This window comes from Larimichthys crocea, chromosome XII, assembly GCF_000972845.2.
Source record: "Larimichthys crocea isolate SSNF chromosome XII, L_crocea_2.0, whole genome shotgun sequence".
Lineage (NCBI taxonomy): Eukaryota > Metazoa > Chordata > Actinopteri > Sciaenidae > Larimichthys > Larimichthys crocea.
In genome coordinates, this window is record NC_040022.1 from 24498420 (window position 1) to 24640496 (window position 142077).

General features: G+C 40.4%; 9 protein-coding genes across 24 annotated transcripts; 1 reads left to right on the forward strand and 8 right to left on the reverse strand.

The window, feature by feature from the left end:
- Positions 1-17692: 17692 nt before the first annotated feature.
- Positions 17693-48163, reverse strand: rnf213a (ring finger protein 213a). The gene is made up of 67 exons (XM_019261094.2): positions 47894-48163; positions 46132-46250; positions 45111-45259; positions 43089-43790; positions 42777-42955; positions 42498-42665; positions 42211-42416; positions 41799-42088; positions 41447-41706; positions 41120-41332; positions 40831-41023; positions 40701-40756; positions 40367-40538; positions 40113-40268; positions 39903-40001; positions 39692-39814; positions 39286-39469; positions 38940-39113; positions 38656-38808; positions 37932-38566; positions 37586-37745; positions 37273-37490; positions 36718-36855; positions 36437-36601; positions 34781-36059; positions 34479-34660; positions 34212-34367; positions 30514-34122; positions 30297-30421; positions 30023-30139; positions 29818-29942; positions 29586-29711; positions 29420-29481; positions 29108-29261; positions 28878-29019; positions 28599-28790; positions 28345-28484; positions 28109-28266; positions 27820-28026; positions 27441-27628; positions 27209-27329; positions 26987-27087; positions 26707-26889; positions 26324-26490; positions 26136-26238; positions 25583-25697; positions 25248-25449; positions 24924-25111; positions 24685-24807; positions 24457-24567; positions 24134-24376; positions 23967-24042; positions 23826-23860; positions 23622-23722; positions 22681-22837; positions 22407-22581; positions 21847-21941; positions 21505-21756; positions 20731-20863; positions 20355-20438; positions 20081-20261; positions 19663-19864; positions 19476-19553; positions 19176-19373; positions 18887-18976; positions 18620-18798; positions 17693-18516 (listed from the first exon to the last, which is right to left on the reverse strand). Exons 2-67 carry the CDS (start codon positions 46229-46231, stop codon positions 18363-18365), a joined length of 15702 nt encoding a protein of 5233 aa, XP_019116639.2. The 5' UTR covers positions 46232-46250; positions 47894-48163; the 3' UTR covers positions 17693-18362.
- Positions 48164-49978: 1815 nt separating this feature from the next.
- Positions 49979-54017, reverse strand: LOC104918342 (B-cell receptor CD22). Of its 3 annotated transcripts, none has more exons than XM_019261072.2 (9): positions 53713-54017; positions 53290-53634; positions 52955-53212; positions 52538-52792; positions 51857-51935; positions 51722-51776; positions 51395-51522; positions 51252-51311; positions 49979-51159 (listed from the first exon to the last, which is right to left on the reverse strand). In XM_019261072.2, exons 1-9 carry the CDS (start codon positions 53765-53767, stop codon positions 51120-51122), a joined length of 1275 nt encoding a protein of 424 aa, XP_019116617.2. In that variant the 5' UTR covers positions 53768-54017; the 3' UTR covers positions 49979-51119. The 3 variants fall into 3 exon arrangements, with proteins under 3 accessions (XP_019116617.2, XP_027140719.1, XP_027140720.1); XM_027284918.1 differs by having other exon boundaries at positions 51722-51788; XM_027284919.1 differs by lacking the exons at positions 49979-51159; positions 51252-51311 and having other exon boundaries at positions 51410-51788.
- A 4297-nt stretch (positions 54018-58314) lies between these two features.
- LOC104918333 (neuropeptide B) lies at positions 58315-60202 on the forward strand. The gene is made up of 2 exons (XM_010730053.3): positions 58315-58730; positions 59536-60202. The coding sequence occupies exons 1-2, from the start codon at positions 58473-58475 to the stop codon at positions 59659-59661; spliced, it is 384 nt and encodes a 127-aa protein (XP_010728355.2). The 5' UTR covers positions 58315-58472; the 3' UTR covers positions 59662-60202.
- Positions 60203-60334: 132 nt separating this feature from the next.
- On the reverse strand, positions 60335-71038 carry LOC104918332 (guanine nucleotide-binding protein G(o) subunit alpha). The gene is made up of 10 exons (XM_010730052.3): positions 70881-71038; positions 69915-70050; positions 69731-69822; positions 69523-69615; positions 68519-68679; positions 65879-66007; positions 63100-63229; positions 62941-63012; positions 61285-61372; positions 60335-60555 (listed from the first exon to the last, which is right to left on the reverse strand). Exons 1-10 carry the CDS (start codon positions 70917-70919, stop codon positions 60365-60367), a joined length of 1131 nt encoding a protein of 376 aa, XP_010728354.2. The 5' UTR covers positions 70920-71038; the 3' UTR covers positions 60335-60364.
- Positions 71039-72335: 1297 nt separating this feature from the next.
- LOC104918331 (ethanolamine-phosphate cytidylyltransferase) lies at positions 72336-82426 on the reverse strand. 3 transcript variants are annotated; one of them, XM_027284774.1, is made up of 14 exons: positions 82216-82426; positions 81926-82081; positions 77116-77204; positions 76182-76343; positions 75961-76027; positions 75779-75863; positions 75657-75698; positions 74949-75096; positions 74749-74831; positions 74583-74660; positions 74413-74478; positions 74251-74316; positions 74069-74157; positions 72336-73882 (listed from the first exon to the last, which is right to left on the reverse strand). In XM_027284774.1, the coding sequence occupies exons 2-14, from the start codon at positions 82054-82056 to the stop codon at positions 73756-73758; spliced, it is 1233 nt and encodes a 410-aa protein (XP_027140575.1). In that variant the 5' UTR covers positions 82057-82081; positions 82216-82426; the 3' UTR covers positions 72336-73755. The 3 variants fall into 3 exon arrangements, with proteins under 3 accessions (XP_027140575.1, XP_019116606.1, XP_010728353.1); XM_019261061.2 differs by having other exon boundaries at positions 81926-82426; XM_010730051.3 differs by having other exon boundaries at positions 74949-75081; positions 81926-82425.
- Positions 82427-85150: 2724 nt separating this feature from the next.
- On the reverse strand, positions 85151-101161 carry LOC104918330 (transcription factor MafG). 7 transcript variants are annotated; one of them, XM_027285619.1, is made up of 6 exons: positions 100830-101161; positions 98280-98635; positions 98058-98142; positions 97907-97938; positions 89729-89801; positions 85151-89655 (listed from the first exon to the last, which is right to left on the reverse strand). In XM_027285619.1, the coding sequence occupies exons 3-6, from the start codon at positions 98133-98135 to the stop codon at positions 89203-89205; spliced, it is 636 nt and encodes a 211-aa protein (XP_027141420.1). In that variant the 5' UTR covers positions 98136-98142; positions 98280-98635; positions 100830-101161; the 3' UTR covers positions 85151-89202. The 7 variants fall into 7 exon arrangements, with proteins under 7 accessions (XP_027141420.1, XP_027141421.1, XP_027141422.1 ...); XM_027285620.1 differs by lacking the exon at positions 100830-101161 and adding an exon at positions 100014-100822; XM_027285621.1 differs by lacking the exon at positions 98280-98635.
- A 455-nt stretch (positions 101162-101616) lies between these two features.
- pycr1a (pyrroline-5-carboxylate reductase 1a) lies at positions 101617-105729 on the reverse strand. Of its 6 annotated transcripts, none has more exons than XM_027284973.1 (8): positions 105630-105729; positions 104771-104842; positions 104582-104652; positions 104260-104439; positions 103422-103643; positions 102950-103042; positions 102634-102797; positions 101617-102324 (listed from the first exon to the last, which is right to left on the reverse strand). In XM_027284973.1, exons 2-8 carry the CDS (start codon positions 104835-104837, stop codon positions 102162-102164), a joined length of 960 nt encoding a protein of 319 aa, XP_027140774.1. In that variant the 5' UTR covers positions 104838-104842; positions 105630-105729; the 3' UTR covers positions 101617-102161. The 6 variants fall into 6 exon arrangements, with proteins under 6 accessions (XP_027140774.1, XP_010728347.1, XP_027140775.1 ...); XM_010730045.3 differs by lacking the exon at positions 105630-105729 and adding an exon at positions 105073-105229; XM_027284974.1 differs by lacking the exon at positions 105630-105729 and adding an exon at positions 105195-105213.
- Positions 105730-106763: 1034 nt separating this feature from the next.
- Positions 106764-108336, reverse strand: myadml2 (myeloid associated differentiation marker like 2). The gene has a single exon (XM_010730044.3). It carries the CDS (start codon positions 107898-107900, stop codon positions 106989-106991), a length of 912 nt encoding a protein of 303 aa, XP_010728346.1. The 5' UTR covers positions 107901-108336; the 3' UTR covers positions 106764-106988.
- A 2090-nt stretch (positions 108337-110426) lies between these two features.
- Positions 110427-117587, reverse strand: notum1a (notum, palmitoleoyl-protein carboxylesterase a). The gene is made up of 11 exons (XM_010730043.3): positions 116980-117587; positions 114125-114177; positions 113904-113999; positions 113487-113547; positions 113347-113405; positions 113143-113245; positions 112849-113040; positions 112650-112747; positions 112346-112493; positions 112201-112248; positions 110427-112111 (listed from the first exon to the last, which is right to left on the reverse strand). The coding sequence occupies exons 1-11, from the start codon at positions 117306-117308 to the stop codon at positions 111808-111810; spliced, it is 1491 nt and encodes a 496-aa protein (XP_010728345.1). The 5' UTR covers positions 117309-117587; the 3' UTR covers positions 110427-111807.
- Between the last annotated feature and the right edge of the window lie 24490 nt (positions 117588-142077).

The following is a 142077-nucleotide window of genomic DNA, read 5'->3' on the forward strand; positions in this document are numbered from 1 at the left end:
AGCAATTTTAATGCTTAAAAGACTCAGAGGAAACGAAAAGTACTCACAGTGGACCAACGGCCGAAAGAAATGAACCAGAAACATATGTGCATGTGTGTTTGTGTGTGGGCATGTTGCTTGCGTGCACTGTGAGATTTGTGACATTTGGCATATAAATACATATTATTTTTTTTATTGTCCGCTTCAAGCAGTCTATAAAATTGCCACTGTTTTTGTGGAACAGAAAACAATAGCCTTCATATTTTTGCATATGTTGAGTCATTCCGTAGTGGATTTAAAGGCCTAATGGCTTCATTTGAAATCACTGAAGTAATTGTAATCTAAGATCTTATAGTTGTAGTTAGTAACACAGTTTGCTGGCAAGGTTTGAGCTCTTGACCGCCAGAGAACAATGTTTAAAACGTACGACTCTGAATCTTTAACCACCGTAACCTTGTGCAAATGGACTGCAAACATGCAAGATAGACATCACGGAGATACTGAACAAATTCTCTGATCTGTGGATGAAATGGCCAGTTCGGCTATTAACAAAACAGGCTACATTTATGTGCTATTAGGACCATTTATTTCCAAAGAGATGAAAACAACGAGCTGATTAGGTTGACATCACAACGCCCCCATTTCAATCTACAGTAAGAGCCTGTTTGTGCATTCGGACCAACTTAGAGGAAAATATTCTTGCTTCAGATTGGATAATAACATTACAAATCTGATAAATTCTATCTAACTCATAGCCTATTAGATCTGGTGAATTTAACACTGAATAATGGTCATTTAGTTTTGACCAGCAGATTAAGGTGCATTCAAAGGTTGTACACAGGATGAGTCCAAACTATTTTTTTTTCCATTATACACAGTGTATTTTGCAGAACTGTTGCTCTTTTGAATAACAAATTAGGAAAAAAATAAGCAAATAGCTCAGATGCCTTCTAATTTGAAACACTTCCACTGCACCTATATGTAATTTTAGAACTGTTATTAATATCACATTATGCTACCTACTTACTGTTACAACACGTTGGAAATTCCGAACAAAACTAACAAAACAGTGTGTGTGCGTGCGCGTGTGTCTGTTTCATTGTGCATATGTGTGTGTCCCTGTGTGTTGCTGTGTTCATAAGAATTCCTGAGGGATAATCCCATAATTAGAGCAGATAGCACAGGAAGTTTATTCAGGTGGGCTTTTTAAACAGGCCTGTCTACCTACTCTACTGTATGAGAGACGAGCCAAGCACAAAAGCCTTCGAAACAAGAGACTGTTTAGGTGCTTTCCACTGGTACAAGACTGTAAGATTATGCACAGGAATTCTATCAGAGAAAGTGTGTTTTCGTTGGTTGAAATGTTTATGGTGTATTTATGCGTCACCAAAATCAGCTGTCCGGGTTTAATCATTTGATAATGACTTCACACAAATTTTAATATGCAAATAGAAAGAAATATCTAGGGAGCTATACGATCCAAGTTTTAGATTTATCAAGTTATCTACTTTACTTGTGAGAAACTCTTGCTTTGCTATCTTTCATCGGTTTTATGTGAGCATTACACACACAAAAATGATATTTAAAAGAAAAAAAATAACATTTGGCTTGTGCTAAATCTACAACAAAATCAAGCCAGCGCTTTTAGACACCCAAAACAAACTCACTCTGGGTCAAAGACAGGAAGCAGATGGCCTTCCTTCACTCTCCATGTGGGATCATATACCCTCCATAAGCCCATTAACACCTACGATACAGTAGCCACGCTGCCTTGCGTTGCATTAAACCACAGTTGCACATCTTTAATCCGGTCATCGCTGTTGTCTTTCTTGTTGAACACAAACAAAGTCCCATTGAGGCTGCGTGAAGCCATTAGTTGTAAATTGCCAAGAACAGTGTGAAAACCCAGTTGAAACCATGTGGTTTTAAACTGCCTCCTTCTCGCCATGTTTTTGGAATCACTTCCAGCTGCTCCACAGCCACTAATGGCACCTTGGGCCCACATTGCCGTTTTAACACTGGCCAAGTCTCAGCCCCCTCCTGCCCGCTAGAAGCTAAGGAGGTTTTCAACTACTGTTGAACAAATGATTTTAGCCCGTGTTACGAGCAATAAAAAGACACCCTGCTGAGTGTCCTGAACGTTGTGTCCATGCATATGAGCAGATCCTACGTTAGTTTAAATAGTTTCTTCTCAGGTTGTGCCACTTCTATATGTTTAAGGGAAAGATATTTAATAATCAGGTGAAAGCCTTTGGTAAATGGTGTAAATGTGCAACACTAAACCTAAAACTACAGTAAAACACATCATTCAGTCTGCTGACTGTCTGGAGAAATCAAAAAGCACAAAAGACATCTTTGTCTATAGGTGATTGTATCAAATGTATGTTCAGTTTAGTTTTATTTACCAACAACACCTTAAGAGCCTTTGTTTCTTTTCTAATGCCCACAGCTGTTTCGTAATCTACGACAAAGTGTATTGTGTGATATTGGGTCAGTTGATAATGGTCAGACTTCTACTGTTTATATGTGTGTTAACAGTGTTCTGACAGTTAGCAACTGCAACAGGATGATATGTCTTGGACAATGGAGGGTTTTGATGTAGAAGGAGAGCGCCTCCGTGGTGATCAATGACAGATACTGTAGTCTGAGTAACAACTTCAGCAAACAATATGCAAACCCTCACACACACCCCAAACACAAATGGGGAAGATCTAAACAGCCTGGGGGAGATTTTGCACATACATACAAATGCACATCAATGCTTGTGTTGTTGTATGCTGAATGGACCTTACTCAGTCTGTTAGAAGCTATCAGACATCATCATCTGAGAGAGATGCTAAAGACCTTTGACCCACCCACACTTCTATTAGTTACAGAAACAGTCTAAGTTTACAACTGAGTGTGTCTGGGGGTTGGCACTCCACACATACATCACTCACAGGTGAGAAAACCACTTGTGCTACACAATGCAATCCAATTTAAAGATCCTGAAAAGATACTGTCTTTGTAAAACTGTGTCAAAGTGGATTGAATCAAGCTCTGTGGTATTTTTGAGGCTGCAGTTTGGAGTAGTGTTGCATTGGATTATGTGTTATTACTGTACAGTTATTCTGTTAGAAATATATATGTTTATTATAATCAATTTATATAATCTTGTGTTTTTTAGTAAATGTACCCAGGACTCTTCAGAAAACAGTATATAAATAATGTTACTTTTTTTGCATTGTTCTAGTTTTCATGGTGGCTGCTCTTAGAAATCAGTGTATATTAGTGAAACCTGCAAGCGTGAGGCTACAGAAACTCCCCTGTGCATTACATGTATGTATTCATATGTGCATGTGTTAATTGACTGCTTGTGAACCATGTTGGCTGGTCAGATGGCCAATTAGTGCTTGAACTTTTCTGCTCCATCTCAAGAATAGGGGCACGGCACATCTGGTGTCAATACATCTTAATAACTTATTGTAATTCTCCTTTTCCTGGACTGAACATGCTGGGACAGAGGCCCATTTAAAAAAGTTGTCAAGTGGTTCGAGTGTACACGTTTGAATGGAGCCAGATTGCCATCACTAGATCAGCAATGGTACTGCAGGAGAGAAAAAATTGCTCTTCTTCAGTTTGCAACAAGGCAGTAAAGCTGAGACTCTTTTCATAGTTAAAATGAAGACTTTTTATTAGAATAATCAACAAGAAAAATGTCATTTGAAAGCATTTACAGACTTTTGGTACACTTTCATGCACAAAATATTTCGTATAATGTGGATACTGCTGTCATAAACACTCCAAAACAAGCCCATTAATCATAAACTGTGTACTGATTTTTTTGGAACTGATCTTGACCTGTGCACAGCAAGTTCAATAAAATGCATGCTAATTACATATAGACATACACATTTATGTGGTTTATTGTCCTTTAAATGTTGTTTCCATGCAAGTTATGCCTCATCTAAAGCACTTTGAATCGCCTTTGTGTTTGTGCTATTTGTTCAGTTGGGTTGAAGGCAGTATAAAGGTGTGTGTTTGGCTTCGTCAGCCTGTAGATGAAAGTAAGGACAAGTTGCGGTGTTACAGTTTGGCCCCAGGGCTCAATTCCCTACATTCTTCCTCTATGTCTCACAGATTCCTGTAAGAAGAACAATGCAACTGAGGTTCCCAATCATAATGGACACGCTGTCTGCATGTGTTTGTTTTGTTTGTTTATTTTACTGTGAGCTGTTTAATTGATGCTTTAACAATGCCATTACTCTTTTTTTTTTTTTTAGCTGGGAACACAGTGTTTGCTTGCACAGGTCATTACATCCTCCATAGCAAAGCTAAGAGAAATAACAATGGCTAAATGTTCAGCCAATACTTTCACCAAGGTTAATTTTAACAGATGTTTAGGCGGGGGGGGGGAAAGTGGAATACTTTCTGACAGTGAAAGCTTTTGGAATTTCAAGGTCCATGGAAAATTAAGATTAAAACACTAGATACGCAAATAGAGCATTTGTGTGTAAGTACTTGTGTCTTATTCAATACTTAGAAAACAATAAGTAATGCTGTAGAAAACAGATTGGAGGATACAGTCTTTAGGGAGTTAGAGAGTAAATCTATCCACCATGCAATTTACTGATCAGGCTTTTGGCTGGCCAGTACAACACATGTCTTCTTGTGTAAAACATACTTATTTTAAGCAACCAAAACTATATAGTTTGCGTGTCCGAGCTTGGCTGTCTTGAATGCGACAGAGCATAATGTAAGAATTTCAATAGTCTTGGCAAAAAACAAAGAGGCCATTTATAGTATCAAAGAGAAAACCAAATATTGACGTCAAAGATGCAAAAATTGGCGGATGCTGTTGGTAACGCCTGGGCAGAAATGAAAGTGGTTTACACATGAACAGAAAAGACAAAAAAAAAAGAAAATAGACCTCAGTCATTCTGTGACAGTGCCAAGCCCTATAGGGCAGAGCACAGGGAGGAGTTCCCCAGAGCACATATTACCTCATGATGTCCCATGCTGTGACAGCAGGCATGCCATCATCCCTTGGCGTCCTCCATCTTCCTCAGGATGTGATGATTAGGAAGGCTGACATCTCTGGGATCACTGGACAGGGATCCAGAATCGCCTTGTAGACCGTTGGGTATGTGAGATGCTGTGTCAATATACCACTGACAGTTTCCATGGCCGTGAGTGTTGCTTTGTCCAGTAGCCTGAAATCACCTCCTGACTACAGTATGGAGTGTTATGCAATAGTGGACTAACTGTGTGTACTACTGCACATTTCTGATCATAGACAAAAATGACTTCATTAGTTTCTTTAGACTATGATTAATTCTTTCAACATGCACTGAAGATTTGTCTTGAATCTACATCTCAAATATGTTATTATCACTTTGTTAGTCAGACCACTAGCCTGTATATAGTCATAAATAGCACTGTATTGGTTGTTAAACTAACAAGCTAAGGGCCACCGACCACAATCTGCGCAGAATAAAGCTCAAGTTGCTGTTTCTGTGAGCTCAGCCAGTGCAGTACATAATATGGCTGGCCACTCCAAAACCACAAGTTTTAGCCATATTACAAAAATCTGCTGAAAACCCAAAGCTCCTTGTGGCTCACAGAGAGGAAGTTAAGTTGGCTTTTCCAAAAGCCAGAAAAACAGCGGCTGTCACAGTTTACTCACTTTCAGAGGTGGCTTTTATAGAGGACGAACAGGGTGACACAAGAGTTCAAGCGCCCTGAGCCTAACTCTAACCCTACCCCTAACCCTCCGACTTCCTGTGGCTCCCTGGATTTTAATACCTTTACCTTCAGGAGCAGAATTTAGTCGACATATTGATTCACTATATTGGAGTGCTGAGACCCTGAGGAGCTGCAGCGCTGACAGACTCACAGAGAATAGAGGGAGGGGTATTGGGCTTCCTCCCTCAGAGAATAATCCCACCACCCTACCATTAGTATACATACACACACACACACACATATACTCTGTGCAGCTGTTGAACATGTGCATTTCCATACAGCTCAGCTAAAGACACGGACACGGTGACATATTCACACCTGTTAGCACCGGCAGCACCGGCCAACTCTGACTGACAACTTCCCTCTGGCCATCATCACCTCTCAATCGCAGGAGAACTGTCCAAGCAAACAGTCCATCAGCGGTGCGTCGGAAGGCTCTGCCGTACAGCATTAGTATCAACAACCTTTCCACATCTCTGCTGATTACTGGACAAAGGGTCTAAAAAAACAAGAGAAAATGTCTTTTTGTTTGTTAATAGAAGCTCACTTACTGGAATATGAGCCACCGGTTGGGAATAATTGAGTATGCGTGTGTGATAGGACACAAATTACTGCTGTTTTCTGTTTCTTTATGTGTGTCCTATCTGTGTAAGTTAACGTGGATCAACTCTATGTGATTTGTGGCCTTATTATATTAAAGAAGAGGCATCAGCTTTGTTACTTCGTTAGATTTATGGTTTGGCTTTATAAATCCTGCAAGATGTTTTTTGTGCTTTTTGATTTGTCCAAAAAGAAAACTTAATTCAAAAGATAATTTAACATATGAGAAAGCTCAAGACATGGTCTGTGTTTTTCAGATTTAAGGCTAGAAATTAAAAGTGAATTAAAAATGAACACTGTTTTTTTAATTATTATTATTCAAGCACCTGTAGTGTCTTACCTTATTTATGTTATTTTACATTTTATTCCCATAAATATGTCAAATATTGTTTTTTTTAACAGTAGTTTTTGTGATTAATGGATTGATAAAAAGAAAAAAAACTCTAACATGTCAACAAAATGAAAAACAAGAATATTGAACCTGGCTATATTCGGTGTTGAACAGTGATTTCTGTTCTGAAAATGTATACATATTAGCAAACTTCAATGAGGTAAAGCCTCATTTGCATATTTAAACATCAAACTGGGAAAGTTTGATGTTTTACAGTTTGCAACAGCTTCAAAAACAGCCAAAGAAATTGTTCTCTTTGCTGCTCTTAACAGAGCCATATGTGCACCCAATGTTTGTTTTCATATGTGATGCAGAAACTTAACAGAGCTGTAAAGGTTTATTTAATGTGTTGGGAGGAATTGGTCCTGTCGGTGGTGAGAAACAGGGAGATAAAGTGTCTGTTATCATTGATGAAGATCATAAGGAGTGCAGAGAGGAGATGTATAGGTATATAAATCTTTGATAGCTCCTCTGAACTCTGCGAACATTCTGTTGAAATATTAAGATCTTCATTCAAATGACAGATTTACATGGTCACAACGTAGACACAGATCAACAGAATATCCTTTTTCAGCTCTGAGGGCCACAGTGGACATAAATCCTATGAAGACCTAAACTCAGTGACACCACCTCTATCTCTCTCTCTCTCTCTCTGTGTCTCAGGTGATTAAATGGCAGCTCTTGCTCGGCATTGAGGGAGACAGTATGTTAAACACCTCTGTGGCATGAACTCTGATCCCTCATTGTCTGCTTATCTGCACTAAAGACCTACAGATGGATGAGCCCAAAGGGGGGACGAAGGCTGTGTGGTAAAGTCATCACATGGTGATGTAAAGCAGGCCTATGCTGAAGCTTCTCCACAAGTTCAAAAGGAAATGAAATACTTATTTGATTTTTGTTTCACTTTTTTCCCCCCATGCAGCCTCCTTCCCTTCCATCCTGCCCATTACCAGATTTATTAATGTTATTCTTGAGATCGTCTGCATAATGTATGTCAGAGATTTACATGGTTGACCAGATTTTGGTCCGCTGTCAAGGTCTGACTCGAAAAGCTGCTGAGTCCTTTGTTTGACCCAGAGGACTGAAAAGGATCTATGATGTGTCTAACTGTCCTCCAAATGACAAACTGCTTGTGTCCTCCATGTGGAACCTTAAACTTGTTTTCAAAGTAGTGCAACATAACATTGACAGTTGATATATTACAGATCTGATGATTACAACCTATACTATGGAACTTTACTGAAGTACTTTCTGTCCTTCTTACCTGCGAATCAATCTTTATTCACACAATTTCAGGATCAGGATCATAACACACCATCAATATAAACTAATATTTAACTATTCACAATGAGAAAAATCTTCTTTAGGTTCTAGAAAATATTTTAATGTATATAAATATCGTAGAACACTTTTTTAGACTGGAAAAGTGGTGAAATGCATCCCAGAGAGGTTGATGTAAAGATGAGGAAGGGTTCACCACTCTGTGAAAGACTTAAAAATAAGGTTTGACAGCGTGACATTGCAAAGAATCTGCAGATTTCAGTACATAATATCGTTAAAAGAAATCTCTGCACACAAGGGACAAGGCTGAAAACCTGTGTTGGATGGTGGTAATCTTTGGGCCCGTGGACGGTACTGCATCAAAAACAGACACGATTCTGCCATTGACATCGCGGCATGGGCTGAGGAACACTTACAAAACCATTGCTGCATCCACAAATGAAACTCTACTGCTACTAATAATATGCAAAGAGGAAACCATATATAAACCAGATCCAGAGTTTTGGCACATTATGAATCATAAAATACAACAAAGGAGACCCCAAACTGCTGAGCAGCTGAAATCCTGCATAAAACATACTTTCAGAATTACAGTAACTGGTCTCCTCAGTTCCCAGATGCTTACGGGTGGGTGTTGTTAAAAGAAGAGCTGATGAACAAAGCAGTAAACATGACCATGTCCCAACTTTTTTTTTCTTAATTAGTTGCTGGCTTTAAATTTAAAACAGTTAATTTTCCGAAAACAATATTTATAATTATACACAGTGTGCCAACTTATTTAGGGGTCATTCTAATGAGACTGCAGTTCTGTATTGCAAATCTTACACCGACACCGGACCTTTAAACAACAACTCCTCTTCCACAAGCTGAGCTGGCCTTGGTTATCTCACAGTTTGGAGACATTGTGATATCTGGAAGAGTTGGAGGCCATCCCAGGTTATCACCTGTGCCTCCTCCAACACTGCTCCTCCTCTCCGCCTCAAGGATTTTAACAGTTTGCATAGAGCCCGACTGATAAAGTCCATTCAATTAGTCAGTGGGAGTGAACACAGAAACTACAATATGACCTGAATTTCCGTCTGATGTGTTGCTATCTCAGTCCTGTCTGTAGTGTTAGCAACCAATGAAAAACTGAACATGTTGCAGAATTCATGAAAAACACTATGAACAGTAGCACTGTATGAGCTTGTATGCAATGTGCTGAAACTTATGTATGGTATCTTCTGTTTTCATGAGCTCATCGTTGTTATCCACCACTGAGCCTAAGACCCATAAGGTCAAGAGGCTAGCATGATCCTTCCTCCCCTTTATGAACAGTTAGAGTGTATTCTGACATCTCAGGGCTGTTGTCCAAATGGCTCCTTTCACGCCGCGTAATCGTAATGTTACGGCACAGAGAGAAGCACCAATTCACTTCGTCCCTCATCATGATTTTAAAAGTGCATAGTGATGTCATGTGGTCGTGACTATTGGTTGATGGGCCCAGCTGCTTGGGGCCAGTTATTCAGCCATTAGTCCTTCATTGGCTAACAGCCCACACCACCGGCTGTGCTATCACCCGAGCCAACTATCTGATGACTGTGGAATACTGATGCTCAGCTGTGGGGCTCTGTGAGGGTGAACCTATTGCCTTTTAAAAACTTCAAGGCTCTTTGTGTGTGTGTGTGTGTGTGTGTGTGTGTGTGTGTGTGTGTGTGTGCCAGTCTCTTTTGTTTTGTGTTTTTCCCCTAATAATAGGAGACCAAAAGCGAAATATACTGCCAGTGAACTGGGTGGAATAAGTTGAGGCTTACACATTGTTTAGTGGACGGAGCTGTTTTCCAACTCCGCGTTTGATCCTTTTCAATACTCTGTTGTGTCATGGCTAATCAAAAGCTTTATTTCTGAATTTGGTATTGAGAATTTGGCCACAACTATGAAAATTTCAAAAATTGTCACTTTCATTTTGCACAAATACACTGGCCTGAATTCACAAAGAACATTAAAACTGTTTCATGTTAAATTTCCAGATAAATTTTATGTCATTGTGTCATGAGGAATCGATCTTACTAAGAATGAGCTTCTGACTTAACATGAACCATATTTCTGTCTCCCCCTGACACTTGATTGTAATCTAAGCAGACAGTGGCCCCATCAGGCCAATGAATTCTACAAATCACATTCAGGAGAGAAAGGTGGAGCTCATTCACTTCAGATACTCAACATTCAAACATTCATTTTAGTCAGTATGTTCATTAATAACATTTAATTACATGTGACCTTCCTGTTATCACCAGCTAAACATCATGTAATTCAAGATACATTGTAATTAGTCTGTATTGTTTGTGCAAGTTCTATGTATACAGTTTGGAAATCTATCCTACGGGGCATTACAGGGTAGAGTAAACAGGCTATTTTTCAAAGCCAAGAGCACTTCTAGAGCATATTTATAAATGCTTCGATTCAGACATTTCATACATTTCATTATAAACTGAAGTTTTTTAAGACCTCAAACCTTCTCCCGCAATCTTGATTTGCCTGGAAATATTGCTGCTGTCGACAAAAGAAAAATATACATGCTTCATTTTGGAAACCAGAGACAGAACATGAGCAGGCTGCCAGTGAGCAGCAGTAATAACGAAATGACTGCCCCTGGCAGGAAATTACACGCATGTCGTTCCTGGGCATCACAGGGTAGTGCTGACTTGCCCAAAATAGGCCCTGCCAGTAATAACAATATTACACACAGATCTCTCTATGTGTGTGCAGGTTAAAAAAGCAGAGGCTGGCAACAGTTCCTTCCCCTCATTATTTCCATCTACTTCCCCTGCTAGAAAATCCTCAATTCTCTGATGCCATCTCTAATAGCCAAGACAATCAACAAGTCACAGGCTGATCCTCAATAAGAGCTCCAGCTCTGGATGCTGGCTGACCAGAAATGAAACGGATGATCTCAAGACATATGAGGTGCCACGGTTTGAGGTAATAAGGACCACAGGTAATGGGATGTACATACTCTCTGATTGGCCAAGTAAAATATTGCCCTTTATGTAGAACATAAATTGGATTTTTACCCAAAATGCATGCAATGTTATGAGTCTCCTTTGCAGTCACAGGTTACCCTGACGTCATATAGTAAAGAACTGGAGGCTAACATGATATTTTGGGTCACTGAGTTTAATATTGCACATTTTGCATACTTTTTTTTTACTTGAGAAGTTCATGACTACTTAAATTGTTAAACTTTATATTGGCTATAATTAATAGTTTCATAATAGTTTTATAATATGTTTAATAGTTTCTTAGAATAACTCTCTCTAATATGTTCAGCATTTAAAAAAATGATCTTATATGTTGAGTTTACGGCTTGTTTCTGCTGCCCCCGAGTGGCCAAAAAGAAAATGTTATTGCAAGTTTTAACATTACCTTTTATCATTTGGACTTGAAACTTTAGGCTTGGGACTCGATGCTTAACTAAAACCTCCCTACACACGGGCCAAATGGTTAATTTACAACTTTAAAATTTCCTTCTACCATTAATTTTATTCGAATGCTCATTTGCATTCAAAACCAACAACCTGACAGTGTTGTTTCCACTCTGGAAATCATCAATCATCTGGTTATATCAATCATCCTATTATGGCTGGGACTGAGGAGAGTGTTTCTCATACCTGTATATGTGCATTTGACCGATTTACGACTTCATAGTTTATGGCTTGCTGTTGAACTGAAGTCATTAATACACTTATCTTTGACATTGCCTAGGTTTGGGGGTTATTGCAGACAAGGCTGTGGCTCACAAGAAGCTGGATTCATTTATTTAAACTGTGACCACCCCTCACATGCAACACTTAGTGTGCTGGTTTCACATTTCACCATAGCAATGCATGCTCTCATCACAAGGACAAATATACAGCCATGTGTTTCCCCGTTGCATTGAAGCTCTTAATGGCTACATTGCTTATTTTGCCCCACTGCTGAAGAGAACATGAATTGTCTGGGGTTCACGCAGGAACCCACCTCAGCAAGGCCTAGTCGGGGGCTCAAGGTCTCTCTGCTTTGTCTGCTGCCACTGTACTCGACTCAAGAATCCATATCTGTGGAATTATAATTGAGGATAAATATTATCAAGTGCAATCGGAGAGGGTGTTGTGTATTTGTGCTGGGGCCAAGAAGCTGTGAAACTGAACACCAGCTTGGGCCCTGACCACAGTGGAGCTTAGTTGGAGGCAGAGGAACCATCTTCCTCTATGGGCCACCGCAGGCATCAGGGAATACCAAGGTGAAAGGTCAAGGTAGAAAGTGATGTCATTTTCGCAACTAAGACTGCGCTTCACTGACTACAGCTAACACATCTCTGAAGAATGAACAAGCCAATGTTCAAAACAAATATGGAGGCTTTCACCCAGGACAGCCCTGTTCTTCAGTTCGTCTTGGTATTGTGACGTTCAGCCTTTTCTTCAAGTCTCTCATCACCAGGTGGAGAAAAACAGCCCATAATCCAAGTTCTCTAATCTTGTACAGGATAACTGTCAGCACCTCCATACACCATGGAAGGCTTCCCCGGCTTGTTACAACAGTGGCACCAGTAGTAATCAGTCTAATCCTTTGGTATCCATGGTAAACAAAACCTCTTGCACAGTCATTATCTATTCACAGCCAAATGTCGTCAGATAACAAAGCACATCAGCGAGAAGAGAATGAATGAAGGGAGATGCAAGAAAGCTAAAGTGAAAGAAAGATAGAAGAAGTGTGAGAGAAAGAAAAGGGGAAAAAAGACAAGGGGACAAAGAGGAGAAAGAGAGAGAGAGAACAGTATTTAATTGTATTATATAACACTCTTTGCTGCGTGCCAGGCAGCAACTGTTTTCTCTCTTCCAAAGCAGAGTTTTCTGTTGTAAGAGCTCCAGGCATTTCTCAGCCTTGATGTCAACTGATACTCTCCTGTTTGATTTATGTTACTTGATCCAAACCCCTCCAAGAATTAAAACTATACACTGTGAAATTTCTGGAAATCTTACGCAATAACAATTTGGTGACATTTAGATGTACAAAGATGGCAAGCACTCCAGTCTTTTTAAAGAACAGCCATCCGTCACTGGGCAGAAAAGAGAAACAAAGTCAGTCAGGGCTTTTAGGGACAAACACACACCCACAATCAGAGCAGAGAGGCAAAACCTGGGTGGGAACCTGACAGGTCTGCTAAGTCCTCCTCAGTCAAATCTGGACATGTTTGCCAAAGGCTAGAAAAGTAGGTAGCTCTAAGCACCACCTATAAAGTGAAGGTGAAGTGCTAATTCTTCATGGTGGGAAACTAGAAACAGCTGAAGACCTGCAAAAGAGTACCAGAATGATTGGGCAACTGGGTTACAGGCTAGTGTGCTTAGGTTAGGTGTAGATGTACTATAATATAAGTTTATTTGTAATCTCAACCACACAAAATGTAGCTGAAATTAATTAATGCAAAAAACAAAACAAAATATAGGTGGTATTATGTGGTAGCGGCAGCTATCTAGTCTTTCTTTCATCATTTCAGATATGCAAACAATCAACTGGATTTAAAGAATAATACTGACCTCAAACATCTTAATTAGAGATTTTTTTTTGAGAGACAGCGAGCTCAAATAGTGATTTTTTTCTGGATTTTTATTTAAATGACATCTTCAACAGTAAATGAGCTTCAAATGTACACTGACCAGTAAGGTATCTTATCATGCAGTTAGAATAGTTTTGTATAAGGCATGCATTTGTTAGTACTGTACTGCTTCATGCTTCATGTGGTCCGTGTGGTCAGTTGTTGAAATGATGCAAACTGACAGAGCCACTATGCTACAGCACTCTAATATTATTTAATAAGTTTCACGTTTAAGTATAAAAATGACTACATATCCTTTCAGTTGTTTATAATATGTACGATTGTGTACGTGCGTCTGTTGGAGAAAATACATACCCGTGCACATGATGTACGTATTTGTGTGATGTGGAGTAAAGACAAGTTAAGAAATGTGTCCGTCTTCAAGAGACACCACCCCTTGCAGGCCTATTTGCAGCAGGCCAATGCAGGACAAAGTCACCGTGTTATATATCTCTATACAACACATGTAAAGTGATGGTAGGAACATTAGCCGTGATTTTACTATAGCTCACGGGCACCTGATATCAAACATGACCACCTGAAACAATAAAACACTGGTATTACTGTAGAGCACAGCAGAAGATGTAACATTAGAGTATTTGTCTCCCAGCCTTGAGACAGCGCACCAAATTGTTTCCCTACAAACAAAATGCACTGATGAGGAATTCTGGCTTGTATCCAGTGCATTTACCTTTTCTGCGGTGCCTTTTTCCCATAACAAAAGTCAGCGAGGTGTACAATGTAGATGTAACTCAGCGTCTGACACATAACCCTGTCTTGATTTTGCTTCTTCTTATTATTTGGGTAATGCAAGACACATTTCTGGGCTTCTCAAACATACTCTCATCTTACCATAACAATCTGATTCAATATGTGGTTTTATTGTTATGGAACGCAAAAGGCTGAGCTGTCTGCCTGTAGCAGACAGTTTGGTATCGAAATACAAGCTGTAGTAATAAATCTGGTACAGTTACTCTTTCTCTGCCCAGGGTGAGTTTAGCAACAGGCTTTGCCTGCACTGGGGACTCAGTATTGTGCAAGAACAGCCAAACTTTTAATTGTTTTATCTATATTTTAGAGACTTAGACAAGAGAGGAGAAGTTCAGACTGAGAAGCCAAAGATGGCTTGCTTCAAATATCTCTTTGGTTGCACTGTTTTGTTATGTATATACAATGCATGTGAATTTTAGAAATATTTATTAAATGTTCTCTGCAATACTGTTGCCTGTACTCTGTTATACATCTCACAGTGGTGCTGCTTGGAAACCTGTTCATACTGTATGCATGGCAAAAAATTAACTCACTCTGAAGTCTTGAAATGCTGTGCCTCTCATAATCCCATGTGGTATGTTCCCACTTAACTAGTAATTGTATTTTCTCTTCACGTATTTAATAGAACAACATGGCAGCAGTGCTCTTAATTTCTTCCTTGTGCTTGGAGGACAACCTAAGTGTTGAGTGCAGGGAGAAGTGCACACAATTAGCTAATATAATTCACAGATGTGCTCGCTGAGGGTTTTTTTTTTTCTCTCTCTCTCTCTCCCTCATCTCAGTTATGCACAGCAGGCTGGGCGACCTGAGAGTTTGGACACGGTCTCTGCTCTCACCCCACTGTGACCTACTGGCACATACATTTCAGATGACGTAGTAATTAAAATACACTAATTTGATAATAATGCAATAACAGCAGCACCCTGAAGGGCTAATTTAAAGAAAACATTTTCCCAGACCGCCAGTAAAGCATATGTAATGCCCCATAGAAAATACAGTAGCCTGTTGGTGTGCTTTCTGGGGTCTCGGGGGTATTTCTTGGTACTGATTTCATACCACAATCATTAAAATCTTAGCTCCCTTTTGGCCGAGAGCGCCTCACTGGCGACAGCGCCTGTGAATGATATTGGATCCCCAAGGTGTAAACTTGATGAATATCTGAGGCTGTTTTGCAAAGGGTTAAGTTTGAAGCTCCTCCACAGATCAAGGCACAGTACCGATTCAAAGCTGAACTTCATATTATTTTAACTGGATTGCAAAGTTCAGAGGGCATCTCTGAAGGGTTAATAGATACATAGGAGTAACTCAAGACAAGTATAAAGGGGAGAATTGATTAAGATTGCTGACCCAGATTTAACATTGCTCAATTTTGAAATATTATTTCGTGACATCATCTACCTTTCCTCAGCAGCTCATAGAAGAGAGAAACAGGAACCATGTGGAGAAAGAGCATGGGATTACATGCAACAATGTTTGCTAGGGACAGCAGGAAAACTGATTTTGTTAAAAATATGGTTTAAAATAAAACCAAATCATTTTAAATAGATGGGTCAAATTCCACAAATACTCTTTAATACTGGTTTCAAGTTAGTCTAACTGCTCATTCATCAAAAGTTTTAAAAAAATGGACAATCCTGACTGAAGATCGGCTTTCCTGGTATGTTAACGACCCAGCAGAGCTACTTATTTGGAGACAAAATGAACCCTAAATCACCATCATTCAGACTCTTGTATAACAGGTTTAGCAGTTTAATATCTAATGGCCTGGAAACCAATTCTTCGTCCAAACTTTGCAGAAATCATCTATATATTATATTTAAGTGGTGAAAGTTTCATCCGATCCTCCAATGACGTACAATGCATTATTTCTGCACATCATTATTTAGCTTCGTGAATCATAATAACCTCATGCTTGCGACCTGATGATCCCAACTGTCCATCACCCATGAACATAATTAAATGTGAGCCACGATGCACAGTAATTTTGCCCCTAATTTCATCCTCATCAAGAGACAAAGACGAGAAACAAACAGAGAACAGGGGAAAGAATTTGCCCCCTTTGAAACATTGGCACGGTGGCTTTGAAGCCTACAGAAGTGGAAGTGAAAGTGATTGAACTTGCTCAGTGAGGCCTGTCCTACAGGAATGAGTTGTGCAAATTGCAGCTCATGACCCATTTGTGGGTGTGTTTAATAACCCCATGAACAGTACATCCACATTTGGGTTTGTTAATGAGCAGCGAGGACATGGCCACAGCATCACCTTAGCCTGGTGGTGTGGAGCTCTGTTTTTTAGTCTGTCAACTTGGGTCTTATCTACTTCATCATGATTTATAGATTAGGTTATTTATTTGGGTGTAATCTGGAAACCCTACAGTCTGTGAGACTCTTACGGATATCATTTGACTGCAGACTCCCAGAGGGTGGGCGCTGGCATGGTTTACTTTCACAGGCGCATGCTTCCATTTGTCATTGTTATGCTAAACACTGCTTTGGTATAGAGGAAATTGAATTAAGGAGCCATCCAGCAAAGCAGTCTTATGGCTGTCTTGTCTTTATCACTTTCATCAGCCTGATCAAAAACACATTGAGGTCCCACCAACAGAGGGTCAGAAAGTCACGTAACCTTAGGCAGCCAGCCATTTCCTGAGCACTCCATCATGGATAGCCTCTTTTAGCTCTGGGCTGTGATGTAACATGAATAAGAAGAAAATTACTACTACCTACAGAAGTGATGCAGGTGATAATCTATTGTATAACTCTCTTTTCAAGTGCACATACATAAAGGGGTACCAAGAATTACTTCATTTAGAGTCGTTCCAATGAAAATGGTCCAGTGATGTCTGTGGATTATTCTGCAGAGACGCTGTTTTAAATGACATTTTTTAAAGGGATGACAACAGAAATGTCCATGTTTTAAATGACATTTTTTAAAGGGATGACAACAGAAATGTCCAAAATTAGGAAAGTAAAAGCAAAATATTACTTAGCAGGAGAAAATATATCTTGTTTTTGACCAGTTTATGCCCATAAATGAGTTTAGTCTCAGAGGAGGTGAATGTAAACGCAACATCCACATTACTATACTTAATAGTAAGTAAAATATTCTACTGTCACATCATGACGACCACTATTCAGGAGTACAAAAAGTCCAGTTTATAGCTATATATAATAAAGTTTAGACAATTTAAAGTGATATTACTTAGTGGTTAGCCAAGACGAGGAGGGAACTCAGGAGCACTGAGACCAATAACACACCAGCACGACTCAAATAAGATACTACATTTGAAATGTATTATCATTATTTTATAATATACAAAACAAGCACATGAAGATATTTATGCTATTAAGCAGTTTTATTAAGCACACATGGAAGAAAACAGCTAATCAAAAACAGAAATTATCTGTAAATATGTTTATGAAGAATTAAAGAAAATGAAAAAAAAAAAGGAAATTAACATTATTATTATTATTCAAGCCAATGGAAAGGAAAAGCAAAAAAGCAGAAGGAAAGCAAGTGCAAGTGCTTTTTAAAAACATGATACATCAATATAAGACGACTCAATGGTGATACAAAAGAGCGGAGTGGAAGTGAAAATGACACATTATACTTGATGAAGTGATTTAGGTCAGCTGTGAATTATTCCACAGTTTGTACCTGAGTTTTTTCTACCTCTTAGAAACAGACAAATTCACATTACAAGTAAAGTGCACGAAAGCAAACTTAGGGAAATGACACATAATACAGAACAAAAACGCATAATTGGAAAAAAGTTCTCATCTTCATTCAGGTCAGATGAAATGTGAACTACACACTTCCTCTGTGGCAATATGAAGCTTAACATTGGTGCTCTTATGAAGGCACACCTCTGCATAAATATGTGAAAAAAATACAGATTATATGACCCATACATACTGCTTCAATACTTGTGATTTATCATGATTGTAAACTTCGAGAGAACTGATTTGAGAATATAAAAAAAGGAAGGCAGACAAAAACTCTTTATTGTCTCTGACGCTCTTGCTTGAAGGCCACAATGAACTTCCAGGCTTCAACATAGTGGGACAGGAGGATCTCCTCTGGGAATAACTCCTCCACATCAGCGGGAATGTCCAGGTCTTTGCGCTCCATGTAAGACACCAGTGTTATTTTGAGGCTTTAAAAGACAAGAAATATAGGTTATGCATGTACGGAATTTATAGAAAGCTGCAAATGTTGGAAAATGACAAATATTTCACTGTAAAGACATTTTGTTTTACCCCCAGTCAGGCTTGTAGGTATCAGGTGCATTGGACTTGTTAAGAACCAGCAGCAGGAATTCGTGCATCTCCAGCAGGAAACTGTCAGCGCTGTTCTTGGAAAAGAAGCCAGTCAGCATTCTGTGCTCGTCCTCACTCAGGGCCTGTTTGTACTTCTCAGAGACTCCCGCAAATGGATCCTGAAGAACAGAGGAACATATGGAATAAGAAAAAATACTGTACTTTTATACAGAAGTAGTCATCTGTAAGCTTTGTGTAATGTCTTACCCTCTTGAGACGCAGCATGTGTTCTGATTTGAGTGAGGCCAGCAGCTGCCACAGAGCCACACAATGCTTTAGATAGCACATGCTCAAGGCCTGTGGGCAAAACAGGGAGATCATTAAGTTCTATCTCATATCTAACACATAAAAAAGGCCCACACCAATTAAGGACCAGTTGACCAAGGACACATTTGGAATTTGTGTTTGTACACAAAGTAAAAGAACTAAAGTTTATTCTGTGGAAGCGAGACAGCATGCAACAGGATAAAATAACCGGTGTCTCAGATAGGCCGACCTTGAGGATATGCGGAGCCATCTGGTTCTCCATCTGCAGCACCTCCTCCAGGTAGCTGGACAGCTGCATTTGAGGATCTCCCCCAGTCATGGCGAGGAAACCAAGGGCCACTTCCAGCGTGGACAAGGCCTCACACACCTCACTGTAGGAGTGCAGCTCCCCAGCCATGGCAAACAAGGTGAGAGTCTGGAGAGGCTCCTGTTGGCACAGTCACGTTATTTAAACCTGTTTCATATATTGTACATGAATAATGAATAATTCTTCCAGTGGGAACCTACTGTTCTTTATATCACAACTCACTTGCTCGACTTTTGCTTTTACATCCTTCAGGATAATCTCATAGTTGCGGTCATGTCTGTTCACTAGCGTTGGAATGCCCTGTAGAAAAAGGGACGAGAGCACAAGGAATATGGTGTTTTGACATTTTTCCAAACAATCAGCAGTTGCTTTGCAGTAAAAGCCACTGTGATTTTCCCCGTTTGCTCACATTGAGAGTGATCAGAGGTTTGCCCAGTAAGAAGCGAGAGATGATCTGGTGCTGGATCTTGGGCAAGTCGTACTCGTGAAGAGTCTCCTGGCCTCTCTCAATGCTGTACTGGGTGTTGGACAAAACCAGGGACATTAGGTCCCTCTCCAGCTCATAGCGAATGACATGCAGGTCAGTCAGATCTGCAGGGCTCACTTTGTAGCTACAGGAAGGGAAAAACAGAGCCAGAATCAGCCAAGAGGCAGTTGAGTATATCTGCAAACGTTTTTTTTCCCACCCCTTTCTGGCTCTGTATGGTAATTAAAAAGTTAATATCTCAGTAAAACTTTTAAACTAATGTACAGCAGTCTACATTTGGGAAAGAAGTTCACACACTGTCTTCTTACAAGTGAGAAAAATATGGCATGAGCGCCCCCACCTGGTCTCTTCTCCAGTGTGTTTATCCACACAGTAGACCAGGTCATTGTGCAGAGCGATGAGGTAGCTGACAAGGGCTGTAGAGCACAGGCCTGGGCCTTGTCTTCGTGGTAACAGCACCTTGAAGTCACTGTTGAGGTCCAGGTCCTTCTGGCAAAACTCAGCTGGGATCTTAATCTCACCTGAAAGAGAAAACGTTTCAGTTTAAGTCAGATCATGACTTTGGACGGGCCAGCATTTGCGTAACAAAGTGTGCTGTATGTGTTTGTATTTACCGTTAGTTGCCAAAGACACTCTGAGCTGATTCCAGGTTGTCAGGAAGACTTTGATGTGTCTCTCATACCAGACTTTGAGAGAAGCTGCACACATTAAGACAATGCAAACTGAATCCAAAGTGTACACACATAATAAGGCATAGTTGTTCAAATCAGTCTCACGTGTGGAAAACATTTTGCTCTTTTAAGAATACTCAATCATTGTCTCCTTCCAGGTTAAAACAACTCATTCCTTGGCAGTGTTTTTTTTTTTTTTTTTTACTTTAGACTGCCAGCTATTTTACTATGACATTTCCAAGAAAGAGGTAATTGTGTGGAACTTTGTATCTCTTGTGTAAGTGAGTCATACAGCTCTAAAAACAGTTAGATTTAGTACCTGCTTTCTGACTGTGGAGGAATTCATCAATGGTGCTGTGATTCAGCTCAGTGATGTTTTGAAACTTCTTGACCAGATCTCTCTGCAGTGTCAGGATATCAGGAAGGTGCTTCACCAGTCGGAGCTCTGGCTCCTAAAAAACAAAATCAATCCTTTGTTCAGAGTATCACTTGTTAAATGCACTAATGAACAGGTAAAGCCTGTATCCCATATTACTTTCTATACATGTTTGTTTTCTAGATTTCAGGACAGTTTTTCTGGCATACTAAATGATTTCTTGTCACCGTGGAGCTTTTAATAAATAAAAGTATGAGTAGTTTTTTTTAAATACAAAGTATATCTCTGTCCTGCATATTTTAGTGTCAACTGATGATTTTGGAGCTTTGTTTTCAGAATTTTCTTTAAAAAACATTTTGTAATTTGTGATTTGAACACAAAAACATATTTCTATTACAAAACATTTGTCTGCATAATCTTGCACTGTATCACGCGGGTGATATTTTGGAATAAATGTTAAAAGTTCCGTAAGACATATGTCTGATTGCTAATTTGGAAATAAATGTTCAACATATTTTGTTTTGTTTTTTTTTTACCCTAAGTGGGCGAGTGACTTCTTTGACTTTGATTTTCAGCCTAAAACCAATAAGATTAAGGGTTAAGGACACTAAATAATGTAATTGTATATGTGATTCTTCATACGTTGCAACACCGTAATCGTCGCAGGATGCTTTCATGTTTTGTTTTGTTTTTATAGTGGACTTTTTGTTGTCCTACCTTGTGCAGGAATCTCCAGAGTACAGGCAGGGTGTCTTTGCCATCATTCTGCTCTACAATGTGGGTGAGGCTCAGCAGAGACACTTTCTCTCTGCAGCTCCACACAGCTGAACTGTGGATCAGAGAATTTTGGGGAAGTGACCCCAAGAAGAGACGAGGATCGCCAAACAAGAGCTTCATGATTGGATTGGCAGAGATGCGAGAATCAGCCCGGATGAATGTGTTCACATCCATAAGCTGTCTATCCAAGTGCTGTGGAGGAGAAGATGACAGAGCAATGTGTTATACAGAGATCTCTTCCAAGCAAACAGAGAATAAATACAGATAGGAAAGTATTTCTACCTTCAGCTGAGGTGTGATGATCATGTTGCTCACTTCTATCTCCCATTGATTTCTAGCCTCTTTGGTAGAGAGCATATTGTCATGAGGAACAGGCCCTGGAAGAAAAGACCAGCTGTGTTTAATAGTAGAAAGTAATCCAGTGTTTACCTTTTCCAGTGCTAAAATCTAACCAACGTATGATGTTGACATAATGATAATGACATGATTTATGTGAATGCTATGTGAAGTTACTATAGCAAGTGACCACTGTAAATACATAACCATATCATCCTGTACCATTTGTAAAGCCAAAAATAACAAAGCAAATATGTACTGTATATATTAGAATATCAAGTCTATACATAAATTGCAAAACCAGCCAATTACGATCACCAGAGGGCACCCCCTCGTTTTCCAACACTGTCCTGCAGCCTACAAATTTATAAGGTAGTAGACAGTTCAGAGGAAACAAACTTTAGAAACACACTTTACTACCTTTAGTAAAGAGTTGAACCACATCGGTATTATTATGTCTCCCTATATATCGACGCAGCACAAATTGTTGATTTGTTGTTCCTTACATTGTTGTTGCTGGTGGGGTACCAGGAGGCTGCTGATGATCAGGTGAACAGCACTGACTGTGTCGTCTGTCCCTTTACCAAGGGATCTGATGAGATGTTTCAGATCCTCTTGTAGGTGTGCAAGTAGAAATGCAGCTGGGTTGGTCACTGGAGGTTTGATGATGGCAGAGATAGACTAGAAACACAGATAAAGTGGATGATTGACCAGATTTTCATCCCTGAAATTCTAACAACAGTAGTACAACACTAGAATTATTTATTTTGTTTAAGCTACCTGTAGGTGGCTGCAGGCACCAAGCAGCATGGCCATGTGAGTGAGCATGCGGACAATGGTGAAGGGAACAGGGGACATGCTCTTTGTGTCCAACATGTCCGGATTGTCTCTACGACTGGGATCACCAAGGATGTGGCCTGTCTGAGTGCGGTCACCCCTTTTAGAAGAGCGATAATGAATAATTAAATATATATTTTGTAATACTTTATGATATATGAACAGTCAGAAAACAGTATAAATCCATCCATTATCTGTAACCGCTTATCTTCACTAGGGTCATGGGGGTGCTGAAACCTATCCCAGCTGACACTGGGCGAGAGGCAGGGTACACCCTGGACAAGTTACCAAGTCACACATAGAGACAGACAACAATTCACACTCACTTTCACACCTAGGGACAATTTAGAGTCACAAAGTTCATGTCTTTGGACTGTGGGAGGAAGCTGGAGAGAACTCACACAGAAAGGGCCCAGCTGAGGTTCAAACCAAGAACCCTCTTGCTGTGAGGCGACGGTGCTGACCACTACACTACCGTGTCGCCCAAAACAGTATAAATGTCACTTAGAATGAATTATAACTTCAAGTGTCTTATGGGTGAGTATGAAATTATATTACATTTTATTAAACACCAAAACCGAAACATTATGATTGAGTATGCATTATTATAGGTGTATTAATATGTACTTCACTTTACTTAACATAGTCAATGTTGAACTTATGATACTGCATGGACTATTACAGCAATGAGTTCTTACTACAGTTGATCATTGAGAACAGGTATGAATGAATCAATGTATTATGAACTCCATCAGTCAGTTTCTAGTTTATAACTTTACACTTGAAGTTCTAATTCATGATAAGTTCCCTCTATAATCATTTGTGGCGGTTGTTATTGTTTATAAGTATTTGCCTGTTACCAAATTAATTTCTATAGAACTTACTGCAACTGAACAATTTGAAATCCCTGCACAGCCTGGTGGTTGTGTCCTCCAATCACAGCATTACAGTCCAGACAACGACTTTGTTGCATTGGCTGGCCACACTAAAGAAAGAAAAAAAATAGGACTCAAGATTTCATAGTATGAAAATAATACTACAAAAAAAGAGACTCATTACAAACTTCTTATAGATCAAATATAATATACCTCTCCGATGGTGCAGGGGTGGCCATTTGGACACTCTATAAAAAGAGAAAATAAAAATTACTATAAAAGTGTTAAGTACAGCTGTATAGAATCTTTCAATATTTCGAATATGAGCGTACAATATTTTTTTCTGTGACTTACTATACCACTGCACGGGTCCCATAGCTTGTTGAGCCACAGCTAACATATCGTCTGCCATGGTAGGCAAGAAGGCTCTCTGTACAAACAGGTTAAAACATTCAATTGACTTGAAAGAAGTGGAAGCCTAATTGTCATTAGACATTGGAAGCAGCTAACGATATACATACCTGCATGTTGGCAGGTGCCATTGCCAGCTGCTGCAGGGGAGCTAAGACCCCCTGGTTCCCACAGAGCAAGACAGCAGCCAGGTGAATACCTAAGTCAACCAACACACACTGTGCACCAGAGGTGCCTGGAGGGACATACAAAGCTCTGAGACTGTTGGTCACCAAGGCCTGGGCGAAGGCTTTCAACTCTCGACTGGCAAGGAATTTGGAGGTTTGGATGTAGTCCACCAGAGCTTGTACTTGCTGTAGGTACAAAGATACATGAATGCACACATGCTTTAGATACTTTAGAAGAATATGACTTGAAAGCAACTTGGGTCTACCTCAGGCTTGGGATGGAAGCTAGCATTGCCTTCTCTGTAGAGAGTGGTGACCTCTCTGTACAGCGCCAACAGAAGATAAACTGTTGTCTGCTGTGGTAAGCATTTGCACCCCTACAAAGAAAAAATGAAAATGCAAAACGAAAAAGACACCTGTGTAAATGCACACAAAATTGTGAAAAAAAAGAATCCTGATCTGATGCTCAGTTACCAACAAGTAAGTGACCTCACCTCACAAGTGACGTCCAGTCCGTCCACTTTTCCTTCCATAACTACCTTTGCGACAGCTTCTCTGATAGTCTTGTAGTGCTCTCCACACACAAGATACTGGTCTATTGGAGTGGCTTCTTCATTCTGGGAGGCATGAAAATGGAACCACACAATTTAATTACTGCTAGCATTACATTTAGGGTACAAACTCACATTTATCTGGGTATTAACACTCAAAATCACAATGTGGATAACTGAACCTTTTGCAGAACTTCTTCAGGGAAGAGCCAGAACATTGTATCTTGTTTGATAAGTTTCTGGACAAACTCCACTCCATGTTGGCTGCAGATCTTACGAATTAAGTAGATGCGATACCAGTTGTTTCCACTGCGCCTACACAAACTCATCACACTGGTCAGGAAGTCTGTGGTGCCACTTTTTTGAGCCTCTGGTATGATTAAAACAGAAAGAAGAATGACATTTTGGTAAAATAAGCACACAACACACAACGTCTTTACATTTTTTGTTTAGGTAAGTGTATGGTATGCAAGAAACTAATACTGTAGTTCCTCAGAGTCACACACCTGTGGCTCTCAGTTTTTCCACGATGAGGCTAGCAGCCATATCCAGGTCCATGCGCACTCTGGCCACCTGTTGAAGATACTCCACAGTGGCTGTTTCAGCAGTCTGTGATTGCAGGTAGTCAGTCAGGAAGGCACTTTCATCCCGCACACACGCCTGCTGGTCTGCAGTGGACCTGAACTGCAACCTTTCAAACATGGAATCCTAAAGAAATGACATAGTAAGTCAGATACAATCCACGTGTGGTTAGCATATGTGCATTTTATTTATCTTAACAAGTCTTGCTGAATAAAGGGAAAACTTCTTTTTAAATATACAGTAAAATCTTAATGTGTACCTCCAGGCAGTTAATGTACAACAAGTAGAGTTCAGTTTTGTCCGTCTGCTCCAAGATGTTGCTCTGTTCAACTGCCACCAGATGCTTCTGCAGGTAACCTTTAACTTCATCGAAGCTTCAAAAAGTAAAAAATAATAATTTAAATAAAATTCAATTCATACAGAAAATGAGAAACACACCGAAAAATGTCAGAAGCTTACATAAGTAGGCCAATGTGCAAATGGTAAAATGGTAAATGGACTGTACTTATATATATAGCGCCTTTCTAGTCTTCCGACCACTCAAAGCGCTTTTACACTACATATCTCATTCACCCATTCACACACATTCATACACTGGCATTAGCTGCAATGCAAGGTGCCAACTGCTCATCAGTTTTAGGAGCTAACCATTCATACACATCCACACACCAATGGCGCAGCCTTTGGGAGCAATGGGGTTCAGTATCTTGCCCAAGGACACTTCAACATGCAGAGTGGATCATCTGATTAGTGGACGACCCGCTCTACCTCCGAGCCACAGCCACAGCCATAGTGCAACCATAGCACCTCACCTGTACTTCAGCAGGAGTTTGAGCACTACCGACCGAACCACTGGATTTCTATCCACAGAGTCATCAAATGGAGAGAGCACCTTTGTCAGAATTTGTCGTTTACCTGGCAAATAAACAAAAAAGCATAGTCAGAGCTGACAAAACATGTCTAGGAAGAGACAGGGGCGAGGGTCAGAACAGTGTCCTACCTCCGAGAATGGAGACAGGGTTGGCCTCCACCATGAGAAAAGACAGCAAATGCAGAATGATTTCTGAAGAGGGTGGAGAGTTGTCCTTGAAGCACACAGTGGACACCAGGTCAATGAAGAAAGCATTGCACTGCTTCCTGAACCAAGCATGTTGGTTGATTAGAATCCTAGACAAAAAAAGAGACAAAGAGTTACAATTTATTACAGGACAGATTCACACAGCATGACATTACCTAGATCTGATGAAGGAACATATAGCAGCAGAGAGTACATCAAAGGATTTGGGGTGTTTTTGAAAGAACCACAACATACCTGCGCCTTTCATTAAGAACAAAACAAATAAAATAAGTTCCTGTAGTTCTAATCCACATGCAGTTACCAACCTCGTGGCTTCTGAAGGAACCAAGGGGAAGTCATCGGTAACTAGCTGCATGCAGAGGGGACAGTACATCTGACCGGGGCACAACCACTTTTTGATACAGGCTACACAGTAGATGTGTTTACATGGCAAGCAGAGTGGATCGTGGGGGTCTCCCATACACACTGGGCACATTGTATGACCAAATCTGTAAAAAATATAAACAAAAGGTGAAGACCCAGGGTGGAGGCAAAATACAGTAGGGAGACTGATAAAGTGCAAAAGATAGAAGAGTGAATTTCTACCTGAAGATGCGTTCAACGGCTCCATCTTTGCAGGTTTTGAGCAGAGTGATTACTGCCTCAAATGCCTGAGGAGTTTTCAGGTCTGAGTTTTTTTCCAGTACCTTGATGAGAGAGCAGATGTAATACGTTTTATAATTGATGAAGGAATTATTGTGGATGTGGTTTTATGGTAATTCATTGAATTAATCTCATGAAACTTAAGTACAAAGAATCCAGACCAACCTGACCAAGGAATCTTGTATGCTCCAAAACTAAAGGTGTCAGCTTTTTTTCTACCTCCTCAATGCCCAACAACATGTGCTCCACAAACAGAGAGAGAGAAAATATCCGATTCCATCCAGCTCTAAGAATAAAAAAATACAAACAATTAGCCATCCAAATCAATACAGCTAAAGTAGTATCTAAAAGTAACCTAAAAACTACCACTTGAATGTTTTTCGTTAACTCAACTTACTGGACTCTATGGATGATCGCCTTACTCCTCTCTCCATAGCATCTCACACTGTCCTCTGAGCAGATCAACTCAATTGGAACCTGGAGTTTTTTGACCTGCCTGAGCCAGGCTTGTCTTTGGGCGTCTGTGTCCAGGGCTCCAGGCTCCAGGTACTCCACACATGCAAAAGCAGCATACACGTCGAGTACCTTGGAGAAAGCGGGAATATGATCACTACAAATTGCAGGACACTAAAATGTCAATCTAAATAATATCAAATATTACCAAAAAATAATTTCACCTTAGAGTCAATATCATGGAAGCCAAATTCAAAAATCATGAATGAACTAATGAAGAAAATTATTGCTGATAATACTTTAAAAAATCTTTAGATGCTTACCAGTTCAACACCGTCTCTGGAATGATGATTGTTCAAGAGGTGCTGGGTCACCTGGGGCTCAATGCAGATCATTCTGAGGAGGTTCTGCAGACGGTTCTTGAACTCGTGATAAGCAGCGTGGACCCATGGAAGAGATGTTGTTGTTTCCATGGTATTGAGCTGCAATCGCAGCTCATTGACACAACAATTCAAGGCACCACACAGGAGCTAGAAAGGCAAATAATGTGGATCAGTATATACATGTACAAAGCATCATAGTAGTCATCATCAAAATAAACAAAAAAACAACCTGCAGATCTTCTGGACAAGTCACGTTCATTGTCATGCAGACAAAATCCTGAAGGTAGCGGTGAAAAAACTCTGTCTGCAACTCTGGGTCTGCTTTCATGATGTATCGTCCAAGTGGTGTCTTCCAAAAGAACTCATCAAACTCTTGTTGATTGTGGCCTAACAGAACAAAAAAGTATATGTAAAAGCAAAAACGCACAACAACATCACAGTAATAACATGATGATAGTCCATTACCTTCATTATGAAGTGCATGAACCCAGAGTTCCTCCAGGTAGTTCTTGATCCTCCAACTGAAGGGCATGCTGCAGCTCATGCTCCTGTCTTGTAATTGTCTGGCAATGTAGTTCTGTACAAGGATTGTTCTTGTCTCAGAGCTGTGAAAAGAGAAAATAAAGAAGTTTAAATGTGCAAAGTAAACAGTATGTCAGTCATCATTACTTATAGAAATTTCGTATCAACATGCAAACTGCAATATTATCACTACTTACTTGTGATCCAGTGTTACGCGTGGGATTTCTAACAGCTTATCATCGCCAAAGATATCTAACCACAGCCTCTTGACAGATTCAGCACAGTTTCCATCAAGCAGGATGTCCAAGTTTTGGTCGCGGTCAATGACTGAAACCAGCTGCGCCAAGAGGGGGACGACCACAGCCTGAACACGCTTCCATAAGGTGTGCCTGTCATGACGCCCAAATGGGTTAGAGTTAGCAATGCTGTTCCGAAAAATAGGAATAGGCAAACACACAAATGGCTGAAGCACTCACCTGAAGGTACCTCCTTCTTGCAAGGCATCAATGTTTGAGGCCTCCTTAATGACCCAGTTGCTTTTGATGGATGAGAAGGAGTTGCCCTCATGAGTTTCCAGCAAAGAGTGAAGATGCTTCTTCACAGTTTGCAGAAATTCGCCTGACATGAATTAGATAACATGGTGAGCAGTGTAACTACTGTAACAAAAAGAAAATACTGAAATAAAGTTGTTAGTTGTTGTTAGTACTTTTTATTTCGTCATTGTCACTGAGGAGTGTCAGCAGGATCTCAACTCTCTGTGTACTGCGGAGGCCACTTTCCACCTGGTCCCTCAGCATGCCTACTGCGCTCTGCACACAGCTCCGCACAAGTGCTGTAGTGTCCACAGCGTTATCACAGCCCTGCAGCAGAACAACACACAGGTCAAAAACTAGTACCACAAGTAACTCAGAATAAAATTACATGACATCAGGGTCAGACAACATATATCCAATGCTGCCAAAAAATGTTGTAAATTAGCACATTTAGCAAATGTCTGAAATATGTTGTCTGTACTCACATTGTCCTCCAACTCTGCTTCCTCTTGCTCAGTCTCAGTGTACATGTCATCCACCTCCATGGCTGTAGAAAAACATTTTGTAATTTAATTTACAAAAGATTTCTTTATATAGATTTTTATATAAAGGAAATTATTCTTTCCCGTCAATTATTTATTAATCAGTTACCTTCAGGCTGGCTCTGAATCTTTGTTTCAAACATTTGACTGATTGTCATGTTTTGCAAGGCTTTGATGTCTGAAACAATGTCTTTTGACCGTCTGAGGTCATCAATGTGAGCTGATCTCCAGGGGCCTGTAAATATCAATATGTATCAGATTATTCTCTATTCTTTAAATAATGTCAAAACTAAATATATTCATTACAACTACAATAATTTCACAGGTTTTTGTAACCTTACCTCCATGAAAGCCGATGTAGGATGTCCCTCCTTCCATTCTTGGCAGTCTGGTGATGAAGTAGACAAACACCTTGCTCCCTGTGCTCTCCTGAGTTATCTTGTTGATTTCATTTATGGATGAATACCTAAAAATGAACAGCAAAACTTAATATGGCAAAACTACACTATGGTGCATACCCAACAAAGAGGAAAGTGTTGGACGTACTTCGCAGATGCAATGAGATTGGCACTATGAGAGGCTTCATCAAAGTCACTCTGAATGATGAGGATCTTGTTGCAGGGTCCGGTGTTACCACCTCCATTTTTATCTGTGAGAAAGTTCCTACAAGAAAACAGTTCTTTAGACTGAGATCATACCTTAAGATCATTAGAGTTAAGTATATTCTTGCTAATAATTATACAGTGCTTTTCTGGACTTACAGACACACTGAAACTGTTACCAAGTGTAAAATGATAAATTCTCCAATATATCAACAAACCTGATCTTCTTCAGGAAGGAGTGCTCTGTGTCAAACTGCTGAAGTGAGAGAAGCTCCACACTATGCAGCATTTGCACCAGTGGTTCCAAATCAGATCCTGTCAGAAGTCTGGAGAATGTTGTTACCTATGGTTTAAAATGACAATTATTAAGGCCTTATTAGAACTTCAGGATACACAGTATTTAAAAGTAGTACTGTATGATAACTTTAAGGTTACCTCTGTGAAGGAAGAGTAGCAATGGACATCCTGCCTTGTGTCAGCAAGAATGAAGTCAGCTAAACAGCTGCTATTCTGCTCTTCAAAGTAGACCCTGGACAGATATTCACTCTCCACTTTGGGAAGGCCTGTGCAGTCCAACCGCACCACTGAATCTGGTGTAGCACATCTGAGGAGAATGAGTTTAGCCTCATCCAGTAGTCTCCGCTCAGGATCTGAGTTCTCCGAATTGTCCCTCTGCTTTTCCATTACTTGAAGTACCACAGAAGCACATGTGTCTGAGTGGTAGCCAATGAAGACGTCTGGTGATTGGTACTTGTACGTATGAGCTACTGCTGTGTTTTGACTGCTGAGAGACACAAAAAGTTTCACCCATCGCTCCAATTCATCTACCATCCTCTTCTGTTCAGTTTTAAGGACAGTGTGGATGTCCAGGTAGTGTTTCTCCAGCCTGTTGATGAGAGGTATTGGGAACTGTTTGTAGACCACCTCTCTTTCTTCAATGACAATTAGTCGGAAATCTTTGTGCACCCTGCACTTCACACGGTGGGTTCCCAGTCCAAGGTCCACATATTTCTGCCCTCCCAAGCAGACATAGTATTGGTTGAGGGCATCATAGAGACTTTCATAGAGGTTCTGCAAGTTTAGGAGCACAACTGTCTGACCGGTCTCCATGCAGATCTTTACTCTGTTGATGTTGCGGCAGATTTGGGTATACTCTTGGTCTTTCGGGAAACTGGATCCAAAGATTATTTCTGGCTGCCCGCTTTCTGAAAAGAAGGTTTGCTGCAGGATCTGTAGGGCTGCATAGTTTTTTGTTAGCACCAGCAGGTACCGACATTCTTCCTCCTGTCCAACTGCCTGAATGTTCTCCCTCACAAACTCAATGGCACTGATGTTCTCCAGGTTGGGTGTAATCAGCAGTTTTTTGGTAAAGACAGTAACTGCATCCACATCATCCCTGCCACTGAAATTTCTTAACACTGCCTTTACTGTTTCCTCTGCAGTGGGTTTTCGTTGAGAAGCTTTAGCCACTGCAAAAATCATCTTAATTAAGCTGTAATAGTCACGTAGGCCAAAAAACCCTTTGCCTTCTTTTCCGCAGATGTTCAAGTAAGCTTTTGCAAAGGGTTGGAAGAAATCCCTGACCTTCTCCAAAACCATTGCATCTGATCTGCATATGCCTTTAGCACTCTCGATGAGTTCTCTCTCATCAGGGTCACCACGAGAGACAAAAATGCCTCTGTTCATCTTTGCAGGGTCTAGGGCCCAGTTGGAGATGCCAATGAATCCAACTTTTTTGTGTGGTAGTGGCTCATCATCAATGCATCCCTCCTCTAATAGTGGATGAAGGGTTTTTAGTGGCATCTTTGGAGAGTCTTCAGCTAGCCCAATCTCATCAAGAACCACAACTGAAATGTACTCATTCAGGTTCTTTCCTTCCTGGAAGCGTCCACATTGCTTGAATGTATTAATGATGCCTTCTGGTGTTGAGTGAGGGCTACACTGAAAGGACACTAAATGGACCTGTTTAAGCATTTTGTAGAGGTCAGAATGGGCAGCTTGGCCCTGCATTGCATCTGCCACCAGAGTTTTAGACAGAGATTTTGAACTCCCAGGTTTTCCAACTAAGAAGAGAGGGATTTTTAGCTCAATACAGAGAACCATCATGAAGACGTTCTCTTTGAGGGCACTGTTTTTTGCAATAGTATCCCCCATTGGCACACCACTCAAAAGTAAATCCTGCATGAGTGAGATTTCCTGCATCACCTTTGCTGGGCTGTATGCTGGCAGCAGACTGTCGCTGACTTTCTGTCTGTACTTATCCTTATCTTCTAGGCAGGCGTGGTAGCACACTCCTATGGCCATGACTAGAGACCAGAGGACAGGGTCTCTGACTTCAGGCTGTCTCTGGTTCCTTTCATTCCTCTCAGCATTTTGGTAACTCTCAAATGCTTCAAGCTCCTCAAACAACATGACATGGTTGTCATAAAACCAAACAAAAGACAGCATGCAGCGTTCTACATCTCTCAGGCTGACAAAGCTGCATTCATCCTTTCTTGTCCGCATGTACTTCTGTGAAGCTGAAAGGACATCAGTGATTCTCTTGATGTAATTTTGGTCGATTGCTTTGTTTTCAACCACTCTTTGCACAATCTGTTGAATGTATATTTTCTCTGTCTGATCATTTAACTGTCCAAAGTCCCACACCAGAGGGATCATGCTTGGTGGCAAAGCTTGAACTCTGTAGACTAGCTGGCGAAGAGGGATGGACCCAAGCTTTTCATCAGTCTCTTCAGCTCGAACTCTGTACCCAAGGCCAGCAGATTCCAACCTCTGAATCATCTCATCGGTGTGCTTTCGGTAAGGGTTGCATGCGGCGATAATCTGCAAACCAGAATCTGGTGTCAAACTGTCCCCCCTGACTGTCTTGTCACAGAGGACCTCCTTAATACTGCTGATGGCCTCAGTAGTATTGGCCTCGTCAAAGAAGAGAACAGAGTCAAATGCATAGTCTTGCTTGTTAATAAAGGCAATGTCTTCTGCTTCTCTGACTTTGGTGTAAATCATCTCTGATGTTGTCCCTCCATGCACCTTGACCAGTTTCATGTTCTCAGTGGCCACCCCACTTCTTCGCAATTCACAAAGGAATCTGATGAGCCTTGTCTTACCACACCCTGTCTCTCCCATAATAATGACAGGGATACCACACCTAAATCGCATGTGGATTGCCAGCATCTTCAGTATGTTGTCCGTTGTGAGCTCATATGATTCATCAGGGTCAAGAGGCCACTGGATACCAAGAACCCTGCAGATTCGCTCTATTTTCTCCCCTCTTGGAAGGCCATCGAAGTCAATGTTGAAAGGGACTCTCTGTAGCTGCAGGCCTTCATACAATTGTTTTGTCATGACATTCTTTTTTATCACTGTTCCAGAGGTGGGGTCAATCGCATCAACAGAGTTCTGTTCATTGAGCTGAAGATGGAAGCCAATGAAGGTCATGGACACATGGTCATCGTTAAAGAAAATGTATGGATGTGGTTCTTTTTCCCATCTCTTTCTAATCAGAAAAGGAGCCAAGTCTTCATCTCGGACACCAGTCAGGTCCATCTGCAGCCTCCCAGGACTTTGGTCAGAGATGCTGAGTGATGGAGTGGCAAAGTCCTTTGCCATCAGAATCATGAAGTCCACTACAAATGTTTTGAATCCACCTAGTGTGTCTCCGATGAAAGTAGCATCACAAAAAACAGATGTCTCACAGTCTTGCAGCTGAAGGTTAAGGAACCATGCAAAATTTCTTAGTTCTGCCCAGGACGGGTCCATGATTCCACAGTACATGAGAAGCATCTGAAGACATTCCACGTGGGACCCTTCAACACCTTGATATGTAAACGCATCAAGATCAATGCGGTTGTGAAAGCGCTTGAGATACTGGTATGGCCGCTGAAAGGCTGCGCTCCTGAATTCTTCATCATCCATCAGTGGGTCATCAGTGCCCACAATAGTGGGATCTTCTTGTCTCCTCATCTCTAGCATTAGCACCTCTTTGGGTGGTCGGCAGAAAATATTTGGAAACACGTCTGTGAATGTGCCGTTCACAGTTTGATCCTATACAGAAAACAAAGACGAAAACACAACATAGGGTAAGCAATGGCTTAAAATCAGATGGTTAGTGTTAAACTTGGACAAACTCTTACCTGCTGTGAAGGATTTCTAGATGACTTGACAGTCGACTCTAACATCTCTATGAGATACAGCTGCTTGTCACTGCACCTCCACATCTTCCCCTCAGAGTCCATCAAGTAGCGCAGAATCAACAATTTGAAAAGAAAGTCGTGGAGACCTTTCTGCACCTTTTCAATCACATAAAACACAGTCTGTTAACACCATATATAAGCTGTTGACATGTCCTTTTAATAAGATTTTATTAAACTAAGATAAGTAAACTTGAGAGTCATTATTACCGATGATGTGATATCAAAATGAAACATCATGAGTTCTTTCCTCTTGGGGGTGTTCAACAGAGATTGAAGGATGACATTCTCATCAACATTAGGTTCGATCAAGCGGATGCATTTCATCATTGACGACTTTTTGGTTGAGTGCTTCAGCTTTTCATACAGCCTTTTGATATAGAGAGATTTACCTGCAATTTAAAAGAAATGTCATTATGGCAGGTATGAATTATCTTGAAAATAAATGAAATATTCACCATCAGTGAAAATTACACATTTGAAATAGCTGAGAAATGCAAATGTATACACACCAACACCAGCCCTTTTCGATGTAACAACACCGACGCATAGACGGTCTTTGAATGCAGCTGCAGCACTAACTTGATCTGCTGGGACAACAAAGTGTTTGTGGAGGTACCTCTGGATCCTCTTCAATGGCTCCTGGGGAATCATGTGCAATCTGTACTGGCTGAAAGCTGAAGGAAGGTAGGCATGTTCTCTTTCTGAGCTGCAGATGATAACAAGTCTGTAGTCTTTCCTGCTCTGCATTTTCATTCGCTTGAAAAAGTTCTCAACTTTAGAGCTCACATCATAAGTGAGCAGATCTCCATACAGTAGAGAGTATATCTTTTGACCCCTGTAGCCTGTGCTGAGACAGCGTCTGAGGAATAACTCGACCTGTTCGTATGGTGTTGAGGAGTTGCACAGAAGGACCTCATCATAGGTGGGAAGTGTCTCACTTTCGCTACTCATGTAAATGGAGATGCAAGATGTTAAGACATCATCATGCGGGCAGACGATGAGATTTGGATTTCCAGTGACCAATCCTTTAGGCAGTTGCCGCTGTATTAGATTCCTTGTGTTATCATCAGAAATGTCTTCTTCACTCTCTCCTTCTTCACTCTCATCTTCTTTGTTGGCTAGTAATTCCAACATTCTTCCAAGACTTTTGATATCAAGAATGTGTGGAAGAAAATTCTTCATGTCTTTCATATAGGAGTTCCAAATCAGATCAAATTGTTGTGAACCATTTGACTCCAAAAGACTTGGCAGGGCCAATTCACTGGTTAAGTCTGGGAAACCCAAGCCACTTCTTGGCACCACAACAAACGTCTGAAACTCAATGTCCTCATTTTGCTCTTCTGGTTTGGTAAGGATATCATACTGGAGTGCATGTCTGACCTCCCTCAAGTCTGAGGCTGTGCAATTTGGCTTGACGAAGGAAAGCATCATGAGAATTTGGTCCTCGACGGTCACATTTCGTTGAGTCAGCTTGTGGCACAAGTAGACAATCTGTTCGGCTGTGTAGTAGTTCAGATAGTAATGCTGGGAACGCTGTTTGTCCACAAAGTCCATCCAGTAGTCCAGGCATTTCTCCATTTTCCTGCAAAATTCAGGAAGCTGCTCCACTATGCTGCCCTCCACAATGACAACACTGACAACACTGCCCAGGTTGAAGTCCATCATAATACTGGGTTCCTCGCTACTTAAGCTGCAGTTGATTTGAGCTTCCCATTGTCTGAACAGAGGATTCCCAGCAGTATAGAGGGAAATGAATGCCTCAGCTAGTCTTTGAACACTGGCAAAAACCTGGAAAATAAATACAAACCTACAGTCACATGTAATGGTTTATCTTTTTTTTAAGAGGGAAATCTATTTCATAAATAAAATCTAAAACACTTATGACACTTAATGAGACATCACATAATGTCTTAGTTAATCAAATTTTAATAAAAAAACTTTTTTGCAACAATGTATTATTACTTTTAATATCATACTGTATTATTTGAATTCTTTTTTGTGAATTTCTTAAACAACTGATGCATCTTTTAAGACATAAAACAAAAAAATCTTATAAGTATAAATAATTATTATCAATAGTATATGTAGAAGTAGTAGTAGCGGCATTAGTAGTAGTAAGAAAATTACCTATGTTCATTAAGTAAAAGGGAAACATTTCAATATACCTCTGCAAAGTGATCAACGTCATTCTGGCCTTGTTCCCCTTTCCCAGACATGAGCATGAGTTTGTTCTGCAGCTCCCGCAGATCCTCAAGAGAGTAGCAGCGCATCTGCCGACCCTCATCATGCTCCTCTGGAATCTGCAGCTTCAGGATGGTGTCAAGACTCAACTAGATTGAAAAACAGAAACACCCTCTCTCATTATGTTGTAGGAACATTGTAGGTTTTCAGAGATAGCCGTGCTGTCTGGACATATGATGGAATCATCTTTGATTTTGTTTGTTACCTTTTTTACATTTTGGGCACTGATCATGTAGATACCCTTCTTGTTGATGGCTGATGCTAAAGAGAGAGATGACAGCTCCACTGACCCATGACTGTCCTTCACAGTCTTCAGCCATTCCAAGTGGCGTGCACTGTCCCGCTACAAAAGATGGTACCATGATTAATTGTGCTGTTTAATTTAAGGTCAGGATTAACCCAACAGCATTTACTATTTGTATAATCAATCATCAATGTATTTTAGAGATGTTTTCCCTTCAGCATTAGTAAATTCTGTGTGAATGAGAGTAAAACAACCTCAATCTCTAGACTAGAGACAAGAGAACTAGAGTCTTCTCTAGTTTATCTTGCATATATTTCCCAGAGGAATTAATCAAAATCATCTAAACAAAGTGATTTAATGTCTGTCAAACATTCCCAACGGTCTATGGAGTCATTGTGGCATCAACAAACACTAGGGGTCCCGTTGTTAGGTAAAGAACTTCAGATTAAAAAAACAAAATGATTAAGATAATTTATCAAGATTTTTAGGAGGAATGTTAGCATGGCATCCGCTTACCAGTTTATTTGGTAGGTTGCTATCATTCTCCAAAGCTCTCCAGAGCTTCTTGAGCACATCTTTGAAGACAAGAAAACCAGAGTCTGGCTTGAGCTCATATAGCAGTGAAGAGTACCCGAGGACAGCATCATGGAAGCAAGCAACGCGATCCACGTCCATGTCATTCTCTCCCGCAGAGATGGAAGCCAGGTCAACAAACACCTTTAACTCATTGATATCTGAAAATAAATAACATTTTTAACTCAGTAATTTTCCTGAATGAGTTTTAAAATAAATTGATATCGTGACTACAGCAGATAACAACTGCTCTTACCTTCAAGCGCATCTTTTACCCATTTTACAAAGTGTCCTCTCAATCCTAGCTCCCCCAGGCACAGTCTGCGGGGCTCAGTGATGTCCACCAGAACCCTTTTTGCCTGCATCAATTCATTGTCAATCCGATTGAGCTGCTCGTTCTTAAAGTCTGCACGATTCTGAAGAGAGTCAAAGGTTCAAGTTAACTTTGCCCAAATACTGTACCTCTGAATACTCATCACTGGGATATTTTCTATTCTGTTGCATTCTCTGTACACATCTTTAAATACAGTAGCTTAATGAGGCAGTATTTTTGCTGATGAATTTGTAAAATGTGGAATATATTTCAAAACACTTCCACTTACAACTTCCGTGAGAGTCTCCAGAACCCTGAAGTCCCCTTGAAGACAAAGCGTATCTTTGACCATCATGATGATTTCAGCTGAAGTCACAGCAAGATGAAGCTCGTGGTACTGCTCGATCTGTTGAACCCTGATGGGGATCCACTGTTTGTCAGTCGATTTATCAATTTTGCACATGATGTCCAGATCCTGTGCTAGCTCTTCATACTTTCCCTTGTAATCACTGAAGAGCTCGTTTACCACCTCAAGTGTTATACTGCCATTCTTCAGACAAGTGTAGATGTTTTTATAATCAGCAAAGCAAGGCTTGAAAATGTCATGATCTATCATTTGGGGGGTTGCCACATTGTCGACATCTTCATCTTCATCTTCATCTTCTTCTTCATCAAGATTATTGTCATTTATTTCAGCAGCCAGGATTTTGGCTCGTTTCTCCCAACACATTTTGAAGATGTAACTGTCTCTGAAGGTGTAGAGGATCTCTGCCATGTGTCTGATGTCTTCATCCAGTTCGAAGTAGGTGACAACCCCAGCAATAGGAGAGGTCATTTGATCAAACTGATAAACTTCCATGAAACTGTTCAGGGGCAAGGCCTCAATGTCAACCTGCTGTCTTTCTTCCATGCTGGCAACATCAACTATCATTGAAATAAAATAAATGTGTTAGATTTGCTGCAAGTGCATGATGAAACCAAAGAGACTCATTCTCCTGACACAACTACCATACCTTTCATATGTTCCTCAAGTTTGTGGCTCATTGTTAAGAAGACATCCACAAGCTCTTTCTCATGGTATACAGCTGTTAGTTCATCTTTTCTGCACTGTAACAGCCTCTTCATTTTGGTATTATCCTTGTATTGTTCATTCTCAGAGAGGCAATCTGTTGAATCACACACACATCTCAATATTTCTATAAGGTCACTACACATAATCACATGAAATAAGTCATTTATTTTTAAAAGTTGAAAAGATTTCTTGGGAAATCACTGATGACAAGCAGATTGTTGTTACCAATCCTCAGCAGATCTAAGAAGGTGCCTTTCTTCTCTAAAATGATATTGAGCAGGCTGGTCTTAATGCTTCCACGGACCAGTTGATCGCTGATGGCTGTGAATGCTGATACGGCTACAGCAATTCTTTCCATAGCATCTAGAGAGAGCTTCTCAATCAGGTTTTCATCTGTGTCTGCAATGGCAGAAATGACATGTCAGTGTTTTGTCTAAAATCTCATAAGCAATCAAAATGCTTAACTTCATAAAATGAGGCCTGGTTTTTTTCTGTTGAAGGATGTTTGATTATTTAGTGTGTGTGTTTTTATGGTTAATTATGGTAATAATTTGGGATATTAAGGTTATACCATGTAGCTGGAAAATGTTTTTGGCAGCAGTCCAGGAGAGGAGGTGCTGAAGGACCACTTCTTCATCTTCCTGATAATTTCCTTGACTGTCCCTTGGCCAGGACTTCTGGATAATGGCTGAGATGAGTTTCTCAAACTTCCAGTTTATCTTCAACCTCTCAAAGAGTTTTCCCTCAGACTTGTTCTGCACATGAGGTAAAAACAACTGTAAACATTACTGAGCATCTATTAAAGAGAAGTAGGTCATCTGTGGCTCAGCAGTATATGAAAACTTCTCCTTGAAAGATTAATCTTGCAATTCGCTATTTTTTGTTGTTGAAGTTATTATTGTTTTTTAATATGGCCAAGTCTGTTAAAAGCTATGCCAATAATGTAAATCTTCAAAATGAATGAGAAGTCTTCATACGTGGCACAAGGATGTGACAGCCTCAAGGGCACACTTCTCAATACTCGCAGCAACATGTGAATGGGATTCACGGAGTTCTTCTATCTTTGTGCAGTAGAATTCAATTTGGTCCAGAGCCGATTCCTAAAGCCAGACAGACCCATAAAATATATTTAATATTTCACAGTTCAACCAAAAAATATATTTCCAGGGATTAAGGTGTATCACATACCTTTTTGTACTTGCCCTCAAAATCCAAAGTGAATGTCTCTCTCCACTGTTTTGTGCTATCTTCATTTTTGAAGTGGATGGAGATGATGTTGTTCCAAATCTGCAAGACACAATCAACCAAGTTTTTCCAATTTTTTCTACCAATGATTGGTTGTGAACATCCATCTGTATATTTTGTGTTTAATCAACAAAATACAGCAAAACTACTCACTTCAATCTCCCCCTTGTCCTCAAATGATTTCAGACCCCAAGTCCTGTTGAACAAACCCTGTCTGAAAGAATCACTGATCCACTTTCTCATAATCATCAACGCCTCATCGATCAAGTCTTTTACACAGTGCTGCTCTGTTTCCTCTTCTTGAGTTGCCTAAATGAAAATTATTATTAGCACAGTATTTGAGATAAGCAACACTTAACTTTGTCTGGAATGACAACAGCTTGCCTAATGAGCTTAACTTTACATACCTGTTGCTTGTTACAGTGAACAAAGTCTGACACTGATGCGACCAGATTCATACAAGTGACAGGAATACCATGGAACTTCTGGTTATATGCCAGTTTGACTCCTTTGCAGACCCTGTCCAACAGTTTCACTACTGTTGTTAGGCATGCTCTCCTATAAGCCTCTGTGAAATGACTATGAACAAACAAAATAAAAGCATCAATGAACAATATAACCCTCCATGTGGAAATTTAATTTCATCAACTGCACAGCAAAACAGTCAAAACAATATGGAAAGAACAAAACACATGCATCTGTCTGTCTGTGACTTGTGATAAACTTAGAAGAGCAAATCACCTGTATTTTTCTTCAATGAGATGTCCTTGGATATGTGAGAGAATGCTAGATACTTCCTATAAAATGAACATTCATTAATTTACAATACAAACCCAAAATATATTATTTTCAACTAGTGTTTCTACTTCACCTCAAAGTTACTGTAGGAAATGTCCTGAGGAAACTTGTTGGTTAAAACATGAAGTATGTCCAAAAGCTCAGTGTTAATGTTGTTGACACACTCCATCATTTCATCAAATGGCATCAAGTACAAGCAGGAACGCACTAAAAGTGCATCCACTTCCATCAGGTGACTGTGGTTTTTCATCAACTTGACAAGCGCTCTGAAAACAGAAGAGTAAGTAAACATACTGTATGTAGAGCAATGTCCATTCAGTTCATGCAAGCAGAACTTTAGCAGAGGTAAGGTGGACTCTTACCTCTTATCTTGACTGTTCATGTATGCTGTAGGACCTAACTCAAGGCCTTGCAAACCTGCCCAGGATGGGCCGTACTTTAAGTTTCCATGAGATGGTACATCAAATGGCTTTGTGGTGCCTTTGAGGAGGTGGAGCAGTGGTAGTACCAAAATCCACGGGGGCATTCGCGCTGTTTTCACAACATTTATCAGATGCAACAGGTTTTCTGGAAGACTAAAGATCAAATTAAATAAAGATAAGTTCATGAGCATCTGAACAAAAAAAAAGAGTTATTTCAGAATACTAATAAATATGACGACTGGAATGTTGAAAAGATGAGGTACTTACTTTTTGAAAATAGCGACATCCCGAGAAAACTCTGCCCAGTACTTGAGGAAATTTTCTTTGTCTTGCTTGGGAAAACAGAGCACATAGCAGAGCTTATGGACTTCGCCATGATCCAGTTTGAACTGATACCTTCTCCATACATGAAGCATGATCACAGCTGCTTTCATGGGATCCTGTATGTAGAGCATCCTCCTATCTTCATCCTTCAACAACTGAGGGATTACTTTTGTCAGCATGAATTCCTTTAGCATCCTCCTCACCTAGGAAATTATATGAGAGACACAGAGAGTGTAAGTTGAGTTGTCCATACCTGGATGTATCTTTACTTTGTACACAAAGACTGTGAACTTACATCATCTTTTCCATAGTCTAACGAGTACCATTTCTTCTGACTTTCTTCATACACAAAAGGTTCCCCATAAACATGGAAGAACTGATCCAGCTGGATCACAAAACTTTTCAAATTGACATCAGTCCAGCTGCGCAGAAGATCAAATATGCTCTCCAGCATTATATTCCCTGCAATCTCTCTGCCTTGAATCAGGCTCCTCTTTTGTTCTCGCCAGAATGTTTCTTTAAGGCGTTGGATTACGCCCTTTGATGGCTCTGCACAGATGATGTCATCATATTGATGCCAGTCCCCTTTACAAAAAAGATACAACAGAAATTTAACTGTGTGTAAAACAACTAAATTATTATATAATAAGACGTCATTAGCATGTATGTAATACAATTAAAGCAGGACCAACTCTAGGTTACATTACCGTTGTCATTGAGGAAGCGGGGTGTCACAAACAGACATCTGTTGGTTTTGTGTTGTGCAGAATCTAGTTTGTAGATGTACTCATACTCATATGCCTTCTTTTTCTGCTTATAGACAACATATTTGTACGGTATCGACTCAGATAGAGCTTCCTTTCTTGTTGTTGGCAGACTGCCCTCCACTAGAAAACCATGATCACCAAGATCCCTGTGTGAACAGGAAAAGAGATTTCAATATACGTTGTGTTAAATTATTCAATTAATTGGCAATTCTTTAAAGAATAAGTACCTGGTCACAAACAGCTCAACCTTATTTTCCTCCCATTTCCCATTGATGAACCCAGCCCCGATGAAGATACGGTCTTCGTTTGGATCAAATTTGAAATCCTTTGAGAGAACTGCATGGAAGTAAATGGTGAGTCTGTCATGTGCAGCAATGGTTTTGCTTCTGGTCACCCTGAAAAGAAAAAAATAAATAAATACAGATATAACAAATATAATGCACAGATGAAACAGGCAACTGTGATTTGAAACAAATATATCAAACCATCTGAGAGAATTTCATCACCTTTGGGGTGGTGGGACAGCTGAGGAGTTGGATTCTGTGTTATCCTTATTATTGTCTTTGCTTCCCTTGTCAGTTTCTGAAGTTTGTTCTGGGGTCAACTTCTGCCCACTACCAGACTGCTGAACCGCCGTGGGCTCTGCTGCCCCCCCTGGGTCCACACTGGAGCCTGTGCTGTCAGTCTGTACAAGTGGCATTAAATATGTCTGTCAGAAATACCCCATAAACTCTTTCTTTCCACATAAAAATAATACGATGAAATTTTCTGTTTGTCAATAATGATTGCTTTTCATAAATTCTACTCTGTTTAGTTACCTTTGTTGGTGTTTGAGAACCACCAACTGTCTTTTGCTCAGCCACCGGAGCCCGCTTTTGTTTCTGGTCCTGCTGAATATTTCCCTTCTGTTTGGTTTGTCCTGTCTGTTTCACATTCGGCTCCACATTAGCATTCTGGTCCAGTGCAGGTTGTTTCATGTCGGCTATGTCTTTCTTGTTCTTTGAGTTGTTCTTGACGTTTTTTTGCTCTTTAGTGTTAGTGGCCTTTGCCCCTTTGCCTGTATCTGACTGAGAAGTCGTATTCTTGCTGTCCTCAGGGACAGGCTGCTGAGTTGGAGTGTCAGTCGGTGTGGTGTTGAGTGTTTGATCCTGAGTTGATTTCAGTGCATTCCTCTCTCCCTCATCAGTGTTAAGTGTAGTTTCCTCTGAGCTTTTTGCCTCAACTCTGGCAGCAGTTATTTCTCCCTGAATGTCTTGTGTGTCTTCCGATGCTGGAGCAGGAGAGTTAGCTGCTAAGGAACTAGACTGGCTGTCTAGAGAAGAGAGTGCATCTTGGAGTGAGTCTGGTGTTACATCCATTGCATTATCTGAGCTTTCACTGTCAGAAGACTCTCTATCGCTCTTTGTCTTCCGCCCCTGGTTGTCTCCCAGGGAGACATGGGACAGGTCAGACTGGCTTTGGTCTTGGTCTGATAACAAGGTGCCATCTTTCTTCTTTTTGTTCCTCTTCTTCTTTTTTTTCTATGAAAACCAGAAGGTAGAGGATCAGTACAGCACAGTCAAACCATCTCACTGCTAATGTTTAATCTAAATATAGACTGGACATATTCTTGTTGACAGGTTAACAATTAATTTCAATGTATGTATTATAATTGATTTTATTTTTTTGCAGAGCATGTTACAGTCGCTAGATGGCGCTGTGATCACATGGATAAACTAGGTGTGAATACTCCAATACTTTAGCTAAATTTCCCTGTTAAGAGACATCAAAATTAGACCCACTATCATGAAAACATGAGCTAATTAAGCTAAATAAGATTATTTGTATCACTGACTGAATACTTACATATACATTATGTGTTTAATATATTTTCATATTTAAGTTAACAAAGTGTGTTATCTATGCTCAGAGAGGGTGACAGAGAGAGTAAAGTTGTGTATGTTATAGAATTTTCTATCCTTAGGTTATAAGAGGTCACGTGTGGGCCTTGAGGTCCTCGGCAATATTAGTTGTTTGGCTTTGGTTGGGAACAGTAGGTGCCAGTCTATCTCAACACTGTGGTGGCCAGGGCCAAAGAGACCTAATACTGCCTTCTTAGTCATAATAGATAGCTGGCCATTGATGTTCCAATCTGCGTAAACAGACATCTGTGTCTCCAGACTAGAATATGCTGACAATACCACCTCCATGGGTAAAATCATTCTCTTTGACTAATTCTGGGCGTGTAGTACTTGTGGTGTTATCTTGGGGTTTAAAGTCTATCCACCAGGATGAGTTGGGCAGAATGTGAGATCGAACTCAGGCACTTCTGATGAACTTTGAGAGTGGCTCTAATTCTCCTTGGCCAAGCGTCAATAAACAGCATAAGACATCAGAGGCTCCTGAACACTTTCTTTCCTTCCGGGAGCCTTTAAAACAAAAGTTCATTAAACCCTAGAGCAAGGTCGTAACAGTTCCTTTGTAAACTCACTGACCTGCAGTCTGTATGTCTGTGAAATGAGAGGATATGGGTGGTGTCCCCTGCAATGTTAACTGAAGGTATGTAGAACGAACAGTAACATAATTTTCTGGTGATATGAAATAATAAAGCGGGATGATCTAACTTAACTCTTGCATAAAGAATTTCAAAGTTGGTAGCTGCTGAAAAACACTGATAAAAAAAACTGCACAGGTTCGCATGAAGAAAAAACACAGTGCAGTCCTCAGTGACAATCAGATGTTTTAAAAATACTCTAACAATAAAATACACATGCTTGAGAATTGGGTATTGAAAAATCATGAAATCACTATATGAAGCACTCCAGGCTAAAAACAGACAACACAGTGACAGCAACACTCACCTTTTTCTTTGGGTTGCTGATGGTCTCATCATTCATCAGTCGTTTAGGGTTTTTATTGCTGTCCACAGGTGGAGCGTCTTCCTGTGATGCTGACTTCTCAGCTGTACCCTCCAAGTCTGCTACCAAGGGTTTGGGCTCATTTTTTGTATCTGGATTTAAAATATGTGGTATACAAATCAGACTGCATCCAGAGACGGGTGTAAAGAACTGTGACTAATAAAATGACTGATAACTACGCAGCACTGTGAGCTCAAGGAGTTATCAGCAGTGTATTGCTGTAGACTACTTTGCATTTCAGTTAAATCCAAATCACATCACGGAGCTTGTGAAAGATTTGAGGATGTATTTTTCACATGGGCTTTCTGATCTCAAATGCTATTTTATTCAGTGTGCAAAGATGCTTTTTGTTTAATCCCAATGTTTACTGTGTGCAAAACTGTGGATCGATGTAAAGATGCTGCCATCTCGTGGTAAAAGAATAAAAGGGCTGTGTTTGAATAGTCAAAAAACAACCGGTGAAACTGCAATGTTCAGAAGACGGACTATAAAAGAGTATCGTAGATACTTTTTCCTGTGTGTTACCATGTTTAGGGCTATAAATAATGTGGACGGTGAAAAATATGACTTCATTATCATATAATTCATATATCATGTAACATATATCATGTAAGTTTTGAATTTAAATTAAAAGTCAAGTACTTTCATTTTGCTTTTACGGGCACTGTATGAGTCATTTATGTATGCTCATGTCATGACATTACAGAGAATGAAGGTTTCTTACTTACTTTATACACAATTTGTTACATATTTTATCTGAAAGTTATAATTAAATATGTCTGAACAGTTTAGCGGGTGAAAGTGTAGTCCCACCCAAAAAACAGACCTCGTTTATTGTACAGTAAAGATCATATGTCCTCCAATGATATTCTGGATGATTTTATAATAAACATTTTATACACTGTGCAAACCTCATTAGTCAAAAGTACAATATTAAACCACGTTTCTGAATTAATCAACTTACCCTGTGTGTTTGTAGGTTGGACAGACAGCTTTGTGCCGCAATTACTGCAGAACTTTGCTGTCTTTTCCACAATATCATGGCTACATTCTGAGCACTTCATCTTCACACTTCAGTGATCTCTGCAAAACAAACCAACAAACAAGCTTACTAACTAGTTTGCATTAAGCTCTCACCCTGTAGAAGATTCCTTTCACTTTCATTTATGCCAAATGAGGCCTCATGACACAGACACGGTGTCCAGCTCTGCAAAACATTCGCCTGGCGCAAAGCTGTTCCTTTCATTTGGACTTTGAGCAGACTTACTCAGCAAATAAACATTTTGTCCAGTGATTGAATGGAAATAACAATGTGAGCCACTTTCAGCCCTGCTAACAAATAATAAACTCACTTCAGCCAAAGCAGGGGGGAAAAAAACTAAGAGGTCTCACTTAGCACAAATAATATATTATATACATATTACATTATATATTAACAAGATAACACTCATATAAACTAGTTACAAGAAGAAAAATCCAGAGGTGGTAGACAATCCTACAGTAGTTACTGTTAAGAAGTTGTAATGTGTGTTAAATCATATTGTAAAACAAACATAATGCAAGTCACGCTCGCAATGAGGAGACAAACTTGAGTTTAAATTATGTTGTATGTGTTTTGAGGGTATGGACGAAGAGTGTAACATTTATCAGTATGGATTATGTTATTTGTTAGGAATGACTAACTACTCTTTTAACACCTCTCACCTTTTATAGGACAACTAATCACTGCTGTGAGCTCACTCTGTCGAAACACTTGTGTTACATAATTGACATGCACAGAAAGCAGTGTTGTGACTTCTTGGCACTCTATCCAGACATGTTTTTATGTATGTTTTGTCTCACGTTAGTCCATCAGAGCCAGTATCCTGTATCCTGCACTCTGTTAATTTATTAATTGCACTACCTGTACATTATGCTCCCATAAGTTATTTGTATATAATCTGCCCTTAACCACTGCCCACATTGTTTTATCTGCACATACTCTGCACATAATTATCTGTACATATTATGCACATAGCAATACACACCTTACACCTTTGCACTACTGTAAATACTGCATTTAACTGTATATTTTGCACTTCTATATTTTGCACTTCTGATTAGATGCTAAACTGCATTTCGTTGCCTTGTATTTATACATGTGTAATGACAATAAAGTTGAATCTAATCTAATCTAATCTAATCTAAAGAGACACATTTGATTCTGTCCATATTTTACATGATAAAAATGTCCACTTTTCTCTCTCTCTCTTTATAAAAACACTTTATTTTCTTTGTTATTACTACGGGGGGAAAAAATGCAAAGAAACATAAATATGTGTGGCAATGTTAGTAAACAAGCACTAGAGGAGGAGAGAGAGTTTTTTCCACGGAGTGAGTCTTTTTCTCAAAGAAATGATCTTTGGCTCCTACGTCACGTCCCGTTTCGACTGCAGCCGAAATGTGACAACAGCAAATAATATGCAATATTATGACTAAATAAACACACAGTGCCTCTTATTATTATCATTGCTACATGTACGACACGTTTATCAGCATCTCTGTGTCATGAACAAAATAAGTCACCATGCCACAAGCAAGCAGCGGGTTAGCTCAGCAGCCCATTGCGTTGGCTGCAACATTAGCCGCTTGTGTCACTTCACAGAAACAACAAGAAATAAAATGTGCAAAGTGCAAACACAGCTGTCAACAAAAACATATTTAAACCCGGTCTGAGCCAGACTTACCCGTACTGTAAGCGTCCTGAAGCGGCGAGGTCTGAAAGCTACTGACGCTAACAGGGAGGGTTAGTTTATTCCCAGTTTGTCATAACGCTGACGCCTTTTATCACCTTTAGCTTTCTACAAGACAAACCTAACAAGAGTCCGACTCCTACCTGAGCTGACTGCGACTCCTTTCTTCTGTTTCACAAAAAGCGAAAGCACAGCAGTCATCTCTGCTGGGGTGTGCTGTACCAGGAGTGACCCGAGGCTGTCATTTCATTTCCGCATGTCCTGGAAAGTTTCGTTTTATCAGAAATGGGCGTTTGCAAATAAACTTAACTTTCTTATTGACTCATATGGGGTTTTATATTCTAGACTGTGCATGCACAGGTGTGGAAACCAACCAACCAGGACACTAACTAGTACTGTAAGCAAGCACCTCATTAACACCTTTGACATAAGACTTGTGACACAAGTTTATAATGCTTTCTGCAGAGTGAGGTATAGAGCAGGGTGGCATATGTATATGCAGCATATTGCAGGTTAAGCTGCTGGTTGCACTGAGGTTGTGATCACCCCTGGAAATTAGAGTTGGATTATGATTTTTTTTGTTTTGTTATGAGACATTGTTTCTGTTTGCTACAGAGAAGCTGTCATAAAACATTATGGTTCATAACGTTTCTAAGTCCATAGGATTGTGAGACAAGTACATTTATTCTTACATAACATCACATTTTATTCAAATCATGCATGTGCTATGACTGGTTAGTCATACGGTGACAAAACGTGCAGGTCCTCAGGTCTGTATTTTACTTTCTCTTTACTTTGACTTTGAGCAAGGGTACACCCAGTTAGTCGTTTTTTAGTAGCCAATACAGGTCATTTCTGGTTTCTGGTTTTGTACTGTAATTAGAGCTGGGTGACATACATACTGTACATACACTGTATGCAGCATATTACAGTTTTAGATGCTGGTTGCATTGAGGTTGTGATCACGCCTGGAAAGCATGACTGGCTGATAAGGGGTCATGGTCCACATGGTGCATTAGATAGATTCAGTTACACAGTTTTGGATTGTGATATTTTGTATTACTATTATTATAATTATTACTATTATTATTATTATAATTATTACTATTATTATTATTATTATCCATCCATTATCTGTAACCGCTTATCCTCGGTCACGGTGGGGCCTATACCAGGTGACTTAGGGCGAGAGGCCTGGACAAGTCGCCAGCTCATCACAGGGCACATAAAGACAAACAGTCATTCACACTCAGATTCATAACTACTGACAATTTACAGTCACCAATTCACCCATTAGGTGCATGTCTTTTGACTGTGGAGGGAAGCCAGAGTCCCTAGAGAGACATTAAGTCATTTACATGTCACTCACAAAGACCAAAAACTGATCTTTAAGCATGTTTTTAGCTCATATAATGCTCTGCTACTACTATTATTACTGTGTGTTGTGTTTTCTGTAAGAAATCTGCTCTTAAATGAGATCCACACTGCGAGTGTTTATTGTTAAACTAAGCATCCTGTAATGATAGTCTAATAACCTTTTACCCCATTAGAAGCAGTTCCTCTTTACAGCTCTCACATGACACCCACTCAACCATTGCAGAGAGCTGTAAGTTGCACCAGCATTAGAGCAAAGGTGGCTCAGCTCCTAACTTGTCTTAGGATGCTATGCTCTTAAACTGTCAGCAGAGAGCAGAATAACCTGAGATTTGAACAAGCTTTAATATCAACGTGCCATGGAGTGCAGGGACTCTGCACAAAAAGTATTTGACATACAGACACACTGTTCATCAGAAAAAAGAAAAAAAAAACGTTATCTTGCTAAAACACCCAAGATTGGTGTTTCAGTTTCATTTTGAGTGGGTATGTTACCATGGTAACCTGGACTGCACTGCCAGGTCAGGAGTGTGTTACATTTAGGCTGTCAAATCCAAAAGGTATTGAAACCTGACTTCACAATGCAGCATCCCGACACAGAATTAGAAAAAAAAAACATATTCTTGAAAAACCTGCACGCACAAGTCAAGACAAAATAAAACTCTATTTATAACAGAAAGAGGAAGTGTTTGCAGGGTTGTTTATTGTCTCAGATACAGTAAACAAGAAACATGTTAGCTTTACACTGAGTGGCATGTAACTTGCGTGGGTTAATAGTGATGAATGTTTGCATATTAAATGTGCAGATGAATTGTTTCACTCACACCCATCGCTAAAGCCCTGGAGGACAACTAGGCAGATATTGTGAAAAGGAAATCTTTAAAATTACACTGTGGAAGAAAAGACTACTGAACCTTAATGACAGTCATGACTAAAATTGTTTTACATTCAGTCTAAGTGCAGTTTTCCCTTTTCACTGTTTCATTATACTTTATTGTGTTTTTGCTTTGCTCTCATTTATCCAATTTAATAGTTTGTACCTGACATAAATGTCTGTATTTAATGTCTTCCACATATTTCCAGCTTGGCTACACCTGTTGCCTACATTGGCTATATAATTAGTAAGCTACTCTTGGGAACCACACGAACTATACAGAAAGGAAATGAATACAAAACAAGAGCATCTGTGATTTGTAAAACACTGAGCACCAGAAAGCAACTTAACAGCCCGTTGGTGCACGTTTAATCCAGAGTCACGATGAAAGAAACTGATGAAAGAGATATTTTTGATCATTTTGTGTTGAATCAAGCACAAGGAAAAAATGAAATGGCACTCTCTACACTAAAGTTTTTATGGATTCTGAAATGTGCAGCTAACAACATCATTGCAACTGTAGAAATGATGCATGTCAAAACATTTATTCCCTGACCAGCATGTTTAACAAAATTTCCCATTAGATTATGTTTCGAGGCCTCAATGTGCGTCGCCTTTCCCAAACAGAGTGAACATAATATGAGGACTGGAGGCTGACGTTTTCATCTTCCAAAAGTCAGTTTCATACCACCTATTTTCTTAATTTCTATTAAAGTCTCTGTTGATTTATATCTTCAGTTCAATGTGTTGACAGCAGCCCCAGGTAAACATTCAGTTTGAGAGACTTTTCTTGTAATAACTATTAGTGTTAAAGGGAAGATGTGTGTTGTTTTTGGTCTTTTCACACATTTACTTCATCTTCACTGCCATGTATATGATGCAGTAATTTACAGTCATTTTATGTAAAAACATAATACAAAATACAACATATTTACACCTATTGCTTCCAAACAGTGGGTCTCTGTTGTCAAATCAGAGGGTCTCAATATATGGAGGGCTCCACAGTTGTTTCCTGAAAAATGATTTTAAAAAAACATGTTTGCAGTTTAAATGTCTCACGCAAACTATTACTGACAAAGTGTGTAAGCTCTTGTTGAGCCTTACCTGCACACTGTGCTGTAAATCACACTTTCATCATCATGATGGGAGTCCATCTGCTGCTCCCTGCACACAATACAGTTGATGAATACATGTGCAATAAAAACAATTAAAATAGGTAACAGCTGTACAAATAAAATATATCTCACGTGTTTGACTCTCGCTTGGTGTGAAAGTCAACAGTTGCGTAGATGACTTCTGATGTCGCTCCCTCGCACTGGCTTCTCTCTTGCGATTGGTTAGTGTCAATACCAGGCCAGTTGGCATACACTGCGTTCTGAATATGATAACACATGACAATTTAGTGCAGAACATCTAACTAGGATGAGCATTTAAGTTGCTTCTGACAACCTCAGCACAACTAACACGCATACAGTATGTACACAATATGTCACCTAGTTTTAGTTCACATCCAAAATCAGAAACGCGTTACAAGGATGATACACTTTCAATACTCAATATGATGATAGTGCCACCTGTATGTCCTCCTCACAGTCGGTCTCTAGAGCTCTTGTCCTTTTTTTGTTGAGTCTGAAACGCAAACTTTGGAAAATCATCACATGATAGTTTTATATTAGATGTAATAGTGATACAGTGTAAATATAGCTTACCTTGTGATGGCAATAACAGTGGTCACAATCAGAAGCACAGCAACAGTAGGAATGAGTAGTAGACCTCTGTTAAATGGCTCTGGTGTAATGGGTAATATAGGTATTGTGTTAATGTTGTGAGAGGTCAAGAAATCCTCAAATCTCAAGTCAAATGGTCAAATTTCATGCAGCCCGAAGCTTCATTTTGTTCATAATATATCATTTATGGCCTGCTAGGATTGTCAGATACTGTATGGCTGCAATATTTAGCTTTTTTTTGGTTTACATAACGAAGCATTCGAATGTGCTAAACGTTAACCTCGGAGGACATAACTGCTGGTGTTGTGTACCTGTAGATGTAACACAAAATATTACTTTCTAAATTATTTTGTTAAAGACAAGAGCAAGAGTGATACGTTTTAAACTTAAATATTAACAGACTTTGCTTTACTTATAATAAGTCATGTTTAGAAAGAACATGATCTTAAGATTTGTATCAACTTCATGCAAGTTTAACGTATTCCATACAATTTATTCTTTGTTATTTGACTCCAGATGTGAAAAAAAGGAAGAACTGATTTTTAGATTTGTTCACGTCTGATTGGCTTAGATTTGGTTAAATGGTCATTTAAAAAAAAAAAATGACTGCAGCTACTGCGAGAGTCCACCACTGTAGTAATATGAGCATGTAAATAAACTTACCTTTATTCTTTACAATCACAGGTGAGTTTTGACTTCCATGTTTGTTGGTGGCACTGCAGAGATACTGGCCTCCATGACTAATGGAGATCACAGACTGGTTTCCAACCTCTATTAAATTGTCATTTTCATCTATTTTAAACCAAGTATAATTCTCCACTGGGGGGTTTGCATTGCTGGTGCAGATCAGTTTGAAGTAGCTGCTGCCGTCCACCTCCTTCAATGGTACGATAGACACTGATGTGTTCTTCGGGCCATCTGAAGGAAAAATAGAGCTGTTAACTGCCATAAACCGTCAAAAATCATGTGGCAAGACACTAATTTATTATCTCGGAATTTGAATGACTGTGTTACAAAGATTTATTTTCATTATCTATATTTTGCCATTTTCATTTATTTCATCTCATGTCCTGTACTTACATTCAACATCAATATTTATGACTTCTGAAGGTGTTGCTCTTTGTGTCTTCAGAGAACAAGTGTAGTTTCCATTGTTTGTGGAGGATATGTTGCTTAAATAAAGTACAGGTCCTTCATGTATGGGTTCTCCGTTCTTTAACCAGGTGAAAATAGATGAACGGTGACCGTCGTCACAGCTGTTTGTACAGGTCATATTCACAGAGTCGCCTTCCTTAAATGATCTGCTCCCACTGAGTTTTGCCAAAGAAACTTTCAAATCTAGAAGAGCAAATTATTGCTGAAGTATCAATCTCAACTTTATATCTATATTTATGAAAAAGAAAGAGGAAACTTACCAACAACCTTTAACGTTGAGCCATATATGCCAGTACATTTATCTTGGTCAGTTATAAATCTGAAGGCATATTTTCCTTTATCATTATTCTCTACTTGGTGTATTAAGAAGGAACAATTGTGTTCTTTGTCACCAATATACTGAAATCTTGAGGTGGTATTTTTCATTGTACTGTTAAATAGGAAAGGGCCGTCATAAATATTATACTTTTCATGACCCCACAAGACTTCCTTCACTTTATGCTCCTTAGGATAGTCATATGAACAAGGAATGACAACAGACGAGCCTTTCACCGCACAGATAGGTCCCAGTTGATATTTCACTTTCATCTCTCTGCAAAGAGCACCTGAAAGGAATGCAGTGAAGTGTCAGTCATTTCATCCTTTTAATATTACTGTAAATTAGCTTTAAATGTGGTACTTACCAGACAGAAACAGTAGCGCCAGTGTCCATGTCAGGTTTCTGTGCTTAACACACATGTTGAAACGCTTTCCAATTATTCACAAAGCTGCTATATGATCTTAAAGCTTAAAGTGTCTTTTCTCTTCTCCCTCCACTGAATAACACTTCCTGTATGGTTTGGTAAAGTCATCTTATGTTCAACCCCTGAAATGAGGCCATACAAACCACAGACACAAAGCACAGCCTACATTTGAATGTGAACAGTATACATATAAAACCAGGCCCTGCACACAGGAAATATGTCACGCTTTACTTATGCTGTTGCTTTCCTGTGGGAAAAGCACAGATGTAATGTGACATTGTGATTTTTTAACACCATTACACACCACTGACCAAGTGTTACTCTAGGTGTGAAGAAATGATCGTACTCATTTGTTGAGCACTGTTTAGCTTATTTATATTTAATGTGCACATTTTATATGCTGTATTAGCGCAAAACAAAATCAGCTTTTAAAGGGGAAATCCTTTTGTGGCTCCAGAGGAAGCTACATGAAATCTGATGAATTGCCCCAAGTGATGTCACTTGAGTCAGTGTCTGTTGAAGAAAATTTAAAAAAGTGACCTCAGACCTCTACGGTCTACATTAGCCACTACTAGCACAATACACCTTAATCTCTGATCCAACGGTCAGCAGTCAAGATGCGTTGTGGGTAATGTAGGCACCAGGTTTTGACACGGAAAAAGATGTGGTTCTGCTGCATCTTTCTTTTAAGTGTCCGTCATGAGTTTGACTGTCATAAGACTGTTATGTTAAATCAGTGCTAAAGATCTAAAGGTATATTTGAAGAAACAAGTAAAGTCACCTCATCCTCTTGTAACATTTTGTTGATGAATGAATGGTTATGGTTTTAAGTATTGCACAGTTTTTCCTGGGAAGACTTGCACGCACGACTCTGAGGTATGTATTATGTGTGTGTTGGGTGGACCTGGTAAGTTCATCTTCTCTGATATTTTGGCACATGAGGACCACTGAACAGCTGTGAGTAAATCCCTTTTACGGTTTCACTGTGAAATGTTTTTTGTTTTACTCGTATTTGTCCATATAGTTTGTACTTCACATCGTTATTTGACACATTTACAATTTGTACAGCCTGTTGAACTGGTTGCAATTGTTGTTAGCCTGGGTTGGGGACATAATTTTAGGCAACTAAAGACTACAGAATGCCAGTTAACTTTCAAAGTACCAAAGCCACAAAACAGGAGTGTATGTGATTTGAAAACACTGAACACTGAGAGTTAACTTAACAACCAGTGGGTGCAAAGCACATTCACACACATCTGACCCAGAAGCATGATGAAAGAAATGCAAAAACATGCCCGAAAAAAGATAAATCTTGAGATAGGTTATACATTTGAAATTTCCCATGTTTCCAGCAGACTTCATCCCCCTTGAAACACAAAGTGAGGCAGAAACAAGAGAGAGTGTCATCTGAAAATGTGTCATTGTGGGTCTCTTGTATTGAATCATATTGAAAACAATAAATGGGGCACACTTTGCGCTGTAAAAGTGTTATACTATCATTGGAACCGTGGGAAGATGATAAACAAAACAGGTATTCCCTGACAAGCTTCTTTAATTAAATTTGCCATTACATTATGTTTTGAGGCCAAGATATGCTTCACCTTTGTGACTCATGGTGGTGTCTTTTAGTTTCAGATACAATTCTTCAAGTTTGAAGGGGAAGACAGTAGATCTGTAAAATGTAAGGAAATAAAAACCAAAATAAAGTCAAACTAATAGCTTAAAAACATTCTGTATTACTGCAAAACAGCACGTTTGTTGTCAAATGAAGGGTGCAATGGTTGGTTGCTGTGTTTAACAGATAATTGTTCACTAAATGTGTTTTATTTCCAGAACTTTACCTGCACACTGTGCTGTAAATCACATCTTCATCACCATGGGAGTCCATCTGCTACTCCCCGCAGGTAATAGATTTAATCAGCACACGTGCCTCCAGTGAAAGAAATGTGACAAAAACTGAGAACAACTGCAAAAACATCTCATGCTTTTTGAAGTCAACAGTGGCGTAGACGAGCTCAGTTGTTGTTCACAGGGATTTCCCTTTGTGATTGGCTATACAGGTAGTCACAGATGCGCCCATTGATAGAGTTTTCTATCCTGAAGATTTATTACAAGATTAATTAGCGTAGAACAATGTGACTCATCTACATGTTTGTTCTAATTCTCCAACTGCATAACAAAAACAGCCTCTGTGTTCTTTTATCTGATGCCGATCGCTTATCTGTTATTTTGCAGAGACTTTGGTTGCGGGTTCCACTTGCCTTTCACCTGCTGAACTCAGCTGCAGACAACATTGATGCAACAGACAGCCCTGCTTGTGATACAGGCATTTTCTGTTAAGTCCAAAACAGAAAAACAGAATCATGACATGATCACCGGCATTAGATATAATACAAAATATAATGTACATGAGTAGATCCCTGAGCAGTGTTTTTATAAGTAATTAAGTACATTTACTGGAGCACAGTACTTTTTGCTTTGTGCTTTACTTGAGTATTTCCATTAAATGCTATCTTATTCTTCTACTCAACTACAATTCAGAGAAAAATATTTTTAATCCACTACATATACTTTTCAAATTAAGATTTGACATAAAATCGCATTCGTATTTAAAAAGTACAATAAATAGTTTAATATTTAAATAGTGGTTCCCAATATTTAAAGTTTGTTTAAACAGCATTAGTCTAGTTAGGGTCCTTTGTCACATATCATTTACCTAAAAGAGATCCCTCTAAACTTGATATTTATTATTATTTGGGGTTAGAGATATAATATTTCACAAAAAATGCAAAGATGAGAGCATGAAAACAGAGTTGTGTATCTGTACTTTTTTCTTTCTTCTTCCCTTAATCATCTCACGACGACCCATCAGACTTATCTTGTGACCATTTGAAGCAAGATTACAACAGTATATAAAGTATCTCAAACTAATTCCAACTCAAATTGCTACAACAGTAAAATGCTACTCACAAGTTACTGTGAGTAGCAGTACTTTTGATACTTCAAGTATATTTCATTGATCTTTTTTTTTAAAGGATATATGATTTGACTTGTGATGGAATTTTTTACATTGAGGTATTGGTAGTTTCACTTTTTTTTTTGTATTTTATGCTTCTGTCACAACAAGCTATGTTTAAGATGCTTTCTGTCACGGTGGCGGCTGTGGCATAGCAATAGTAGAGGAGTAGGGTGTCAGTGATCAGATGATTGGTAGTTCAATTCACGGCAGTAACAACAGTAGAAGTGGTGGCTCAGTAGTAGTCGTGGTGACCGCTGTAGCAGCTCAGTATAGCAGACAGTTCTGTGTTCCCAGCAGTAGTAAAGTAAGAGTTTCAGTATTTCTGCTGTTGCTGCTGCAGAGAATCTATGAATCATCACCGAACGTCTGATTACTGGACCCCCGCTCTACCTCTTGAAGCACCACCAGCACTACTACTCGGCCACAGCTTCTACTGCTACCGCTGGTGAGTCAGCAACAGTAGAAGTAGTGGCAGCGGCCCTGGCTCAGTAGTAGCAGTAGTAGTAGAAGTAGTGGTTCAGTAGTACCTGTCGTTGTATGACATGGAATATGTAACATTGCTGTGGCTGACATGTTGCCTAAATATAGTACAGGTCCTTTGTGTATGGGTTCTCTGTTCTTAATGACTTTTCTTGAATTGCTGCCTGAAATGAACTGACCCTTGAAACACTGACACTTGACATGACCCAACATGACTCTCTTCACTCTCAGCTCGCAGGAATGAACGAACAAGGAATGACAACAGATGCACCTTTCAGTGCACAGATATGTTGCTGTTGATAATCCACATTTCATTTACAAAAAAAAAAAAAAAAAAAAATGTTTTTTTAGGTCACCAAAACACGTACACCACAGAGTCACCTCGCTTCAGCTTTTTCTATTCGAATGTGACAGGAAACCAGCCCCCCTATACAGAAAACCTGCCTGGCGCCAGTCTGATGGTGCTTTGTTGTGGCTGAAGTTACAGAAATAGCAAAACTGGCACGATGAGACAATATACATATCAAGTGTTTGAGCAGTTTGCATGTTTGATAGCGGCTGGTGAGGGGGGAAAAAAATCTAATGTCACTATTTGGTGTCACACAAGAAGACGAAGGAAAACATTTTAAGATTAAATTTGGACTTACAGTTTTGAAAATTTTCATTCTAGAGAATTTATGTGAAATACTCTTCACTGCAACAAATAATGACATGAGCACAAGACAAGCTGATGCCATCATTGTGCAAAATCATTTAGTGAATAAAAAGAAGCTTGTCTTTTTTTTTATTGTGTCAATTGCCTCTTAAAAACACTTTTCTAATCAACATGAATCTGGAAAAAAAAATGGCTAAAGAATTAATTTATTTCTATAAATCAAACTGTCAGTTAAACCTGCCTTATTTTGTCATAGTTAATTTTAGGACAATAAATGCATAGATCAGACCTTCATTGCCATATTTCATAACTGCTTTTAGAAAAATAACATTTTATGGCAGAATTTGATGAAGATAAACAGATATGCCCAACAGCTCGACGGGGGGAGTGGGTTTGTGTGAGTCGCCCACTCTTGGAAATTGGGAGGAAGATCACGGGATCACTATAAGTAGACCCTGAAAACGAGGACACAAGCAGCGAGCGGTGACAACGACGAGGACCAGTCGCTTAAGTGTGAGGGATCAGGATCAAGCTTCAGTACTCGACATGGAGATGTTCGGTAAACTCGTGTTCCCCGTCGTGATCATCACCGTGCTGGTCGCTTGCAGTCCAACTGAGGCATGGTACAAACAGGTGGCCGGGCCAAGCTACTACTCGGTGGGGAGAGCGTCCGGTTTGTTGTCCGGTATCCGGAGGTCTCCGTATGTCAGGAGAGCCGAGCCGGACCCGTCAGACAGCGGAGAGTCTGCAAGCAACAGCGTGTTTTCTGATTTAACTGCGCAAAATTTCATCCTGAAGTCGATGGTCAGTGCTCATCTATTTTATCAACGCATTACCGTTTGGATGGGGTTGCCATTACGCATTACGCATGAACGCAAAAGTGCATTATCTGCATTTAAAAGTTGTATTCCTCATGACTTTAAGAACATTTTATATTTTAAACTTAAGAAAAATGTTGCACAGTTATACTCAATATCTTCAAGATCTTACAATGGTCTTACTATAGTTTGTTGCATTCTTAACGTCTGGTTACATTTTACATTGATCTTCTTTATAGCATTGCAGCACCACTTAAACACAAGACGTAGTAAAGAAAGCGGATTTGTAACAATAAGGGTCTTAAATTCTTATTTTTATACCGTTACTTAAATATAAGTAATTTACAGTATCCACTAAAAAATATCAGAAAATGTAAAAAATATTATTGCACTTGTCATTGTCCATTATATTCATCATGTTTCTTTTTGTTTTTTTGTTGTTGTTTTTTTTACTGATGATGCATTATGTGTGCTTTAATGCTGTGGAGGTCGAAATCATGCGTTGTACATTTAAAATCTTAATCTGCAGAGCTAAGTACAACTGTGAAGAACAAGGTGCGGGATTTCCCTCGTAAATGGAGTAGTGTAATAGAGTAGAGTAGTGGAGTAGAATAAAGTAGTATACAAAGGAAACACTGAGGCACTTTTAGTTATTACATGACAGGAGATAAAAGAACTGTTGAGTCCATAAGCTCAGTATTAATTCTCTGCATTGATATTTGTTGGGATATAAAACTGTGTGATACAGGAACTAATCTAACTGCATCATTTGTCTGCTTCTCTCCAAACAGCCTGTTTGTATCAAAGACATTACACCAAACCTGCAGAGCTGCGAACTCAAGGAACTCAAAGGTTCATTTAAGTGCAAAGCAGAGGTCTTCCTTTCTCTGGACTCCTCAGACTGTGCAGGAGACTGAGCAGTAAAGCCGACAGCTGGGCTGGATGATTTAAAAACTCTTCAACTTCAAGTTTAACACTTGTGTTGCACTAGATGGAAGATATGCTACTTTTCATTTATCATTTCACAAACTTATTGATTTTATGATAAACCTGTCTTAAAGCTTTAAACTGTAAAAGTAATGTATGACTGTACATATTTGAGTTTTCATTAATAAATGAATCATATTGCAGCCCCTTGTTCTGATCTACACTGAATATAATTAAATCATCTGCTGTATTTTTTGGATAAACATGCAACTCGCACTTAAAGTAAACTCAGTTTTGGGTGACTTGGCAGTGGTAAATGTGTCAAACCTAATTTAAATAATGATTTTCAAAAATCAATCATTTAAACCAGGAAAAAAAAGGTGCATTTTATTTGTCCCCCAAGTTGTAATAAACATGCATGTTGAACATCTTGTGATTTTATTCTAAGTAAAGAATAAAACCTGAACGGTTACCTATTCTTTCAAGTGGAAGCGATGAACAGCATTAAAAAAAAGACAATCTTGCTTATAAATAAATATTTTATTAAAAATATTTTAAAATCAACTGGGGAAAATGCAGCTTAAATAAACTTATTAAATAAAGACATTTACCCACATAAACACAGTGATAAAAATGAATGTGTCAGTGCTGAATTGCATTAAAAATACAATGTACACCATCTTCAGGAGACGTTCACAGCAGCTGGACAGCTGCTAGGTTCTCCTTGATGATCTGATCTATGACCATGTGGAGGACATCCTGTATGTTAGCAGTGTCAGTGGCGGTGGTGAAGTGGTGGTACACTGGCTTGTCGGCACTGCTGTTACATGACGAGAACATTGCAGTAATGTGATGGGCTGCAGCATCCACGTCACCATCTGCTCCTGGATGGGAATGAAGAAATAAAAAAAAATAAAAAATGAATACAAATCTGGAGTCTAATTCATTAAATATTCATAAAACAAGACTGGTTTCTGGTGAGAATCTGGACACAAGTTTTCCATCTCAATACACAAAACATGAGGCAGTTTGCTTCTCAACGAGTCTGAAATATGTATGACCATGATCTGGCCAGAATCAATGATATTCACAAAAACAGAGGACTGGATGTCCATACTGTGACAATCTCTGGCCAGAAGGAATTCTGATTACCCAGCAGACAGGAAGGGGGTCGTGAACCATCCAGCAAAAAAGAGGGGAAGGGACACACATGCAAACAATTCCTTGAGGAATTTAAGATTTAAAACACACAATACCTCCCAAGTTCAGAACTGTCAACTCTTGAAGAGTTCAACAAGAACTGGAGTATCCAACTTCAGCAGATTCTCAAGTGTTCAAACATGAGGGCAGTTACAATGTAAATGTACATGGGCCAATAGATTGTTATTGTATTCGTTTCCATTAAAGCTCCATTGAAAATATGGAGCTCACAAATTAAATTAACAGTAATGTTACTTTATACTTTACTAAATTTAATATGTGAAATCCATTACTTCCCCTAAAATAGAACACAAAAGTATGCTATACTCAGATTCACACAGAAATTTGACACTTATACAAACATTTAGAAATAAAAAGCGGAGGGGGAACGCTCTCAATCTCTGCCAACATACCTTTATAACTAGAAAGGTAAAATCTCAAGTGTCTTCCAGAGTGTAGGATCTTCTCCTGGAAAAGGTCAGTTTTGTTCATCAGCAGAATCTGTGTAAAAGAGGATAAAATAAAAAAATAAAAATGACACTATTAAAAAACCTGCTTGTTGATGCCTAACACCGCAATATCTGAAACACAAAACTCTAAAGTGATAAGTCTACCTGAGGCACAATGTCATTTTAATATAATTGCGTCTTTAAAAAAAAAAAAAAAAAATCATTTGCCTTGTAACATTAGTATTGTGACGTCCTGTTTCAAACTTTATACACTTAAGTTCAAACGATGGCATCAGCATCATGACTGAAATCCCCATCCTGCTGATATAAATACAGAACATGAACATGGTTTTATTAGTCAATGAATGAATGAAATGAATCACAACCTTTAAAAATAAAAATACTACAGATATGTCTGTCAACCAGTGCTGCTTCAGGTAACAGAAAGCCTGTTGAACCATCCATTTTTGTCATTGATTGATTGATTATGGCTTCAATGCTCTTTGAGAGTGAATACTTTGCACTAACCTTGCAGCAATTATGACATCATGTCTGTTATGGAATTTTCTATCCTTCAGCTACACATGGTCACGTGTGGGCCTTGAGGTCCTCAGCAGTATTAATTGTTTGTCTTTGACTAGGTGCCACCATATCTCAACACTGTGGTGGCCGGGGTCGAAGAGACCTAATGCTGCCTTGTTAGTCATAATAGATAGCTTGTTGTTGACGTTCCAATCTGCGTAAACAGACATCTGTGTCTCCAGACTAGAATGTGTTGACAATAACACCTCCATGGGTAAAGACATTCTCTTTGACTAATTCTGGGGCATATAGTATTTGGGGTGTGATCTTAGGGTTTAAAGTTTATCCACCATCACGAGTTCATCAGGATGTGAGACCGACTCAGGGACTTCAGATGTACTTTGAGAGTGTCTCTAATTCTCCTTGGCCAAGCATCAATAAATAATACAGCATAAGACATCAGAGGCTCCTGAAAACTTTCTTTCCTCCTGACCTCACCATTGACCTTTGACTTCAGCAATTTCTCCACAACAATGTCCATTAAAGTTCAAAACTAGATTCATTCACATGGTATTTTAGGCATCTCTAGTCAATATGCATTTCTACCATTTAATACAATCTCTTCATACTGCCAACAGAAAAACAACTGCCCAGCATTTAAAAACACAAACAACGTTTTAAATATGATGCAAGATGAAGTGGCTCTAGGATAACCATCACCCATAAATGTCTCGAGATAAATCGAGTGCAGATGGAAATACTACTCTGCAACAAGTGAGTCATTCATGCTCATATAAATGTCCCCACAAACTCACAATATGAAAGAAATCAAGCAAACTAATTACAGTGTTGAATCACGCTCGCAGCCAACTTACTAAACAGAAACCACCTGCCCTACATCTCAATTAGACTTTGTATGCTAATTACGTACAGCAGACATAATCATAGCCAGTTTGTGTCCTCTCTGCTCGGCATGAATAATTATCAAAAAGTGCTTTAGTCACCTCCACACATTTAGATGAGATATGGCTGACAGTCTGTGCATAACACACAGCAGAGGTCTTAAAAACAAAACTGTGATGGTGCAAATGAACTTACCAGTGAGGTTCTTCTGAAGACAGAGTTGGTGCAGATAGAGGTAAAAAGCTCAAGACTTTCCTGCAGCCGATTCTAAAAAGTGTGTAAAGGAAAGCAGGACAAGGATGAAAAAAAAGATGTATATATATTTGATATAATTATGTCTTTTTCATAACATACCCCTGAATGATTCTCCATTAGTGTCATGTCATAGCTGCTGAGGGCCACAACAAACAACACTGCCTGGACGCAGTCGAAGCAGCGAAGCCACTTCCTCCTCTCACTACGCTGACTCCCGACATCATACAACCTGTCAACAAGCAAAAGAAAAAGACAGCTGATGCTTTCATTTACCCAATGAGCTGATTACAACTGATCACACGGAGAAAAGAAAAAGATTTTTCGTCTTATCAATCTATGTAGACATGATTCTTAGATTTGACAGCACTAGTTTCACTGCACTAGTTTCACTGCAACAGTTAAGGCCTTTTTGTTAGATACACCGTCTCATTAATAGGCAATGTGTCAGTATTAGGAAATAACATTGGACCGTTTAAACCCATTTCAAATATTTTATTTCAAATATAATCTGGCCCCAAGTGAAGCCGAAGGGTCTTGGTGACACAGGTAATGAGTTCCAATTTAGGCCAGACAGTCTCCAGGTGTATGATTGCGGTACTCATGTCAGAGGCAATGAAGCGTTTATCCCCTGGGTCAAGAGTCAGTTTTAACAAGCTGGGGGACAATAAGCATTAACTGTGGCATTTGACGGTGGCAGCTTGTGTGCTGCTGGAAAGAAAAATCGCTCACGACTGCAAGGAGGGTTTTACGTAGTTTCAGATTTTATGGAAGTGCAAACTCAGACCTGCAGGACATGAGGAAATAAGGTTTGAGTAGGTGACATTAGCCCAAGAGATATGAGACAGACTCACTCTGAGGATGTTATAGGGGCGCATATCAGAATTGTGCTTTGCAACCTTTCAAGAAAATATAAAAATTCAGCCTGTAATTTAATAATATGGAGAGAGGGAGCAACAAAAGCACAAAGTGAAAGATTATGGACTCTTACAGCAACCAAAGAGAGTTCATTTGTCCAATCTGGGGATTGTTAGTTTAGCAGTTTTATCCTGTGGCAGATTACAATTTCATGTTTAAAACATTTTATGAAAATTTGTTAAAAATCATACATTTCCTTTAATTTGACAAAATCTTAACGTCGCAAATGTTTTTGATTCTTTAATATTTTTGTGACACATGTTGATGCAATTCTGATCTCGAAGATGCTACAGTATATATGCAATATTTATGAAGTCCTGGGGTATGGATTGACCCACGCACTGAACAGCGTCATAGCAGGGAGGGAGGGATGAATGCTTGTTGACGGTGAAGTTCAAAGGGGAAAGGAAGGTTGGGTTTCAAAGTTTCATTGCTATGCTACCTCCAGATTTGTGTTATTATTCCTGGAATAACTAGGCGGAGTGAAGCTATCAATATTTCATGTCTGAGTCATGCCTGGGTAGCTGCCTCCCTCAGCTCAGTAGAGTTTGTTTTGTCAGGAACCCCTCAAGAGTTTGGGAGTCCCTAGAGGATCAACAAGCTGCTGCTTGATGCCCCTGCTCGATCTGGTTTCCTTGCTGTCTACATGCCATCAACTGTAAAAGAATAATAATTCATTACAATATTTTTTAAAAATCTGAGTAATGCAACATTTTACAATGCCAAATCATTCTATGTACACACTCTGCCTTGTTACCAGACAAGCTAAATCACCAAATGTCATCATCATGCTCATGACATGGATGAACATGGAACAGAAAAAAAAAAGAAAAACAGCAAACCCTCATCACAACATGGCTACAGCACAGGGGGTCAAAAACCTTTAGCAACAGCAGAAGTCTACAGAACAACCAAGAACTTTGTTTTGCATCTACACACTTCTCACGTACAGACAGACTAAAGGGAAAATATAGTGGAATAGGTGGTGGTGAAGAGCACATCACTCCAAAATCTCCCACAGGTGTTGTTGTGCAGTCATCCCAACACGTCGTTGTGTTGAAATGCCCGCGAAGGCCACAGCATATGATTCACATCATTTTCATATTCAAGCCGTCAGCGAGCCTCCCACTCCCCATCAGGATAGAAAGGTTTCATCACAGGATAAATATGATCGTGCAAAACAACTTTGTATTGATTTGCAGTGACACTTCCTGCAAAGACGACAAGTGGATCCAAACCATGACATCAAAATGCCCCCAGAGCGTAACAGAGCCACCGGATGTGCCGTTCTTATGGTGTACACCTCATGCAGTCGCCCACTTGTAGAGAATGATGAAGGATGACTCATCTGACCATATCACTTTTTGCCACATCTCTGAGGCTTAGTGTCTCAGATGTGTATTTGTCTTTGTATTGAGGGTTTCTGGACTGCAGCCCTACTATAACATCCCTCTGACAAAAATAGAAACAGCATTTTTGATGATTGGATGTTAATTGCCCCATATACTGCACCTGTGTGGACGCATCTGCATTCTCCTCCTTATTAAGGTTTATCCTTTAATTATTCATCCGTCTGTATCTGCACGTACGCAAGGTAATGCATTTATTATCTCTTGAGTGCTGAAACTCAATATTTCTTCATTGGTTCAAGGTAATATTAGTTTCGTGTGCAACAGTACATCAACAGCTTCACTGTTTCATGTAAAGGTAGAAGATGCAACCCGTTAAGTTGTCCCTTGAAAGTGAAGGAAGCTGAAATATTCTTTTAATATTAACTGTGCATATTCAGGAACTCAATTGTCCCCCTAACAATAAATGTATAATGTGACTTCAGGGAGCACTGAGTGACACACAGTGAATCATTAAAGCATATTTCATGAACTCAATATAGCGCATTATAGTGGCATATGTATATCACTATATCATGTTGCTGAATTTGACCTTCCAGTTTAATAAATCTTACCGAAAGATGATTTCATTGAGTTGAAACTGTGTCTCAACGATTCCACAGGTCCTCACTCGCACTCTCAGAACATCTGTCTCGGTGGGAACGTATTTGGGAGCGATGATTCGATTCATGTTCTCAAAGAAACTGGAGAGGGAATAGGGAGAGGAAACGTGAACATTTCAAAAAGTCAGTTGTGACCAGACACGCATTCAGTTCTTGCCAATATCGTTCGGGATTTTTAGAAGAACTCAGCTTCATCATCTACACCCAGATGCCGGTCTGAAGCGGCACTGCATCAAATCCTACCTGCATGAGCAGTATAATGTTCACTTTGTGCTGAAACTGATTTAGTGGGCTTAGTGTTTTAGGTGGAGTTGATTTAACTTTATGGTCATTTTGGAGGGTGTAAGCTCTGCTGGAGTTGAATTGTGTTACACTGGAGGTGTAATATTTAGTCTTAGCTGTTTGTATAAAACTTTTTGTGGCTCTAGAAGGAGCTGCTCAAAGTATGACAAATGTCACAGCATTACGGCTGAAAATGAAAAAATCTGAGGGTGTAGCATTTTCTTTTTTAGCAAAATTAGTTTGACTAGACCTCTCTTTAGCTCCGTGCTCAATATATGAGGCTACACTACCAGCATACACCTGAATCTGTAACGCTGATTGAATCAAGTCGAGCTGCACTGTGGGTAAATGTAGCTACCAGGTTTTGACAAGGAAGAAAAATGTGGCAAACAAAAAAAAGGCTCTAACAGTCTTATAGGTCTGCAATGCTACATTGGTGGAGGGCTAACCTTTAACTTACAGTCACATAAGCTGCAGTCAAAAGCACCAATATGTGCCGTTACCGGAGCTACTGCACGACAGCTGTGTAGCTCTAGCAGCAGGACAATAAAAAGCTCAATAAATATTTTTACTACACTTTTGGCTACAGGTCTGTTGTGTGTGACTCATGTTGCCATGTCCAGTTGTGAAATGTATGCATGTGTGAAACATTTTCAAACAATGGATTGATCACATGACAAAGTATTTCTATGTAACTGTACCTGCTACTTTTCTGAAACAAACCATTTACACCAATAATAAACTTCCCATAACTGCATTTTTTTCCCCCCTACATAAACCGTTCTGCTCATGCCAAAGCTAATGTCCGAGAAGTCATTTTACACGTTGAGGTGCCTTCAGGGGGGGGAGTCAAGTGTGTCACGACTCGAGTCTAATCCAATACTTCTGGAGGGGAAAATCAATGTCGGGTCCAGCAGAGTGAGAAGACTGAAAGACAGCAAGTTGAGTTTCATATCATCCTCCAGCTCCAAATCTTGTTGAGTTCCGATAATTAAGCTGTCACATCTTTCTCAGACTGGCCAGCTGGAGTGCGTTTTAACTTGGCAGACACCTTGTTGCGGAGAGAGATAAGGACTTCTACTCAGTCCAGTTATTAGTTTATTTAAAAAGATAAAAACTTAAAAAAAAACAAAAACCTCACTTTAAAAACTATACACAAATGGGCACAACTGTTTGCTCATATTAAGATGCATGTATAATTTGTGATTATAGCTTCAAAGAAGGCCAACCAAGGAATGATTCTCTGTTGGTGCCATGTCTTCACTGATGGATAGCAGTGTTATTCTGTGACCTTAAAAAAACGTCCAGGGTGTAAGATTTAGGGCGATCTCTTGACTGAAATGCCATGGTTATACAGTAGCCCAGAAGAGACAACTAAAAACTGACATTTTTCACAGCCACTATAAGTTCTTCTATACGCTTGGAGGGCGAGGCGAGGGGTGATTCAGTTGGCCGTCATCTGCACACTCACTGCTAGATGCCACTGAAACCTACACACTGAACCTTTAATGGACATTTCCCTAAATGCCAAAAAAGAAAAAAAAGTGCCCCTTGAGCTTTCCATTTGAGCAAACTGGGAGACAAACACTACTACATTCATATGTACAAAACAGTTTCAAATTGTAGTCATTTAAAAAAGGAGGCATGGCTTTAACATAAATTGTAACGTGTTGTGGGTGATTTAAAAAAAGAAAAGAAAAAAAGATCACATTTCACTTAGTTGACATGAAAAGCACAAAACAATAACACCATTGAGCAAAATGTATTCCACACTTCAGTTAATGATCTGCACTTTAGCTGATGATGCAACGCACACTCAACAAATGATCTATGCAGAGTACTGTTTTTTTTTTTTTTTTTGGACGAACAATTGAAAAGGGCACAATTGCTGAAGGACTGTGACTGGCAGTTCTACCCACATAAATATGAAATATCCCACAAAGATGTGGAGGAAAAACACACTGGCTGTACTGCTACAGCTTTTTACAGCTTCAAACATAGGCCGTTTGACTTATTACTCATTAAACAAGATTTAATCATGGCTGTTTTATCTGCTCCACCCTAATTCCCGCCTTCCTGTATATATGCAAACAGTGCTTTTTAATGTGGTCCCAATTAAGCCTCCTTTTTTACAAATGTCACAGGCATCATTTCCTGAAGATAAATTATTCTCAGCGCTTGCTTTACTGTATCGATAGGATGATGGTGACGACATGCGTCTTACTGGGTAATTTCCCCTGACATTTCCACTGTCAGTCATAATTGGGCGGCGTTGTGCAGCATACAAACACTTAAGGTCATTCTACTCACTAGAGTGCCGAGTCATTCAGCTCAAACTCGTATCCTCTGGCTGCAGCTGCCCGCACGCCTAGGTCGGACCAGAGTGCGCAGAAAGCGTGAGCCACGAAAGGAAGCAGCTCCTGGTCGTCCCCCAAACACTGACTGCAGGACAGGATGGAGCGGGCGTGCATCTACAATAAATAGAACAAAATATCATCAGAACAGGACTCTATACACACACTTCTATTTTAAGTACATGAGAGTAAATGTGAGGAGTGATGGTGCTGCCTGAAGGGACAAATAGATGTCGCCTTGCAACATCAGAAACACAAATCAAGTGGTGGAAGTATTCAGATCCTTTACTCAAGCATAAGTACTAATACTACTGTAAGAGCCCTGCACTGAAACGTTTCAACTGCAACTAATGATAATTTGCTTTATGGATTTTCCTTCATTAATCGAGTGATTGTTCTGGTTTCTTGAAAAGCAATTATTCAGTTGACCAACCAGTAGTCTAAACCTTAAAATTATACTTATTTAAATAATTAAAAAGGGAAAGTAGCACATCTTCGCAATTTTGCAGATGGAACTGATGGAAACGTTTATCAAAATAGTTGCCAATTAATTTCCTATTAATGGCCTAATCATGACAGCTGCTAGTTTAACAAACATTTTAGAATAGTGTATGTTTTCTATTTTAAAATTGCATTTTGTAAAGTAACTAAAGGTGTCAAATAATTGTAGTTAATTAAAAATACACCCTGAGATGTGATGAAGTAGGTGGCATAAGAAAGAAAGACTCAAGCACAGTACACGTACCTCAAATCTTGCACTCAATTACAGTGCTTCTACTGTACAGTAAATGTACTTACATTCCACCACCGCGTCAGTCTATGAATCAGACCTACTACAGATGAAGTGTGACATCTAGTGTGATAAAAAGGGGCTGCAATGGAAAGTGGGCTACCAAGACTACAAAGCAGGTTTGGTGAAACCTTTTCTCTCTCCAGAGGAACCTGAATCGTCTCCATCACCTTGTTCTTTTTGTTAGCGAGGTTAATCCTCAGCATCCCCATTCCTCGAAGAACAAACTTCATAGAGGTCAGCAGGTTGTCGAGTACAGCAGGCTACGGAGGGAAGAACAGTTTATTTAGTTAATGTGTTGATCCACTTTGCTTAGACAGATTAAATATCCGAGGGGAGAAGACAAAACGCTCCGTTTGCTTTACAGCTGCCCAATACCTTAAAACTGATGAGCTCCTGTTTGGAGAAGCCGTGACTGTGGATTATCTTAATCTGTTTGATCAGGGTGCTCTTTCCGCTCTCTGCGGCTCCTGACACATAAACCAGAGAACATCACTTCAATAATGTGCCGCCTCCAGTGACAGCTGGTTTAAAAAAAAGGCATTACTTTAGTCTAATTTACCAAGCATGAGGATCTTCACCACATTCATCTCAGTCCTGGCATGTTCACACAGGTCTTGCTCTATTTTAGAGCTCTGGAGTTTAGCCTTTTTACCCTCTTCTGTGATATCCTGATGAAGGCACATTCCCATGCAGATCTGAGGAGGAATGCACAGTTTACACTCTGGGATGACAGAAAAGCACCGACTGCAAAAACTATGGCTAATTATTCCTACATGGAGAATAACGACATTTTATCAAAACACAGATTTGGATCTATTTAACAGATCCCGTTTCTATCAGTGAGTAAACTGACAACCCCTGACTAAGCAACATATTTGATGCATGTTTCATATTATATTCAATGCATAACAATCACAGTACAGAACAATGGATAAAGTTTTATTTTTGTAACAATCAAACATACCTAATAGGTTTATTTTGTGTGTGGCTCTGTGAATAAAGCTTGTGTTCAGGTCTTTACCGTGCCTTTATCCTGTTTTCTTGTTGTTTTTTATCTTAAATAATCTCAACTTTAAAATAACAATTTCATTTTTCTTTTCTCGACAGAAATGGATGAAATGCTGAGATACAGGCAAACTGTAAAATTTTTTTTAAGTTTTCTTAGAACCTTTAAAATCAAGAAGGCCTTGCCACCACTCATGAAGCTTTGGTGATCCTAGTGGCCGTCAGGACCCTCAGGCTGGGAACCAATGATTTAAAATACAAAACTGACTAGAATTACACTTGCAGATGCACATTTTTATTTCGTAGAAGTGTAATTTAGCATTTATTCTATGAGAAAAAAAGGAATTGTAATGTAGGTTTGTCATATTCTGACTACCTGAAGCAGATTAAACAAAGCCAGTGATGCATGTTTCCCTTTCTTCCATAAATAACATTTAAGCTGAACGTCCAAATGTTGCATGTTTACAGCCTTGCATGTTGTTTGAAGGAGCTTAAATTGTTCATGTAGTGAATGTACTACCTGCAGTGGGACTGGCAGTATGTTAAGACAGCAAAACATCTCTCTGCTTTTGCTCTGCACGCCGGCGTCCTTCGACTCACAGCCTGAACACGTGACAAACTGTTTGCAACAAACGGAACAGCTCGTTTTCTTAATTGGGGGGCACGTGCGCTGCTTCCAAACCGGTTTAATGAACGATGCGTGCGTGCGTGCGTGGTGACGTCTATCAGAAAACGTACTAAGCACCATTGCTCAGAACTTTATGTGTGTATTTCTATTTTATGCTACTTAATATTCCAGGACATTTATTTGTTATAGTTACTGGTTACTTTACAAATTTGAATTAGACCATTAATACAAAATATTGTAAGTTTTACTGATATTAAAGTACCCAAGCATATAAAGTAGCTGAACACTGAAGTGATGTACATATTAATGCATCATTCAGTAATACACATTTATCTAAAAATACTCAGTTTGCCTCATAAATACTTTTGGTACTTTAAGCATATTTTGACAATAATACTTTGTGTGGAACAGTATTTTCTAAGTGTTCTACTTTTGCCACCACTGTGACATTACATTATATACCCCTTTATACTCTACTCTACTCTACTACATATATCTAACAGCTATAGTTACTTTACAAATCATACAAGTATCTGTTTATATACATTGTTACAGAACTATAACAATGCACATTATTGAACTATCCAATCAGCGCCGGTCCTGGCCACATTTGCGCCCTGGGCAAGACCGGCCCTGTATCCAATAGTATACAATGTTTATAATTAGCTCTACTATGACAGCATTAAAATGCTACCCAAATGTACATCTACATGAATCAATAATAATATTTAAGTGATAAATGTGACAGTGATTAGGGCCATGTTGTATATTTAATACATACAACATTTAATAATTACTTTTAATGAAGTACTGTTTTATTATGATATTGCTGCTTTTACTTTGAGTAAAACGATCTCAGTGCTTTTTAAACCACTGCCTGTTAGATCCAGTGCATGGTTTGCCATAAACTCATAATGACTGGATGACTTGTCCAAATGTCCAATAAAGCACAGCATGCAACCTTAAATTGTGAAATGAATGACTCATGATTTGTTTAATCGACTGCACTGGCCAGCATGAGCTGAAGGTTCGGGGTTACTTTTACTCTAAGAGTCACATAACTTGCTTCCAATTTAGGGTAGGTACCAATCTGCTGCTGAAATGATCGACTCTTAATGGGCTGACATTCAACGAACTCTGTGTGACTCATTCATGTGTTGCGAAATTCAGATCATTTTTCTCTGATCAAAGATAATTTCTGAGTCCAAAACAAACAGAACCTTAACTTTCATGATGTGACTCATGGCCTGCTCATTTATCTCAATTACTGAAGAAATAAATTAGACATTACCATCCTTCAACACCCAGACCTTTTCTGTTTAAGGGCAAAGAAAATGACAAATAGCCTTTCAGATTAAAATGTTATTATTGTCAGCAATAGTATACTGTAGTCCAATCAGTTTCTACAGTATTTGTCAACTGGGAGTTGTCAATAACATACAGGTTATAGCCTACACTGAATACATTCCAACTTGACATACAGACATATCATTATGCTTTTTAAACAATATGAAACCAGCTATACAGTAGAGTAGTTAATGGAGAGGAATTGAGTAAAATATACATCTACAAAAAATATATCATTTAATCCCATTTGATATCGAGACAGAGGTTAAATTGTTCCAGGCTCAATGACAGTACGAGGTCTATTTCATGAGTAAGAGGTCTATTTCATGATCCAGTCAACAACACTGAGCATCTGTCATAGTTCTCTAACTATACTAAGAAAACTAAAGGTTAAAATCAGTCTGTTAAAACTCTGTAGTGTTCTCTATGTTAGGATAAATCTAAGGAGAGATGGTTTAAAAAAAATTGCACTCAGAAAGCCAGGCGTGCAGGTCTCAACAGTGTGCATTTTAAAGTTAAAAACCTGCTCTAAAAATCAAACCGAACAGTTCTGAGCAGTCAGTGCAGTCTGATAGGAGAAAGGTCTGATATGTACATGAGGTCCCGAAAGAGTCTATCAACACCTTTTCCACCTCCAAACAACCCAAGACAGATGCAGAGAAGCAGGGGGGGTTTTCTTCCCTAATTCTCTAGTGGTTTTAGCATCCTCCAGGGAGACTGTAATCACTTTATAATATATACATACATACAGTATATACAAACATAGATTAGTTCTGGGGTTATGCCTGTTCCTGGGCAGAAAGCTGCAACAACCCCACAGAAATGACAAATCAAATCATTCCCTTGATACAGTTCAGTGTCTGATCCCCACACTTGCCCTTCATATGTCCAAATCCCATTATATAACACTTAAAAATGTATTTATTTTTTGTTTTTGAAGGCAAAAAAAAAAAAAAGCACTTGAGAAATTCAAAATCTCTGAAGACATGAAATAGACATTTGAAGATTTAGTGATAGCTCCAACTTTCTTCTATTGTTCTGTTCACAATATTCAATAGTTAAGACTTCTGTTTGGGTGCTTGTTGATTGAAATGTAGTTGCATATGCAGAATATATTAGTACACAGAGGACACACACACACACACACACACACACACACACACACACACACACACACACACACACACATACATACATACACACACACTGTATGCCTGATGATCCCACAACAGGACTAAGCTTCCCTGGTATAAACGGGCTGCTGTAATTATCCAGGATCGTGTGTCGAGGCTGTCATCACACATATAAAAGGGTTGATTTTTTTTTTTTTTTACTGTACATGAGGGTTTAGATTAATTGAGCTCATCAGTGTTATGTTGACTTGACTGATGATGCTCATTTGGATGCTCATTTCTCCTTTCTACAGCACAGCCTGGGGTCTTTCTTTAGTCTTTTCTTTAGTCTTTTCCTCCTCTCGTCGTTTCATGGCCTGGATCACAGCAATCTCTTTGGCCTCTTTCTTCTGGTTCCTTGCTTCAAATAGCAACCTGAATCAAACAAAGTAAAATATATCTGATACAGTACTTATTGAAGCAGTAAGAAAACTATGTCCAATTTTTTTAACCTAGAAAAATACTGGTTTGGATATAATCTAGACTTGGCTACATCTACCCGCAACCCTTTGTGGATTTTTCTCTGCGTTGACAGGAACTTTGCCCCCTTTTTTTTTTTACCTGTTTTTGATTATCCTCTGCACAATGGCATCCGTAGTGAGGCTGTTCCCGCTGTCAACAGTACGCAGGATTCCTTTCCTCCTGGGCTCCTGGATATGAATAAAACATTGCCAAATGAAAGTGATTTATCATCTCTGTGGATTACAGTATTTCACAGAGGTGGAGAGTGTTTAGACTCTTACAGCATAAGGGTCTGATCCATCCTTGTCAGGATATATTTCTGTCTTTCCATGGCATACAAGATCAACCTGGGGATGAAAAGATGTCCTATTTTATTCATTTTTTTTAATTGCAGGGAACATTATTATGTAGTGGTGAAAGATAACTGTGCTACCTGTACTTACCTTGAAATGGTCCAGCAAATCTTTTGTGACTGCAAAGGGTGCACCAATCACCACTTCTGACACGTACTGTAAAAAAAAAAAAGCATGCAACAAAATCAGGAAACAATGACAGAAATGCACTGTAGATACATGAGATGTACATGCATTGCAAAAGATGAAGAAGAGCCTACTCGACAAGCCAGGACGCTGAGTGTTCTTTCATGGACATTCATGATGGGGTAGTTTTTCCCTTTGTAACGATTCACCTCCTGGAAAGAAGAGGAAATGCATAGTAAGGTGCCAACGCTTGACTTAAGAAGGCAGTGAACGTCTCACAAGAACGCAAAGGAGACTCACCTGATCAAAGTGCAACCCCACTATAATGTATGGCTTTTCTGCGAGCTTATGCACTGCTTCCAGGAAGTCCACATGGCCAATGTCTGACAGGTGACTAGTCAAGAAAAGCTGACCATGGCATTAACGGCAGTTTATGAAAATGTACAAGCTTTTTTATGTAACAGTTGCTGGTTTTTTTTGGTGAGGTTATAAAAGGATACGGAAGAGGTCAAAGGCTCCTGCCACATAGATGATAGTGTCTCCGGGTTGAGGCTCCTGGCCTGAAGCAAACTGGATGATCTTCTGTGAAGTCTGCAGGAACTGAGACACCCCCGTCCAGGGACTGTGGCCCTTCTGACCATGTGACCCCCGTAATGCAGAAAAAGGCACAATAAGTACAAAGTGACAGTGTAGCAATAATATGCACGACAGTGTCAGAGACACTGGAGTATAAAACCAGAGCGTGGCATCATCGCCACCTAGTGGTGAGAGTAGTGATGTCACATTTGAGCAATAGTTAACTCAAAGCTGTCCCACAAAGCCCCAGCACATGTATTCAGCCCTCGCCAAATTCACAGCATTACTCTTCCAGTCTTAAATGAATCCCTCCACTGCTTTCACACTATTTAAAACCCCAGCATGTTAACTCTGAGTTACTTTCTCCATTCAGGAACAAGAAGTAGCATTCACTGTTTACTGGCAGAGCCTGCATCTTGATTATAAAGTGGGTCCACAGGAAAGGCTTTTGCTTAATAATGGTTGACATCTGGCCTGCATTGCAAGCTTGACTACTTGAATGACAAAACAGTCGAGGAAGAGGAAGCTAAATTTGGTTTTAATAATGCGCTTCTTAAGTGTCTGGCAGTAATCTGAGGATTTGATACTGACAAAGAGGATTAAAATAAGATGTAAATATGTTTGGTACCTACCTTTCCAAAGTTATCTGTGTGCTGCTGATAGTCTGAGCTATCCTAAAGAGAGAAAGGAGAGGGCTGAATTAGGGCTTGTACTGTGTACTGAGGGCATATAGAGAGTATACGGCTGTACTCACAATGTTGCTGTGGTGTGCTTTGGTCATCAGTAGCATCCTGCCAACCAGATCTGTGGTTGAAACTCCCTGGGTTCTCTTGCACTCCCTGTAATAACAAAACACAATGTACTAGCTTGAGAAACACACACACAACAACATAAAATACTCTTATTATCCTCTGCATATTTCAACAGAAGTCTCACCTGTACCGCCCTGACTTCTTCACCTCTTCATACGTGTCTTTCCCATCCACTGTTAGTGTTATATCATCTGGAACAACAACACACATAACATGCTGCTTATATCAGCTAATAACAGATCCAGAATCAGTGATCTAACATAATACTTGGACACTAATCAGCATTGTTTTGGACTATTAATCTATCAGCATATCTAAATAAGGACATCAGTGATGAACTGGTACCTCCATGCACGCAGAAGTCACAGTTGTACTTATCGAGGGTCCCGAGGGTGGTGACGTAAGGTGCTCCTTCCACGACCTCATCAACCCATTTTATGGCCCGCACCATCTTGTATCTTTCCTCCTGAGTGAAGACTGGCGGTCCTTTGTGCTTCGCAATCTCACCTTGAAAACAAAACATCAAGTGATACTGTTTTAGAGAGAGATTAAAGGAACGGAGAGACGGAAGTCTCCATTTGCGAGACACTCTAATAAGAAGCTTTACAGTGACTAAATGCAACAACGCCTTTGTTTATGGAGATATTTTATTATCACAGCAGAGGGATAGATTGCTGCTATCTGTACTGTCCCTGACGATGAAGTCATTGTGGCTTATCTAAAGTCAGAATGCCCCAGTGTGCCATAGGAGGGCAAGTCGCCGCACTAGTGTCACAACAATTCCTCCAAAGTGAATAAGGCACAGCTGATGGGACTGAGTAAATAAACAGAAGCTGCAGGTGACATTGCTTCCCAGGCCCAGCAGGTCCAGGCTGAATCGTGCATGGTAAAGGAAGGAGGGGTGAAGAAAATCATGTTAAGACAAGCTTAACCTTAAATATGTATCAATATGTGTGTATGTGGATTTAAGATATGGCCAGGGTTTCAAAATAACTGATGTTGATGTAGACATATCATTAGCATGATGGTTACAGAGTTTATTGTACATAATTGTTATGGTTTTTTTTTCTCACTTTTTTGCTTAACCACATGTCGATGTTTAAGTAGATGACCTCTCTGGCTATGTATCCGTAAGGTGTCTGTCTATATCTGTTTCATGTCTGAAGAAGTCCTTGGACTCGAAACGTCACTTGGTGGTATACCAATAAATGTTCATGGGAGCATTATCTAGAGTGCAGACTCTATCTTTATGTCGTCAGTGACAGTCATTTGTTCTTACTGTCTGTGTGTACTCCAACGATGAGATAATCTCCCATGGCCTTGGCTTGTCGCAGCTGGTTGGAGTGCCCGTAATGGACCATGTCATAGCTGGAAGGGGGAGAAAAAAGATAAGAAGAGCGAATATGAGATTTCACAAAAGTTATTGTATCATCATGTGAAGTTGGTCTTTTCTTGAATTATATTAATGAGGTTTGGTAGAAATGAAAACACTTTGCACAACTTTACTCCAGTACACCACGTTGGTGACTAAAGCATTGTGTACTGGATTAGAGTTGTGCAACAGGCTTTCCTTTCCAAGCTTGGACTGTTCTCAAACTTCCTGAAATACAAGAAATGAACAGATGTCTTAGTCGATGGACCCAAAACTACCAGCACGATCCTTTAAGATATAGGATTTCTGATATGATCAACCCACTGACGTCATCCACACAGTTCATGTGATCTGCTAGATATCTGATCAAAGTCTCAACACAGAAAAGTCAACAGCGCATGTGTTTAACCCTCCCTCTTCACATCACCTCAGCTATCATACCATCTGTAGATAATTAGATTAGCACAGATTGAAGACTGAGATTGTAACAGGGTAATCTAGCATAGTAATAGAGAACAGATGGGCATTAGCCTTCAGTCACTATTACCACTTCCAGCAGCCGACATCAGTCGGATGATTTGTCTTTCTGCTCTACTTTGAACATGATATTTATGTGTAATATCCACAAAAAAAGAAGACAAATGTGCTTTGACTGCAGGCATCACTGATGTTGAGTATACAGCTCATTCATTTAGTGACAATGTCTACTAAAGCCATCAGTAATTCTGTATCTACAATTAACTCAGAGAATCACAATAATGGCATCATAAATAAATACATTTAAATATTAAATAAAGTGAAAAAATGCATTAAAATTGGCAAAACTGTGTCCTGTTTCATACACTGTATTACACATCAGTACTCTTGGGAGTCAGATGTAAAACAGAGCTATGAATAGCATCCTCAAAAATCAATAAGGAAACAGATGAGTACTGCCAGAAGCTCAGTATGTTCACAGCCACTACAGTAACAGAATCCCATGTTGTTTTCAGCCCTCAGGCTATGCTAATGAAAGACAGCATCTGTGTCTTGCAGCAGCGGTGTCACTAAACACAACATGGACTAAATAACGGGCTGGACTGCACTTAAAACAAAACTATTACTAGACTGTAGAGCTCATCTATGTGATTCAGGTAGATCTCGTACAAGGGGGAACCCACAAAAAGAGGCCTGATGTCAAGGAAGCTCATCAGGAACCAAAAGATTTCCTGCAAGTGTGTAAATCTGTTGAAATGGGATCCACATGTGCAGGCTCTGAAGCGACAGTACAAGCCCAAAAGAATTTTAGTTTGGAGTAAATGGACAGAAAAGAAAACTAGACCCAGACAGAGTTACATAAGACCAGGAGGCTGCCTTCAGGAGTGTTATATTAGCTAGACGCCCATAGATGTGTTACCGTATTCCTGTTGTATTTTTTAGCAGGGATGGATCGAGACAGTATCACCATGTGTTGTTGAAATATTAATTAGTGTAGCCTGTTAACGGACACCCAAACAGCACCTAAGCGTCTCAAGAGCAAAACCAGACAGACATCTGTGTGGACAGTGATACAATACGATGGGACACATGTAGGAAATAGAAGTTAAGATAAACACTGATGGTAACAGTGATGAGATTTCAAGTGAATTTATTGCCATATTGTTGGATTGGATTTGTCCAAATAAAGATGTAGTGTTGATGATATTGAATATTTCATGGTTTATTCTCAGGACACCAATAATCTCAGGTAATGAATGAGAGCACACTGTTGCATCACTGAGGTTTTAAATAGCCTGTTTACAAGCTGTTATGGATACACAACCTCAGCAGATCCACAGTGGAGATGGACTTTACACTCCTGATGATGCTTCTCTGACAACTGATCTTTAACCTCTGTTGTCTCTTTACAGGAAAAGAATGTAGTGTTTGTGCAGAGAAGAAGGGGCCGAATCAGAGACGCCTCAACAGATGAAGTGACTGTGCTCTTTCCTTGGAATTTTCCTCTCACGCTGCTGACTCCGCTGGATGTCAGTAAGGCCGTGGCGGTGTCCAGTAGGGCTTCAAGGGGGAACAATGTGCTCAGTGATGGGACAAGGCCGCACAAACTACAGTGGCCGTAGCAGGTGTGGGCTGGAGGGGTTAGAGGGGTTAATGACATGAGCTGTGTTGACATTGGTTCTTTTTGCATGCTCACCCCACCGGTTAATATTCTGGCATCCCAAATATTCTGAAACATTCCACCAAACCACAGATAGGCAGCCACACCTAAATGGCATGAATTCTACTAGAGAAAGCCACCATAATCCTGGCCTTCAAACACAGAAATTCAAAACATTTATGTTGCCGCTGCACCATGGAGCCACACTTCAGTCCACTGAGGCTTGGTGTTTCTCCCAGAGGAGGCATCTTAAAGGTTCAGGTGCTGGGCCACAACTAATGATTACTTTCTTGATTAAAAACTGTTTCTATACAAAGCAAGATATATACGAATTTCAAACAGCTAACAGTGACATATTTAAATTTTGTTTCATTCAACCAAAAACTCAAAGCTTGTTTGGTCAGTTTGCTGTAACATCAAATTGTCACATTTAAGAAGCAGTGAATATTTGGCATTTCTGATTGAAAAATGTGTCAAACGATTCGTCGATAATTACTTTTTCTTTAGATCTACTGCGGAAAATTCTGCTGCCAACTCAAAACAAAAGACTTTTTGTTTTCAGCAATGTCCCGTTTACTTTTGAAAAGCCAAAGACCTGAAAACAGTTCCTAAAGAAAAACTTCATACGCTGAGGTCTGTGTTGCTGCAAATATGGGTTGTTGTTGACTTTTTCAAATGCAGTGTATCAACCACCAATGCATTTTTACATAACATTTTTAAACTGGGATTTTCACATTGGCCACTTTGTTGGTCTTCCGTGTTTTGTTAAGCAGGCAGTGGCAAAGAAGTAATCTATCTGATCCTCTAGAGCCAAGCCCAGCTTTACTATGGACTCTCTTCGAAGTGTCAAGGTGAGGCGAATGAAATATTAGTGCACTGATCACTATATGTGTATCTGAGGTGACACAGTAGAACATCTTCATACTTCAAATTGAATTTGAACTCCACTTAGGCCAGTCCATGAAACCTGTTCAGTGAGTTCAGCATCATCAGGCTGGCCTGTCACACAAACAGTGGACAAGAATTAAGTTTGGCTGACATGGCTCATAGTATAAACAAGGAGACATGCTTTGACAACTGACGTGAACATAATTGTTGATTTTCCATGGTTAGCCTTGCCCTTCCCACAGCAGTGTGCTCACATTAATCCATCACCTGTCCGCCATTAAAGACCGCGCCTGGAACTATGCGAGCACCTTGCCCAACTCTTATATAATTGTTCTGTATTCTATTACATCCCGCTGAAAGAAGACACGTTGTTTGTAGAGGTGTTATTATGGCATTATGAACGTAAACCCAAGAATAGTCAGACTGAGCATGTTCAGAAGAGCCTGGAAGTGGTCTGAAGTGCATTATGTGTATAATGTTTAAAATATGAACGGTGATCTTTGCCCTTTTTCTCCCTACTACTGAACATGTTAGTGGTGGCTGGATTTCCTGGTATGGTTTGTAGCGTAGTTAAAGTTTTTCTTATTGTCATTACTGCAAGAAAAAACACAATGGAGATGGATGGATTTAACATATTTTGACAGAAAAAACACAATGGAGATGGATGGATTTAACATATTTTGACAGAAAAAGAGACTGGGACAGTGATTATTTTAAAGGAAGCTCTTATATTTCTTTATAGAAATGTAATAAAAATACACATTTTAGCTCTTATATTTCTTTATAGAAATGTAATAAAAATACACATTTTTTCAGTGATTACAGCGTGGAATTATTTAATACTGATTAAAAGTGTATGACCGCATTAATAATGTGTAGATCAGAATACATTTCAACATTTTTCTTTTTGGATTGTGTCTCAAGGTGCAGTTTTATGGATTATAAAATGATTTTTGCCTTTGGATTAATGCATATGAGCATATTAGTTGAGGTGAGGAATGGTTTAGTTACAATAAATGAGAACAGAGGATGAAATATGGCAACATTTAGTGGCCACATCCAATGTTTTTTGGTAGAATCTGTTAACATTTAGCCCAAGCTTGCTTGGTAATGATATCTAATAGGGTTGTTGACTGTGTTAAGTTTGTAAAAAAGAATCATAAAACACAGGTAAAGGGACTGAATACACAAAAGCATCACTGCCAATACATTTATTTGGTCCAAATCACTTTCAGTATGTGTATTGCCAGGATAATCCTTACTACTTAATACTGGTCAAAGTTAGTAGACATCCTCTACATAAGTAAAGTGAGTCAGGATGAACTGCAGCAGCAAAGATCAATGCACATCTGTCCTGATGTTATTATGTAACAGTGTCTCTACTGGGATGGACAACTGGAGAACAGCATGCCTCAGCACTAATGTCAAGTTAAAAAAAATGATTATAGTTTTTATGTGTCTGGTCATTTAAAACTCAACAACAGACTATTCAATTAAAAGTTTTGTGTGCATCTCTGGAGAATTAAAGCAGGAGTGTGTGAGAGACCTCTGCAACCTGCAGCAGGCCTGTCCCGGTGCTTTCAGTATAGGTGACAGGCTGACACATTCATTCAAACGTGCTCCACGAGAAGCGAGAAGCAGTAACATTATAGCATCTTCATCCTACGATCAAATCATCCGGGACTTACTCACCAGCCATCGCACCACACCCGGATCCTCCGCCTCCTCTTCTCGGGACTGCAGGCTGCAGCGCTGGGGGTCGTCCCTGCGTCTTTCCCGGCTGTTGTGTTCACTTGGTGGTGGTGATGTCCGTTCTTGATCATATTCTAAAAGCTGGTGAGTTAATTTCTAAAATAAAATAAAACACACACACACACACACACATACATACGCACACACAGCACAACTATAGCTACAGAGGGGACTCCCTTTAAGAATGAGATGGTGAACGGACCGTGTCGGTTAATTGTGTGCCCGCTTACAGTGCAGGACAAGCCGGTTTCTGTTTCTGTGTCAGCAGCAGCAGCAGCAGCAGCAGCGGCGGCAGTAGTGTGATGCGCCAACGCCTCCTCAGCCGGCGACGCAGCGACGCACGACGGCCCTCTACGTCAAGTCTGCCAAAGTCAACAGATCCAGCACGAAGGAAAGGCGCGCCGTGCGTAAAACTCCGCGCAGCGCATCTTTACAGGGGCTGGTTTTATTTTGAAAAGCTCTAACGTGAAGATGTGAGTTAAGGTAGGCGGAACGTCTCCGACTTGACACAGGTTGAATCGTACGATGCAGTGCCGGTGCACGCAGCCGACACGTTGTTACATAATAGCGTCGTTTTCCACTGTCATGTGACAATATCTGGATTCCCACAGAAATAGCAGGCGATCTGCCAAAGCTGTCTTTGATGACATGCCAGTTCATGTCCGCTTTAAAATGACAGCCATAATGAAGATCAGATATTATTTTAATTGCATTTAATTCTATCTTATAAATATTTAACCAAAATATTTAGCATTGGACATATTATTCCGCTGTGCTTCAGGGAAATGTATTGTTAATAGGTTAAATAAATTCATACCAAGACATTCATGGACATATACAGAAGCACAGCACGTCATATCATACCTGAATGTTTTCATTTATTATCTATCTAAATATGTCTGTACTGTATTTGTTCAGTACTTTAATTGTTCAAATGTTTCCAGTCCAACATCACTACCTGAATTAAAGCCTCATAATCATCCAAATCTGAACCCATAAAGACTCAATTTTGCATTTAAAGAATGTAACTAAGTACTGTACTTAAATACAGTTTTGAGGTACTTGTACTATGCTTTAGATTTCCCATTTTATGCTTTTTTATGCAGTTCATACCTACTTTATATTATACTTATACAATAAAAAATATTGTACTTTTTTTACTTACATTATATTTATTCATTTCAGCTTTACTTACATGCAGATTTACATTACTGATCAAACTATAAATCAACTAATACATGGTGATGTATTATTAAGTATCCAGCAGTATATAAGGTAATTAAAATGAGCTCTTTAATCAATAATTACAATCCAGTATTATAATATGAATCTGAAATGGGCCATTCTGCACAGTGAGTTCTCTCGTTATCACTGCTGAGCTTTTAAGTTCTCGGTCATCCTCTCTTTTACTTTTTATCCCGTGTTTATCACCTTATAAGTTTTAATCTGCTTTTAACATTTTATTGGATTTATTGTTGTAGTTTTTGTGTTTGCTGAATCGGCGGGTTCTTAATTTTCTTTTCCATTTTTCATCTTTATTCCTGGCTTTTATTTATTATACCATTTTATAATTGTATAAACTAATTGTATTTATGTATTATCTATTCTGTTGGATTCTACTCATTGTCGTCTATTTCTGCTTTCATTTGCTCCGTGAAGAACTATTGGCTGCATGTTTACATGAAAGGTGTTTTATATATATATATAAATAAAGTTTGTAATCACTGAAATATCTGCACTGATTATGATATATATTATATACTATTTCATGTCAAAATGGCTGCTGTGAAAAAAGGTCTGATGTTGATAGAAGTTGACTTGAGGAAGATTTCAGACTTCAATCAGCGAGGTGAAATGAGTGACTTTTCTTGTTACAGTAAAGATGTGCACTGTAGGGGGAATCCTCCTGGTAAGACACTATGGCATCATCTTGTGGAAAAACCCTGTTAAATCACATAAAGTCTTTACACACACAAGCCAGCAGAGGGAAACCCAGACCAACAAATTGCTAAGCTGGAGCAAGGTAAGCTCCTCACGAGCCTATACCCTGTATCTGTAGTCTTGTCTCTGCTCTTTTATCTACCAGGAATGCACATTTGCCTTTTTCTTATTACTGGGACAAAAAAAAAAAAAAAAGACTGAAGAATCATGATGAATCAAACGCACCATTACAACAGCTTTAAGTGATTCAAATACCTGCTGATGTGAACAAGAACAAACACACCTTTGCCCGGTGTAGTGTCTCTTATAAACAGGCATGTCCTCTGCCATGGTGACATTTGCAGAGTGGAGCCCCATGCCAAGCTTTGGCAGCGTAAGGCGTGCTAAATGAACGGCCTTGCTGATGGGGATGGCAACATTAATTGTACAGCGGGGCTGTGGTCGGAGAACTGGGGCAGGCACCTGCTGCAGAAGTGGGTGAAGATGAAGAATGCTGTCCTAGATTGCCCACCAGCTCACCTTAAACCCAACCCGCCAAATTAATCAACTCTTCAGAGGCCATCCGGTTTGTCTGGGGCAGGCATCCAAGGAGGGAGAGGAGCCTGTTTTAAGGCACAGGTCACACAGACCTGTAGGAGCCTCCTCCATTCAAGAGGAGAACAATACCATGCCGCAACAGTGTAGAAAGGCACTGGGGTTTAGACTTGCCCTGCAGGATGGAGTGGTAAGATGTAGCCTGTCTTGAGCCATCTGTCTCTTTGTCTCTGCGCGTTCTCTCATGAGATGCGTTTTGAATGTGCTGGGGTAGAAAACGCTGCTGAGGAGGGTGATGTTTGATGAGGTGCGCTGAGACAGAGGGGGTTTAGGAGGCCCATAGGGAGCACAGATGACTAACTCACTACTCCTCCTAATCTAGGACAAGCACACCTAGACATCCTTCATGACTCTAATGTTTTACTCGTGTTGGGCCAAAAATATGTCCACCGAGGTTAGTCAAAGTGGGTCGCCCAACGGCTTTTTTTGGATCACAGAAAAAGAAATCGTGCCATCTAAATGATCGCTGTCTTCTAAAACCCACCCTGGACGGCAAAAAAGCCTTCCCCGCCAGTTTATTTTTACAAGTATCAAACTGGGTCAATGACGCCACAGAATATGACAAAACCCAATTTCAACCGTGTTTAAAAGCCTCCAAAGACAGAGTAGTAATGCTTAAATTCCTTTTTCAAAACATTTTTATTGGTCTTATAGAAAATAAAGTAAGCTGTATCAACAAACATACAATATATACATCAATAACTTAGACACCTCAGAGAATCACGTTTAAATCCACAGTTGTTACTGTATATATGAATACATAGTACTTATCTACAGATTGCAAAAAGTACAATAATTTAATTTATAAATAGTTACAATTAACTATTGTCTGTTTTCATACAAAGTACTGCAATATTTTATTACAACCCATACAGAAAAATAACAAAAACAGATCATTAACTTTGTATTACTCGCTTTAGTCAGATTTTTATACCTTTGAAACACAGACCCACTCCATGGAGTAAGAGGAAAAAACCTGCACAGTCAACTGTTTACAAAGCATAATATCATGAAAAAAGCCAACGTCTTGAGAGCTATTAAATTCAACTGCCACACAAGTGCTGTAATTTATCCTCTCTAACAAGTTGCGTGTAAAAACAACACCAAAAAAATAAAAACAAATAAAAAAAATAAAGCCATAACGAATAAAAAAAAAAAAAAGAAAAAGAAAAAAAAGGAAATCTGCAGAACAAATTACAGTGTTAAGATCAATTTCGAATACACACTCAACACGCAATGTGAACAGAAATGCTGTGGATGATGCTACAGCAAACAATGAGCATTAATGACTGGTGTAGCAGCAGAGGAACCTCAAACGTACAAAACACATGCGCGCAACCACGCACGCACGCAAACGCACACACAGCATACATACCAAAGAAAATAAAATATTGCAAGTGGCCCTTGTGACAGAATCTATTGTAGCATCCATTTCACTCAGTGCACATTGAACATTTACATAATAGCAGTTGGTTTCAGTCACATATCCAAGTCCAATTTATGGATCCGGTAATTCAGCTAATTTAAAAACGACCAGAGTAATTAGTGAGTAAGGCTTGAATGCAACTGTCCCATGATTCCTTTAAAAACACTGTACACACTATTACAGTTTGAAGATGTCTGCTACTATAAAACAAGGGCCAATTGCGTCTTCCATTGAGGGATTCAAAAGTCTGAGGGCGAAACAAAAAAACACGTCTTTTACAAAAAAACTACAAAACAGCAAGAATTATTAAATAACAGACCATAGTCACTTTGACAATATTGATTACTCTTACATCTACTCTTTCACACCTTTCCACTGAGTTGCATATTAAGGGTCACTTTTTCACAATGGTCATTAATACCTACTGTAGCTACATATTATACACCTGTACGTGTGAGAAAGAGAGACTCGTCATCTCTAGCGGAGATTGAGAGATTGGTCGACGGTGCCACTCGAACACCTTAAAAGACACTTGACACGAAAAAAGATTCACTCCACAAGACTGCCACAGCAATAAGGACGCCAACATCGATACTGGGCTATGTCAAGAGTCAGATATATATTTTCCCACAGTTAACCAGTCAATGTAGATAGCTAAGCATGTTGACAAAGTGAGGATAGGATTACTTGCGCGCAGACAGTATAACCAGTACCCAGGTCTGAGGCATGGAGTTTTGTAGATCTGACTGTAGACCTCGTGAACGCTAAGACATTCTGACCAGCAGGAGGGTGAGATCTGGATGAAGTGCATTTCTGTTAACGTCATTACACGACTACTTTCACCTTGAGGTGTAAAAACTCCTTCAGTGTTAAATTCCTTTTAGAGGACCAGGAGAGTGATGCGACACTTGGCACAGAAGGAGCGCTGCTGGCAGTTGCTGTTGATTGTAATTCTACATGGTCGTGCTGTGTCTCTTTCTGAGTGTGGATTGAAGCCCTTTATGACATGCTTATTATATATATATAAAAAAAAAAGAAATTAAATAAAAAAAAAAAAAAACAAAATGAACAGAGCTGCCATCCCTGCCTCTTATCTAGAATAGTTTGTTCATTTTTAGAGTGACCTGTTTTGTCCTGAGCAAAACAAGTAGGAGCTTAGTGCATACAAACCCTACCGCTTTTAATCTGAAAAATCTGAAGACCAGTGGATAAATTTGCACGAAGTGATGCTGCACCATTTGGCGGTTACCCTTTAAGTTCAGTGATGCAATCTTATCATTAGAAATCGAGAAACTACCACGTTTCTCAACACAAATTTGAGGAAAACACACACACACACAAATAAAAAATAAAAAAACATGTTGACGGGTAAAATAAAATCGCTAACTTCACATTTAATTTAGTCTGTTAAAATCAAAATTTGAAGGGTTATTAATTCCCATTCCCACGATCTAATTCAGACCAATGAAGTGGCTTGAATGACTATGATAACGAAATCTTCCTCCATCAACGGAGTCGTCTACTTTCAGGTTACGGAGGATCTATTTAAGAGGGCATCCAGCACCAGGTGCAACCATTATTCAGATTCTGCAATGACAGCATCGCTTCAAGCTTAAAAGTCTTTTGAGTTCATGTTGACTAATGCCATTTCACCCAATTCTGTCGTACATGGCTCAAATGTGGTAAACTCTGAATGACAATATGATTCGTAACTAACACCAAGAAAGCGGAGGATATCACAGATGCCAATACGCACAAAGACAATTGACCTTGTTTACACCACCTAGTTTAGCTCTACAGATTTGTTTTAAATAGCACAGCGTTGACATCTATACAGTGGACGACACTGCCAACTTGTCACTTACACATCACATCACGCGCTACCCCACAGTACGCGCCTAGTCACTAGAAAAAAGCTATCAGACTTCAATAGTAAGCCACTTTCGGTACAATTGCAAAAAAGATGTCACAGGATTTTTTTTTTTTTTACGTTTTCTTTATCTGTATTTCTATAAACAATGGAAGGTAATCTACCTAGTAATAAAAACCAAGAACTCAACATTAGACAAAGTTTTCTACACCTTAACAATTCAAACAGTAAAGCTTGTGTAAAGATTTTTCTTTTGGAAATATCTGACGGCCCTGTCAACAAGTAATTACAAAAAATGCAATATATATCTTTTAAACAAAAGAACAACTTGAACATATTTTCTCTATGAGCAAAAATTATGTTTCAAAACGTCTGTGGATTTCACTGTCCCCACAAAACATGAGGATATTACTGTTATAACATTCAGGTTTTCAGATATTGTAGAAGAATCTTGTCATATTGGAATGGCACTCCGCTCCGGAACAATATCATTAAGAACGGCTGATCATTTTTAACGTTTCCACTTAACCATAAATATGCAAGACCTCTTTGTATTTTCAGTGCATACATATATTATTGCATCTACCAGTCATATCGATAATGACAAGTTCATTAAAGCCTGTCACGGACACATAAGCAGAAATAAATGCAGGATTTGGGAGCATTATTTCGTGCTTATATTCTCGACAGACGACCAACAAAAATCACAAATTGGACTAATTTACTAGTTTTGGGTTAGTCAGGCTGTTTTGAAGACATCTGTAGGATCCACACCAAGAGTTTGTTTGTTATTCATCCCAATTAAAGTCAGTGCATAATAACAAGCAAAGGGGTTCATAGTGAGATATGTGCTGGCTCTTTTTTCAGTTGATGTTGTGGAATGGACAAGGAGTAACGTCTATCATTTCTTATTTGGTTTCTGGTTGTGAGACTCGACAAATGCCAATTCTTGGGACGGAAAAACCTCAAGAGCTCAGTCTTAAAAAGGAAACAGACATCACATACTGCACCTTCATCAAGCTTTTAACAGTCTTAATTTGACGCCATGGTGGACTTTAACCACCAAATATTGCCTTCTTTAATATTTGGAACCACAATCTGTTTTTGTTTTTTGTTTTTTTTAATGAAATGTTTCAGTATTGCCAATGTGTCGCCACTTGTCAGTGATCTCATACAATTAGATTGTGTCACCCTAAAGCACAATACGTCTGCTGACAGGTACAGACTGCTGAGTCATGCTTTAAGAGTGAATTTTGGGAAGCATACTGTTAGCGTTAGTGACGTGGGTTAGAACTGAGAACTTTAACACAGGTAATCCTGCGCCGTGTTACAATGCACTGACTAGAGTTTTAGTCTTGAAAATCTTCCTCCTGCCCCTTTCTGCTACTACGACCTAGCCTCCGTTTTGGATTTGACGATGGTGATGACGCTGGTGGCACCTACTTTACCAGGGATGAGAGGCCCTATGACAGAGGCCATAGGTCCCCTGGCTGAGGTGACGGGGTTGCGGGCCACAGTCCTGGCAAAGCTTTGCAGGGCCTCATACTTTGAACGCAGAGCGTCCAGCTCCACCTTCATGCTGGCATTCTCTGTGGCCAGCTTGTCCACTTCCTGCTGCAGCTGAGCCTTTTGCTTCTCCAGCTCCTCTTTCTGGGTGACACGCTTCACCCGGCAGCTGGCAGCGTAGCCACGGTTCTTCAGGGTACGCCGCCGCTGCTTCAGCTGAAGGATTTCCTCCTTCGTCAGGCCTCGTAGATGCTGGTTCAGCTCCCGCACCGACATAGTCACCAGCTCGTCATCTGTCAGGCTGGTGCCATTTTCTCCTGGCTCCCGCTTCACCTGTAGATGGGGATTAGTTAGTGCTGGTGTTTAGTATTTAGCCTATGAAATACGTGTTATACATGCCGATTACCTTCAAGGCCTTGTTTCCCTTATTTGTGGTAGTCATGCCACAAGAGCCGCGTCCACCTGTACTGCTGGTAGGTCTGTAGGTAAGAAAAGGCGGAGTCAGTTCATAGAACAATACCACACGGGAAAAAAAAAAAAGCTTGGAGGAAGAACATTTCTGTGAAATACATAAGAAAGAATTTCCTGGCAAAGAAGATACAGCATGACTAAGTCCTTCAAATACGCAAAGCACAAAGTGGGTCAAGGACTTAACACTTCCTTGTAAGTGATGCCAAACACGTTCAGCAAGTGGTACCTGGACTATTACTGCAGCTGTCACTGTGAACAAATAACTTGGTAGTATGAATTTCCACCTCCAACACCGTTCTCTCTCTCTCTCTCACTCGAATCCTGCACTGCATTCAAACTGCAGCGTGGCGAGTCACAAGGAAGAGGACATTTAGTTGGCTGGCAGTGGTTCACGGCGACTTCTTGGAAAACAAAACTCAAAGAGAAGTCACTTTCATTAAGTGCAGCCTCAAAGAGCAGAAACAACAGAGGACGTGGATGGACTGAAACAAAGCCTTCAGCCTTCCTATTGGACACACAGCCTCAGCTGAAATACATTCACGCAGGGCAGACTTTCGTCTACTGTACGAGCTTTCCAGTCTAGACAGTCACACCTGTCTAGATTTGGCTGGTGTGCGACTATAATCCCATAAATCAATGAGAGAGGGGATATGCTGTAACTACTGCAGAGCCTCGGTTGAATAACAGAGTAACAGGGCTGCACTGCAGTTTATTCTGTCATGTCAGTGCTGAGGAAACACCACGAGAAGCTGTGCAGGCAAGAAATCTAACCTACTGGTGTTAAGATAGACACAAGGTTGGGTGCCTTCCACCGTGTGTGAGCTCTGTCACAGGATAAGTATGCACACACACGCACACACACAGGCAGACAGTTGTGGCTCTGGGTGCTTTACACTACACACGTAAATGCTGCGTCAGCGACACAGGCACCCACCACAGTCAGCCCAAGCCAGCACATTGCCTCTGTAAGCTGATTTACACAGCCCAGGCGAAGGGTGTGTTTGTGCTGAGCACATAAACAAATGCATGTGGCCTCTTACAACTTTTTAGCATCAAAACAGGAAACTGAAAAAAAAGGACCCCCACCCCACATATACATATTACTACTAATCATGTATATGTATGATGCATGCAGAAAAGCTCTGCAAGGGGGGGGTAAAAAAGGAGACGAGACGTAGCTCTGAAGTGCACTAAGATGGCCAGGATATTTCCATGGCAACAAAAGGGTGCTACAGGTGGACCGGTCACCTGAGCCAAACAGGGAGAGACAGACGCTTGTTAAAAATGACCTGAATACGACACTATCACACAGGCTGGGGACATAACATGAGGTCAGATTGTGACTCGCATTCTTGATGCTTTCACTTCAGAAAGTCCTCTGGCTCCTTAGAAAACAGCAATTTTTCCCCCCCCTGTGCTGCAGATACCCGTATTTATAAAATAAAAAAATAAAAAATAAAAAAAGGCCTTTCGCGTTCTGTGGAGGACTTTTAAAATGCGATACTTTCATCCCTGTTGGGCTGGCTATGAATAGCTGACTGATAGTAACACCTACCTTTCACCGGCCTTTGTGGTGACTCATTTCCAGTAAGCATTTGGACCACAGATGCAAAACATAATGGGATAATGGTCTGCCTGATGATGCACAGATAATGGACAAATAGACAGGAAAGTACTCCACTAATAGCTGCTGGGATGAGAGCAGGGAAAAAAAAAAAAAAAGGCTGCTTCTTCCAAATTTCATATAATCCGATCATTTCCCCCTTCAGCCGCCTAGACCCAACATTGTTCAATAAGCAGTTGGAATCTTGAAAATGCAGCGAGATGGCACATTGTCCAGGTTGAAGAGGCGTACTTGGTCACACAGCTGTGTAGGGGTAACATAGTAGGCATGGCTTGGCATGGCTGAAAGCTCACCATATGACACTACGGAAGGATTGCGCCCGGGCTGCAACCCTCCAGCACAGGCTGCTGCCAACAGACGGCTACCAATGACAGGGCATGGCAGCACAACACAGACAAGGTCCAATGCACAGCTGCTCCCTTCCACTAGCAGGCATGTCATACCTCACAGAGACAAAGAGGCCTGCTCACACAGACACGCAGAGAGGAAAGGAAAGGGAAAATCACACCTGTAATCTCTCCCCCACCACCGCCCAAAAAAAAAAGAGGTGAGAGAAATTTCAGACTTGAAGTGATTCACAACAGAGATGTCCTTGCATTTGACAAGTTTACCCCTCTTAACAGTCGCAAATGAGGAGAGCAGACGCCAATGTCTTCCTTGCATGTGTATTACCTCCTATTAATGATTTCGGTCTTCTGTCTGTGTGTGTGCCTTGCAAAAAAAAAAAAATAAATAAAAAAGGAGCAAGAGGCGAAAGGTAAGGAGCAAGCACAGGGACACAGACGTCTTTTGTAGGTGCATGCTGAATTTTTATGAATTGCCTGGAAGAACGCTGACAAATCAGAGCTGATTGCTTGCGGAGGAGAGACATCACACCCACAGGAAATAGAAATCGCTGAGTGTGGTCACCCGGAGAAAGAGAAGGAGGGGATGGGTGCGAGAGACGGACAGAGAGAAAGAGAGAGGGGGCGAAAGAGAGGGTGAGAAGAAAAGAGTGAGTGAGACAGAGAGAGAGAGAGAGAGAGAGCGCAAACAGCCTTGTGAAAAATGCACGCTCGACACATTTGGAGGAGCTTGAGAAGAACAGGTTGAGAGAGAGGGGAGGGGGGAGAAAGAAAAAAAAATACTGATCTCAGCAAGGACCAAAAACCAAGGTGCCAATTAGGAAGTTGTGAAGTTGAACTAACACAACGCGAGCAAGCCGGCCAACCTTCAAAAGCTGTCTGTGTTCAACTAAATCTATAGAGGGCAGCTCAGGAAGGTGGGGTCGGGTTAGGTTGAGACTCAAGCCGGGGTAAAAGGGGAGGGGGGGGGTTCTGGTGGGATAAATGCTGATGTGACATGATAGGTCTGGCCTTGAGTCCGTGTCATGCTTTAATGATCTCATCCCCTTCCATAGGATCTCTCCAGGGTGGAGGGGGGGGGGCTGCCAAGGATGGACACCATTAGCTAGGGGACCCTTTGTTGAGGGGGAACCGAGGCTACAGCATCCGCACACTACGCTCCCTGATGAATATTTATCACTGTCGTTTCACCGCCTAAAGGTGGGGGTAGGAGACAGGGGCGGGAGGCTGAATAAAGATGCTCAGGAGGTGATTCTTCAAGGATACATCCAAGGCTCTTCCATCAACGGCTGTCTCAAAATGGCGGTAGGCTGGTGGTGGTGGGGGTCGACGAGGAGGGGGGGTTGGATTTCTGGTACTCGAGGTGGCACGCATGGTGGTTCAGGGCTGCAGGGAGAGCCAGCTCCACTTGACAGCAGTGTAACAAGATTATCAGGGCCATAAGAGCAAACAAAAACCCCGGCAACCTGCCTCAGAATCCAGATTACGACAGCGCCTGCTCGCTGAATACTAAACATGGCTGGGGAGGACTGTCGGGGGGGCGCGGGCTTTACTGAGACATGACAGTGGATTGCATATCAGGCAACTAATCACTCGCACATGTATCCACATGGAGACGGATTACCGAAAAACCACACGAGCACATATAAAATTTAACTTGTCATGATCAATTCTTGAAAAGAAGCGTTGGAGCACTTGGCGCTTGGCAGCTTGCTAATGAAGTGGATAAAACTAGACAGTGGAGGTGCATGCTGATGAAAGAGTGTTTTCTGGAAAGCACAGGCAGCATCCAACAATGGCAACTCAGTTCTCGGAAACTAACAGATAAGTATCATCGCACACAAAACAATTCATTTCACTCCAAAACAAAAAAAAGATGAACAGCGTGACTCATTTTTGCTCATATGCAGAGTTAAAATTTCTTTGCCCTCCGTCTGGACTTGTAAAGGTTTGACATAGGAGCTATGGCCCAAATTTAAATAAGGCCTTAGATGATCGAATGGCTTTGCGCCGTCCTCGGTCTTTTGTCTTTGCTAAAAAAAAAAACCCTGCACATCGTAGACGATTAACACGACACAAAAGAAGAGAGCTGGATGTGAAGTCAGTATGATCACCTATTCAGTTTCCCTGATCAATAATGTATGAGTCTCGTAGCCTCTCGCTCCATTATCACGGACTTTCCGCAGGAAATAGAACGACGATGACCACGAAGATACTGAAAAGCACATGATGAGATAAGTGTGTGCAAATAAAAGAAATGTCAGCGCTCTCTCTCTCGTGCTTTGCCTCGTTAATTTATGCTTTTTTTGCTTATTTGTACTCGTGTCCACTTGCTCTGTCAGGGTTCAGACGCTTAATGCAGTCAGCCAACCTTGTCACTCTGCATGCCGTAAATAGCCATTCTCAACACTTCATGCCTGATCAGAGCCACTACTTTTACTCCCCTCCCTTCTAGTTTGGAGTTGAAAAAGATCGTCTAGATATTCAGATCTAATCATTCCCTCCCTTCAGCTGAGTGAAGTCAATTATCGAGCACGCCGCATGTGTTGGGTGCCATTTAACTGCAAATTAAAAATCAGACTCCTACGGATAACTCTGGAAAGAGTTACTGGAAGACTGGTGTAAACTTGTGTGTGTGTGTGTGTGTGTAGAAAACAGTGCATGAGTGTGTCTGTGTGAGAGAAAGGTACGATGGGGAAGAGAGGAGGGAAGCTATTAACTACTAAGTATTCAGAGCGTGAAATAAGAGTGACAAAAAGAGGGAGAGGGGAAATCATTCAGCAGCTTTCACAGGGAAATGTGATACGCTTGTAGTAGAGGGGAAATACTAAGCAATACTTCTGACATGTGGAGGTTCAGGGCAATACTAAAATAGCAGTTAAAAAAAAAATCGTATGCCTGTCTTGCCCTGGAACGACTGACCCTAAGAATTGGTACAGCATGACTTTAATTGAAGGGTTAAACGGCTGTCTGTACGTTTCCCTGATATTGTTCTCAGGAGCAAATGAAGTCAAGATAGATAAAAAAGACAAGACGCAGAATTTCATCGAAATGCGCTGTAATCAAATTTAATAGAAATAATTTGTACTGAACGAAATCTGTGATCGATTGTTCATCTGAGGAATTAGTGGCTCTTGCTCTAGAAGTGCCCTTTCCCCCCTCTCATACTGTGAAAGAACGACCGAACAAACTGAATTTCTACATGCCGCATAATAAAACCGAGGGGAAACTGCATGTATACTCGACTCTCAGCTTTTTTTTTTTTTGTTAGCACCTTAACCTGGGCCAGTCCCTTTTGTAGCGGACATGTTTCTAATTTTTTTTAATAAAGCATTGTGTTTAAGCACGCTTAAAATGTTCAGCCTTCTTAACCTTATCCTGGATCTTTTTGTAATTATTAAATATATAAATATGAATTCATCAATTTTAAGCCTTCACTGAGTGAAGTCAATGTTAAGTTCAATCATAATCGTGGTATTTATCTTTGAAAAAAGCTTAAGAGCTCTATTGTTTTCAGGATTAAAGCAGTTATAGAAATAGTTTTAGGCTAATAATTATCGAATCAAATGTGTGTTCATCCTGTTTGTCAGAATTTGTATGCGTTTTTTAGATATTTCTCGATGTTAAAATATTTCTTGTCGTAAGAAAAGCAGAGGGGTTAAAGATCTGTAGATGTTTGTTAACTCTATGTAGCTCTCTAGGACACACAATCTTCCACAGCTGATCATTTTTCTTTCCTACAGGAGGTTTACATACGTGACTGAACAGTGATTATTTGTCATAATGTGAAAATAAACCACCATGATGTGCTATTATAAACGTTGGCACTGAAAAAAGCCCATATGGAAGGGTACAGCATACAGAGGAGCATGTGGTACATTTATGTCTGGAATTTGCATCCAGTTCATGTGGTACAAAGTGAAAACATGAATCACCGCCCTCAAGGGATTTTTTTTATGTTCTGAAGTCACTGATCATTTGAAACTCATTTGAAGGGACCTGGGTTAGGCTGGTTTGCATTAACCGATGTCTCGATACATAGAAAATCTATTTCCGCAGCTCAGTAGCTGCTGTTTACTCTCAGAGCGGCTCTGTTAGTACAAGCAGTAGGACAGGAGAGGAGACTTCACTGGCCTTCCACAGTATCTGCCTGGAGGACTTGATTAAACAGGAAGAGAATAGCTCTTGATACTTCGGCCTTGCACTGGCAGAGGAAGTAAGGGTTGCAGGCAGCCCACACACATTGGCAAAATATCCAGGAGCTTTACTACACTGGTTGCATACATATGAAATGCATATTGCATTGACCTAACAGCTACAAGGCAACCCTCGCAGCACAAAAAGCTAAACTAGAGCAGCAACAGCACATTTGAATGCTACTGAAAGCAAAAGAATATCGAATTAAAAATCACACCTTTGATTGGAATCAACTGCACAGCTATGACTTCCCTTTTATTGAAATACCACTCTTTGATAACGCCATCAAACAAACAGAGCTCAGCAGCATCACTGAATTAAAAGAAAAACAAACACAAATCCATCATCTAATTTCTCCTGTGGAGCGCTTTGGTTCAAGTGCAGTCGGTTACCTGAAAGTAACAAAGATGCCAATTTCTATTAATAAGACGCCAGCGCTCAGTTCAAATTACGCCAAGTGATTGATGAGGTCTGCCTACAGGATGTTTGATGGAGCCCTCACACTTGATGTGGTCGGACCAAGAAAAAAAAAAAACAACAAAAACAATTACGTCACTCCAGCATACAGTCTGATTTAATAACCATGCGTTCAGTACCAATAAATAAGTCAAGTCTACCTGTACTGATTATTGCAGCTTGTCTTCACAGTGCCTTACGTGTTTTCATCTGAACTGAGGCTTAGGGCGTTGACATAAATAACTAATTTAATCACATATTTGAGAATGTAAAAAAGGGCAGAAAGACGCTTAAATGGTCGAAAACAGACATTCCTGAAGAGAGCACTGCACTCAGTGAAACTCCCCTGAATAAATCAAACTTAAATTCATTAAGTCAGTTACTGGTTATGTTAGCCATACAGAATTTGCATTTGCGTATATATTTTTTAAACATCTTATTCATGTTATCACTCCGTGTACATTTGCTGGGACTGGAATTTATTATAAAGCAATCTGGATTTGTTTGCATGTGTATCCTCTGTGTGTCTGCATTTCATTTCATCCACAACAATAATCATTCCTGCAGCGTTTTTAAAACTTTTAATTACCTTACATTTACACAACCTTCGTTAGCACACACACTCTCTCACACACACATTCTCTCTATTTCAGTGACAGCTCTCTGTTGCAGTTCTGGTGCCTAGATTGTCTTCTATTCCTGTGTGTATCGTTTTTTTTTGGATGTGTCTTGTATAAACGTACTGGATGCCTAAATTTCCCCCAGGACCTCAAGTATCTATCCATCTATATAAAAAGGTGAAAAAAGAAAATACATTTGTAAGAGTAAGATCACAAGTCTGATCCCTCTGTGTCCATCCATAGATGAATCACAACCTACGGCAGAATAAATATCAAATTGTTCTACATTGTATCAAGCGATATAGATTCATATCTTTTATATATATATAGTTTGTTTGCTGTAAGTAAAAATACATTTATAACATTTGATTATAGTCAGTGTCTACTGATGGCAGTAAAATGTATATTGGTGGGACAGAGGAAGTAATAAAAATATGAATATGAATGCTGCATCCTGCTGCATGGATAGCATAATTTAATTAGTTTAATACAGATATAGCAACGCATTTACAAAGAATCTGTTAATTTCATCAAGAACCAATATAGGCACTACTACTGGTAGTTTAATGATCTGCCTGAGCTCCTTTCCAATGTGGGTTACACTCTGCTTATCTTAGAACAAGGTCTCACTATCTTTAACCTCCTTAAAATGTGTTTATACATATCCAGCCCAGGACGTATCAGAAATTTGTCTCAGAACGCTGCATGAAAACTGTTGATTTCTTCCCGGTGCCATTCACCGGTTTTATGCAAGGTTTGAAATCACTTGTTTTTTTAAGTCACTTCACCACTGATGTGTCTCAAACATTAATCAGCCAAGATAAAAGTAGGTTACATGAAAAACGGCAGCCAGTGCTCGGCTGTATGCTTACGCTCTCCATGTTCTTGCCCGATGTTGGCTAATCTAAATTATAAACACACACACACACAGAGAGAGAGCTGTAATGAACATGCCAAGTCTAAGTCAAGTTCCAAACAGAAATTCATCAAACATTTGCTACTCTGTCTGGATGAAAGTATTACCTTGAGAAGAGCGAGCATATCGCAATGGTAAGCAATCATAATCCGCACCACACTTGCAAGAGGTTTCATCACCAACATTCCCTCCCTATTGCAACAAGGGGGAGGGAGGAAAAAAAAAAAAAACTATATTGATCTTTTTCTCCCTTCCTTCCAGGCATTCCCATTTCCCCGTGCAGCTTAAGCAGCACTTTTGTGAACAAATCCCACATTTGTGTTCCTTACTGGAGGCTATTAATTGTCCTGAATAGGCGTAACTACTCCCAAGGCACAGCTGTGTTGGCCATACAGAGGTGTTGGTGGCCAGACTGCGCGCTGCACTGTGCAAAGTCTTGCCCCGTGTTTCATCAACCTCAAATATCCTCTTCTACCCTCCACCGCCTGCCCATTCTGAGCAACGCCACTGGGTATGAGCTGTGCACTCGGTTCACCTCTACGGTATCCAGTCTTATTTTATCTTCGCTACCTCGGTGCAAGAGGCGATAAATCTCAGAGCTGATCTCCACCACTCCCTGCCTCCATCCACACACCATTGCCAGCCCCATCGGGGTCTTACATGGGCCCTCATCTGTTCTGGTTACCTGCGGCGAAAAAAGGCAGAGATGGGCATTACGCTTTATTGCAAAGCCGAGCTTCTGATGTAGGGCCCGGCCTGTCTGCTAAACACACTTCAATGCCCCCCGCTCGCATGAACAGAGATGATGAAATAAGTTGGATATCTGAGCAACAATGGGCAACTTCTATCTGTTTAGCCCTGCCTATCTATATATGCTCAACAGTTTCCAAGGTGACTTTTCAAAAAATTGCACAGAGATTCTCCATGGATAATTCATTACCTGCCCTCCATAAGCATGCACTCTAATAGGCAGCAAATTTCATCATGTCACACACACACACACACATGCGGGGGGAAACAAGAGCATCTGCCAACACCAAAATAAAAGAAATGAAGGGTTATACAGCATGAAATAACATCACAAGCCAGCCGGTACTCTACATACTATTTAGAAACCAAAAAAAAAACATTTATTTACAGCCACACACACACACACACACCCCAAAATACTTATTTCCTACAGTAGCATTTCATTTCAGATACCACCTAAATTATGTGTTGTTTTCAACTTCCCATACATCCCATAATTACACATGACCCAATTAAAAAAAAAAAAAAAAAAAAAAACAGCCACTCAATGCAGGACTCCATTACAATAACACAGACATAATATATTGCTTATCATGCATTTTTAAAATGGATCTGACATCGCTGGTTGACACTTTAAAGCACTTAGTCCAGATGTACTCACACCCCGTTTGTTGATGTGCATCATGACAGCGCTGCAATAAAAACGCACATTCTCAGCTGAATGTAGATGAGCCCTATTGACAAACGCATGGTGGGTCCATCACTTGATGCTCATGGCTTTGAGGGACTGACTTGCACGACAGATCAGCACCGTTTCGATCCATCTCTTTTTTATTATTATTATACGGCGGCTTTGCTTGATAAACATCGACCCCCTTTTTATCCACCGAGCAGACCTTTGTCCGGTGGTGCCATATTATTTCGGGGTGGATTCTAAATACATCATTGTGATGATTCAGCACGATTAAAAAAAAAATACCGCTACTTGTTTGCTGGCTCTGATAATAAAACAATACTGTGGTTAACTGGCTTGGATGTGATGTTAACACACAAAAAAAGCCAAGGACGGCGGGCTCTGCCATTGTTACAATTAAACCAGTGGTTAAATGAATTGTCACTTCAGGTGAACCAATTCCAACACGAGACGATGGTTTTAGTGGAAGCTAAAGATTAAATCCACGCACACACACAACAAAAAAAAGCACACCGCATTGCACAGATGTACAAAAATCACATTCATGTTTTTGTTTTTTGTTTGTTTTTTTTGCAAAAATGACACGAGGATGAAATGTTAAGAAAAAAAAAAACCCAACCTGCTCGCGCTTTAAACCGCTGCCTCGGCTCGCTCTTCTTCTTCTTCTTGCTCCCTTTTCACAACGAGGTGATGAAGCAGCAGGTTTGAACAGCGAGAAGCGCATGAGTTGACAAACCAGCAGCGAGAAGCGCTGTGATACAGTGGGACATGCGACGCCTTCCTCGGCAATAAAAAAAAAAAAAAACTATTTCTCATATATTTAAAAAAAAAAAAGCCCTAGTTACACCAGTCTTGACATTCCTCGGCTCTTATCTCCAAGCCTTCACAACGCCTGTTTGTCAAAGTGGCAAACAACTCCCCGCCTACAAAACAAGCAGGCGAGGAAATCCCCGTCCTACTATCACTGTAGCATTTACAGCGAGCGGCTCCAGCAGTCCTCACAACTCGTAAAAAAAATAAATAAATAAATAAAATTTAATCACAGTTTACGCGCCGAACTGCTGACCGTCGCGCGACATCACACCCCCGAAAATATGAATGACATGTTTTATTCGCAGCTCGCGAGCGCGTACAAAAGATTAGCTGCCGTCTCAGCATCAGCCTCGAGCCGTTGGCAATCCCCCCAACGGCTACACGAGCGTTTCCGGTAGGCGCCTTCAAAATAAGCCCGTTAAACCGCTCGCCTGACTCGGATGCTCTTATTTTGAAAAGCACCCCCGCTCTGTGCATCGCGCTAGCTTGACTTGGCATGGTGAGAAGCTAGGCGTGCTTAGCTTCCGAAAAGCTAGCCGCGGCCAGCTTGTCAGCGGCGAGGCGAAGGCATGCACACTCAGCATAACAACACCGCGACTCTCTGTTTGGTTTACGGACCCACCTGACTTAAAAATGACGCTCCCTCTGAAGTTGTTGCTGTCAAGCTCCTCTTCTTACGCCGTCACGACGATGACCGAACATGAGAGGCGCCGCTGAACGTCGGTTACTCTGACAGAAGCGTTAGCGCTTCCAAACGCCAGCTCGTGCTCTCCTTGTTGATTCCTTTCTCTTGTATCGAAGCCAGACGTCATCATGTTTGGTCACGTGCCTTCATTCATGAAGGATCTTCTTTCCTCTCCAGAAAAAAAAAACAAAAAAAACATTTTAACCAAAAATACACCACCTATAATTACCCTGTAGCTGCCGGTGCATGTTTGGTGACAGGAAAAGTATAACTGTTTTTTTTTTTTCCAGTGTGCATTCGCACAAATAAATCACAGCCACAAAATGTGATTTTATATTTAATGGTAAAAGGGTTTGATTACATTTTACAGTTTATTTGCATCAGAAAATATAGGATTTGACACATTTTGTTTAAGGAAATAAGACCCTGTAACTACATCATTTCAAATATTTGATCATTTCAGATCAAATAGAGTGAAAAAAGAATTTCCCCATTGAGGGATAAATAAAGTATATATATAAAAAAAAAATTGAGACTGTATAAATACACACTGAACTGTAATACAGTGTTGGCTCAGAGCTTACCGCTTCACATACCACCTGAATTGTATTGTACTGTAACCAGCTATAATTACTCTGTAGCTGCTAATACATGTTTGGTGACTGGAAAACTATACTGCTTGCCAATGCGCATTTGCACAATGAAATCAAAGCCACAAATTGTGTTTTTATATTTAATGATAAAAGGTTTTTATTACATTTTCACAGTTTAACTGCATCAGAAAATATAGGATTTGACACATTTTGTTTAAGGAAATAATAAAAAATACTTGACACATACTGATCTGTAATACATGGACTACAATGCAGGTTCAGAGCTTACCACTTCACATATTACCTGAGTTGTATTGTTATTTAGTAAATCTAACTTTGTTATCTACCATCAGAAAGAACTGATGTGTAAACCGAAATATAACTTAGAAAGAGATTTCACACCGGAAGAAGTGATGTGATAGCACAGGAATCGAATCGTATAATATAAAATATAGTTTCACAAAAGAAAGACATTTTATTGCAAAAAAGAAAAATATGGCTTATACAGTGTTAACAGCATCCCAAATCAAGTTGGGTTTTTTTTTCCTAGAAAGTAAACCACTAGGTTATCTTATGTTACAGCAGTCCTCTGTCAGTTGTGGTTTATTTACAGCATATACTGCATCTTCACTGATGTAGCAGGTAACATTAAAACGTGCTGTTTGCAAAAAGAAAATCACTTCTTCTTAGTCTTCGGGTTACTGGTGGTGAACATACTGATCCCACGAGTTCTGACTCCTTCTGCAGTCACTCCGGGCTGCTGCAACACTTTGTCCAGAGTTGTCTTCTTTATGGCAGCTGGCGAGATTTTCTCTTGGTCAGCCAAAAACTGAAGTTCTCTTTTTAGAGAAGGGCAGAGAAAGAGAAACATTTACAGCATAGTATGAAACAGAAATATCTAGCACAACAGTGTTGTATCATAATAAACCTCGCCCTAGGTAATTGGTAACCAGAGGACAAAACTCTCATTGAAACATTATTTGCATATAGCTCCATCTACTGTCTGAATTATAAACTTCAAAAGAGAGATATATCACCCTTTGGCCATTTGAGTAGAACAATTAACTTAAAAGCATTTCTTGTGTATCCCTTTGACAGGAAATATGATTTGTTAGTTTGTTTGTCTCACACTTTTCTTATCAACTTACTTGGTCCTAACACAGGAGGCCTCTACGGCGTTGATCAGGAGGCTGCGGAAACCACCGCTTTCCATGACATGCAGGGCGTGGATCGTGGCGCCCCCTGGTGAACACACATTGTCCTTGAGCTGCCCAGGGTGTTGCTCTGAGTCTAGCAGCATTCGAGCAGCCCCCTTTAAAAAGGAAACATATAGACAGGTTGAGCTCACACCTCAAAATTGTATATGGATTTATAGATTTCATGGGGTCAATCTACATTAAACTGTTTTTATTTCTATTAGCATGACCCTATGTATTTATTGTTTAAAAAGATAAAAGGTAATACCAGCAGGGCTTGGGCTCCGAGTCGTACAGCCAGTCTCCTGGGTAGGCCCATTTTCACTCCACCATCAGCGAGAGCATCTACAGCTGTAAAGGCCTGCAGTCAAAACCAGAATTCAGAACTGTGTTTTCACATCAAAGTAGTTTGCCTTGGTATATTTGTGGATAACAATAAACATAGTAAGAGAAAAACATAAATAATGATGAAAGCAAGTACTGTGGTCAAGATAATAACATAAAAAATATATTATAAAGACAATAAAAAGAGAAAATAGACCAAGAAATGTGAGTTAATGTGTAGACGGTGAGCATCAGGGTGCAAAAGCCAGTGTCAGTGGTGGTCCAGGGCCTTATTAATGGGCCAGCTGCAGATCACAATTATCAGGATGATAACACAATTAAAGGACACATTTTCCACAATTGCTACTGGTATGGCAAAACTCTAAATCACACTTGATATAATATAAAAGCCTCACGTAAGCGGGGCCGCTGCCGCTGAGGCCGGTGACAGCATCAATCAGGTCCTCTTCCACCTCAGTACAGTATCCCACACTTGCCATCAGCTGCTCCAGCAGCTTTCCATCCTCTACTTCCGCATGGGTGCCTGTGGCATACACAGTGGCCCCCTCACGCACCACCACTGGAGTGTTGGTCATGCAACGCATTACCTTTGGAGCAGTGCGATACTGCTGCAGCTTCTGTAAGGAATAACAATGTCCTGAATGAACTGCCCTTAAATTATATGGGGGGAAAAGTTGGGCTGAGAGGATGATTTATTTATAGCTTTAAACTTTGGCAAAACTAACATGGATCAAAGTTTATACACTAAGTTTTGTCTGCTATGCAATATAATATTTTTACAGACGACAAAATGGAAATGCACGTGTGTTTCGAGTGCAAGCGGCTCACTGATATCATGTTACAACATGTGACTGTTTTGCCTGAGGGTCTGCTGAAGTCAGAGCACAGAAATACAGTAAGAGTTTTGTGTTGAAATGAACAATTAAGCCAGAAATTCTCAGCCATTATCTAGAGCTGAGAGTTAGAGTAATATATTTTCTGGGCCTGAAGGCAGCATTAAAGTAAGTAAGGCAGTTATTTGACTTTTGCAAATGAGTAAAAGAACAATAAATGCTTCTAACTGCTGGGCATCGTATCAATATTACGGTGCTTTCCTCTCAGACAGCATATCGTACACTTTACATACCTCAGGTGTTACCACAGATATTGTAACTACTGAGTGGGGAAAATATTTGATGTTCTTAATATTGTCCAGTTTTGCTCTTAATAATCTCTTTTATGGCTATGACTTGCCTTCTCTATAGAGCTGATAGTGACACCTGCAGCACAGGACACAATGAGGTGACGATCTTCGATGTCTGGTCCAATTTCATCCAGCACAAAAGGAATAATATGTGGCTTCACAGCCAGGAAGAGAACATCACTCTTGCTCACGGTTTCTTTGTTGCTGGTGGTGAAATTGACACCCAATTTCTGTAAAACATGACACCTTTTAGTGCTTCACTGGGGAGAATTTGCTACATGCAAACAAAGCAATCTTGAAAATCCACAAAAAAAACTATTTGTAATTAAACACATGGAATGAAAGTGTTGATATCCCTAATTGTCTACCCACCCGCAGTCCCTGTACAGTGGGGAGATCTGTGTCTGGGGAACTGGCTGTGATTTTGTGAGTGGCAATCACGCCTTAAAAATAGGAAACATATCCAGAATCAGTGTCTGATTGCAATCAACATACATCAACAACACAACACGGTCAAATCTGAATCATACATATATGTAAAAAAGAAAAAAATGAACTCACCTGCAGCTGTGAAGCCTCTCACCAGAGCGTGGGCCAGCTGGCCTGCTCCTATGAAACCAACACTCATTCTACCTGCACATGTACAAGAGTTGAAACTTTACCTTTAGCCTACAGGGTTTCATTCATCTTATTCCAACACAGACAGATGATATTCACAGTCTAAAGCTTGTAGCTTCTTTACAATGTGTATGTGCTGTTGTGGTAAACAAACCTACTTCCTTATTAAGCGAAAACAAGCGAGCCAATGGCGGCAGCACCCAGTATTACTGTACAGTGAATATATTCCCAGAGAAAATACTTACAAATAAACTGCAGAGCGCCTACGTTAACCGACAGATCAATACAACAAACTACTGTACAGAAACACCTGAAATTACAACACTGTCAACGTGGCCCAGCTGTCTCGCGCCCTACTGTAGGTTACCTGTGGAGAAACATTTGACTAACAAGAGAGACAACCAATGAGCACACACGTTCAGTCCATACGTAACACGTTTGACCAATCACTGCAGTGTTAGTAATAACTTTGAGGCGGGGTTTATTATAGTCGCAAAGCCAGTTGCATCATGTTTTGCAGAGAAGTTGGTGTTGGTATCTGTCCTTTACTATCATCTGCTGGCGAAACACTTGAAAGGCATGGTGGAGACTATTTTCTGGCAAAGAGAGAGACAGATGTTTTCCTGACCCAGAAAGACAACATGTAGCCTATTTAACAACCTCAAAGTGAGTTTCAGTACTTTTAACATTCCTTATCCGTTTATTTGGTTAATTTATGTCACCCTAATAGCACATAAAGGTGTCAATAGGTGTATGGTTATTGTTGTAAAGCTAAAAACATTGAAATACCACGCTAACAGACCTTTTTCACTGCAGCATTGAAGACACAAAGGTCAACGCAGGTGTCTCCAATCGTGCTAATTAAGGCTCAGTTCCATTTAGTGTAGCAGAGCCTTTCCAGTGAGTCAACATGCGCCACAGCAGCACCCTGACTCTGTGTGACCTGAATGGAATTGAACCTTAATTAGTATTTTTGGCAACAGCTGTGTTTACCTACTATTTTATGTCAAAATGGCTGCTGCGATTTTTATTTTCTATTAATCAAATATACTCATCTTGCACAATCAAACAATACTAATATGCTATTTTAATTTAATTTAAGAGCTACTACAAAGTGTAGGATACAGGGAAAAAAAGACAGACAAAGCGTACATTGTTTGATATTTTATTAAACATAAAATATGTTAGAAACATACTAGCAAAAGTAGAAATATTACACTACATTATTGTGCTTATCCTCAATTATCAATTGAACACTGTTGTTAAAATCTTTCCTTCAAATATTCATGTATCAGATACATTTAACATTCATTGGATAACAGGAAAAAAAATACTTATTCTTGGTATTACACATGGATATGGATACTTAATTAACCTTTTTCACAGAAGGCATTTTGAAATAGTTGGGTAAACACAGGTGTTACCAATGATACTAATTACGGTTGAAATCATCCAGGTCAAACACAGTCAGGACGTTGCTGTTGTGCAAGTTGACTCACCGGTAAGACTCCCTAGACACCTTAATCAGTATCATTGGTGTTCACCCGACTATTTCATGTCAAATGGCCACTGTGAGAAAGGGGGAAAAAATACAGCAAAATGGCTTGAAAGCCAAAACCAAACACTCTGTTCAGTGCAAACTGTAGTCTTAACATATGCTATGCATCTCTATGAAATATATTTTTCCTCCTTGTTAGTGCTTAAATACATTTGAATACATAGCACATACATTAATACACAATAACTTGTTCATCCTCTGTAAGATTGACTGCCCTAACACTGTTCTGGTATCCATAACATTATCCCATACTCCCATAGCTCTGTCCTGTATGCGACTACCAAAAGAATTTGGAGCTGAGGGATGTGTTCGGTGCTTCCCAGGGTCCTCTGTGGACAGAGTTGCTGAGATCAGCTCATCGTTGCACCTGGCAGCCTCTCCCTGGTAGGTCACTGCAGAACTTGAGAAAGGCCTAAAAGTGTTTAGCGTGGGGTAATACTGGTGGTTTTGCTGCCTACAGGCTCAATTCTAGACAAATACTGGTAATAAAAAAAGTCACACATGCAAACACCATGAATCTACGGAGCCATGGGAATGAGTGGATGTGGCATCAAACCTTCTTTATTTGTTTTAAAAAGTCTTGAGGAGGAAAGGTTTTTTTTTTTAGACAGCAGATCTGGAGACGAAGCGAATCCTCTGGGAATAAATTAGATCAACAAAATACAAGATCAGGTTGACATTGGTGAACACTGCCACCACCAGCTTGCTGTCCCAGGCACAGTTTCCACGTGGGCAATCCTCAGGACGAGAAGTGGTGCCGTATTTCTTGTCAAAGCTGAAGATCGGCCAGATCAGTGCAGTACTGAGGTAGAGGATCACGGCGAATAAAGTGTAGACAACCACAAACCGATCAAAGGGGAACCGCAAGGCAGAGGTCCTCCCAGACACTGTCACTACGACCACCACCACAGTGATGGAAAAGCACAGACTGTACACCACCACACAGTACTGGGTGGCAATGTAGAGTGTGTACTCACTGTCATTGGCCAGGGCACCAAAAATAATGCAGGCCACAAAGGCCTGGACCACCTTGAGTAGGCCGGACACAGTGGCCATGTAACCCACCACAGCCCCTGGTTTGGCTCGAGTCAGAAACACCTCAACGCCGTAGGGGAAGCAGCAGACACTGGAGCAGACAGTGACGGCAATGCGGTACATTTGAACTTCACAGCCCTCATCAGGGCACTCTGTTTGGAGGAAGTAAACAGGGTAGACCACAGAGGCAGTGATGTACATGAGTGTGGCCAGCATTGCAAAGGCCACAGTGAAGTTGTCCCAGGATATGGGCATGCATGTGTGGAGCCGCGTAACGTCCAAGGTGAATACAACCAGTGTGATGGCAAAGCAGAAGCACCACACAAACATGCAGAAGTGTCCATAGGTGGCGCTGTAGCCTGCACTGTGGGACACAAGGGCCATTATGGTGCAACCAAGTAGCAGCTGGCACATTCGAGCTGCACCTAAAGGTGACAGCACAGCTTCTTTGTTGAGGTAGTGTCCTCCATGAGAATCCATGGTTTGTGGTGTCCCCCCGCAAGCAGCTGTTTTCCTTTGTGAGATTCTTGATGTCCTTGTGGCACACTCTTCTTTTCGTCCCAGACCTCACCCGTTCCTTGGTTGCCTTTTTATAGATGGTCCTTAATTACAAATGTCTGTAATTTTTCCTGGAGCTTGCTTTGTAATTACAGTGGTGTGTTTGAGATCAAGCTACATTTAGACACTTTATGTAGAACGTTGTACAGTAGCTTGGAGTCGTAAAAGATATTTTGTTAGACCTTGAAATAAGATAAATTTTTGATTGGCAAGTTTTTTTGGTTTGTTTTTGAAGTAATGTCTATTTGACTGCACACGTCTATGAACTCTTCAAATAGAGTCTTATTTCTGTAAAGCACATAACACTGATATCAGACCTTATAATGTCTTCAAAATGTTTATAGAGATTAAGAATTTGATCCTGGTCTTACTCAAAGCCGTAGGGTTATGTCCTCTGAAATCTTGGTTTTTCCCTTGCTTGTTCTCTTCAATCACCAAGTTGTCCAGTGTATCGAAAGTTCAAAGTGAAGTAAGGTCCTCTACAAGTCACATCCAGAGATCAATCTTCCAGTAATATCCCTCCTTGTGAACAGGTGGACTAGTTTGTTGTCCTGTCAGTCAAGTTCCACTACTCTGCCCTTGTTGTTTCTTCACAGTAGGCCCTTAAGTCCCGACAAAATCATTTAAACTGTTGGCTCCGTCTCTTGCTCTTTGTCTTGCTGTTTCTGTCTCCTGTTGCCTCTTGGATTTGGTCTCCCACCCTTTCCTGCTCACACAAATACACACCCTCTCCCTCCTGTACGTCCCGTGTGTGTCAGTGTGCACTCAGTGGATTGCCAAGGGTGGCTGTTTAAATGAAAGTTTGTGCCGAGCCCAGGGTTACAGGCCTCGCCAGCTCTATAAATAGGGGGTCTATATTCCACAGAGGGGTGGGAGGCTACATGTGGCAGGCAGCATGGGAGTCGTATTTCTAGGGAGCACCCAGAGAGGCTGAGTCAGAGCTCCTCCAGAAAGAAACTGGCATTTATATGCAGTGTAATGACAGGGAGGGAGGCTAAGACTCCCATTAGAGACAGAAATTACATACAGGTCCAGAACGATAATTATGCATCAGTGATGACAGATCCAAGTGATGCATGTCAGAGGGAAGTGGGAATGGATTAGTAGTTACTAAAAATACTTTAACCTGTGATATTAGTATGCTCTGATTTATTTATTTACAGTGTGCAAGGTGATTCTTACAGAAAACCACCATCTAAAATAGTTTTTGAAGTTGTTTGTGGTATCAAATTGTACTTTGCTGCCTTAAAGGTTTTTGAACACTACATACAATGTTATGTTTTTGTTCAGTCCCATGCAATGAACTTTTGTGAGTGCAATAGTGAAAACAAACAAAAGAAAACAGAAATAAATTAAATGTTTCTAGCTTTGTATTTCAGTGGAAACATCCAAGATCATTCCTGATTACTCTTGCTAATTAGATTACTTCAATTGGGCTGCTGTAGACAGGCACTGTGTATCTTAATGGTTGTCATTTTTATTTTATTTTTTTACATATCTATATATAGAAGTATTTAATGTTGCAACATTGTACACAGTGGCCACAGTAGAAGTGCCCATAGGTTGAGTAGACAGCCAGGAAACAGGATTGAATGGTTTTCTAAAGTCAGCTTGAACAAATCTGTCTTTCAGATTGCGAAAATGTTTGTATGTGATCAAGGGAAGCGCTAAGCTGAAATTCCTGAAAGTATAATGTTTTTCTGACAGAGGAGAGTATTTAGTGGACAAAACTAACGGTGAGGCAGTTGCGGTAGTTTTATGTAGGGCCCGAGGCCCTTGAGAAACGTTACTGTTCAAAAGTTTGGAATTATGTTATAATGACATTTTTCTTCTTTCCTTCAATGATTTTATCAAGAATTATAAATGATTAAAACCTAAAGTTTTGGCCACACATTGTTGCATTTTCCCACTTAATTCTTCCAATCCAGAAAACGACCCTCATCACATCATCAGGTTCACCATTTCCTGTTAGTTATGGGTCATTTTATTTTTCTGTTTTAGGAGACTGTCCAGATTTCTTGAGATTGAACAAGAGCCTGTCAGTGTGTGTACAGTAAGCCAGTAAGTGTCAAAATAGTGACAAACCATTGTTGGCAGCCTGAGGGAAATGGTAACCTTACCTGCCGCTAAAGCTTTTTGTGCTGTGAGTGTAAAACAGGAATGTGAATTGTGCAAATATTATTATATCTATTTTACTATTGCTATTAATAACCCATAATAATAATAATAATTAATAATAATAATAATAATAATAATAATAAACAACAACAAGACTGTACAGCAAATTATGTAGTATATGTAATGTGTCTTTTCTTTTAGGTCTGATACAAAGACATGCAGTCAACACAAAGAGAAAAAACAGCAATGTATTTACAATTTACAAAGAATCACTTCTCTGTGAAAATAGCACTTATAAATATGATTTACATAACAAAATAAATATGTAAATTACCAATGTAGCTTGAGTTTTTTTTCTGTTTAAAAAATATGTTACAGAATAAAATTACAATTAGCAATACCTTTCCTTCTCTGGTGTGATGTGAAATAGAGGTCCTTTAAAAACATCATTTATAAAGACATCATTACATACAACATTGTCATTATATTAAAAAGTGATCTCTATTATGAAATATAAGAAGGGAGTTACAATAGTGAACACTTGAAAGAACCTATACAAATACTCAAAAAAATATACAATACACGATATTTGTCTCCCTTTAAATGTTCATTGCATTGATCTGAGGATTGCTGAACTACTGAGGTGGTTTAACATGAATTTGTACCTTTTGTCCGGGCTTGAACAATCCTCTTGTGATGATGTGGCCTGTGAGAAAGAGGTATAGACTAGATGTAATGGCACTGTGGTGTATGTATAGGTCCTGATTGACCTCAAAGTCTTTCCAGGTTTACTTTAGCAGTACAATCAGCTTCAGGAAACGACTATCTTCCCATCTGTCCAAACTGAAAATACGTCACTGTCAGCTACATCTGAGTTACCGCTACAGGGATATTTTCTCTGAACCCATGATAAACACAACAATAATATAAAGTGTGTATCTTGTTCTCTTTGACTTCTTTCCTTTCATTAGCAAAGTAAACATCTAATGTTTGTTTAGTTTCAGTAGCGCGACTGTGTAAAGTTAATCCAACCTGGTCTTAAACCACAAATTGATTAGAGGAGTATCGGTGTCAGTTGTCTCTCTCTCTCTGTTGTTTTTGCCATTGCTTTAGAGATAAATAGAAAGTTTACTTCCTGATCCAGTGCTTTTCTCACCTTATTATGTCCCTGTCTCTGCATTGATGTAGGTTTTTTTAGTGTGTGGTGAGATGTTGTTTGAACCCAACTACGAAACAGTTTGAACAAAATTATACCCTTATATACTCTATACTGGCTACAAACAACAAAGACAGCATCCTTATGTCATTGTGGCTTTGTTCTTTAACAATGACTAAATAATCTATATGCAAGGATGAAAATAATAAAAAACAAAACATCAATGAGCATCCTTAAAACTGGATTACATTCGTGATATTTTTTTCTTTTACAAAGCAAAAGATAATTTAAAAGAAGAGTAGCAGAGAGTTGTGCCTTGTCGTGGTGGCATGTAGCTCCTGTATTTGTCACCAGTTGTGAGGAAATGGACTGTGGGACAAATCTAAGCCCCTGTGTTTGAGGCTTGGAATAAAGTAAACAAGAGGTCAGACTAAAGGTAGAATGGGTTGTGAAGGTGGATGGGTTAGTTGGAGGTATCAGGCATGGGAGACTGGCCAGAGACCAGCCAGCCCTGCTTGGGTGTAGCTTGGAGATACTGTGTGCAGATGTGTCCTTTTAGCTGCCACTGCTGAGCATGCCCAGTAGCTTGCTGGGGTCCATGCCCTGCTGCTGGGCCATCTTCTGCACATCAAAGCCCATGTGCATGAGGAACTGAATGACATTCATCTCTTGTCCTGTGAACTGGTCTCGGATGGTGGGGCAAGTGGGGTTGCAGTGTGGCCATGGGCAGCTGTCGATCAGATGTACAGGGCAGCCTTTAGGTGGAGCCTTGTTGTTCCTGTTGTCGTGGAGGCTGCGGTCCCAGCAGTGCAGTGCACGGGGCAAGGAAGTGCCTTTAACCTGCACGTCAATCCAGTAACTAAAACACAACACAAGAGGGCGCTGTTAGCTCACACAACATTTCATGTCTTCTGGTAACGATATACTGGCTATATCGGATGTACTCACTTTCTGGTGATAACTTCATGTGACAGGCATGCTGGAGCAAACATGGCTCTGGAAATAGGAAAAAAAAAAAAAAAACGTAAGTCATTGAATCCATGCAATAATCCTACTTAAATGATCTTCCTGTAATGCAGAGATTTCTCCTTACGGGACATCTTTGAGTGTGTTTCTCAGCTCAATGCCCAGGTTTTGAATGTAGCGCCACTGGCCTTCCTGCACAGGCTGTCCTGTTAGCTGGATGTTATCCACTGTCAACTGGGCCTCATCAAACAGCCACTGCACAACAAACACGGGGCCTGCACAGAGAATGCAAGACGGAAATTATGATATATGCTCTATATATACATATTTGGTCACACCACGTACCACGCAGATGTTTTGATGAAGCACACTAACATCAGGATGTACAGTATGCACATTTTACCTAGTATGGAATGAGACCCCAAACTTACTTTTTATTGATGGGAAGACTCTATATCCAAAGAAACAGTTCCACTCCTCTCCTTCATGGGTTTGCCTGCACTTCTCTGGCACTACTCCTCCCCAGTACCTGATGATGGGGCAGGCGAGAAAGATAGATATTAGCAACCTGATGATCTTGTCACCTTACTGAAATACCACAAGTCCATAGATATTTTCCGGCTCCCGTACTTGATGCCTCTCTTGATAGTCTCAGTGGGGGCACAGCTGACAGCGTCCACACAGTCCGTGCAGTGGTACTGCTTGTTGTCCAGGAACCAGCCAGAATCGGACAGGCCTCGTACTTGTATCCCGGTGTGACCCAGTCCCTCCAGCAGCTCTGCCACACGGTCCACATTCAAAAGGACCCCAGTACCACCCGCACTGCACACAGAAATATGACATATCCTTATTAGTACCTATACAGGAATATGAAAGAAATGTAGATTTGAATATGAAGATTTTAAATCACAAATGTTCACACACCTGCTTCCTGCTAATAGGAGAACTTTGGCATTGTCTAGGCCTTTGCTCAGCAGGTCCTTCACAACCTCCTGAATTATCAGCGAGCCCATGAAGGCATAGCCACCTGCACACAACACAAAGAGAGCGGAACTGTAAGATAATACTTTGCTTCCAGGGCATGACGTGTTATTGTATGTTTGTTTTGATGATTCAGTCATGACTTACTCTGCTCTGTTTTGGCTGTAGCGCCACTCCACACGTCGCTCGAGCAGTATGGGATGAACCTGCACAACCAACATAAAGTTAAAGCTGCGAGCTATGATTAAATCGAGCTTCAATGAACACGCAAATATGAGTCAACTTACACCATGTTGGCATTCCACCAATGAGGGTTTTCCTCAGGCAGCGGAGACAGGATCCCCGTGCCTGCAGAGACAGATCAACATGTATCATTAGCCATCCTGGCACTCCCAGACACATCCTCTTCTTCCTCATCATCATTACCACATGGATTACAGTTATTACACTGCAATGAGAGAGGGAGGCGTCTCTGTTCCTACAGCAGTGGGCGCCAGGTAACCTTACACCGCAGCTACATTATGACGGGGTGTTGGTTGCAATAACACTGCAGATGAGCACAGATACATCCGATCCTTTAAATTACTGGGACATTACAGCTGGATCTGGGTATTTTTATCACCGTGTTAGAGGATCGGGATTTGCTGCAGGTGGAGTAACAGTGATGGGTACGTAGCGAACTATAAAGACTAGCTGAGGCTAACCTGTTTTAGTTTGGGGCCACTTGGATGAGCTCATCAATCTCCTCATGGTTTCATATCGGCTGTCACAGTTCTCCTTGTTGAAGCAGTACCAGCCGCCTGGACATAAAACAAAACAACAACAGCATGGATTGTTTGTCATACAAACTGTCTACAATTATTCATACATTTTTCATTCAGGCATGAAAGTAAAACATATTGAATTTAGTTAAAGTAATACTAACCCTCTAAGAATATCAACCACCGTCTGCTACCTCGAGATTCTTTCAGGTAGTACCTACAAGAGACCAAAGAATATGAAAAAAAGTCATGCAAATGTTAAAAATATGTGAGTATGACACTAAAAGTTTATTTTACACTGCCTGCATAATAACATATGTAAACAACAGAGATACAACCACATTCCACAGTTTTGATATGGTGTTCTTTCTTCAGAAAGATGAGATAAACACGGAAAAGCAATACCCTCGCTGTTTCTACCATCCGTGATGGTATCCAAGCATGAAATATAAACACATACGACATCATCACTTTGAATTACACAAGGATGTCCTGTTACTTTGTTGATACCTATCTTTAAAAGGTGACAGAAATGAAATTCCACCAACATAAATTGAGTGAGTGCGCACAGGGCAGGACAATGAGGTTGTGTGTATGGTAACAGATGTAGTGATCAAACAGGAGATACACATCGTCTTGTCTCTGATGCCAGTAGATGTATTTGTCATGTTTAGCGTGGCATCATAGTGTGAACTCATCATTTCTTTGAAGTGTCCTCACACACAACATGAATCAAATTGATGCTTGTGTTGATAGGAAGGATATGATAAGAGGAATGGCGAAAAAACACAGCAGTGTTTGGCCCGTGTGGATGTCAACGCACAGCACTTCTTTCACATTAAAGAAGAAGATATAAGAGATGTGTGCTGTAAGTTCGCAGCCCAGAAGAGGGCAATGTTATCATGATTCTCTCATGCTTCGGGACACTCATGTCTGATACATCATCATCCAGTTTTTTATTTAATAGCAGAAAAGCAGTCACACATGAGGCAAATAAAAGAAATCTGCTGTGTAAAGTAGCTTTCACCACAGAAGCAAAGTGCTCCAAATGTGCTCCTGTGATGCTGAGAGATGTTTTTTTTTTTTCCCAGTTTGTTTGTTTTTTAAAATTCAATCAGTATCCACCCAACTTTACCAATGACTAAACTCAAAATATTGCCAACAACATTTCGGTGAGTTTAAAGAAAACAGACTTGGCTGAATCTCTGAGCTGTTTGCTCAGACGTTGAATCACACTTTGGCTGCGGTTAATGCCTCGTTCTATTATTGCGAGCCATAGTCAATAATGTAGGCTGAATACAGCAAACTCTACTTACTGCTTCTAAACAACAAAGTGAAGGCGGGCTTGGCAAGCTGAGTAAGCCAAGTGAAAGGCACCCTAACAAGTGCAACTCCAGGAGATGAATCACGTATTTCCACCTCTCTGTCTATAGTGAATGACTTTTCTCGCTGCATCGTTTTCTGTAACACCTCTCTGGAAAATACTGTTAGCTGATGGATTAGCATCTCTGCTGACAACAGCCACAGTGGTGAATGAAACGGCCATCTGCCAGTAACTGTCCGCCTGCTCCCATCCTCATGCTGTGTCTCTAAAGAGCTTTACCGCTCTAACAGACAGCTCGGTCTACAACTTTGGGGTTTAACAGGAATTAAACCGGATAGAAAATCCATAAAGAGACACGTATAGCAAAACCCATTTCAGTCAAGTCTGCCCATCATTGAACTGGTCCCACATGAGTTCTCAAAGCCTCCTGATATGGCACGATCAACATTAAGAGTAAAGCTTTTACATAATACTGGAAACTGCAAATAATTATGACTACACCGCATGATGATGACTCAATAATGTGGCAAATTATTTAAATATTGTTCTTTCATTGTGTCACAGTTGGTATGATATTTGAAAACTTTATTCTTGTGTTGCAGGATATGTGAAATCCACTGATCCTTAGCCTGTGGGTTTTAAAGATAATCATGTATAAATATGAAAAATGACACCTTTAACAGATGCATTTTATTTGATTCATCCCCACCTGCCATAACTCAGTTATCAGTATTATTTTAATAAGACCTCGGTACACAATCTGACACTGCACAGTCAAGTGTCTGGAGTCTATACAATGTTTATGTGTTATACAATAGGAGAGGCAGCCTGATATTAATATGCTTTTAGTGCCATGGCTTATCCCGCTTTAGTAGAGAAATCGTCAGGCTCTCTTCCTGCCACATGGATTGCTGCTTAACAACAATGTCAGCAGTGGATATCATTGCAAAGAAATGTAGTGATCCAGTGTTTACTGCATGGACCACAGACTAAAAGTCATTTCACAGGAAACAAAGTATAAAGTAGGCGCGACTGACAGCAAATTGTAAACGTTTTCCAGTAGCCAAGTAGATAAAAAAAAACACACTGCTGAACGGCTGTAAAATCACAACATAACATGAACATAATGCGCACTGTGTGCAATCATCAGGGAGAGATGGGCGAGGGTCTGAAAACTTAAGTCTAAACTTTCTGCAGAACAAATCCTGCATTCTAATTTGAAGCAAAGGAAATGAAGCATGGACCATGTGGCTATCCGCAAATTTCACGCTCCGCTGACGCAAAGCAGCTGGCTATCTTATCCGGACTGAAGCTTATTATGTCTCAGACATGTCCCTAACTTCTGTTTTCTGTATTTATTTGTAGGTTTTTTTTATTTTATTTTCAGTATTTACATATTTAGGGATCGTAAACCAATGTTGACATATACAATAATATGCAATAAACCAGCCTGAATAATGAATGTGTTGTGTGAATGTGTGTCTCTGCTGAGACGAGCTCTGCTGTCCTCAGGCCGGACACATGTGGGTTACGTCGGGTAGCAGGATGACCAGCAGGACGGGCTGCGCCCTGCTGAAGCACAATAACAATTCCTACCACCTCCAAGGTGCACTGCTGCACAGCTGACCCTGCTCTGACCTGTCGGGGATCCTGTTTTACCCGCACTGTACATGTGTATTCTCAGTTGGTACATACCCTGCGGGACTGCCGTCGTTGCAGGTGACTGATGTATTCTCCAAAAAGTTCAGCTTCATGTCGTAGTCGAGCTTCTGCGCCGAGCACGGATAGAGGGACTGGGCAAGGTTCTTCACTTGTGTCATGAAGTTATCCATGTTCTCCTCCACCGCGGTGAAATCCAGAGGGAAGCTCTCCGTGGTGTCACCCCGGTCCGCCCGGTATGTGGGAGGAGGTGGTGAGCGTCGTGGTTGTGGGTTGCGGCCACCCCGGAACCTCCGTGCGCAAAGCGCTCCGGACTGCATCAGCACCAGCACCAGCACTGATGAAACCATTCTGGTCGCTCTCATCTTATCCCCGCTTTAGATGTCCTTCCTCCAAACGCAACGTATCGTGGGGGAAACGCAAATTTTACCGATGGAGCTGAGACAGAAACGCACGATTTAAAAGACGCCGCAACACTTGTCATCCGCTCCCCAAAACGCATAAATGAGATATGAACTAAATCAAAAGTCCTTTTAGATAAAGCACACTCGTCCGCTGAAGTCTTTGGAGATATTTTAAAAACTTTCAAAGTGACTGCTTGCCAATCTATCTAGTACAACTCAAGCGCTGCTGGACCAATCGCACAAGCCTGAACGACAACACTCGTGCCATGCTCTTGTATTTTATTCAAACTTTCCCCCCTTGTGTGTCCATCCAGCCAATCGCAGGAGCGGGGCAGGACTCGGGGCATGATCAAGCGTGGCAGACTACCCCCCTTTTTTAATTTATAGAGGAAAAAAATGTCCATGCGTTGGTTCTTTTGATCCGCGAAGTTTTATTTGATGTGGTGGCTTTTATTGGCCTTGAAATGCCCATTTCCCATTCCACCACAAATTTATGAAGTGAGAATATGCATCTTGTTACACACTTGCCTGAAAATCAAGTGAGAAAAAAACAAAACGTAATCAAAACTCGAGCAGAGCTATTGGCCAGGAGGAGATAAATTATTTATTATTATTATCATCATTATTAATATTATTGATTATCATTCTCCACTACACCAAAATAACACACGTACCTCTGTTTAAGAATCACTTCCAGTCCGGTTGAGTTGCCCATGTTTTTTAACGTTTAAGAAAAGGGGACTTGGACACTTGTTTTTTCTTTCTTTTCTTTTTTTTTCTTTTTTTTTAAATCCAGACTGGGGCCTCCGAAGATCAAAGCAACCATCACTCTTTCTCCCCCCTCGTCTCGCCTCCTCCCTCCCTCTTCAGCCTCTTCCAAACTTTCCTGGTCTACTGTATATTTTAAGTCGAGCAGAGCATCCTGATGGGACGCCAGCTTTTTAACACAGGAATGCCTCGTTACGGTCGAGGTAGGCTTCCCTCGAACAACCTCTCATTTTAAGGACACGTTTAAGTTCAAGTGTAGCCTGCAGACCCAAAGTGATTAATCATCAAGGTAACACTTCATGGTGGTGTTTTGGTGTGTTTTTTTGTCTTCGGTTGAGCTCACTCTTACTACGGGAAACAGACTGACTTTGTAAATCAGTTTCTAAATCAGTTTAATTTTAGGGACACGGCTGGCACACTACTACAAACGTACACCTTTGCATCACTAACTTATAACAGTCTACCTGTAACTGTTTATATGAAAAGCAACAAACCACTAACTCAAGGGGATTTCTCTCGGCTTGTTGTGATTCCTACAGCAGTGCCTGCTGAAAAGCACAAATTATTGATCGTCTTATTATTACAATATCAGCTTTGGCAGTTAAATTGAGGAAAGCTCATAGTGAGAGCCGTGTTTCTATCAGATGGAGTCTTTGTGTGAACTACTAAAGAACACCTTCATGGTCCAGGAACATTTTGACACCTTGTCGCTCATTTATTTCACTTATCATCAATTCAAGATTAGTTTGGTCATTTTTTCATTAAGTGTTAAATGGTTAAAAATGGCTTCCTATAGAAATTTTGTGTCTTGAGAGAAAACCTATTATCTGTCACTCGGCCAGAAAGATGCTCACTGATACCCTGAACACAACAACATCATAACTGTAAAACTGCACTCACATCCTCTCAGGAAAAACAGCCTCCAGCACCGTGGTTAATCAGTGTGCCTAAAGGATGTCGAACCGTTCTGAGCCAGGTAAGATGGATATGAAGTCACCAGTGGGACTGATGGTATTCATTGGGAACTTCAAACAGATGCTTGTATAGATTAAAACATGTGGTAGAGACCAGGAGGAGAGGCGCTGTCACAGATTGAGCCTAGTCACTTTGACCCATACCTCCCTGTTTTATCACACGTCATCCCCAGAAATGTAACTCTTAAATCACTCGCAGATGGACACTGGCCTCTGACACACACACACACACACACACACATATATATACACACACACACTACCATGAAGAGATGCCCCAGCAGTGTGTCGAAACGTCTTCTGACCCAAGCGAGGGGAAAATTGTGAGCTGCAGATGCTCAAACCTCGAGTGATCTAAATGTGTAGATTATGTGAGTGGACATGAAGGATTCTTGTTAAAGGTATCTAACAGTATGAGACAGTTAGAAACGCTGGTTAACTTTGCTACTGTTGGTGCACAGTGGTTTGTTCTCTACTGTGCACCTTGTTTGAACTCCAAGCGTTAAGCCTTTCTGGCTTTCGCTGGTAATTCTCTCTCTCCCTTTTTCTTTGCCTCCCATCGTCTGTCTGTAGCGGAGACACAAATTTAACCATGCAAGTCCGAATGGATTAATCCTAGATTTAGGTCATTTGAAAATGACCCAGCTGTTCTGATGGCAGTCCCTCAGAAGTGCCCCCGTAGCTCCCGTAGCCCCCACCCCGACTCCAGGCCTCCTGTGAAAGTCAAAGCCTGTCTTTCATCTCCGATCAGTTGCATGTGCCCTCACAGATCCACAGGTTTTACTGCTTAAGTCTGGACTGGCAGCATTGATCATGTGACCGTTGCCTGCCTAGCGTTTAGACACATCATAGCTCTGTGAGCGCTGCCTGCCAGTTCTGCTCACACATCCCCATCGTCTGTCTCCCCGTGCCTGTTAGTTTTGATTTGCACATGCTGTTGTCGAGGGTCCATCCGTGATCATCAAATCCTGCTAGTTGGAACTGTTAGGTCAGGTTACATCAAAGAGATCAGGAGGGATCAGCCTCTTGAAAGGGACAGGCTCTGGCTCACATCATCAGAAACAGGTGGAGGTCCTCATTGGAAGAACAAAGGAGAGATCACCATCTATAAAACTTTTATATTTCATAGAAGAGTTTCTTTAAATTCCTTTAAATTGCCACCCTCTCCTACACAGCAAACTACACGGCATCAGCATAAAACATATGATATCAAGTTAGAGATTGTGGAAGTCAGCTGCAGCACTAAATCCCATGAAGGTCACAACAGCAAAGCCTGAGACTTAGTGGTATTATGGCCACAAAGTGTTTAAGTGTGGAAATCTGCTAAAAGCCAGGACGAAAAGGAAAGTGGAAATGTATGGAATACAACTCAGGTGTTATGAATTAGTTGAAAAGCTGTGGAAACCTTTAAAAGTTTTTGTGCATGTAGTTGCATCAGACTTTTATATTGTGTTTATTGTTTGTCATTGCACTAAAAAAAGTAATACTTTAGATACATCAACAAGTTGATCGGACTGTAATGTTGGAGAGCTTTGACATTTTAGGCTGTCGAAAACGTCTGTTCTGTGTCACCTTGAGACAAACCTCTGGAAGCAGGTCCCCTTAATTTCATGTTGAAACCATTGTTTTAAACCACAAACAAATATATACAAAAGTTGTTGGGTGTTAACACTCCAAGGAGTTCCTTTCATGTGCCCCCACCACATGTTCCTGATATTACCCAGAGAATCAGTAAACAACCTTGATCCTGACTTAAGTCAAGAAGTGCCATTTAAGATGTGGATGTAAATAGGGAGTAAGAGAGAGTAAGAGAGGCAGGAGACATCTGTCGAGCAGGCTCTCATTTCGTAAGAGGAGGCCGTCTATTGGTTACAGATGATGCCCTGTTTGATAAAAATGAACTCTTTCAAGATAGGACAGCTTGCATTAGGGGTCTCTCTGGCACCAAGGGCTAATCAAATAGTTCAGCTGACGGGTCAGCTGTTTGTTGTTGGCGTTTCATCTGAATGATGGCCACAAAATAGCTGCTGTAGCCTGTAAACAGTTCTGTCACATCATTCTTACGAGGCAAAATGGATGTTTGTGTCAGTCACAGTGGGGTATGTGTTCACCATTTGCGTGCTTGCCTGCATTGTGTTGGCATACAGGAGGATGAGTGAGTTGGACCCCGCTGTCTCGGAGGTACTGGTGCGTGAGTGTGCGGCCCTCCTCCAGGAGTTTTCCATTCATGCCTAGTACTTGAATCACCCCTTGCAATGCCCTCTGCCAGGTAGACAGAGGAGGGAGCAGAGACCAATTACCATTCAAAACCTGCTATTATTATCATCAGAGAGGCGGCAGCCCTCCTTCCCCTGCGCTTATTCTCATCTCCACCTAGACAGAAGGAGAATGGGGCTCTTTTGTCTCGGAAATGTTTATTTATGCCGCAGATTTGCCAAAGGACATGGAAAAGCCCTTATTACAGGTCATGACAGTAGAGCCACAACACATTATTCATCTTCTGTCCTTTAACCTGGTAGTCTCTTTGGGGAAATTCTTTAGAAGTCCACACCCTGCTGTAAAACATGGTTATTATTCAATTATGTGAGAGCTGTATTTGAAACGAGGCTGCAGACCTTAAAGAATCTACATAGGAAGTGTTGAGAATTACCATTATTGTTTTGTTGTTTTATGAAGAAAATAAGTATGAAGGAGAGAGAGTTGTTGACATGGAACATGAATCTAATGTTTGGTTAAGGTTCTTGGTGCCAGGACTTAAGACTAGTCCTAGACTAACGGCAAAATTCACTAATTTCACTAAAAAAGCACTGTAGTGTTGGAGTAGATTCAACCATAATGTTGTGAGGACACGGTATGTGCTTCCATCCACTGAGTCACTGGGACACCATTAGCGCATGGTATGTGCCTCATTATTTTTGACACTCTCTTAACACCAAGCAGCCGTTTTCTTTTATCCTCTCAGCAAGAAGATGAGGCTACTGTAATCAAAGAAGACAATGATCAGTGCCAGCGTCTTGGCCTGGCCTGGTACCTGCTTTGATGTCATATTTTGGTGTATAGCGGGCTGTGGCCCATGCCAAAGAGCACCCATAGTCGCCAACTGTCTGACAGGCTGCCTTTCATCAGAATGACATCACTCTGCTACTTGATTACTTTCCACGGGCTCTTCCAGGCCTGGGAATTTTCTCCCAGGAATCTGAAATCATCATCCCCGCCTTTACACCCTTAGTCTCAAAATAAAAGAAATGCATTTTAGACATTCATAAGCTTGTGTGGAATACATACATCATTCGTATTAAAAGCTAACAGTCAACTAACCGTTTGAGTCTTTAATACAGTGTGATGCTAGATAGAGCTCAGTAAATATTAATAAGTGACATGAAGAGACAAAATGAAACATAGAAAATAAAAACAACTGTACACACTGCAATCTTTCAACTCAACATTTCGCCTCTCTTGATTTTCCCTCCATGTGGGAGTGCAGCGATAAATTACAAGGCACAACCTGAAGTGTTTGCTTTTGGAGGAATCTGAGGAAACTGCCGTGTGAGGTGGATATTTATAACCAACTTCTCTGGCTGGCAGCGTTGCCACTCTGCCCGGCGTCGGCTTTACAGGACTGCCGCCTGTCTTCACCTGTAGGTCGGGAGCAAACGGCCTCTCCTCCCCACATCATACAGACTCTCCTGCAGATGCCCTGAGGATCAAGAGGTGTCTGCGGGCCCCTGACCATCCCCTGACTGGAAACTAGAGTTTAGGATTTTCAAAAAAACAAACATTTCAAAGGATTAGAGTGTGTTTGTTTATTCTCAGCGGAGAGGATGTAGAGAATGACTGCATATCTTCAAGAGGCTGAAGTGGGATAGACAGTACATAACTCGTGGCTGCCAAGTCTGCACTGCTCTTTGATGTATTCAGATCCATACAGCACATATCCTCTTACAAACACCAGTTGGTATAATTATCATCATGTGATCTAATTAGAAACACAGACTGAGATATATTGAAGTCAGTTTAACTAAGGCGGAGTACTACTTCCGACAAAGCCACCTAAGCCACTGAAATCTGGGTGTCTTCTTCCCGCAAAGATCTCCTCTTTACTCATGAGGTCACCTGTGGTCGGCCAGTGGAAACATATATTCAAAACAAGGTAACATATCTGTTTGGGAATATACGGCACCCACTTCCCTTTCTCCTGTGGCAGGAAGAAGGTGGTCATTTGTGGGAAGAAGAAAGTGTTACTCAGGCTTTACTCACAAAGAGTGCAAGACGAGCCGTCATCTGGACACATCATAATGTTTTTGTGATGACTAATGAGCAGATTGCTACCAGCACCTTACACTATGTCTCTCTGGTTTTGATCTGTTAATAATTCACAACAAAGGTATCAGGGGATGGGGCTGCTCTTTGACACATCCTTTCAAAAAAAAGTGGGACAAGCAATAATTGCGAACTACGTATAGATTATTCATCATCCTATGAGTGATTCCACATTTTTCTCTTCACTGTAAGTATGCAAACTGAAGGAAATGGAAAGGTTGTAAATAAAGAACTAAATGCTGAGTACTACGACCATCAAGGGATATTCCTAAAATTAGGACTACAAACACAATTAAGGAAAAACATCAGGAGAATAAGATGAAATTCCAGCAAAGTTAATGCCCTCACATCTGGAGGGCAGGTGTAGACCTAATGCTCATGTGTCAGAACTTTCTCCTTAATTTACTCATTTAAGACTCCACAAAAGTAAGAGTGAAGCAGTTGTGTACCTCTGCATTTGATTCGGGACAGGATTCTAGTCTTGGGGAAACCAAAATGCATGGTTATCCCTCTAAAATGAAAGCATGGCAGGCAGGTAGGAGAGAGGACAACTGTAACGTGTCTGAAGCGTAACCTGTTCTCCGGCCCTCACTTTGAAACCAGATGAAGATCGGCTGTGGCCCTGAAGTCATTACACCTTCAAAGGTAATTAACACATGGCTTTTGTTTGGGCCCGATGAGCCCCAGATTATGTAGGTACAGATGGTCAGGGGGGCGGACGACAGATACCAAGAGCAAGGTGTGCTTTGGATGTGCTTTCATGTCAGCAGGAAGTGCTTGACCCCTGGCCCCCTCCTGACCTCAAATCTAGGCTGTCAACGCCATTTCCTTGAGTGCCCTGTAAAGATTAACATGTGGACAGAGACAAGGGGCCTTTGGACCCCCGTATGACGAGCAAGAGGACCCAGCTGGCATCTCTGCCATGCCAAACCTTTTGCCAGTTATGCTAATGTAAGGTTATATAAGATCAAAGGCTTGTTTTATCTATTTTTACTCAGCCCTTGTGAATGGAAATGCAGCATTGGTTTGTGCATACTGGGGTAAGAGCGTGGTGATGTGATCAGAAAGGTTTCTCAACGTTCATCACCATTAACGGGTTTGTTTCTTTAGTGTTTTGAGCTTCTGTTTTACTTTGCGCTAAAAACTGCCACCTGGCGTATTTCTCAAGGTGGTAAATAGCAGCACTTCCTCCCTTTGCCATCAAAGGGAAGGAGGTCTTGCCTTGACCTTGGAGCCACTTTACCCTACAACCCCTCTGATCTTTCTCCCGATACAGTTACTTCAGGGACCCTGTGTAGCATCATGTGTAGAAAGGCATTTTAAGGTCATCAACATAAACCAGTGTAGTATTCATGTGTGATCAATTCTGGGGTTTTTTTAGCAAAACTTTAAAGGAAAAGTTACGCTAATTTGCTTTCTTGCCTAACTGCCGATAAAATTCTGAATTGTCATTTTTAGACATCAGCCTTTGTACGGATTAAAGAAATTAGATAGTGTTGATTATTGAGGTTTAATGGTTCTGGTTGTTACTTTGTTAGCTAACTGTTTTTACCCATTTGCAGATTTCTAGCTAAGTTAGCTGACTCTTAAAGTATCTGCATATTTACTATGTAGTTGTGGTATCAATTTACTCATCTAACCAATAAGTGTATTTCCCAAAAAGGCAAATTATTCCTTTTGAATCACCCTTTACTCGATGCAACATATCCTGACTGGTGCTTGTGGAATGATGCTTCACTAGTTTTGTTTGAGTCATTGTGAGCTTTTGATTATGGGTGAAAAGAATTTAAATATCCAGGATGATTCAAAGGGTTGAGTAATGCTAAACATATGACTGACAAATCTCTTGGACAGTATTGGTATTGTGACGCAGAAATCACAGAGTATGTCGACATGTAAATGCATAAGAAGGTAGTGAGATTCAGATTCAGATGGTAGTAAACTCCACATGTTGTCAGTCATCGAAAAGTTTCAGATCTGCATTATCTGTGCCCCTGCAATCATCAAACACACACACACACACACACACACACACATGCAGAGGCCTACACACACAGACACAGTGATCCCTACAGTTTAATATGAATTATCTCAAGCAGACACTTGGATCTGTGGGTCAGCAGTCTGTCTCAGGAGAGTGTTTGATGATTGCGTTTTATTGTTCCAGAAGGTCAAGATCTTCAAAGCTCTCCTTCTGTTCTCCACAGGGCACCCGGGCAGCAGCTGTCGGAATACACTCGGCTTTGTGTTTTTTATACGAGAGAAGAGGTAGGTCAAGCCCACTCTCACAGAAATGTTTTTACTGGGGGGTAGGCACTCAGTGGACACCATAATATTGTTATTCTGCCCTTTTGTGCTGGAGAGCGGGGAGCGTGTGAATCCTGTCGGATAGGACGTCACCTCTCCCGGGTTTGACGCTGATCAAATAGCCTCTTTGGCATGATTCAGCAGTATCTGTATGTGTGTGAATGAATGTGTATGTGTGTGAATTATTACAGACAAAACAGACCACCACTTGGGCTTTAGATCAAATGTCTTCCCTCTTGCGCCCCTATAATGCACTGTGTAAGAGCTTATATACTAAGGCAACACCAAAGTCTTGTACAACCAATGTTTATTATGACAGCCTGACTTGTTGGTCTTGTTAGAACAAACCAAAATACATTTTTTCTCGTCATATTATTGGCTCGCATAAAGCATTCCTATAGGTTATTGGAGACAACTGTTTTAATTACAATCACAGTGATACCTGTGGACATTCTCAGTATATATAAACCTCTTAGCGGACAAGTGATCTCTTTTTAAGGAGAATGAACTGACAAAAACAAAGGCTTGAGCATCTATAAATGCAGATAGGTAATGGCAGAACTATAACCGACCCACATCACTGCATTTTCTTTACTTTACGCTCAAATGAGAAAACTTTCTCCTTGCTACCCTCCAGTGACAAGAAAGAGTTGAGACTGACAACAGGTTGTGTGTCAGTGGTTTAAATCTGTCCCCCATCATCTAGGAAACTGGAAGCCAACAAGGATGCAGTGATAAGACCTGGATAGTGTGGCCTGGTGCAGAATAGCTCACTGTTTCTCTGACCTCCTGTACCCTCCGTTTGACCACCCTGAAACGCTGACTTTTTCTTACACTCGCAATGATGCGGCTCCACCCGTGTCCTTCCCTCTTGACAGGATGTCCATGAAAGACTCCCTCTCGCCCCCTCCACCTGTTTTCACACCCAGCAAGCTGAAGAGGCTCCTTTTCATGCCGTTGCTATGCATTTGAAGTGTCCAGTTGCTGAACACATACACTTGAGACGCTCTGTGGTTTGTGCCTTTGATAGCTGGAATGCTGTTTTGGACTTTCTAACACAGCTACAGGTCAAAATGCAGCAACCCAAAGCGAATTTATTTTCCAACTTTACAGTCATGTAAAGTCATAAGAGTGGCTTTATATAGCTGTGTATCTCCTCCTTGTAGAGCCCACTGAAATAACAATTTGTTTCCACTTAACTGCCTGTAATTTATCCAGTTTTGCCTAATTGCAAATTGTGGTGATGAAGGTAGTAGCCACCCAGTCTGCTCCACAGTATATCAGTAGTTTGTCACAACTGTCAAATAGAAATTATATTTGAGCTGCATGGGGGAAAATCTAATTAAAGTAGTGTGGATAATTCCTACTCTACAATAACAGAGCTGTTTTATGTTCCCCCTGAGAGCCACTATCATTGAAGACAGTTGGTTGACTCAGTTTGCCAGATTTCTTGAGTCTGCAATTCCCAATGTTCCCCAGTCTTTTCAGTTTTTACAATGCTAAGACATAACAAAACACAGATTACGTGCAAATATGACAGGAAGTTTGAATCAATATATCATTTTCTTTTCTTTCGCAGCACGAGTACAAACAGTAAAGCAGCTCGCTAGACTTTGCTCATTTCATCAGATCTCTAGCTAAGCAACATCCGTGAACTTGCTGGAGAGCGGGACACAGTAGCAGGAAGGGGTTAGTGCTCAAACAAAATGCTGTCACTTTGATCATTTTCTACTGGTCTTTGATCGCCGCACTCTTGAAAGGGCCGATAATGATGTTTAATTGATTATGTAGAATGAACAAGCATGGTTGGCTCTCGTATCATTCATTCCTCCCCCTTTTTTTGTGTGTGTGTGTGTGTGTGTGCTCTCTCTAAAAGAAGATCGCTCGCATGCCATATTGCCCCTTCCCTTTCTTCTTCTAAAACAAATAAAGACGTCAAACATCAAAGCTGTTCTTGGTTAATAAAAGAAGACCTCAAATATTTTCCATTATGTTTGACACGGGTTTGGGTTTCGCCAAGCAGAGGAATAACAACAGGACGGAATAAAATGGCGCTTTTTTTTGTTGTTGTTGTTGTTGTTGCTCTGTTTCTGTGTTACAGAGGTTAAACAGACCAAACTTGAGCCTGTTCTTTGATCTTGTTGGCTCTAATTATTCAAAGGTAGTCTTTTTTTTCCTTCTACTTCTTTGCTAAGACACAAGTCCCCCCACTTCCTCCTCTTACTGTCCCTTTTCCACCCTCCTGATTATGATATCCAGAGTTCCCGGCTAAAACAACAGTCTGTCAGAGGATCGCTTCCCTTTGATGTCGATGTCAGTCAGTTGTGTTTCTGTCTTGGGCCAGAGCACTGACCCCTGACCTGCAGTGATTACTTCCGTGGCGCAGCCAAGCAGAGATAACTGTAAATGCAGGCCTTTGATATCCACTTGAGAGCAGGACGTTGAGCCTGAAGGGAAATACAATGATGGTCAGGCATCTTGTGTGCACACTCACACACAGATAGACAGACAAGCCACCATATGGCAGAGGTCAAAGAGAAAACATGGGTATGACTTCCTGATCAAAGCTGTAACATAATGATATTAGAACCTCTCTGAACCCAAATCACAGAAGATTTGTAGTGGGGGGGTACTGTTAATGAAGTCTTTGTCTTAAATCTTTGTTCTGGTGTCAAGCCTTTTAGGCGATTAAAGAAAACATATTAGAAACTGATATTAATATGGCATTGAATAGTTGAATGAATAGTGCAACATTGTGGGAAATTCACTAGATGAATTGATACTACTTTAACATCTGTCCATTAAATACTAGGCTGCCTGGAAACGTGGGAAAACAAGAAGCCTGGCTCTGTTGCAACAAAATCCATATAAACACACTTGTAAAGCTCACTATTTAGCATGTTACATCTCAATTGTTTGATCTGTACAAAAACTGAGGTGTAAAAATGACGTGGTGGTATGGGGTAAAAGGTGTGCTCCTCTCCCTTAGCTCTGCTAAATTTCTGCTCTTTGCATCAATTTTATTCAGTACTAACTGTGATCAGGCCCACAACAGCTGTCAATGACTATGATTTTGTGAACTATCCTCCTGCTGATTCTGGTACATGGACAGATAAGGTTTTTAAAAATCGTACATAGTGAAAAAGGTGTAAGGAATAAACACCAGCTATGATCCTGACACAGAGCAGGTCTGTCTTTGTCCATTCTTGCATTCAACTCAACATCAGAAGAGAAAACAGAGAAAAACATGGGGCAATGAAACACTGGTTGAGGAAACTTCTCTGCCAAGCATCTTGCTAGCTAATGTACAGGTGCTGGATAAAAAAAAAACTAGACAACCTCCATGCCCTTATTAGTTTCCAATGGATTATCAGGAGCTGTAACTGGTCTGTACCATTCAACCAAGTGACCCTTTTTCTTATATCCATATGACAGAACGGAAGACGTGTGCTTCATGGTGAATATGGCTTTGTGTGTCAACAGGAATATTAAAATACTATCCTGCTCACCTGTGGGGTTATTGACCAAATGTAGATTTGGAGCTGTTGGAGCTCTAGAAAGTTTTAAATTGCTCAGAGACCAGTAATCCCGATGCCGCACTCATTGTCACTGGAGTCTTCAATGAGGCTAACCTTAAGAAGGTGATGTCTGACTTCCATCAACATATAGACTGCACCACAAGAGGTATAAATACTCTAGATTAATGCCACATGCGATTTGGGAAGAGCGACTATGCGACCATTTTGTTGAGGACGAAGTATGTGAAGAAACTTCAACGCATGCCCCAAGTAAAGCAAGAGGTCGGGAGATGGATAGACAAATCAGAGGCCGCCCTGCAATCTGTAGTACGTTCCATTCATTGGGGGCATCAATGGGTTCACTGAGTCTTTGGTGAAATTAATTTGTAAAGCAACAGAATCAGATCATTCCACAATCACAAGTCATCTGACTTTTAAAAACACTTTTACACAACATATCTCATTCACTTATTCACACACACATTCATAGACTGATGGCATTAGCTGCCCTGCAAAGTGCCAACAGCTCATCATTCATACACATTCACACACCAATGAAGCATGGTACATGGTCTAAGAACGATGACAGATTACAAGCCCATCCCCTTCTCCTTGTCCAGTGTTAATGTGTCTCTAGCAAGTGACCTAAACAACTTTTATCTCTACTTTGAGGACATTGACAAGCAAAAACAACTGAAGCAGAGGTTCCTAGATGGAAGGGAGCACCTCCCAGATCAATCACTCTTTCTTAGCATGACGTCAAGAGGACTTTAAAGTGTGTGAACACCAGTAAGGCAGCAGACCAGATGGTATCAGGCCAGGTTCAACAAGCTCTAGTGTTCATCAATTTAACCTGTCTCTGACTTAGTATACAAGCACAAGAATGATGGTAGACTCTTGAAGCATGTGGGTATAACAGACTAAGTCAAACCCACCCAGTGGCACTCACCTCTGTACTCATGAAATATTCTGAGCGATCAAGGATTATCTCTGCTCCTCACTACCAAGGAACTGAGCCCACTACATTTCCCAGCCAATCAACTGAATATGCCATAGCACACAACCTCCATACCACCCTATCCCACTTGGACAAGAAAGGGATCTATGTAAGCTTGCTGTTTATTGACTGCAGTTTAGCATTCAACAACACTTGACTGTGCGTGTTAAGGAAGGTGCATCCACCACCTTCCTTAACATCGGAGCACCACAAGGCTGAGTTTTGAGTCCCCTGTTGTACTCCCTGCACACACACGACTGTGTAGCCACAAGTTTGCTCTCAACACAGCTGATGTGGGCCTGATCACTAAAAACAATGAAAAGGCCTATCTGAAGGGAGTAGATAGTGGACTTTGAGAAGAAGCAGTGAAGGAATTACACCCCTCTTAATATCAACAGGTGGAGAGAGTGAACAGCTTCAAGCATCTGGGTGTTTACAACACTGAGGACCTGACTCAGTGGTGAGAAAGACAAGACAGAGACTGTATCCCCTCAAATACTGTGGGATTTCTACTCCTGCACCACTGATATCACCCTGTTGGGGAACATCACTGTCTGGTAAACAGCACTGAACAAGATCGCACTGTACAATAGGTGGTGCTCTAAAAAACACCTATACCAGACACTGTAGAAATAAGGCTAGGAGACTCTTTAAGGATCCCAACCACCTGGGTAACAGATATTCCCCCTGCTATGATCAGAAATAAGGCTCCAGATACATCAGGCCAACACTATGAGGCTCACTTGTTTTTGAATTCACTAACAATTTCTCCTTTTAAATCTCAAATGAATAGCAGTATCTTGTATATAAACAAATGACTGTTATCTGCTTCCACTCACTCAAAGGTTTAACCTGAGTGAAGGCTACAAGGCAGTTCACTTCACTTCAGTGTGCTGCTGAGAAAGCTACTTTTCTAGTAGGAGTCACTTGTTGAGGTCTATTAGAAAGAGTGAATCAAAGAAGAGCGAATTTAACGCTCATCATTCAACACATACATCAGTGATGGGAGTCTGTTATGGTATTCAGTGGATTTTTTGTTCCTGCAGATGTCTTTTTTTTCTGCAGATGTTCTTTTATCTTTGAAACAAGTATTTAGTCAACGTGACAGTCCGTTTTCATCCGTGTCCAGATGGCAGACTTATAAATCATATCCACAAAAATGCACGGATTATATCCATTTTCACCTCCCTAAAAATGTAAACAATTTTAAATATTCAAGCTGCATTTTTCTCATGAGCCAACTGTCAATGCTCATTAACTCTTAAAGAATTGTTTTGCAAAGCTATTATAATCATGTTTTGTTTAAATTGGCTTGAGTGACTGGATTTAGGTTGTCAGAGAATGCCATCGAGGGCCCAACACTCTGACATTGGCATATATAGTCATTACTGGAATGACTGTTGACATGTTCTGCTAAACAAGACCAGAGTCGACCGCGCTCTCATGTGAGGGAAATGAAGATGAGCAGATGAGAGTTCCTGATGGAGACTCACTCTCTTTCTCTTCATCTTCTTCTGTAATTATGGCCTTTCTTTTTTCACTCTGTACTTCCATTCGGCTGTGGTATTTTCTTTTTTCCCTTTCTTTTTTTTTTCTGAAGGAAAGAAAAAGCAAAACGAGCACGCTGCTGGACTGAATGCCATGTTTGAGCTCAGAATAGTAAACACAAAACCTTGTAATTTGCAAAATGCTTTTGTCATCTTTACCTCTAATTTCTCTTTCAGCACAGAGTGAGTGCCACATATGAAGAGCGGGAATCAAAAGGAAGCCGTGGAATGCGTCAGGGTAAAAATGAACACAAAAATGAATGACAGTCTTATATGTGTCACTGCTACTCATTTCACACCCAGTTCACATCATTTGTATGTAAAATTTGTCCCAGGGGGTATACTTATTTGTAGCAGCGAGTACAAGATGAAGATATAAAACATGAAATAATTAAAAGGTAATCTAAATGTAACATAGTGGCACTAAAACTCCAACTATTTAAACTTCAGTAAAGTAAAATGAAGGCTGATTGCATTATGCTGTCAGCATAATCAGCAATACAATTTAAACTGTTCAAATTATAAAATAACACGAATCTGGCTCAACCATATACATTCTTTGTTGATTCATGTCATATAATTTTGTAATTAATCATCTAACTGTCAAATAATGATATGCAGATTAAATGTGGTTTAATGGTTATTAGTTTAGTGTTTCCATTCTAACCTACAGCAGGTGGTTTCTTTCCTCTGGTTTAAAGATATATTAAGTATATCAGAACAATAATCAGCTAAATCACTTAGGTCCATGATTTTTGCCTGCATGTAGACGTGACTCCATGCCTGCAGCATCTCCCATGGCTACACGTGAATATACATAAGCGTTATAAGCCCAAGTGCTGATGATTACTATTAAATTATCCTTGGTAGATGCAGATCTGGCACAACTATCACACCAGTCTTCCACATCCTAATACAGACGTAAGCGCCTCTGCAAGTTCCTCAACAACAGTCCATGCTTATTTCCTGATCCTGAATCTTAAATGAAACGGAAAATGTGGCCTGTGTCAAGCAGCTTATGCTGTTTCAAACAGCCACCTCAGGAGGGAGCTGCAACAGCTCAAGATTCTGCTCTAACTTCAGTCACAGCTATCATCTGCAGGCTGTGTCACCTGTCACCTCGACCTGCTCCTCCCGTTTGTCCACCTTGACCTATAATGTAAGCAATTCTCGTCTCTCTCTCTCTCTCTCTTACGTCTTGTAGTACTCTTCTTCTTGTGACCTGTCAGACTTTGACATTTTTGTCCTCCAGGTGACAAATGCTCTTTCTTTTCTCTGTGCACATTTTAAACCTGTGTTGGTATTGCCTTTGTTTTTTTTATGCTTTTGGAGGAAGTGAAGGGTTCATACAATGGACTCGTTTAGTTGCCTCTCTCATGTCCCTCCTGTAGATTCTTCATGGAGTCTCTGAGATGTAATTCACAGTCATGCTTCTCTATATTTATCGTTTCAATTTTTGTCATTGAATTCGATGAGTAACAGGATGAAACACACCAAAAAGGTAGCGCCTCATTCATGGACATATTATGTATAAGTTGTTGCAGTGATTTTGGCCTGCCCTGTCTTACCTCCTTACATTAAACAGCGACGTGTTGTCCACTGTCTTTGAAATGTAAATAATTTGACCGCTTCCATGGTAACGCGTATGATGTAAAGAGCCTCAGTGCCGTGTGCTAGCCCTCCACTGATATGAACTTTGTTTAGTTGTAGAGTTGGAACAGAGAGACAGAGAACTACTTGAGGCGATGTAACTTTTTAAAATCCCTTTCATGTTGTGGAAAAGCGATGAACTTCTGTTGTAGTTTATTGCCGGTGTGATTTTTTAAAAGCCTCCACCTAGCTCTTTGAAGTGAGAAAGAGTCTGTTTTTCCTCTGCAGCCGTGTCACTGTGTCACTGCTCATCTGTTTATTGTCTCTGACTGGATCAGATAAAATCCTTTTCCAAACGGGTCAGATTGAAATAAAACTGGTTCTAACACACAGCCATGAAATAATAAAACAAGTGTCTCAACAAATCTGGTGTCTTGTCCGATAGAAGATGCTCACAAAAGATTATTTGTTTGATATTTCCACTGTTATTATACAATATATGTTAACCTCAGCTTTAAAGAAATTGTGGATTCTGGGAAATGCAGTGATGATGAGATGTCTGTATGGTAAATATGAAGTTACAGCAGCTGGTTAGTTTTATCTTAGCATAAAGAGTGGAAATGCGGGGCTAGCCTGACTAGCTGACTACCGGCACCTTTAAAGTATGCTTATTAACATTAACATTATATCTCATTATTTTAATCAGTGAAAAGATGTAAAAACATTTTTGGAGGTTTCATTTTTTGGGACTGCTGGAGTCTAGATGGTTGCTTGATAACTGGTCAGACACAAGAAATAATCCTCATGAACCCCACAAAGCAGTGAATTGTTTTTACACTTAACAACAATACATCACATGGTCATTTTGTGAGCTTTGGTTAAAACTGGCTAGCTGTTTCCCCCCCTCTTTCCAGTCTTTACGTTAGGCTATGCTTACCAGCTTCTGGCTCCATTTTAAGACATGAGACTCTCAAAAAGCAAATAACTGTACATCCCAAAATGCTGAATTACACCTTTAATTTGACTGTTTATGCAGTCCTGTTTCTATTAGCCGAGAGTAAAGCCTCAGGCTTAAGTGAAAGAAAAATAAGTGAATAAAAAGCTCTAGTGAATGATTGGAATTAAGAAGATTGATGCTTTCACTGACAAAAAAAAACGCAGCCTCTTCAAAGTTAGCTGAGCAGACCATAATCGTAGTATCTTTCCTCACTTCTGACTGATTTTGTCATGCATGCCTTCATGCTGCTGAAGCCAGTGCTTCATTATGCTTTTACGGCCTATTCCGGTCATACTCCCGCTGCGGTCACACACTTCCAATTGTTCTCCTGACAGCTGTCTGTGCCTTTTTTTTTTTATAATAGCTACTTGAAACAGAGGAAGGTTTTATTTTCCTTCTGAGCATTATTTTTACTGATTCATGTGTCTTTTTATGATGTTATTTCAGCTCCGAGCGGGGTTCAAAAATAGTCACAAAGTGCTATTCCCGAGCATTTATATACCTAACATATAAACATTTTTATTGCTCGAATGTAATTTTGTGGTCAGAAGTAAGAAGGGAAGACAAAAAAGACACGCATTTTTTGATTTCCTTCCAATAAATGTTTGGAATTGTAATAACCTCTGGGACAGACAGCCTGTTACTGTCTCATGTGGCTAGAGGATCCTGGTTGCTCTCTCTCTCTGTGGTATGCGTGTCCAAGGGCTTGTTACTCTTTGAGGTCTTGGTTTGTTTAATGAAGTGGTAATCTGTCTACACAGAGGATCACCCTTGAATCCAAAGTTCACTGTGTCAAGTGGCTCTGTTTATAAACTTCTTAGTGTCTCTAATAAAAATGCCTCTCGCTCCCCCCATGCTTGAGAATGGTATGTCCGATATAATGATGTATTTCAGCTGCGTCAACTGCTCGCTCTCCTCTGCGATGCTACCACCTCTGGGTTTGTATATGTTCAATCCGTTGCTGACATTGAAACCTATGCTTGTGGCTTTACTGCGCCGAGGGCCAAATGCAAATTGTATCTTAGTGGGCAGCTGGCAGGGACGTCCACGCTGGCCAAAGAAGGTTGTGTTCTGCCTCACTCGGGTGTGTTTGTGCAGCCATTTTTTAAGGGTGCTGAGGACTTTCCAGCTGTGGCACTGCAGTTTGCCCCTGGACCATCAGAAAAACAACATCAACATTTGAGTAACAGAGAGGGGACTGAAAACACGATCCACTCCGCAGTGTGTTTGAAATGTTAACTAAAGAAAACAAGCTGGCTAATGGTTTTGTATTTATATATTTTCTTTGCTGGCTTTGAAGTCAGAGCCCACGTTGCATGTCAGCCCCAGGCAACTCTCGAAATTAGCCTAACTGTGAATGTAAAGACACCAAAAGGCTTGATTTCACCTCTGCCTCTGAGGAGATTTCACTAAAACATTTTCCTACATTTCTGTGTTTAAACCAGAGCCAGAAATGTGTCACTTTTCATTCAGATGTTACCACTAACAGCTCCACATGCCCTCAAGGCCAAATCCACAGCCAATAAAGGCACTTTTCACATATTTGATGATTGGGATATATCAATGGACACATTTCCTCTATCACAATGACACTTAAAATCACTAACTATAATTAAGCAAGGTGCAACATTGTTTGTCTGCCCACATATCTGGCTTATACTATAATGATACTATCCAAAGAATCATTAAATGCACAAACTAGCCAATCCACTAAGTTACATAAGTTTCTACAATATGGTGTTTCCCAATTGTACTTCATATTATTGCAGAGTTTCATTGTTTTAAACATAAAGACTGAACTAAATGGCCATCTATGGCCAGCCAGTACATTATTTTCTCTGACTTTTGCAAGAAATTATTCTGTTTAAAACCTAATTAATGACTGACATCATTTACTAAGAAAATATAGTTCCTCTGAAATTATTTGGAGCCGCCGTAAATTCTACAGATTATCCAGTATGACAGAGACACTGTCCAGAAAACAGTGTGTGTGTGTATGTGTGTTGAAATGCTACAAACAAAATTCCTTTCACCTTTACTGTCCTGAGGCAGAGGCCAAACTCTCAATTACGGACATCTGAAAACCTGCACAAACAAAACCCAAAAATATCTGCATGGACAGATACCATCAGAGTCACATGAGAAAATGTGTTTTTGTGGAGCCACACTGAATGTTCTGAAGAAAGTTCAGGGCAGTTTACTAGATCCTGTGTGTTTGTTTCGTCTGCTTGTGTGTGTGTGTGTGTGTACATGGGTGTGTGGGCTGGGGGGTTATTACTGCTTCTTGTTGGTTGCGGCGCAGTCCTGTCTGTCCTGTGGGACATCTGTGGGTTGCGTGATGGGCTTTGTGGAACGGTGCTCTGTTAGCGGAGTTAAACAGACACAGTCACGAGCTCTACCAGACGCCATGGGCACAAGTGGCCTTGTCTTTTTGAGGCTTCGTACACACGCACGCATATGCTGACATACTACAACATAAAAACACAACATGACACTGATACGCAAACATAAAGCACAGTCAGTTATAATCACAGGCAGATATCCTGACTAATTCTTAGGAGTACTTAAAGCCACGGAAAATATTTTCACTGGAGGACCTGTAACTCTGATCTTCTCTCTATCTTGCCCAAGCTGGCCAAATCTCAGAAAGCTGTGAATGAGTTGTCCTGCAGCTGCCAGTATTTTTGGGTCTTTATTGGCCTACCAGCACATGTTTGATACATCCCAACCACACCAGCACCCACCATCTATTTATCATTGATGTGTGCGGCCTGCACCATCTTTGAAAGCCTTTTCACAGCAGCCAAAAATCCTAGTTTTATTCCTAATGTGTAGCTATCCAACGCTTTAATAGCTGCCTTTTTATGGTTATTGATTTATTTTATTTGAGGAGGGAATGGGTGTCTGTGTGTGTAAGCGTTTTATCTCCCTCTTGCCCATTTGTCAAAAAGCGAGCCATAAACCTCCCTGGAGGTTGAGAACAGAACATCCATTACAACCACCAACCGATTCGTTCAAAGCGACGTGGGATCCCACATAAGATGTGCAATTTGGTAGGAGATGAAGTGATACTGGCTGGTAAATGTTCTGTATCGGATTGGTCACTGCACAGTGCTCTCTTATGCTATAGCTGAAACGCTACGTTCTCCCTTCTCACGTCAGACCCTGATAGACTTTAAATGATTTTAAGGGCAGAGGAGGATAATGAAGACCAGAGTGTAAACGGGCCAGAGTTATGTTAAAAAGAGAGGAAAAACTTGCAGAGATCAAACAGCCAGTTTATTGACTTTGATGTTTGTCTCTTTCGTTCTGAGTCGTGGTGGTTTCAGACATTTTATTAGTCTTCTTCATCTCTTCATCCTGCCACCTTTTTTTCACACGCAAAATTTACGTTTTACTTGCACAAAAAGGCACTGTCTTCGTAAAGGTTCAGCTCAATGCAGAACTCTCAAATGAAAGCATAAAGCCACCTTTGTCCATTTTCCACAGTTACACATATCATATCATCCTTAATTAACGGATGTAAACATCATCTGCAGTGTCATGTGTTATATATAGTACACTGGATGTAATGCAGGCTTAAAGAGAAGAAGAAGTGACCCTGATGTGTTGTACTTCTCCTCACAGGGATGCTCTTCATGCTGTTGTTATGCCTTGTTGTTTTCCTCCAAGTTCTGATTTTAAGAACAAACCAGCAGAGCCACAAACACTCACACACACACATACTGATGTACCAGCATGGGAGGCCCGGCTGGCTTGGCAGGCAGGATCAGTCCATCAGAGCGGTCGGCCTTTTATGAGATTACATGAAAGCGCGGGAAATAACAACAAGCGTTTGATCATTGGAGACCAAGCTGATTTACTGCCGAACCCAACACCGTAGCTTAGACCTGGCAGAGCATCACCTACGCCTGCCCGAGAGAAAGATGAGAGTGAAACACTCCCCTTTCACTTTCTCGCGGTTTACTACAACGGCTTCAGGTAGAGCTTTGGTGCCAGGCCGCCTCCACAAAGCTTTAGCTTTACTGGGAGCAACTAATGAGCTAATGCAGAGGAAATCTTTAACTTGTATCAGACACCCACGCTCAACAGAAAGGAATTAACAGCATTCTTGTCAAACAAAATGGAAACGTCTGTTTTTCATTTCTGGGCATTATGTCATGGGATCACACTCCACTTTTGAAGTTGTATTACCTGAATGCGGTGGGATTATTTCCCACATGTGTGTGTTGGTTAAATAGTTGATAGATGATTGTGTTATTTGTGTTGGCAGTTGGAAACTTGGATCAGGTTGTAAAGAAGCACCTGGCTAATTCTCAGCACCAGTTGTAGCTGCTTGAGTATGGTTAACAGTCTTTATGATTAACTTGTTAATTTAAGTCAACAAAGGGCAATAAAATTGTTATTGCACAAACTTCATTCACACCAAATGCTGTTTCCTAATACGTCCCATCTGAGCACAGTCTGACACATCGATGGATGAGTCAATGTCAAGGCAATCAGACTGTGTAGCCATACTGGGATGGATTAAGGGGTCGCAAGGGAAGGATTAATATGTTTGTTTGGTTGCATGTTGTTGTAATGAATTATGAGTGTATTTAATTACTTTGTGTGATATTCCCAAATCTGAATTTGGAAGTGGTTTTTTTTTATAATGTAAGAATTTGGCAAAAATCCACACACTAACTGTGATTTTAAATATTTTTGCCCTCCGCTGTGTATCCGAAAGATGGGCCTTTGATGAGCGAATGCCTGGCAGAGATGGAGACAGACGAGAAAAGACAGAGACCCACTGGAAACCACAGTAGTCAATGGCATGCTTTACAAGAGACAAAACATTGAACAAAAGAAAAAATAGGATAAAGGATGTATTTGCTTCAAAGGTCTTACTGTAAGTGTAATTTTCAAAAGGGCTGGGTTGCCCCCGTTCTGTAATTAAGTTCTTCACATTGGGTTTGTCTGGAATTAAAAGGACTATTGCCACTTTTCAACATGGATGTTTTTATATGTCTATGTTTGTCTGTGGTGAAGGATGAAAGGGAGATGCCTTCCCCTGTCTCCTGAAAAGTCTTTACACCAGTGGAAAGTAGACGAAGAAGAGACTCAGTGTTTGAACTTGTGTCTCGTGCCTACCTCATCTTCAACCAGTCAACGGAGGTGGTTTCGTTTTTATTGTGTGCTTGACACTGTGATGCTTTTGTTTTCTGTCCATAAACTCTGCCCAGATGACTCTAGATGAACCCAACAGTAATAACAATGTCAGAAGTGTCTGTCTGTCTGTCCAGAGGTCTTAATGTCTCCCCTTAATTTATCTTGTCAGGCGAAAACGTCCCTGCAAAGTGTTACGGCTAGTTAAATCAAATTCCTTGTGTTGATTTAAAATACATTCATCTAGTGTATTTATATAAACTACATCAATTTCACAGACACAGACAATTTCTTGGATTTGTTTTCTTTAGTAATCATCTGCGACTCTTTACACACATCTCATGCTCTCCGAACATCTCCAGTTTGACACCAGTGCAATGCCCTTTGCTCTGGAGGAAACCGGAACGACAATCTTTTTCAAGTATCTTACAAAGTGAAAATCTGATGACAGTAGTTGAGACTAGTGGACTGTAAAGCATTATCTGTGGTTCCGTGGTTTCTTCCTCAAAGTACAGCTCCGGGGCAGCTCTCAGAGTTCAATCACAACCCCTGCTCTGCTTCCAAGACTACTCTCGAAATGACAATGATACACTGACGTCAGATGCGGGTGTTTTGCTAAAAAACCAAGGCAGAAAAATAATAATGATACAATAAGACGGGGGCTGCTGATTTTCCTGGAAGCTCTGATTCATTGGAGCCAATGAATTGAAGCTTCTTTGCTTTCTTAAGTCTTTTTTTTTTTTGTGTGCCAGACATCATGGCTTCCCGATGAAGGATAGTCGGCAGCATTCTTCAAAGATGCTTAAGATGTATAATTAATAACAGAAATCCATAATTTTAAATTACAGCAGAGGACACCCAGGTCTCTTTGAACACATCAAATCTCTATGGATGACTTGTGGTCCTTTAATTAGCCAGGATTGAAGTAATTGGGTGGGGTCTGTCTACCCTGTACCCACCACCTACCACAAGCACCTCCAGCCAACACCCAAGACTAAAAAGAAGAGGAGAGTTATTCTTGATGCCTAAACATTTTCTTCTTATCTGACCTCAAAACATAAGCTCCGTTCATTTTGCCCTCTTCTCCTCAATCAGACAGCCACATTGGTTGGCCAACATTACAAATGATCCTCACCAGCATCCTGCAGTCTACTGACCTGCCCTCATCTGTTGCTGAACTTTTCTGTCAGTCAGAGCTCCAACATGAACCACAAGCCTCAACCAGGGTCTGTGGTGGTGTCTGTAAGCCTCTTGCGGTATCGTTCACGTATCCCTCCACCCCTCTCGGCCTCTGGACCCTCACGGTTCATATCTCAGGCAGCACAGCGCAGCCATCACATGCTTGTCTAAGCTCTGCCAGCTTTGTTTACAGCTCTCCTTTCCAGCTTTTGACAGTCGGAGGTCTGACAGAGAGACAAGGGCTAAATTTAGACCGGGCCTGTCATTATCAGGATCATTTGAGAGTGAAGCTGTTGTTTGCTTTAAGCTACTTTTTCCCATTATGTGATAAGCCAGGAACCCAAACAATGGCATACAGTATGTGTACGCTTGACCACACTATAAAGTAGAATTAAGTATCTCTGGTGAGCTTTGAAAGGATGATTTCCGGCTGATGAGACGAACCCCAAACTAAAAACCGATGTTTGTTTTTGAGATGCTTCCATCAGTCCACACAAAAACAATACAAGATGATGCCATTCACAAGAAAGGACCACATCTTTCAGAAGTGTTGGGACAAAAAACCGTCTGTCCTTCTTCTCTCTTTCTCCTTCCTGTATTTGCCGTGCCATGGAGGTCTTTTTGAAAAGCAGAGCATGTGGCCAGTCTCATGTTTCTTTCTACTCTCTGTGGGTGGTCCCATGGGGGGCCGTTTGATTATTCTGGGATAATCTTTTGATTACAATTCAATATGGTCCTCTTGAGAGAGAGAGCCATGGAATTTCCTTCTTCTGCCCTGTGTGAACGTGAATGAACTAATTACACGAGGCATTTTCTATGTCCTACCTTGAAGTCAAGAGGAGTTCCGCACATTTTTTACCAGTTAAAGTTTCACATCTTCCTTTCCAAAACCTGTTGTGTTTGATAAAGCTTTTCAAATAAGACTGTGTGGATGTGCGCACTTGGCAAGATTTTGTCTTTCAACTGTTCATTTCGCCTAACGTGTGCGTCAGGAGAGAGTTTTGGGCATTCAACAAAGAGGTGATTTACAGAAGAGAGAGACGACACCGGAGCTTTGGAAAAAGATTAACGAAACACCACCATGTACGCAAATGTTTGGTCTGGATGACGCAACCATCTACCAGGAAAATTCAAAGAAAGTGCAGGGGTGTGCGTGTATGTATCATTTTTGTACACTACCTCAGCCAAGTCGCTGCACCCAAGATCAGTAGCCAAGATGTCTTTTACAACTTGGAGGGCTGCCCTCAGTATTACCTCTAAGACTCATCTGAGGGATTCACTGCTCGTTGCTGTATACCGTCTTTGTTATTCTTCATGTGCGGTGGCGAACAGGTGCACCTGTCTCTGCAGATCTGGCAGGAATTTTGTTTTTACCGTGAAGTGAT

Bases quoted from the DNA above. Each gene is read 5' to 3' on its own strand.
- rnf213a (XM_019261094.2), bottom strand. From the start codon at position 46,231: ATGAAGTGCTCAGAATGTAGCCATGATATTGTGGAAAAGACAGCAAAG. The intron at 20,864-21,504 runs GTAGGACAACAA...TTTGTTTTTTAG, and splicing joins TCTGGAGATTCCTGCACAAG to GAGCCAGAGCTCCGACTGGT. The intron at 20,262-20,354 runs GTAAATACAAAC...TTTCTCTTTCAG, and splicing joins AGTGTCTTTGGCAACTAACG to GTGAGATTAAGATCCCAGCT.
- LOC104918342 (XM_027284918.1), bottom strand. From the start codon at position 53,767: ATGTGTGTTAAGCACAGAAACCTGACATGGACACTGGCGCTACTGTTT. The intron at 51,523-51,721 runs GTGGCACTATCA...TATCATATTCAG, and splicing joins ACTGTGAGGAGGACATACAG to AACGCAGTGTATGCCAACTG. The intron at 51,160-51,251 runs GTAAGGCTCAAC...ATCATTTTTCAG, and splicing joins ATTTACAGCACAGTGTGCAG to GAAACAACTGTGGAGCCCTC.
- LOC104918333 (XM_010730053.3), top strand. From the start codon at position 58,473: ATGGAGATGTTCGGTAAACTCGTGTTCCCCGTCGTGATCATCACCGTG. The intron at 58,731-59,535 runs GTCAGTGCTCAT...CTCTCCAAACAG, and splicing joins ATTTCATCCTGAAGTCGATG to CCTGTTTGTATCAAAGACAT.
- LOC104918332 (XM_010730052.3), bottom strand. From the start codon at position 70,919: ATGTTTTGCTGTCTTAACATACTGCCAGTCCCACTGCAG. The intron at 70,051-70,880 runs GTAGTACATTCA...ATTCCTCCTCAG, and splicing joins TACTGCCAGTCCCACTGCAG to ATCTGCATGGGAATGTGCCT. The intron at 63,230-65,878 runs GTAAGATTTATT...GCTTGTTGACAG, and splicing joins CTCAATGAAATCATCTTTCG to GTTGTATGATGTCGGGAGTC.
- LOC104918331 (XM_027284774.1), bottom strand. From the start codon at position 82,056: ATGATCAAGAACGGACATCACCACCACCAAGTGAACACAACAGCCGGG. The intron at 74,661-74,748 runs GTGAGTCTCCTT...TCTTCTTTCCAG, and splicing joins TGGGGTTGCACTTTGATCAG to GAGGTGAATCGTTACAAAGG. The intron at 74,158-74,250 runs GTAAGAGTCTAA...ATTCATATCCAG, and splicing joins ATGGATCAGACCCTTATGCT to GAGCCCAGGAGGAAAGGAAT.
- LOC104918330 (XM_027285621.1), bottom strand. From the start codon at position 98,135: ATGTTGGTGATGAAACCTCTTGCAAGTGTGGTGCGGATTATGATTGCT. The intron at 97,939-98,057 runs GTAATACTTTCA...TTTATAATTTAG, and splicing joins ATATGCTCGCTCTTCTCAAG to ATTAGCCAACATCGGGCAAG. The intron at 89,656-89,728 runs GTAATCGGCATG...CCCCATCTACAG, and splicing joins AGGGAAACAAGGCCTTGAAG to GTGAAGCGGGAGCCAGGAGA.
- pycr1a (XM_027284973.1), bottom strand. From the start codon at position 104,837: ATGAGTGTTGGTTTCATAGGAGCAGGCCAGCTGGCCCACGCTCTGGTG. The intron at 103,644-104,259 runs GCAAGTCATAGC...TATTCCTTACAG, and splicing joins CTATCAGCTCTATAGAGAAG to AAGCTGCAGCAGTATCGCAC. The intron at 103,043-103,421 runs GTGAGGCTTTTA...TTTTGACTGCAG, and splicing joins GCGGCAGCGGCCCCGCTTAC to GCCTTTACAGCTGTAGATGC.
- myadml2 (XM_010730044.3), bottom strand. From the start codon at position 107,900: ATGGATTCTCATGGAGGACACTACCTCAACAAAGAAGCTGTGCTGTCA.
- notum1a (XM_010730043.3), bottom strand. From the start codon at position 117,308: ATGAGAGCGACCAGAATGGTTTCATCAGTGCTGGTGCTGGTGCTGATG. The intron at 113,406-113,486 runs GTAAGTTGACTC...TTGGTTGTGCAG, and splicing joins TGGTGGAATGCCAACATGGT to GTTCATCCCATACTGCTCGA. The intron at 113,246-113,346 runs GTAAGTCATGAC...TGTTGTGTGCAG, and splicing joins TACAGCCAAAACAGAGCAGA to GTGGCTATGCCTTCATGGGC.